At 46.9% G+C, this 138,483-nt stretch overlaps 7 protein-coding genes, 1 non-coding gene and 2 pseudogenes across 11 annotated transcripts in view; 8 read left to right on the plus strand and 2 right to left on the minus strand.

Annotated features, from left to right (window-relative positions):
- Positions 1-20,396: 20,396 nt before the first annotated feature.
- On the minus strand, positions 20,397-41,178 carry LOC121437071 (filamin-A-like). The gene is given in 48 exon segments (XM_041636924.1): positions 20,397-20,718; positions 21,444-21,647; positions 21,731-21,949; positions 22,110-22,286; positions 22,938-23,070; positions 23,602-23,717; positions 23,933-24,070; positions 24,228-24,494; positions 24,583-24,705; positions 24,811-24,963; positions 25,043-25,210; positions 25,213-25,245; positions 25,470-25,631; positions 25,718-25,891; positions 26,102-26,230; positions 26,749-26,889; positions 26,978-27,080; positions 27,243-27,338; positions 27,444-27,691; positions 29,900-29,923; positions 30,082-30,271; positions 30,856-31,012; positions 31,098-31,221; positions 31,574-31,744; positions 31,838-31,998; positions 32,079-32,241; positions 32,331-32,504; positions 32,588-33,185; positions 33,635-33,897; positions 34,022-34,139; positions 34,324-34,493; positions 34,579-34,669; positions 34,754-34,914; positions 35,001-35,124; positions 36,110-36,253; positions 36,345-36,458; positions 36,684-36,877; positions 36,978-37,114; positions 37,263-37,386; positions 37,469-37,606; positions 38,156-38,356; positions 38,440-38,602; positions 38,696-38,773; positions 38,864-38,982; positions 39,544-39,691; positions 39,780-39,877; positions 39,982-40,230; positions 41,133-41,178. Coding segments are annotated over 48 exon segments (7,614 nt in total). The 3' UTR covers positions 20,397-20,530.
- An 8,753-nt stretch (positions 41,179-49,931) lies between these two features.
- On the plus strand, positions 49,932-52,428 carry LOC121437220 (emerin-like). The gene is made up of 6 exons (XM_041637081.1): positions 49,932-50,140; positions 50,305-50,412; positions 50,549-50,626; positions 51,025-51,158; positions 51,969-52,015; positions 52,098-52,428. Exons 1-6 carry the CDS (start codon positions 50,059-50,061, stop codon positions 52,426-52,428), a joined length of 780 nt encoding a protein of 259 aa, XP_041493015.1. The 5' UTR covers positions 49,932-50,058.
- Positions 52,429-63,378: 10,950 nt separating this feature from the next.
- Positions 63,379-65,533, plus strand: LOC121437168 (60S ribosomal protein L10-like). Its single transcript, XM_041637012.1, has 7 exons — positions 63,379-63,389; positions 63,482-63,527; positions 64,197-64,255; positions 64,340-64,447; positions 64,591-64,729; positions 65,066-65,228; positions 65,316-65,533. The coding sequence occupies exons 2-7, from the start codon at positions 63,505-63,507 to the stop codon at positions 65,466-65,468; spliced, it is 645 nt and encodes a 214-aa protein (XP_041492946.1). The 5' UTR covers positions 63,379-63,389; positions 63,482-63,504; the 3' UTR covers positions 65,469-65,533.
- LOC121437284 lies at positions 64,885-65,019 on the plus strand. Its single transcript, XR_005972949.1, has one exon. It is a non-coding gene; the product is annotated as a small nucleolar RNA SNORA70 (small nucleolar RNA).
- A 933-nt stretch (positions 65,534-66,466) lies between the features above and the next one.
- LOC121437192 lies at positions 66,467-73,874 on the minus strand (annotated as a pseudogene).
- A 1,490-nt stretch (positions 73,875-75,364) lies between these two features.
- On the plus strand, positions 75,365-82,579 carry LOC121437142 (tafazzin). 4 transcript variants are annotated; one of them, XM_041636987.1, is made up of 10 exons: positions 75,365-75,686; positions 75,847-75,975; positions 76,213-76,258; positions 76,498-76,583; positions 80,676-80,756; positions 80,836-80,877; positions 81,110-81,172; positions 81,327-81,379; positions 81,755-81,832; positions 81,941-82,579. In XM_041636987.1, the coding sequence occupies exons 1-10, from the start codon at positions 75,578-75,580 to the stop codon at positions 82,040-82,042; spliced, it is 789 nt and encodes a 262-aa protein (XP_041492921.1). In that variant the 5' UTR covers positions 75,365-75,577; the 3' UTR covers positions 82,043-82,579. The 4 variants fall into 4 exon arrangements, with proteins under 4 accessions (XP_041492921.1, XP_041492922.1, XP_041492923.1 ...); XM_041636988.1 differs by having other exon boundaries at positions 80,679-80,756; XM_041636989.1 differs by lacking the exon at positions 81,110-81,172.
- An 8,794-nt stretch (positions 82,580-91,373) lies between these two features.
- Positions 91,374-99,221, plus strand: LOC121437143 (annotated as a pseudogene).
- Positions 99,222-100,063: 842 nt separating this feature from the next.
- On the plus strand, positions 100,064-106,998 carry LOC121437267 (rab GDP dissociation inhibitor alpha-like). The gene is made up of 11 exons (XM_041637128.1): positions 100,064-100,119; positions 101,460-101,567; positions 101,719-101,818; positions 101,978-102,112; positions 102,529-102,727; positions 102,979-103,110; positions 104,261-104,360; positions 105,181-105,352; positions 105,615-105,759; positions 105,862-105,916; positions 106,011-106,998. Exons 1-11 carry the CDS (start codon positions 100,075-100,077, stop codon positions 106,161-106,163), a joined length of 1,344 nt encoding a protein of 447 aa, XP_041493062.1. The 5' UTR covers positions 100,064-100,074; the 3' UTR covers positions 106,164-106,998.
- Positions 106,999-110,144: 3,146 nt separating this feature from the next.
- Positions 110,145-115,756, plus strand: LOC121437165 (protein FAM50A-like). The gene is made up of 12 exons (XM_041637010.1): positions 110,145-110,227; positions 110,328-110,427; positions 110,917-111,062; positions 113,252-113,328; positions 113,442-113,508; positions 113,848-113,909; positions 114,075-114,151; positions 114,497-114,551; positions 114,737-114,785; positions 114,868-114,938; positions 115,068-115,178; positions 115,558-115,756. Exons 1-12 carry the CDS (start codon positions 110,152-110,154, stop codon positions 115,564-115,566), a joined length of 900 nt encoding a protein of 299 aa, XP_041492944.1. The 5' UTR covers positions 110,145-110,151; the 3' UTR covers positions 115,567-115,756.
- Positions 115,757-133,185: 17,429 nt separating this feature from the next.
- LOC121437129 (plexin-A3-like) overlaps positions 133,186-138,483 on the plus strand; it is a 15,196-nt gene continuing 9,898 nt past the window's right edge. The window contains exons 1-8 of the mRNA XM_041636967.1: positions 133,186-133,282; positions 135,067-135,689; positions 136,087-136,626; positions 137,027-137,209; positions 137,566-137,694; positions 137,765-137,865; positions 138,267-138,390; positions 138,474-138,483. The exon at positions 138,474-138,483 is cut by the window's right edge and continues 147 nt beyond it. Of these exons, the coding sequence (XP_041492901.1) occupies positions 135,093-135,689; positions 136,087-136,626; positions 137,027-137,209; positions 137,566-137,694; positions 137,765-137,865; positions 138,267-138,390; positions 138,474-138,483 (1,684 nt within the window). The 5' untranslated portion in view covers positions 133,186-133,282; positions 135,067-135,092. The remainder of the gene's footprint in view (positions 133,283-135,066; positions 135,690-136,086; positions 136,627-137,026; positions 137,210-137,565; positions 137,695-137,764; positions 137,866-138,266; positions 138,391-138,473) is intronic.

The following is a 138,483-nucleotide window of genomic DNA, read 5'->3' on the forward strand; positions in this document are numbered from 1 at the left end:
GTGTGTGACCACACAAGCTGCTGCTGCCCAAGTCACTAAAAAGCAGACTGGCAGAGCACCAAATTTACAACAGCCTTCCCTCTCTCATGTCCATTCCTCCTGTGGATCCCATAGACCATGCTTCTAGGCTCCCCTCCTCATCACTGTGTCCCAGCCCCCAGCTCTGGTAGACACCCCCTGCTCAATCATAGGCCACACCTGCCAGAAGACCAAGTAGGCTACCATCAGACCTTCTCCACTCCCTGTCTCCCAGACCCTATCCTCAGGGTCTCCCTTAGTTCTGCAACAGACTATCCCCCTCCTTGACCTCCCTTCCCTTTCTCCACAGCCTTCAACACCAGCAAGCATTCCAGTGAATACACCAGCTGATCAGGCCAGTAAAACAGGCAACACAGAGCCAGCACCACTGAAAATCCAGAGAGGAAACAGAAACCAAGGAACAAAACATTCACTTAACAAACATGAACCCAGAAATCAGCACCTACATCTATAATTACCTCAAACCCAGGTGCCTAGATACCAGCATAAAAACACAGTAATAGCCATGGCAATATGGCTCCACCAGAACCCAGCTATCCTATTACAAGACCTGAATATTCCAACATAGCTGAAGCACTAGAAAAAAACCTTAAAACCAACTATATGAAGATGATAGAGGTCCTTAAATAAGAAATTAATAAATCCCTTAAAGAAATCCAGGAAAACACAAACACTTGGAAGAGATGATTAAATCCCTCAAAGAAAGCCAGAAAAATACAAACAATTGCAGGAAATTAATAAATCTTTTCAAGAAAAACAAGCAGTTGAAGGAAATGAGTAAAACTGTTCAAGAAACTGGGTGATGGTAGCACACTCCTTTAATCCCAGCACTTGGCAGCCAAAGGTAGGTGGATCTCTGTGAGTTCAAGACCAGCCTGGTCTACAGAGTGAGTTTCAGGACAGCAAAGGTTACACTGAGAAACCTGTCTCAAAAAACAAACCAAAAAAAAAACTGTCCAAGACCTGAAAATGGAAATAGAAACAATAAAACACACACAAAAAAATCTGAGGGTATTCTGGAAATGAAAAATGTAGGAATGCAAACAGGAACTACAGAAGCAAACTTCAACAGAATGTAAGAGATGGAAGACAGAATCTCAGGCATTGAAGCTACAATAGAAGAAAGTGGTCAAAGAAAATGTTAAATCTAAAAAAAAAAAAAATCCTAACATAAAACATCCAGGAAATCTGGGACACTGCGGGAAAAACAAAACAAAACAAAAAAAAAACCTAAGGGACTGGAGGAAAAAGAATCAAAGGCCCAGAAAGTATTTTCAAAAAAATTGTTGAAGAAAATCTTCCTAATCTAAAGGAGATGCTTATAAAGGTACAAAAAATTACTATACTGGCTGGTTTTGTGTATCAACTTAACACAAGCTAAAGCAATCAGAGAAGAAAGAGCCTCAGTTGAGAAAATGCTTCCATGAGGTCCAGCTATAAGACATTTTCCAATTAGGGGGAAAACCCAGCTCATGGTGGGTGGTACTATCCCTGGGCTTGTGGTCCTGGGTTCTATCAGAAGGCAGGCTGAGCAAGCCATTGGAGGAAAGTCAGTAAGCAGCACCCTCCATGGCCTCTGCATCAATCAGTTCCTGACTCCAGGATCCTGCCCTGCTTGAGTTCCTGTCCTGACTTCCTTTGGTGATGAGCAGCAATTTGGAAATGTAAGTTGAATAAACCCTTTCCTCCCCAACTTGCTCTTTGGTCATGGTGTTTTGTTGCAGAAATATTGAAACCATAACTAAGACACTTACAGAACACCAAATAGATTGGACCAGAAAAGTAAGTCCTCTTGCCACATAATATTAAAAACACTAAACATACAAAATGAAGAAAATTAAAAACTGCAAAATTAAAAAGTAAAAGGTCAGGGCTGGAGAGATGGCTCAGTGGTTAAGAGCACTGACTGCTCTTCCAGAGATCCTGAGTTCAATTCCCAGCAAACACATGGTGGCTCACAGCCATCTGTAATGAGATCTGGTGCCCTCTTCTGGCCAGCAAGCATACAGACAGACAGAACACTGTATACATAATAAATAAATAAATCTTTTTAAAAAATTAAAAGGCCAAGTAACATATAAAGGCAGACCTATTAGAATTACACCCAACTTCTCAATGGAGTCTCTAAAGCCAGTAGGCCTTGGACAGATGTCCTGAAGACCCTGAGAAACTACAGATGCCAGCCAAAATTACTATACCCAGGAAAATTTTCAGTCACCATAGATGGATAAAATAAGATACTCCATAATAAAGTCAAATTTAAACAATATCCATCTATAATCCAGCCCTACAGACGATACTAGAAAGAAAACACCAACACAAGGAGGTTAACTACACCCATAAAAACATAGGAATGAAATAATCTCACAGTAGTAAAGCCAAAAGAAGAGAAACACACACACACACCTGTAGCATGAATAATAAAATCCCAGAGGCAGATATTGGGGTTCGAGCTAAACCAAACACACAACTAACAACAACAAAATAATGGGAATTAACAATTATTGGTCATTGATACTGCTCAATATCAATAGCTTCAATTCACCAATAAAAAGACACAGGCTAACAGAATGGGTGCAAAAACAGGATCCACCCTTCTGCCACATCCAAGAAGCACACCTCAATATCAATGATAAAGGGTTGGGAAAAAGTATTCCAAGCAAATGAACCTAAGAAGGAAGTTGGTGTAGCCATTTTAATATCTAACAAGATAGACTTCAAGACAAAATTAATCAAAAGAGATGGACTCATGAAAGGAAAAATACACCAAGATGACATTTTAATTCTTAACATCTATGCCCCAAAACCAAGGTCACCAAATTGTGTAAAAGAAACAGTGCTACAGCTTAAATCACAAATGGACCCTCACACACTGATAGTGGGAGACTTCAATACCCCACTCTCACTAATGAACAGATCATCCAGACAAAACTAAACTGAAAAACACTGGAGCTAACAGACATTATAATCCAAATGGACCTAATAAATATCGACATAACATTTCACCTAAACACAAAAGAATTCACCTTCTTGTAGGTGGAGACTGCCCTTTAGTTCCTGGCCGCCCAGACCCGAATAATCACACAGAAACTTTATTAATTGCAACACTGTTTGGCCAATAGCTTAGACTTATTCTTGGCTAACTCTTTTTGTTGTTGTTGTTGTTGTTCTTTATTTTCATGGAAGGGCAAGATCTCCCGAAGATCTCCTCATGTTTGTTATATAAACAGCTTATATATCATCACATAAATTGAGCATAAAAACACATTAGACTCATATCCTAGGTAATCAGGTGAATGGGCTTTCTGTCACATCCGCATCTACCTGTATGCTAGCTGTCACGTAGGCTATGAATTAGCATCACTATAAGACTTCCTCCAAATTACCAAGAAATAAGCACCAAACATCCTGACCAGTTTCAGCCAACACCTCTCCTCAGGAGATCTACATTTCTAACAAAAGAAGAAAGGAGCAGTACATCCTTGCTATTGTTACACAGAGACAGCTTGTCTGCAGAGCTATGTGATCAGCTCAGACCGGGCCTATGGCTTTTATGCCTGGCTGCTACACCATACAGAAACATGGGCCTACAATCCACTCGCTCTTATTAATTTTTAACAACCCCTGTGTTTCTGCAACATGACAGATGGGTCATGCCTGGCTTGGGCAAAGTCCTCTTCATTTACCCTAATTTTCCCATCATTGGAAAATGGCTTTCGCAAGATTTCCTGTCTTGGGCATTTGGGGAGAAGAAGCTTCAGTTGGAGAGCTGGTATTGACCGGCTAAATATAAAATTATGAAGAATTGGAGAGCTGGTTTTGACCGGCTAAATATGAAATTATGAATAATTGGAGAGCTGGTATTGACAGGCTAAATATGAAATTACGATATGAAAAATTTAAAGATCGGTATTGACCAATGATGTGGAAAAATCATGATTGTGAATTGTTGTGATTGACAGTTGCTGAAAGAGAGGTTGTGACGATGAATGTTGAGAGTTGATACGTATGCTGAGAAAGTAAACTCTGAATGATGTTCTGTACCAACAGAAGAAACATTTTCAACTCAGGTGATTCTACTCTCTTTTAAGATAGGAGAATATAGCCTTTGGGAGCATAATTATTTATAAAGCATTACAATACATCCTGACCAAAGATATGGCTGATACACAGGGCCTGAAAAGTATATTTCTCTCCACTAATCTTTTCTCTTTACAGAGGTCGGCAGTCAATGACGGGTTTGGCTAACTCTTATATCTTAAATTAACCCATTCCTATTAGTCTTTGCATCGTCACAGGGCTGTGGCTTACCAGTAAAGGTTCTGGGTGTTTTTCTCCTTAGGCAGCTACGTGGCATCTCTCTGACTCTGCCTACTCTCTCTCTCTCTCTCTCTCTCTCTCTATATATATATATATATATATATATATGTTTGGATTTCCCGACTGGCTTTATTCTGCCCTGCCATAGGCCAAAAAAGCTTTATTCATTAACCAATAAAGCAACACATACAGAAGGACATTCCACATCATCTTTTTCTCTGCATCTCATGGAACTTAATCCAAAAATGACCACATACTCTATCACAAAGCAAGTCTCAACAGATACAAGAAAACTGAAATAACTCCCTGCATTCTATCAGATCACCGTGGGTTAAAGTTGGACAGAAACAGCAGAAAGCTTGCCAACATATGGAAACCGAACAACTCTCTACTGAATAAAAAGGTTGCTCAGTGGTTAAGAATGCTTGTTCCTTTTCTTTAGGACCTGAATTTGCTTCTGACACCTGGTGTAGGGGTCCTTTTGTTTGTGTGTTGCTTTCATTGGATTTGGATAATGAATAAAGAAACTGCCTTGGCCTAGTTGATAGGACAAAACTTAGGTAGGAGGAGTAGACAGAACTAAATGCTGGGAAGAAGGGCAGAGTGACAGACACTATGGATCTCCTGCCTGAGACGGACGCTGGTTAGAATCTTGCTGGTAAGCCACAGTCACATGGCAATGCACAGATTAATAGAAAAGGGTTAAATTAAGATGTAAGAGTCAGCCAATAAGAAACTAGAGCTAATGGGCCAAGCAGTAATTTAATGAATACAGTTTCTTTGTGGTTATTTTGGGTGTAAGCTAACCAGGCGGCTGGGACAAACAAAGGGTCATCCCATGCCCTCTTTGCCCTCTGAGAATACTGCATTCACATGTGCAAAATCACACACAAATACATAATTACAAATAAATCTTGGGCTCAACAATTAAGAGCACTTGCTGCTCTTCCAAAGGACTTAAATTCAGTTCTCAACACCCATATCAGACAGTTCACAACTTGTAACTTCAGCTCCTGGGAATTCAATGCACTCTTATGGCCTTGGCAGGCACCTAAACTCACACATTCACAGATCCACACATACGTACATAATTAAAAACATATTTTAAAAATAGCAAAAAAGGGCTGGAGAGATGGCTCAATGGTAAAGAGCATTGACTGCTCTTCCAGAGGTCCTGAGTTCAATTCCCAGCAACCACATGGTGGCTCATAACCACCAGTGATAAGATCTGGTGCCAACTTCTGTCTGCAGGGACACATGCAGGCAGACCATTGTATACATAATAAATAAATAAATTTAAAAAAATAACAAAAAAAATCCTGTTCCTTGATAAGCAAAAGGACCTAGCCTAAAGTACATCCTCCCTTATGAGTGGGCATTAGAATTTCAGGTCAATACCCAGAGGGAGGGAAAAGAATGTGAATATGAAAGCTCTAAACAGAATTTTTGATGGCTTTTTGCAAATTCTGTTTGGCTCAGGCTAGGCCCAGCCAGCTGATCCTAGAAGTCTTAGTCATATGAGACAACACTGATTACACAAGGATTGAGGGTAGACACCCAGCTTCTTTCCTCTGTGGGGCCTCCAATCCAATTCTAAGACTCTGAGGTGTATCATTTCCAAGCATACCTAGGTCACATGAAAGCATGTGTAGGGCTAGAATCTTGCAGGTTCAGCATTCTCTTTCTACTGCTGGAGATAAAAAAAGAATGCACTGTAAGCCAAGTCCCACTGTACACTCTACAAGGATACCTTCCTTGAGAATGTGAGAGCCCAAATCTTTTGTTTAAACTGTTTTTTTTTGGTCAGGTGGTGGTGGTGCATGCCTTTAATCCCAGCACTTGGGAGGCAGAGGCAGGCAGATCTCTGTGAGTTCAAGGCCAGCCTGGTCTACAAGAGCTAGTTCCAGGACAGGCTCCAAAACTACAGAGAAACCCTGTCTCGAAAATCAAAAAACAAACAAACAAACAAATAAATAAATAAATAAACTGTTTTTTATGTGTGTTGATGTTTTGCCTGCATATAGATCTAAACACCACAAATGTGCCTGATGTCACTGGAGGCCAGAAGAGAGGTTGGATCCCCTAGAACTGAACTGAAATGACAGACAGTGTGAGCCACTATATGATTTCTGGAAATTGGATATGGCTCCTTTACCAGAGCAGCCAGTGCTCTTAACCACTGAGCCATCTCTCTAACTCCACCCTGAATCATGCTTTACTTTGCCTCCACCTGGATTCTCTTGCTCAGAAGGCAAAATATGTCTTTAGCTAATTTGTATGTAGGCTTCCAGGGACTCATGGGGGCCCTTCAATCCTGCACATGCCCCAGGAATCTTGCAGTCCCAGACAGTGAAGAAAGAGGACTATCATTTTTGGGGAGGGGCTTCAAGACAGGGTTTCTCTGTGGAGCCCTGTCTGTCCTATAACTCACTGTAGATCAGGCTGGCCTCGAACTCAGATCCACCTGCCTCTGCTTCTATCCTACTCCCACATCCGATGCTGTTCTCCTAAGGAAGACTGTCCCCTCTCCTAGCTAAGAATCACTCTTGAATCTTTCCAATAAATGTCCCTTTCAACAAGAGTTTTGTCTTAGAGTTCCTATTGCTTTGAAGAGACACCATGACCACAGCAACTCTTTTTTATGTTATTTTATTACTTTAAAAAGTACCAATCAAAATTCCCATTCCATTCCCTCCTCCCACTCCCTCCACACACCCTCCCACCCACCCGCTCCAATCCGAAGAAAGGGCAAGGCACCCTGCCCTGTGAAAAGTCTAAGGCCCTCCCTACTACATCTAGGCTGAGCAAGGTATACATCCCAAAAATAGGAGAATAGGATTCCAAAAAGCCAGTACATACAGTAGAGACAAAATCCAGTGCCACTGCCAGTGGCCCTTCAGTCGGCCCCATCCCTGCAACTATGAACCACATTCAGATGGACTAGTTTGGCCCTATGCTTGTTCCTTCCCAGTCCATCTGGAGTTGGTGACCTCCCATTAGCTCAGGCAAACTGTTTCAGTGGGTGAACCCCTCATGGTCTTGACCTCTTTGCTCACACTCCCCCTCCTTCCACTCTTCAACAGACCTTGGGAGCTCAGTCCAGTGCTCCGATGTGAGTCTCTGCCTCTGTTTCCATCTGTTGTTAGATGAAGGTTCTATGGTGATATTTCAGATATTCATCAGTCTGATTACAGGGTAAGATCAGTTCAGACACCCTCTCCTCTATTGCTTAGGGTCTTAGCTGGGGTTATCCTTGTGGATTCCTGGGAATTTTTCTAAAGCCAGGTTTCTTGCTAGTCCCATAATGGCTCCCTCAATCAAGATATCTCTTTCCGGCCGGGCGGTGGTGGCGCACGCCTTTAATCCCAGCACTCGGGAGGCAGAGGCAGGCGGATCTCTGTGAGTTCAAGACCAGCCTGGTCTACAAGAGCTAGTTCCAGGACAGGCTCCAAAACCACAGAGAAACCCTGTCTCGAAAAACCAAAAAAAAAAAAAAGATATCTCTTTCCTTGCTCTCATATCTGTCTTTCCTCCATCTTGACTATCCCATTCCCTCAAGCTCTCCCCAACCCACCCATTCTTCCCTCCTCTTCCCCTTCTCCCCTTCCTTCTACCCTCTGACCCCATGCTCCCAATTTTTGTCAGGCAATCTTGTCTGTTTCCAATTTCAAGGTGTATTGAAGGAGCTGCGGGCTGCTTTCTGCCACCCAGCTCCTGGCCGCCTGGCTAGCTTATGCCCCCGAAATAACAACATACAAATTGTATTCATTTAAACACTGCCTGGCCCATTAGCTCTAGCTTCTTACTGGCTATTTCTTACATCTTGATTACCCATTTCCATTAATGTGTGTAGCACCGAGGTGTGCTTACTGGGAAGATTCTAGCCTACATCCATCCTGGGTCGGAGCTTCATCGCGTCTGCCTCAGAGAGCAGTGCTAAGGCATATGAGCTCACTTCCTCTTCCTCCCAGCATTCTGTTCTGTTTACTCCACCCACCTACAGGCTGGCCTATCAAATGGGCCAAGGCAGTTTCTTTATTAGCCAATGAGCTTCCTCCATCAAAGGTGGGCTTATATATGTTTTTCTTTGGGTTCACCTTATTATTTAGCTTCTCTAGGATCATGAACTATAGGCTCAATGTCCTTTATGTATGGCTAGAAACCAATTATGAGTGAGTATATCCCATGTTCATCTGTTTGGGTCTGGGTTACCTCACTCAGGATAGTGTTTTCTCTTTCCATCCATTTGTATGTAAAATTCAAGATGTAATTGTTTTGTTTTTACTGCTGAGTAGTACTCTAATGTGTAAATGTGCCACATTTTCTTTATCCATTCTTCCATTGAGGGGCATCTAGGTTGTTTCCAGGCTTTGGCTATTACAAATAATGCTGCTATGAACATAGTTGAACAAATGCTTTTGTAGTATGATTGGGCATCTTTTGGGTATGTGCCCAAGAGTGGTATTGCACAGCAACACTTATAAATGAAAACATTTAATTGGGACTGGCTTACAGTTCAGAGATTTAGTCTGTTAATGTCATGATGGGAAGCATGGCAGCACACAGGCAGACATAGTGCTGAAGAGGTAGCTGAGAGTTCTACAACTGGATTTGCAGGCAGCAGGAAGAAAGACACTGAGCCTGGCTTAAGCATTTGAAACATCAAAGTCCACCCTAGTGACACACTTCCTCCTACAAGACCACACCTACTCTAACAAGGCCACAATTCCTAATAGTGCCACTCCATATGACCCTATGGGGCCATTTTCATTAAAACCATAAATTAAAAGTGGGGTTTTTCACTGTCACTCTCTGCATCTGAAATCCATAATTATCAACCAGAACCTGGTTTAACACCCCCACCCACAGCCACTAGAATGAGGAGCTTGGTGATATCTCACCCTCATAAACAACCTCCTACAGGCAAGAAGCGTAATTACTGGTGCTCTGTGCTCCAAGGGACTGCAGGACTTTCTTATTGCCCTATGCATAATTCATGAGTAGGGGAAGTGAAAGAGACCACTCTTCCCACCTGAACAACATCCATGGTCTTCTGGAACAAAGCCATGCTGCAAGTACACCTATTCTCACACAGTCACAGTCAAGAAGCAAGAGATATGGGTGTCTCATGGCCTTAGTCGAGCTGATGGGGAAGATTACTTGGAGAAGAAAATCCCAAGGATGATTGAAACCATCTGAAATGTCATCTGGTAAGGGAGCATCATGTCTTCTGGGTGTGAGAAGATACCCCGTGCATCCCAGTGCGAGTGTTATTTGAAGGTGAGTGGGAAAGCTTGCCCATGAATAAGTAGGAATTTAGTGTGAATGTGGCTATTACAATAGTTGAAGGAAGGATGTTGTGCAATACTAGTTTATCTAGGCAAAGATGTATTACATTTGTTTATGCTACAGAATATTACTTTAACTGTATAAAGGTGTATTAATTTTGTTTATGCTACATTTGTTTAATGATGTAAGAATGTGTGTATAATTATGTAAAGATATGTTGCATCTGTTTCACCTTACCTGGCTAAGGCACCTGATTGGTCTAATAAAAAGCTAAATGACCAATAACTAGGCAGGAGAGGGATAAGGTGGGGCTGCCAGGCAGAGAGAATAAATAGGAGAAACCTATGCTCAAGAAGACAAAAGAGGAATGAGAGAAGAAGGAGGAAGAGACAATGAGAAGACACCTTGGGCCAGAAGTCAGGCAGCCGCGGCTAGCCAGACATAGAGAAGCAGTGGATAAGTAGGATATACAGAAAGAAAATAAGAAAGGTAAAAAAGTTCAGAGGCAGGGCTGGAGAGATGCCTCAGTGGTTAAGAGCACTGGCTGCTCTTCCAGAGGTCCTGAGTTCAATTCCCAGCAACCACATGGTGGCTCACAACCATCTGTAATGAGATCTGGTGCCCTCTTCTGGCACTCAGGCATACAGACAGACAGACCACTGTACATAATAAAAAATAAAATCTTAAAAAAAAAATTCAGAGGCAAAAGGTGATTAAGAGAAACAGGTTAATTTAACGTAAAAGAGCTAGTCAGAAATGAGCCTACGCTAGGCTGAGCATTCATAAGTAATAAGAAGTCTTCATATTATGATTTGGAAGCTGGTTAGTGGCCCAAAAGAAAAAGTCTGGTACAGAAGGACACAGCTTATAAAACAAAGAATCAGAAGTCAAAAGGAACTGATCACATAGGTCCATGACAGAGCTTTTACCTCCTACATGTGAGGCTCCGGATTTCATCTCCAACTCTTTAGCTCTTTAGTAGAAGTGAAGTATAAATGTAATGGAGGGAACTGGCTTGTGGAAAATAAGTGAGAGCCTATACTGGCCATTTTCATTAAGGTTAGCTGCTGAAATCCATGGACTATGTGAGCTCATTGATCTAGTCACATGGAGAATTCACCAGTGGTTTTACTCTAGGTCATTATTTCATGAGATGACTCAAGATTCTGACCATTTTGTGGCTCAGCTACCTAGAACCAAGGGCTTTCCTGAGGCTAGGAAAGAAAGTGATGGGTGATCTGCAATGTACCTTACACCTAATATCCACTTATGAATGAGTGCATACTGAGTCTTTCTGGGTCTGGGTTACCTCACTCTGTGATTTTTTTTCTAGTTCCTTCCATTTGCCTGCAATTTTCATGATGTTATTGTTTTTTACAGCTAAGTAATACTCCATTGTGTAAATGTACCACATTTTCTTTATCTATTCTTTGGTTGGGGGGCATCTAGGTTGTTTCCAGGTTCTAGCTGTTACAAATAATGCTTCTATGAACATAGTTGAGCAAGCATCCTTGTGGTATGATTGAGCATCCTTTGGGTATATGCCCAGGAGTAATAATGCTAGGTCTTGTGGTAGGCCAATGTTACACACCAGGGTAAAGAGCCTTATGGTGCAGTAGGTCCCAGATCCAGAAGCCCAAATGGTCAGATAAATTTAGGAGGAGGTCATGCTCAGTGTGGAGAAGAGGAATGCAAAACCAAATAAACTGTGGTAGTACCTTACATTCTCCAAAACAATAAAACTAGAAAATTGGGCAACAAGAGAAATTCTCCCTTGTTCATGCTGAGGCAACAATCATTGTTATGTTGTTTGTGTCAGGCCAGGAGCTGAAGCACTAAGAAGGCAAAACACAGAATAGGAATAATCATTGTGCCAGATCCATGTTACAAAAAACTCTGTAGCAACAGAAAATTCAAGTCATTATGCCATTAAGGCCAGAGTGAAAGAACTTGGAAACTCCATTGAATGAGAAAAACTTACAGCAGATTGTGAATATAGCATACTAACATTTGGGGACAGAGAAAAACTATGCACACAAGAAAAAAAATCAATCTCCAAATTCCAAAGAGAATACACATACGTAATTACAGAGGGAATCAGCACAGAACCTTTGGAAAGAAGGGTAGTGGGATCAGGAAGGCAGGAAGAAGGCAAATACATAAAGCTGTTCTCCAATAAATGCGATACAATTTGTAGTGGGATGGTGTCAAACAGTAGGGCTTTCTCACAGATGTAATTCACATTTTGTATAAAATTTCAAATGTAGTTTTTTGTTTTATTTATGTGTGTGTATGTGCACACACACACACACACACCTATAGGCTTTCTGAGTCAGGGTTTCTCTGTATAGCTTTTTGGAGCCTGTCTTGGAACTCACTCTGTAGCTCAGGGTGGATTCGAACTAACAGAGATCCACCTGTCTATGCCTTCTGAGTGCTGGAATTAAAGGCATGCACCACCACCACCCAGCTGATTTTATTTGTATATTTTTATTTGTTGTATAATTTTTAAATTTTTTTTTTACTTAAAAATTTCCACCTCCTCCCCTCCTCCTATTTCCCTCCCCCTGTTGTATAATTTTTTTGAGACACAGTGTCACTATGTAGCTCTGGCTGGCCTGGAACCCACTATGTAGAGCAAATTGTTCTGGAAATCACACGGATCTGCTTGTCATTGCCTTGTATCATGAGTGCTGAGATTAAAGGCATGTGCTACCACACCCAGATTAATGTTTTTGTGTTTGGAAGGTGTTGTTTTGGATTTATTTATCTAGGGATGGCTGGAGAAATAGCCCAGTGGTTAAGAGATGTACTATTCTTTCAGGCAATCAGGGTTTGGATCATTTCACCCACATGGTGCCTCACAACCAATTTTAACTCTAGTTACAGAGAATCTAACACTCTCTTTGGGACTTCTTGGACACACACATGCATGCAAGCTTGTATATTACATATAAAATAAATGAATCTAAATTTTTATTTATTTTTATGTGTATGAGTGTTTTGGCGGCATATATGTAATTATACCACCATGTGCATGCCTGGTGGTCCAAGAGACCAAAAGAGGGTGTCCATGTAAGCCCTTCAAAGCATGAATGGCTAGACCCTACTCCCAGACTTTTCAAACATCCTTATGCTGTCCCCAGCCCTTGAGGTGCCAGGCCTTTCCCTACAGAAACAAAGCCTAAGATCAGTCCATAAAATCCTAAGGATCAAGATCAGGCCTCAAAATCCCTCCAATCCCAGGCCACGCTGGAAAGCTCCACCCACACCATGATAGCTCATAAAAGCCAGTTCTTTTTTATTTTTTTTATTTATTTATAAAAGCCAGTTCTTTGCTGCTTCTTCCCTGAGCAGAGGCAGCCATCCTTCCTCCTGTGTCTTCCCCTGCTGTAGGAAATCCTTCAGCCAGTAGCCTTTAAGTTACCCACCCACTTGGGCGTGGCCTCTTTTACTATATATGCTGATGTAAAGCATGCAGTTGTACTCTCTTCTGGCTGCAGGATTTAGTTTCTGTTCCCTGTTCTAGCAGAGGACTGTGATCTGTGAGTCTACCCCTAAATAAATTACCTTTTATTATACTCAATTCTGAGCTAGTGTGGGATTTCTTTTTAGCGTCTGTCTTCTTTCCCCCAATAAATCTCTATGTGAGATTTGTTGTGTGGTGTGACTTTGTTGTATTCCTTCACTCCTGACTGCCAGTATACCTTTCCCTTCAGAACTGTAATACTTTACAGTCCTGGACTGTCCAGGCAATTCTGAGCTGCTATGTGGGTGCTGGAAACCAAACCCTGGTACCCTGAAAGATCAGTATATGCTCTTAACCACTAAGCCATCACTCCAGCCTATTATTTGGTTTTTGAGATAAGAGTTCAGAGCCCAGACTGACCTAAAACTCCCTGTGTATCCGAGGCTGGCCTTGAACTCCTTATCCTCCAACTTTACATTCTGAGGGCTGAGATTACTCGTACACAACACCACACACATTTTAAATGTCCTATTTTAAATGTGCGGTTCCCCCTGTTAATTCCACTTAGATCTAATTGTCCCAGAGAGATAGATACACCTTCAAGACTGTCAAGGCTGTTAGTTGAAATAAATAAGTTGCAATAATAAATAAAGAAAAGAGTATCAGCTGGAGATTGTACATTATAATGCAAGTACCCTACCAAACACCTCAAGACCAGAAGAAAATGAACTAGGTGATTTCTATAGACATGGAAGTTCCCAGTGATTAATTGTTGCGCGGGAAGATCACAACAAAAATAAACAGGTATCTGTCTTGTTCTAAAGCTGTGTGAATAGTTTGTTGGTGATCCCAAGCAAAAGCAGAGAATAGAGAAAACACAGTCTTGCTTAAAATATTTTTGTCTGCCAAAATTTTTCAATGATTTGATCTAAAAATATGCATGCTGCTATGTAGGCAACTTGACAATTTCTACTAGACTCACATATCCACTCCCACATGAACTAGCAACCACTGCCTTGGGCTTTAATTTAAGAAAGAAATAGAAATATGATTCTGCAAAAACCTATAGAGATGAATGTTTAACCCCAGACTTTTGTGTAATCGTTTAAAAGTGGAAGTGAAGGGTTACAGATGTAGCTTAGTAGAGTGCTTGTCTAGCATGCATGAAACTCTGTGTTCAATTCTCTGCCCTGCATAAATCAGGCATGGTGGCCAGGCATGTGCGTGAAATCCCAGCACTCCAGAGGTGGATGAAGAAGGATCAGATTAGTTCTATATTGAGTTCCAGGCCAGTCTTGGATACTTGATATTTTGTTTAAAAAAAATTGAAAAACAAAACTCTGGTATTGTTTTAGCTTCAGCACAGTGGCTGTGCCTTAATGTACTGCAATTTCAGCTAGTCATTGCAACTTTGCAGTTAGCAACCTGCTTCTCCACTGCTCAGGCTGCAAACTAACTGGAATTCTGTTCCCACAGGCATCAGCTCTGTCACTGCCACTAAAGGTAGCTCTAACTAAATCTCTATTGTTCTATTCATAAATAAGACTCAAGATTCAATAACTTGGCTGAAAAGCTGCTAGCTAAGTTTGCAACTAGGTAACCTCTCCTTGCCAGGTCTCCACAAGCTCTACTTCACCAAACCAGAAAAATCCTGCACCACTCAAAACCCTCCCTACTGCTCTTCCAGTGCTTTTTCTTTATCTCTTCCAGGTACCCTCTGATGTTCTAGGATTACTTTCCTGTCAACTAGTTGCTAACTCAGCCTCCTGACCCAAGGTTAATTTTATGTAATTAATGTAAATGTTAACTCGGGGTTCACAGTGTGATCAAATATTCCCCAGTGCTCTGGTCCTTGGAGCAGTCTAGTCACTGCTCCAACTGTGGTTGACCCAAATGTGAAGTATTTTACAGTCGTGAAGGGAAGAATTATTGACAAAAGCAACAACTCAATGGTCTCTTGAAAGCATCAGACTGAATAAAAACAAGACTACTGTCAAAGGTTGCCGGCTATGTGGGTACACTGCTGGCAACAGTCTTCCAGTGACTAAATTCAAGACCTGAACAGGAAGCAGCTTACACACTAGGTTCCTTGAATTTCCAGGAAGAGGGAAGCCTCTAAAAAGTCAACAGGATTCTTGCTGGATAGTAAAATGGACCCATGTGACAAGCCCAGCACAAGCACTTTAGATACTCAGTAGGCCCAACACAAGCACAACACTTAAAGTTGTTTTCTTTATTCCTTCCTTTGATTTTCGAGACAGGGTTTCTTTGTGTAGCTCTGGCTGTACTGAAACTCACTCTGTAGACCAGGTTGGCCTTGAACTCACAGAGATCTGCCTGCCTCTGCCTCCAAAGTGCTAGGACTAAAGACATGGGCTACCACCAACCAACTGGAGTTGTTTTTAAAAGGGCTTGTTTTCTAAATTGCTAGGGATGGAACCCAAGATATTGTTAATACTCCAACACTAACTACTTACATCTTCAGCCCTTCTTAGAGAGTCTGAAAGTCGGGCGGTGGTGGTGCACACCTTTAATCCAAGCACTCGGGAGGCACAGGCAGGCGGATCTTTGTGAGTTTGAGGCCAGCCTGGTCTACAAGATCTAGTTCCAGGACAGGCTCCAAAGCTACAGAGAAACCCTGTCTCAGAGAGAGAGAGAGAGAGAGAGAGAGAGAGAGAGAGAGAGAGAGAGAGAGAAGCTGCACTAAAGTCATCCAAGAAGCCCAGAACAAGGGCAAAGACAGGCGTCACAGGTCTCTTGAATGCTTCTGGGAAACATGCAGTTAGTCTGTGGTTTATACATGCATTCACAGCTACATTAGTGGCTAAGGAATGAGGAAAGCAAGCTTGGCACCTGCCTATATAAATGACGCATTCAAGACGAGTCATGGGCAGGACCCTGTCCCAAAAAGGAGCGGGGTGGAATTTGGAAGATTTTGTTTTGTTGATTTTAGCACGGGATATAAACAGCACTCTTGCAAACATCACGGGTTCAATCCCAAGCACTAAACAAAAAGGGGTGGGGAATACACTGAAACCTCAGATGTGCAGAAAGCCACATTTGACTATTCAAACCTCAAACCATCAAAGAAAATATTTGAGATGCAAGACAGCCACGGAACACACAAGCAACAAACACAGTTAAATATGCAGAAAAAGCATCCTCCACGAGATGGGTGGGACTTCCTTGGTGGTCGTGATTTCTCATTGGTAGATCTAGTCAGCCTCTGAGGAAAGCGGAAAAGAATTTCCGTTACAGAGCACAGCCACTGAGCTGAAGGCAAAGCGGGATCAGCGTCTCTTTTGGCAACGCCTTCTGTGTCCTAGGACGGAGACGTTGGTTTATCTCTTTTTGGTGTATTAGTTCTTTACTCGGCGAAAATACCGAGGAGAAACTTCTGTCGAGGACCAAGGCACAGGCAACCTTGTGGATTGTGGGTCTACCCATCCTTTCACCACAAAACTCATTCCGAGAGACAGGCCTTGAAGGTCACAGAAAGAACCCTGCTTGGCAGGAATATTGGCCATATTCCCAATCAGGTAACCATATAATTCCATCACAATGCCTCTGGCCATGACCCAGAACTACTCTCCGAACTCTCTTGCGCCACCTCCCGTGAATTTCATTCACTGAACCCTTTTCCTTCCCGCTGTGTCCTGTTTACCAAGTGTCCCTGAGCTTGAGTGGGAGAGTTAACCACTTTCCCAAGAAGTAGACAGAGTTGGCTAGCTAGTTGTTCTTGGTGGAGTACAGGTGCTGTGGCCCCCACTGCCGAGGGGAGCTCTACTGAAGGCATTGTCCCCTTGCCTTATGGGGGTGGGGGGGTTGAGCAGAGTGTCCAGGCTGTCAGGCTGACTAAGGGAGGAGGAATGGTCAGCTGAGCCTGCCCGCTGCGCTGCGTCGCCCTGCCCTGAGTCCAGCCTGAACTTGCAGTCTATGGGCCCTGCTTTCAGCTGGAGCCAATCAGCCCCTGGTCCCCTTCTTGGTGTCACTGGGTGGAAGGGAGGTCAGGCTGTGGAAGGCTATGGCCATGGGCCCTTGACCTCTTGGCTTCTCGTACCTGTTGGCCAACAGAGCCAGGGCATGGACTCTGTTGTGATTAGGTATCGCCACCCCACTGCAGACTCTAGGCCATGCAGCCTGGCTGACTTGCAGAACCAGCTGAGGTGGACACAACTGTGCACCCTCCTGCCTCTTCTGGTAGCCTGTGGGACCTCCTGTATTTATTTCCTGAGTGGCTGGGTCTGTCAAGAATGGTAGGCATTGGGGGCTGGAGAGATGCCTCAGCGGTTAAGAGCATTGCCTGCTCTTCCATAGGTCCTGAGTTCAATTCCCAGCAACCACATGGTGGCTCACAACCATCTGTAATGAGGTCTGGTGCCCTCTTCTGGCCTGCAGGCATACAATCAGACCGAATACTGTATAAATAATAAATAAATAAATATTAAAAAAAAAGAATGGTAGGCATAGGACTGGAGAGATGGTCCAGATGTGACTTGCTGTTCTTCCCCAAGACCCGGAATTGACTGGTTCCCAGCATCCATGTTATGGTGGCTCATAACTATCTCTAGTTCCAGACACAGGCAATCAAATGCCCTCTTCTCGCTTTTGTAGGCACCAAATCCATGCAGGCAGACACTTAATACACATAAAACAGTTAATTCTTTTTAAAAGGATCCATTAAGGATGATAGGCATACTTGCAGGTATCATATGCCTGGCTCCCGGCTGGGATGGAGCACCCATCTCTTTTCCTTTTGCCTCCCCGGCTAGGTATCTTCCAGTTCACTGCCTGGAGCCTCTCACCAGGTGTCCTCAGAAGCCAGTCCCATCCCCAGTCAGGCATCTTCTGCCCTGTCTACAGCCCCAGGCATCTCAGCCCCCTGTGTCTGATGTAGAGACATGGAGACGGGGACCCCTGCTTAACTCAACTCAGCCTTGGTGGTCAGTGGCTCCCCTGAGTAACTGCCAGGCCTTGGATGTAAAGGTGGGCCTGTGTAGGAAGAACTGGTGCCAGGACTGGTTAAGAGACTCTGTCTGGGTGATTAGGGAGCAGGGGTTGTCCCAGGATACAGAGTCTTAGCTATGTAGCATGGATAGTATTGGTCTTAATAATAAAACCCTTAGTCAGATATAGGATTAATGCTGAAAGCTCAGAGAAGCAGAGCAGCCAGCCACTAGGTCTTACCTCTACTGAATCCTCAGACCAAAGGGGCGATCCTGTTCCTACAAGTACTCAGACTGAACGCCATCTCTATGAAACCTCAGACTCAATCCTGAGCTTGTCTCCTCCTGTCTTCTATTCCTTTCTCTGCCCAGCCATATCACTTCCTCCTTAGTGCTGGGATTAAAGGTGTGAGCCACCACCACTTGGCTGTTTCTCTTTTAGACTAAGTCAATCTCTTGTTGCCCAGGGTGGCCTTGAACTCACACAGCTCCATCTGCCTCTTGTCTCCCTAGTACTGGGATCAATGGTGTGCACCACCACTGCCCAGCCTCTATGGCTAACTAGTGTGACTAGCTCCACATTCTGATCCTCAGGCAAGCTTCATCTGTTACAGCACAAAGTATCACCACATAGCTATGTAGAGGGGGAAGCTGTGTCAACTGCTATTAGTACTGTACCTCCTTGGATTTGTCTTTGATACCTCTCTTGCCCTGTCCAGGTGGGCAGCGTCTGGAGACTCCTAGAATGTTGGGCCCTCCTCTTTATCCTGGCTGTTTAACAGTAATACCAATGGACGAAGGGAAGGAGTGTATCTAGTTGCGTCTGCCTGCCGCTTGGGCAGTGCCTTCTGGGACTGAGCAGCCTCAAATGCACAAAGTGAGGATCCCAGGTATACCTGCTTCTGCCTAGTGTCAGTGTAGGAATAGGGTTCAGAACCTTATAGAGTCATGGGACTGTTTTGGCTCAGCAGTTAAATCCTTTATCCCCTTTATATTTTTTCTTAAATGAATAGCCTCTAGCCAAGTGCTCTGATGCCCTGCCTGATGGGGTTCAACAGAGGTCATGCCAATGAGTTAATCAAGTGCTAGGAGCTGAGAGAGGACATGACCTACATTACATGGTAGGCTTTGGCTCAGTTAGCCTGACTTCCTGGCCCTTGCCTACAAATGAGTGAAGTGATGACACTGGGCCTGAGAGCCTTGCAGAGGACTAGGTCAGTTTCAAAGAGATATCCCAGCCACCTGCAGTTTGCACTGGGAGCTTGGACTTAAGACATTGTTTAATTTTAGCTCTAGGAGACACTGGGCAGATTTTACATACAAAGGATACAGAAAGGGATTATTGAGAAAAAGGCCAAGAGATTTCCCCACTGCACTTGTGGCAAGGAGGCTCTATAAGCCCCATTTGAGGACAGAGAAGAGGACCATCAAGAATCTTAGGACCAGAGCACTATGCTTCTCTAGTAGTAGACATGTTTCCTTTTACTGATGGATAAGAAACATACCCTATTGTGGTAAGAATCTTTATAATGGTGCCTTATTTAAAGGGTTTATAGCAAGCTAAGCATGGTGGCTCACCCCTTGAATCCCATTTGGCAGGCAGATGCCAGAGGATCTAGGCCAGCCTAGTCTACATAGAGTTCCTGGTTAGCCAAGGTTACATAGTGAGACCTTGTCTCCAAAAAAATCAAAACAAGCCAGGCTGTGGTAGTGCATACCATTAATCCCAACATTGAGGAGGCAGAGGTAGATGGATCTCTGAGTTGGATGTCATCATGGTCTATAGAGGATTTCAGGATAGCCAAAGCTGTACAAAGAAACCTCTCTCAAAAAAACAAACAAAAATATTATTTTTGGTATTATGTTCATGGTGTCTAATAGATGGCTAGGCACCAATGCTATTTCAAAAATTATTTACCTGATCATCACTGTTAGGGATCACCAAATAGCTAGCAATAAATCTTAATACCCCACATTTTGCCTACTTGATCCTATATGCCATTCTAAGTGTACCATATGCCCACCTCTGTGAAGCAAAGAACAAGTATAGACTGTGCTACCTGGAGATACCACAGCCTATGCTTCTGCCTTACTGGTGCCGTTGCCAGTTTGGCCTTCATCACTCTTTCCATGAAAGCTACAGACACTCACAGGACAATGAAAGCAAAATTTTATTCCTCCTATCTGGGAAAGAGAACTAGCAGATGGTTGTACATAGGACTCCCACCATCCCAGAACCAAAGGAGACAGGATCTGCCACCAAATGGCTCCCTCTGCCCAAGTGAAAGCCTAGAGAGGCAGGTGAGCACAGCGCAGGGCAGGGGCAACTGCAGTGACAGAGTGGCCAGAGTAATCTAGGGGAGGGAGGGCCCAGGGCTCAGGAAAGAAATATGGAGCTTCTTGGGGTTGGGATAGGTGTGAGGATGCTCTTTGCCATGGGAGCTTCTGGCTGGAATAGATACCAGGCTCAGGGAACCATAACACGGTATGGGCTGCCTGGGATATGCTCATCACCCCACTTGACCACCAGTGTGTACTCCCCTTTGTCTTTGAGCAGGTAGGAGACACTGTAGATGCGGCTGCCCATGTGTTTCACCAGGATCTCTTCACAGGGTGTCCTTGGGCCGTGCACCCCCACCAGCAGCATGTTGTTACCTGAGGTAGGAATAGGCCTCAGTGACCAACCTTAACCCCTTCCTTCATCTGTAATTGCTCTGAGCCCTTCTTCCTATTCCACATCCTGTCCCTTCCCTGTTCAAAATAACCCTTTCCCAACAAGCTTCTCACAACCCACCTAGGCCACCAGAGGATGGATTCCAGGTCCTCCAGGACATTTTCTTCATATATTTACATATTTATACCAACATACACACACATTTGGTTTTTTGAGATGGGCTTTCATTGTATAACAGTCTTTCATTCTATAACAGTCTTGGCTGTTATAGAACTAGCTCTGTAGACCAGGCTGACCTCAGACTCAGAGATTCACCTGCCTCTGCCTCCCACGTGCTGGGATTAAAGGAGTGTGCCACCACCACCCGGCAATTTATTTTATGTACATTGGTGTTTTGCCTATATGTTTGTTTGTGTGAGGGTACTGAATCCCCTGGAACTGGAGTTATAGTTAGTTGTGATCTGCCATGTGAGTACTGAGACTTGAACTCGAGTCCTCTGGAAAAGCAGCCAGTGAGTGCTCTTAACTACTGAGCCACCTTTCTCCAGGAAGCCCAAATAGAAGGTAACCCCAAAAGCAACAACCATAGCCCTAAAGGCAGTTCCTGAACTTCCCACATGCTGATCGTCCTGTTACTTCTGGCTTTGCTGACTGTCCTGTTATTTCTAGCTTTGTACTTCCAGAATCTAGAAACAGGGCTATTTACCTGCTTTGCTGCAGTCTACTGTGAAGCTGCTCTTCTGGCCTGCATAAGCCTTGTTCAGCCCCAGGCCTTTAGCTACTACCTTGCTCACATCAGCAGGACTTGGGCCTGAGGCTGCAAGCTGAGGAACAGTGGCAACTTTTGTCAGGGAGTCTACAAACACAGATGATGTCTCATGGAGGCTGTGGTTGCTAACAAGGTGGGGACCTGCAGGACAGAATGGGTGAGACTGAGAAATGACTGGAGTATCAAGGAATTGGATGGCACCAACAGCTTAGGCTGAGACTCACCTGTGACCTTGGCTTTGAAGGGACTTCCCCCAATGTGATAGGGCCCACCATACTTGATGGAGATGAGGTAGCTGCCAGGTGCCATGGGGGTATAGGTGACACGGTAGCCCTCAGGGCACTCCTGGCAATCCATCTTCACCTTGGAGGGTCCATCAATGGTAACCGAAAGGGCACCAGCTCCAGCATTGCTTGTGTTCACGATAAACTCAGCTGGGCTCCCTGGGAGCATGGAAGATCAGGCAGAGTCTACCTCACTGGGTTCCCTGTCTTCAACCACCCAGTACAGACTTAATACTTCCACATGCCTCCTGTTGCTAAGAGTTTAGATGCAGGGCCTCAACAACTGCATCCACACTCAGAGCTGTACCCGTGAACCTACCTGTGACACCACCCTCCAGGCCTGCTCCATAGGCGGACACCAAGCCTGGGTCCCCTCCATGCCCAGGTTCCCCAACTCGGATCTTGAAGGGACTTCCAGGGATATGAGTACCATTGAACTTGACATCAATCAAATAGATGCCATTCTCTCGTGGGATGAAACACACAGCATACTTATCTGAGATATAGAAGGACATGTTAAGGGCCTGGAGTACTTTTCGGTATGTAAGGAGCAAATAGTGTCTGAAAGGAATAGCCTTAGTACTAACCATCCCTTTCATTTCTCTTGCTACCAGCAGGAACCCAACTGCTCCATGGAGACTCCTCTGCTTCCAGAATTGTGCTGGGTGCCCACCCCAACAACACATACATCCTGAGGACTAAAGGTAGACCTAAGAAGTCTACCGGTGAGTCTTTTGGACTGACAAGCAAAATGCCCACATTGCTGCCTCCTTAGACAGTGTACTGTTAATACCATGCTGTCTACAGATTAGCAGGCTTAGCGAGGAATCTGGTCAGATCATGAACCTGGGGGGAGGGAAAAACTAGTGTGCTTCAGTACAATTGCTATTCCTCTGGCCACAGGGATAGACTGTCTTTCTTGCTCTTTGTATCTCTGTCTTTGTCTGTCTCATGTATGGAACTGCTAAAGCTTTCTTCCTAGTGGCCATGCTGATAAGCCATATCTTCATGGGTGCTTATCAATCTAGGAAGCTGAGGAACCCAATTTTGGTTGCTTACAGAATCATTACTTTCCTTATATACACTCAGCCTGGTTCTAGTCTGCTAGGGCAGACAGCTGAATAGCTAGACCGGAATAGAGCCTCACCTTGGTCAATCTCTGTGACATAGCACTCCTCCAGAGCTCCTGAGGGGCTGTGCACCTTGGCATCAATTGCCCCCTTGGCTCCATTCAGGCTGACTGCAAAAGAGGCTGGCTGGTTGATCTTTAACCCTGACTCCTAGAAGCACAGCAGATATGGTTAGACAGGATGGCTAGAGCCAGGGTAAATGGAAGAGCAGGAGACCCACAAGGTCACTTACCCATCTTGTGTCCAACATGGTTTAAAGAGGGAGAGCCATTAATCTGTGAGGGCAGCAAGCCACAGGCACACCCCCAACCTCCCATCCCCTAGACATGTGCTCCACAATCACACACCCAGGAAGCAGAAAAGGAAGGTGGCCCCACCCAGTGGGTAGCACTCAGCTCTAGCAGGCTCTCCCTCTTTAAACCTTAGCCCTGGTGCTCAATGGGCACAGGCTTCTGTTCAAAGCCTTTAGACCTGAGACACGAGAAAAACGCCACGCGGTAGGCAGGGCACTTCCTGCCAACCCCAAGCATGGGCTGTACCCGGTCAGAGCAGAAACCTAGCACCCAGAGTTGTTTCTGGGTAGTAGGCCACTCAGCTCACAGCCAAGGCCTGCTTGCCATGGTGACTCTGGTCTGGCCGGGCCTAGGAGCCCCAGGTGGGCAGTTTCTCTCAGTGCCTCACCTGAAGACTAGAAACAGTAAGGCGGCGGGCATCACCAGACGGAGAAGCCACAGGTACCACGAAGGGACTATCAGGTATGTGCTCCTCATTGAACTTCACTGAGACTTCATAGTCACCTGGATAGAAAGAGAACATAGGCTGTGTTGGAGATGCCACATATCTCCAAGGACTAGCCTACGAAAAGTCTGTTGCCTTCCACAGCCACCTTGGGTGTCCCTGGAACCTCAAGATGGAGATTCAGCACCAAGTGAAGACTATGTAGCACCTGGGGTCAACACACCCATACTCAGGTTCTACCTCCCCCTGCCCTGGCCAATTCTTTTCCCAGTACCTGGCTCCTGAACTACATAGGCCACACCACAGGAGCCATCCTTGCGATCCTCGAAGGAGATCTCAGCCTTGCTGGGGCCCTCAACTGCAATGGCCAGACCTCCAGCACCAGCTTCCCTGGTCCAAATGCTGAACTCAGCTGTGTGAGAAAGCAGTGGGTGTGCATGAATTAGAAAACTGATCCCCAACCTCAGCCAACTCCAAGCAAAGCCAAGATCAACATGATGGCCAGATACTTCCTACAAACACCCATCTAGGCCCACCCAGGATAGCAAGAATTAGACAAGCACACCTACCTGGCACTCCAGCTTCAGCCCTCTCTAGGCCAGGACCTCCAGCACGGACCTTGTGGGCGCCCCCTTCCCCCAGAGGCCCCACAGTGAACTGGAAGGGGCTCCCAGGCACATGCTGGCCCTTGTACTTGACACTGACTGTATGCATTCCCATCTCAGCAGGCACAAATCAGATACAGTAAGTATGGTTCTCTCCTTCTACAATCTCTGCCTCGTGGGTCTTGCCTGATGGGCTGGTCACCTGGGCTGTCATATCCTGGATGCTAATTTCTACAAGTAGAAGACAGCTTGCTGAGCAGGATCCTGTCTCTACTTGTGCTTAGGGTTACCCTAGGAACCCTCCTGATCTTTTCCCTACCAGGAATCTTCAGGCTGAGGTCACAATGACTGCCAACATTGGCCACTGAAGGGGCACGTCGCCTGCGTGTAATACTTTCTTTCACCCGGCCCTCACCCGTCACCTTCACAGAAAAGGGACTGCCTGTAGGAAAAAAAAATGACAGTCCATACCCTGAACATATTACAGGTGGGCACTGGGGTGTGTCTAGGGGCTGCCAAACCACAGGGGTGTGGCTGCCACACTCACCAGGCACATGCTGGTCAGCAAACTTGATGTTTATGATATAGTTTCCAGGCTCTGTGGGACAGTAAGTGACCCTGCATGTGCCATCCTCCAGGTCTTCTGTATTGATGTCTACTTTGCTAGGGCCTTCAATGGAAAGACTGAGTCCACCATAGCCTAGGGGATAGATAGCAGTTATAAGCCAGAATACCAAGTGAAGCTGTATTGCCCTATCTGGTAGGCCACCACTGCCTACCTGCATCTCTGGTGTCAATAATAAACTCTGCATGTTCAAAAGTACGACCTTCATGGAGGCCTTGACCAGAGACCCGCACACGGCTGGCATCACCAATCTCCGACTGGCTGATCACTACTGGGATGGGACTGCTTGCCACATGCTGGCCATTCTTCTTCACATGCACAGGTGCTCCCCTGTCTCCTTGGGCACGAAGGAAATCCCTGGGCACAGAGTAGGGCCATCAACAGGGTGTGGGTTGGCCCACAGCCTCCCTCCTTCCTTCTTTTTTCCCTCCACAAGCCAGGATGGCTTTAACTCACTATGTAGCCAATGACTGATTCCCCCAATTCTCCTGCCTCCACCTCCGAATATTGGGATTATAGGCAATCATCACACCTGGCTCTCTCTCTTTCCCAGAAATGCTTGATCCCTCTCAACCTCTTACCCACGTGGCCATTGCGCAACCGCTTCAGCAGACAGGGCTCCTCTCGGCCTGAGGGCGGCACCACTGTGGCTGTGAGTAAACTGAGGTCTGTTTCTGAGATATTGATGGGAATATCAGCAGCAGAACCAACCTTTAAGTGGGACATGCGCATGGAATCATCACCTGGTAAGGGTACAAGTCATCAGTCACTATGGATCCAGCCCCAAAGAGACTGTGCCCACCCTGTCATTATTCCTGATGTTCCCCACCTGTGACTCTGGCAGTGAAGGGGCTGCCTGGGATGTGCTGATCATTGTACTTGACTAGGATGCTATAATCACCAGGTAGCACAGGTAGGTAAGAAACACTGCATGTTCCATCCTGGTTGTCAGTGCAGCTGATTTCTGCTTTAGATGGACCCTCGATGGCCAGAGACAAGCCCCCTGAAAAGCATTACAGGTAAGAGTAGGAATTGTGCCCAGAAATGCATTGCTAGGCTTTCGTGGATGAGCCGACTTGATGGCTCAGCACAGGCAGGAAGACACGGTAGAGAACTTTATTCAGGATCATCTCCCATACCTAGCCCTCAGCCAAGGGAAGCAAAGACAACTTTGGCAGGCCAAGCCAAAGCTTCTCCTAGAGCTTCTCCTTACCCTCTCCAGCATCTTTGGTGTTGACAGTGAAGGTGGCAGGTTTGTTGACCACTCCGTGGGTAAGACCAGGACCATAGGCAGTGACATGGCCACAATTAACATAATCCACATAAAACTGCAAAGGACTTCCTGAGGCAGGAATAGAAACCACAAGGAATAACAGCCTCATTCATGCACTAGTCTATTAATTTTTGGGGTTTTTTTTGTTTATTTATTTATTTATTATGTATACAATATTCTGTCTGTATGCCTAAAGGCCAGAAGAGGGCGCCAGACCTCTTTACAGATGGTTGTGAGCCACCATGTGGTTGCTGGGAATTGAACTCAGGACCTTTGGAAGAGCAGGCAATGCTCTTAACCACTGAGCCATCTCTCCAGCCCCTAATTTTTGTTTTTTGAAACAGGATCTCACATATCTCTGGATGGTTTTGAACTGGCAGCTATGAAGCAGAGGATAACCTTGAACTCCCTAATTCATCTGCCTCTACCCCCAGTGCTACGATTACAGGCATGTGAATATCTAGTTTATTCAGAGCCTCATACATGCTAGGCAAGCAGTCTGACCTATAATAGTACTCTAACCTGTTCTTTCTAAGATGGTAGCAATAGGGGTCTGGGATGGGGTGGGCAAGAGGCTGTGAGCCCACCTGGGATATGCATATTGTCATAGCGGATGTCCATTTCATGCAGGCCAGCTTCACTGGGTGAGTAGCGTACAGTAACAGTGCCATCCTTATTGTCCGTGATGGAAGGCTGGGCCACCTTGCCTGAGGGCATTCGAACTTCCCCTAGAGGGCAGTGGTTTTGAAGTCAGGACAGGCAAATGGCACACCTTGGTATCACTGGTTTCCAAGTTCCTTCCTAGCCCTCACTCACCAGTGATCTCTCCCTTCTTAATGGTAAAGGGGATAACAAGATCAAAGGGCCTCAGGCTAGTCATATCCAGCCCATTAACACCCACCATGGGTCTCTCTGGAACCTACAGTGGAGACAGAAGAATCAGGTGAGGAGCTACAATAAGATCTGAGGTTTCTCTGCACATATGGAAGAACAGGGCCACGTGCAACACCCAGATGGCCAGCTGCAAGTGTCCCTATGGGTCAGGCAAATTGAATAATAAATAGACCAGGTCATGCCTTACCCAGGTTTGCTGGCTACCCTGAGGATAGGTATACTGTGGAGCCAGTTGCTGAGGCCGTAGTGGGGTCTGCACTGTAGGTTGGTCCCCAGCCAAAGCCTGCAAGGCAAAGTGAGAAAGCTGGAGACTTGTCACAGGGACCTGGAAGGACAAACTAGGACCTTCCCAGATCTCCCTCCCCACCCGTCTTTGGCCCCTTCTCACTGTAACTTGGAAGGGGCTGTTGGGCACATGCTCGCCACCGAAGCGCACACAGATGACATATTTGCCCGGCTGGGGGACTGTGTAGAAGATGTCAAAGGTGCCATCCTCATTCTCCACCACGTCCACATCTACCTCTGAGCCATCGGGTGTGCATACAGTGCAAGTCACCTTGCCTTTGCCTGCTGCTTTCGCGTCCACAGTAATCACTGTCTCCTCCCCAATCTGGATGGTGGGGCCAATGCCAGCACCTGGGAGGGCAGAGTGGATCCCGAGAGGGAAGCCAGCAGGTGAGCCTGGTATTTTGGCTCCTACCATCAGCCTGCCACCCATCCAGGTCTCTTACTACTACAACCAAGCACAGCCAGCCCCAACCCCTAGCCCAACCCATACCCCAAGCTAGGATGGTGAGTGGTTTCTCAGAAGGCAGGAAGGATTCTCCTGACCACCTCAAGCCTCTTTATGAGAGAGGCCCAACAGGTGGTACCAAGGTACCTGGGAGGAAAAGTAAGGGACCATCCCATCCCAGCACAAGCATTTACTTCCTCTGCCAACTCAGCCTCAGCAGGTACCATGGTCTATGCTGACAAATACCAGCACTCTGACTAGGCCCGTGGCTACCTGCGCCCTTGTTTACTGGCCCCAGCCCCAGTGCTATGTGTGGATGCAGTGAGGCGGAGTCCTGCTGCAGTGTGGGGAGTGTGACATTTTCCTCCCTACCCATCCCCCAGGCCTGAAGGTGAAACTGGAGTTTCCTGACGACTGAGAACGCTTGCTCAACCAGAGGCTTGCAGTGAGAAGCAGCCCAGCACAGCCTGGCACAGACAAGAGCAAGCAGCAGGGAGACAGCAGGGTTAGCACCCATGCAATGCATTACAGCAGGCTTGGCAAAGCAGTGGCAGCACCCAATGAACAGGGAATAGAAGGCCCAAGCCACCACTGCAGGGTTGCAAGGGTAAAGCATCTAAGCAGCCTCTAGGGCCCCATAATGCCCAAGGAAAGGATAAGGACAGTAACATTATGATCTGGGGCTCAGCTGTGGAGGCTTGGGAGCTGTGGGTTGTAAGGCCTGGCAGCAAGAGCACCCCTGCAGTCCAGCCTCCCACAAGGAAAGCAGCTAGGAGCACCAAACCTACTTGAGGACCAAGTTTAAGGGCCCTCCTTACCAGCCTACCAGCCTGCCACCAAGCCCCCGTTGACCTTGGTCTCACACTGGCAACATGAGACTCAGCATCTTTAGCTATATCGTTGGCTGCCTGCTACCCATGCTGCCCTATAAGTTTTCTGAATACCTGCCCTGTATCATCTAGCTAATGATTTGAGCCCTCTCCTGACAGCTACTTGATTCCTCATTTTTGTATCCAGGATCCAGGTGATCAGTAGGTCTTAACCATAGCATCCTCAAAGTACACCTGTTAACTGGGCTACTGCTTAATGTCCCAACAGCCACTGACCTGGTCCAAGCAAACCTTTTGGCTTGTCCAAAGGTGATTTAAGTTCCCTTACTGGCTTCCTGCCTCCATTCCACTCATAATGGTCAGAAAAATTGAAGTCATTCCAAGTCCCTAGCCTGTTTTCCGATCTCCTATCCTATGAACGCGTGTGTCATATCCTATCCCATGGACTATTCTACAAAACAATCTAGCCTCTTGCCACAAAGACCTAGCTATCTTATAATCCTGTCCTTGGCCACCTACCCAAGTGCCAGGCCTACAGCCTTCAGAGGCCTATAAGTAATTATAGTTTTATATCAGTATCCCTGGGGAGTGTCTGTCTTTGGGCAGACAAACCTGTCTGATAGGGGCTGTCTAATTAGCGTCACTGCTGAGGGAATAGAAGGAGAGAAGGAAAAGAGATGGGTTGCAGAATGCACTTTGGGGCTCTGAGGCTGGGCCAGGCCCTGCCATGCTGGCCACCCAAGCAGATGACTCTGGCACTACTGCATCACCAGCCAGCCCCACCCACTCATGCACCTCCCTCAGCCCAGGACACAGATGCCCCTGGGAGGCAGGGATGGAAGTCTGTGGATCTGATGAGGCCTAGAGACTCCCACTGGGTGGAGGAAACCACCTTGTCCCCTGAGCCCACACAGGAACCCTTGCGAGAAGGAAGCACCTGCTGCCATCCTCAGGGGTACCAAGATCCCCAGACCCCAAAGTCCCCAGTGGGGTGCCTCCTAGGATACACTTTACCCCAAAGCTCTCAGCTGCAACCCGAGTTCTCAGATGGGGAAATGGAGGCCCAGAGAGGGGAGAACCAGAGCATTCATGCTTAGCTCCAGAAACCTCCCTGGGCCCTGACCCTCCAGCCCATGACCTTGTCTGCACAGCCTCCCCCGCTCTGTCCTTGCCTAGAGCTGCAGCTGGAACTGTCCTGGGAATGAATTAGCAATGAAGAGGAAAGGAAACTGCCTCTCTGGGCAGCAGGGGCATTGGGAGTGGCCCCAGCAAGCAGCTTACCTAGCCCGTGACCTCCGATTGACACTGAGGTGAGAGGGCAGAGAGCAAGGAGAAAGGTCAGGTGAGTCACTCAAGAGGGCGGCCCCCATTCCCACACGCCGCCCCAAGCAGCGAGCCCTTGCACACAGGCACACCCAAGCCCCGTGCTGAGCTCCACGGTGGCCGATGGTGGGCTAGCTCACCTGTGACTGTGCACTTGCTGGCATCTCCAGTGGGCACAGCCCGGACACGGTATGGGGAGAAGGGGATCTCATCACCACCATACTTGATGAGGATTGTGTACCGGCCTGTCACATCTGGCACATAAGCCACTGTGTACGTCCCATCATGGTTGTCTTGGATATGTGTTTTCTTGGGCTTGCCTTCAGGGTCCTATGTAGCAAAGCACAGGGGAGGAGGTTGGTCCAAACCTAGCAAGGCCTGGACTATCTCAGGCCTTCCATAAAACACCAAATACTGCTGTAATAGAAATAGTTTCTGTTCCCCACTACCCCCATGACCCCAGCGGCTGCCTGTGGCCGAGTCCAGAATGGAAGTCCCCAAACATTCAGCATTCCCTGACAAGAGAGCAGCTTGGTGCCCAGCCTCAGTACTGGGCCTGTCATAGGGGCACCAGGAGCTTACAAGACCTCAATGTTATAACATTATACCTGTCCTGTGAGACTATTACATGTGAGGAAGCTGAAGCATGTATAGGCTTTGGAACCACACTCAATAGCAACGAATGTATATTTGAGAACGCTTGTTCCTTTCAACTTGGAGAAAACTGCTACACATCCTAATGCAGACCAAAAGCAGAGGTCCTTCCCTTACAGTACAGCTCCAGGCAGGCTAGTTATCTAGACTGGGCTGCCTGTCCACCTGCAGCCTTACACTCCATCTGCCCAGGTCTTGTTCCTCGCCTCTCCTCCCTTTGCCTGAAGTTACAGCACAGCTCAGGGAGCCAGCAAGCTCACCGTAATCTGGACAGCCAACAGACCCTCCCCAGCATCCTTGGCATCAATGGTGAACTCCACAGGCAGGCTGGCAGGTACACCAGTGGTGTTGAGTCCAGGTCCACTGGCCTTCACCTTACTGGCATCATGTGTGGGCAGTACCTTGACCTTGAAGGGGCTGTGGGATCAGGGTGTTATGAACCATCAGAAAAGTTTCAGTGCCCAGCCTGCCCCCAGCATGCACAGTGAACCCTGCTTCTTACCTCCGTGGAACCTCTTCTTCCCCATATAGCACAGAAATGCTATAGGACCCTTCTCGGCTGGGCACATAGTTGACAGTCTGAGTACCATCGGCATTATCCACTACATCCACTGGCTCCACCAGGCCTACCCCCAGTCCCAATGACAAAACCTTAGGTTGGCTCCTTGTACCCATCCCCAACCCCATCTCCCTGAAGGACTAGGACTGGGCCCAAAGCCTAGACCTTATCACGTCCTTAACTATCCAATTCCAGGAATGACTCCAAGACCCTGTAGTATAAAACATATCTAAGTGCCTCCTTAGGCCCTCTCTCTTGCCACATCTATTCAGTGGCCAAGTCCTGTATTATACCTTCTCTAGAGTTCTGCCTGGTTTTGTGGTTACATAAAACCCTTCCACTATCTGCCCTAGCCTCCACATGCTGGCCCAAAAGATGATAGCTCCATAACTCCCTCTCCTAGGTATGTGAACTCTCACCTTTAGGCCCCTGCACTTTGACTTGCAGTGGGGCAACTCCAGCCTTGCTTGTGTCCACCTGAAAGGACTGAGGGAGGTTGGCACGGACCATGCCTGGGGTTAGGCCAGGCCCAGAACACTTGACTTTAGATGCATCTGTCACATCATGCACAGGGACCTTGAAGGGACTACCTAGGGGTTGATACAAAAGGATGGTAACTATGTAAGAAACTGTGGGTATTAACAGACAGTCCTAGGGTTCCATCCTCATGATCATCTCCTCACCTGGCACTTGGTGACCACCGTAAGTGACATTAAGGCTATAGGTGCCAGCTTCATAGGGTATATATTCTACTGAGCAGCTGCCATCTTTATTATCCATACAAGACATCTTGGCCTCGGAGGGGCCCTCAACAGCCAAGCCGAGACCACCTGTGCCAGCTCCCCTATTCCAAACAGATAGTCTGTCATTACCTGGGATTCCCAAGCCCATTGGCTGCCCTTGCCTCTTCAGTGACTCCCTCACCTAGTCTCCACTGTGAACTTGTTGGGTTTGTTGGTAGTACCACTTTGGATGCCTGGCCCATGGACACGCACCCGGGAGGGGTCACAGCCCTCTGTTACAGGCACCTTGAAAGGGCTACTGGGCACAGGACTGCCATCATAAGTCACATCCACAGAGTGTACTCCTAGAGGGTAGGACAAGTCAGGTCAGGAAGAACTGGGCTTCTCCACTTATTCTCTGCCCTGCCTAAGCTATACCCCAGCACATTCATACCTTCTTCATATGGGGTGTATTCCACTTTGTATGTGCCATCACCACAGTCCTGAACATAAGTTTCAGTCAGGTTGCCTGAGGGGTTGGCCACACGAGCCTTGACATGTGACCCTCCAGTCTGTGTAAGAGCCCGGGCATCCACACTAAACTCAGTGGTTGCTTCTCGGAAGACACCTGGAAAAGGCCACAGTGAAGAGGCTGTGGCTATAGGACTCTGCACCCCATAACTGCTACTCCCCTACAGCAGGTGTCCTTACCTTGACCCTCAATTCCAGGTCCATAGCACTGCACACCTGAGGTGTCCACAGCAGGCTCCACCTGCAGCTTGCTGGGGAAGTTGGGCACAGGCTGGCCGCCATACTTGATTGTAACAGTGTAAGCCCCAGGACAGAGAGGAATATAGGTAATGGTGTGTGTGCCATCACCATGGTCCTGAATGTATACTTCAGCTGGCAGTCCTGCCTCAGAGCAGATCTCAATAGTCAACTCAGCACTGCCAGCACTTGAGCAGTCCACTTGGAACTGGCCTACCTCACCAGCAGTAGCCCGCTCCAGCCCAGGACCTGAGCATTTCACCTTAGATGCATCAAAACAAGGAACCACATGGGCCTTGAATGGGGATCCAGGGATGTGGGTGTCAGCAAAAAGGATGTTGATGTTGTAGTCCCCAGGCTCAGTGGGCACATAAGACACAGAGCATGTGCCATCCCCATTGTCCAGGCACTCAAGCTGTGCTTCACAGGGGCCTTCCACTGTCAGGCCGAGGCCACCAGTGCCAGCTCCCTTTGTATCAATGGTGAAGCGGGCAGGGGAGCCTGCATTGCCCCCCTGTAGCCCTGGTCCAAACGCTTTCACCTAAGAGAAAGAGGATGTCAGAATCAGCTACCAGCCCAATCTTTCTTCTGCCTCTTTTTGCCCTAGCTCTCCTCCTTACCCAAACAGAAACATGAAAGGCATAGGCTAATAGGTAATCTACCGATCAATCATAAAGACAGAAATGACAAAGGGTCAGGACAAATCTGGAGAATATAGGGTACCCTCAGGAAGATGGGAGCTGGGTGTGGTGGTACACACCTTTAATCCCAGCACTTGGGAGGTAGTTACAGGCAGATCTCTATAAGTTTGAGGCCAGTCTGGTCTACAGAGTGAGGTCCAGGACAGCCAGGACTACACAGAGAAACCCTGTCTTAAAATCATCCCCACCACCCCCCCCCAAAAAGAGGGAAGGAAGGAAGGAAGGAAGGAAGGAAGGAAGGAAGGAAGGAAGATGGGCCCTCCCCTTATAGACTCCCAAACCCAATTACCTTGCTAGGTTTGGTGGGAGCCACAGCTTCCAGTGGAAAGGGACTGCCAGGCACAGGAACACCATCATAGGTCACCTCCACCTCATAGGGCCCCTCTTCTCGGGGCACAAAGCGTACCACACTATTGTCAGCTCCCAGGCCTGGCTCTACCTTGCAGGGCACTGCTGCACCTGAGGGACTCACAATCTTGGATGCTACTTTGCCTTGACCACCTGCACCCTTTGACTTCACTGTGAACTCCTGATCTTTGCCAACATCCACTTCTGTTGCAATTATGAAGGTAGAGAAAAAAGAAATTAACCATTTATTTATGCAGCTCCAGGCAAGACTCAGCTGGATGGAGCTAAGTGGTCCTCAATGGCAATAGAAAATATAGCAACTACTTACTGTCACCAAGGCCAGACACCTTGATCTTGCTGAGGTCCAGGGTTGGAGATACTCCCACTGAAAATGGGCTCTTGGTGATGTGATCTCCTCCATAAGTGACACTGACACCAATTGGACCCTGAAATAGGTACAGAAGGGCAGGGGTCACTACTCAGCACTCCAGTGTCTTTGGCCTACAGCTGCTGAGCTTTGCTCCTCAGGCCCGTTCCCAGGTGAGAAATTAGAAATTTCTTGCAGCAGCCTAACTAGCCTGCTATATAAGGAAAGGGAAGGGTATGGCTGCAGCAGATAGAGATAGCTACCTGCTGCACAGGAGTGTACTTGACTGTGTAGGTATTATCATGATGATCAATGATGTCCACATCTCGCACTGCATCTCCCTTAGCCAGTCCTGAGAACTGGACATCCAGCTTGCCTTTCCCAGCAGTTTTAGCATTGACCGTGAAATGGGTAGGTTTGCCAAGTTCAACACCTGAGGAGTCATAACAAAACTGAGGCACCCTACTCTGAGCTCCCTGCCCTTGGCTCCACTCAACATACAGAATATTCATCCTTACCAGTGCGACTTAGGCCAGGACCCTCAGCCTTCACCTTGCTGGCATCATGAGAAGGCTCCACTTTGACTCTGATGGGGCTGGTGGGTGTGGCCTACAAGTGAAGGAAAAAAAAACAGCTGAAGACAGCAGCACCCAAACACTTAGCAATCTAAGAACTGGGAGCAGTAACACCTACCTGGTCAGCAAAAAGAACCATGATGGTATAGCTGCCAGCCCCACGGGGTGTGTATTTCACAGTGAAGGTGTCATTGTCATTCCGGATGATATCAAAGTCAATATCAGCCTCAGTGGGACCCACCACTCCAGGGGCACACTTGATACCAATGCTGACATCTCCTGTGGTTAAGAAGTGGGATAAGAAGAGACTGGGACTTGGAGAGACAGCCTACCCATCTGTCCTCCCATTCAAGGCTAGGTCTTACCCTGGCCAGCCTCTGTACAATCCACAGTAAAGTAGGTGGGTTCATGTGCCTTGAGCCCAGTTTTGGCCACTCCTGGACCATACACCTTGACTTTGTTTGGGTGGCTGCCAGCTCCCACATTCACCTGTAGGGTACGGGGCAAGTTAAAAGACATGATGAGTCTGTAGTAGGAGAGGTGAAAGGCTCCCTCAGCTATTGCTGGTAGGCAGGACAAATATTGCTGCTGCCTTGGGACAACTGGAAGTTCCTCAAACAGGTAAAAGTGACTGCATGATACTTTGATTCTGCTTCTAGAGAAGTGAACACCTAGGTCCACACAAACACGTACCCAAATGTTCCTACCAGAGCTATTCGCATAGCCCAAAAGTAACACATATCTGCCAAATAATATTTTCCATCTATACAATGTGATGTAAAAAATATTCAGCCATAAAAAGGTCTGAAGCACTGACAAAGGTCTGACAAAAAGTCACAAAACAAACATGGTGGCACACTTCTTTAATCCCAGCACTTGGGAGGCAGAGGCAGATGAATCTCTGTGAGTTTAAGGCCAGTGTGGTCTGCAGAGCAAGGTTCTAGGCCTGCTTGGTCTTCATGGTGAGGTCTTGTCTCAAAAAGAAAACACAGGGCTGGAGAGATGGCTCAGCGGAGTTCAATTCCCAGCAACCACATGGTGGCTCACAACCATCTGTAATGAGATCTGGTGCCCTCTTCTGGCCCACAGGGATACAAGCAAGCAGAATATTGTATATTTAATAAATAAATAAATCTTTAAAAACTTAAACACACACAAAGATCACACTGTGTATAATATATATAGTTAAAATGCATATAGAATTGCATCTATATGAAAAGCCCAGAAAATGCAAATTCATAGATCAGTGATTACCAAGGCCTAAAGAAAGGGGAATGGAAAGCATAGAAGTTTCTTTGGGGATGATGAAAATGTCCTAGACTAGACTATGGTGATGGTTGCCAACTACCCTGTAAATAGGAAAACTGCATTGGTATGCAAGCTTGATCCTGTTAAAAACTGTTATAGGAAAAAAAATTGCTATAGAACAAAAGGGTTCTGGGGAGATGGGCTAATGGCCCATGGGCTGGCTTACCCGGAAGGGACTGTTAGGGATGCTGACACCTCCCCAAGAAACCATGGCTGTGTGCTTCACTGGCTTTCTGGGCACATAAGAGCAGCTGTAAGTGCCATTGCCATTGTCCTTGACTGTCGCCTCCACAGGGCAGCCCTCATTGTCCTGTAAGGCAGGCAAAAGCAAGCAGCCTTCTGGTCAGTACCCAGGTCTAGGGGCCTACCAGTCCTAACCCCAACATTGGTAGGCATCCCACCTGGACTTGAACTCGGAGAGGGGCCTTCCCAGCATGCTTGGCATCAACTATGAACTCTGCTGGCTTGTTGACAGCCACACCAGTCTTCTCCAATCCAGGCCCACGTGCCTTCACCTGGTAAGAAGTCAATCCAATCTCAGAAAATCAAGGCAAGGCCACCAAAGGCAGGTAGGGCAGTAAGTAACACACACACTGGTAGGACACGTTTCTGGGAATACCAGCCAGGGTCTGAGTTCTTAACCCCACCTCACTGAAAAGATGGGATAATGCCCACCCCCAGAAGCCTTCTCCAGAAGAGGTAGAAGGCCAAAGCTCAGGTCAGTGTTATGTGCCATTTACCCTGTCTGGGTAAAAATCCTGAGGTGCCTCACGGATGTCAGCCATGAAAGGACTAAGACGAATGTCCTCACTGTTACACAGCACATGAACAGCATACTCGCCAGCCTCCTGGGGCCAATAGCGCACATCACAGGAGCCATCACCCTTGTCATCACATTCGATCTTGGCCTGTGATGGACCTTCCACGGAGAAACCTGAAAACAGTCATCAGTCGTACTGGTATCCTGGAGCCTTGGGATAGGGTTCCTTTGTCACCCTCTGCTTTGGGTGCCTACTCTGAAGACTCCAACTTACCCAAGGTGCCTACATCATCACCAATAGCCTCTACCACGAAGTCTGCTGACTTGCCAACAACACCGCCTTCTAGCCCAGGGCCCCAGGCTCGCACCTTCTGATTGCCACACTCAGTGCCCACCTTCACCTCGAAGGGACTGCAAGCAAAAGCACCACATAGGTAAGCATCAAGTGGCACTGCTCTGTGCCCAACAGCTGTGGGCCAGGCAGAAAGATGTCACTGGTCCCTTGCCAGGTAGGGAGATGAGAGGGCTCAGAAATGGTTGAGTAGTAGAGGGAGCTCACCTGCGGCCAATGTTCTGGCCACCCCATGTGATAGTGACAATGTATGTGCCAGGTATTGTGGGGTAATATTCAAAGCCATACACGCCATCCCCTAGGTCCTTCTGCTTTACACGCTCCTCACCCTCTGCAAAGACAAGAAAGAACTCAGGCCTGTCTAACTATGACCTGAGGTCCATTACCCTAACCACCCCACCAGATAAACTTACTGGGGCCCTTTACAGTGACCTTTAGCTCCCCACTGCCAGCACCCTTGGTGTACACCTTGAAGTCGGCTGTCTCCTTCACTCGCACACCTTTAGGCTGGAGGCCTCGACCAACTGCCCGGCAGGCAGCTAGGTTACAAGCTGTGGGCAAATAAGCCAGCTGAGTTGCTGGAAACTGGGGCTTGTTGCCCCTTCCCTTGCCACACACAGGGCCAGGCCATTGGGATTGGAGGGTTACTCAGAGTTTGGCCCAACAGGCTGGTAAAGCACATGCAAGAAAACTGAAATGGGCCATGACCCCAGAACCTGCACCCCAAGCAGGGACATGGCAGGCTTTCTCCCAACTGTTTGACACCAGCCCCCAATACCTCCACCCAGCCCTCCACACCAAGAGGAAAATGGATCCAAGTACCGTTGACCCTGTGGGCAGAGCAGAGAGCAGCAGGTTTCTAGACAACTGGAGCGAGCTCTTCCGAAGGTAAAAGCATGGAGAAGAGAGATGAGAGGGGCAAGGAGAGGAAGAGGAGCAAGAAGGACCCAAGTATGGGAAAGGAAAGATAGTGCTTGCCCAGACAGTAGAAGCTCGGAGACTGGGACTTCAGTGGGACAGCGCTAATGGCCTACTCCGCGCCCCCCCAGGAGGCCCAGACCACAGCACCACAGTAGAGGAGCATCCATGGCCAGGCCTACCTTGGCCAACAGTGACAGTGTAGGGGCTGCGAGGGATGGGAACACCGGCGAAGGTGACATGCACTGTGTGGACACCCTCCATGGTGGGCTGGTAGCTACAGCGATAGGTGCTGTCATCCCTGGCCTCCAGTTGAGGCTCCACTGTGCCTTTCTGTCCAGTAGGGTCCTGGATGACGACTTCCACCTCGCCTGTGCCAGCTCCTGTCCCAAGGCACAGACTTAGCTCTGGGACTCCAGCACAGCTCTTCCCCATGGCTGGCTGGGCCTCGGCTGCCTCCCCTCACCTGCAGTGAAGATCTCAAAGTAGGTAGTCTTGTTGGCGATGTTGCCGCTGGGCTCCAGACCAGGGCCCTGGGCAGTCACTTTGCTGGCATCACCCTGTAACTTGTCCACATATACCTCAAATGGGCTCTTGGCAATATGTTGGCCAGCAAAGAGTACAGTCACCTATTCCCGGGAGGGGCAGGCTGTGAGGGTGAGGTAAGGGGTCCTCTGCCAACTACCCATGGCCACCAACCTCCTTCTCAGTCAAGTACTCACCTTATGAGTCCCCGTCACTTCAGGGACATACCAGACAGAGAAGGTATGGTTCTTGTCATTATTGGCAGTCACTTTTGCCTGTAGTGGGAAGGAGTCTATGAGTGTTAAGAGCAGCCCTTCTAAAAGAGGATAATAGCAGGATCCTGCCCTGCCAATGGATAACCCTACCTCTTCCTGGTGTCCAGCTGGGTCTTCCACATACACCAGCACCTCTCCCTGGCCAGCACTTCGGGTCTCCACAGTGAATTCTGCTCTCTTCTTCACCATATTGCCTGTAGGCTCGATGCCTGTCAGGAGAGGGTGAGGAAGCCATGGACCAGCTGGTAGGGCCACACCCTCACCTCTATACAGTAAAGGGACACAGCATTAGAGATCCCATCCTTCTACAGGTTCAGTACCCCTCCCCAAGCTAGGGACAATCCAATCAGTAAAGTTTGTTCAATGTAAGCCCAGTATATTGAGCCTGGCCTCAGAACCCAGCTGTGTGTGCTCTTGCCCATGCCCATTCTCTGAAACAGTCTGATTTACTGCAGTGGTTTCCCAAACCCTTGCACTTGCTTCATCCTGACTGCTTCATCTCCAATTATAGAATAGCAGCACACTGGGTCCTCTTTCAATCAAGCAACTTTCCACAAGCCAGTATGACTTAAGGAACTTATTACTATTCGCTTGTCAAGGCATCATTTCTGATCAACCCTGATCCATTCACCCCCCTCAAGAGTGATTATTCCATTGCCCAGCTGCCATGACCCCAAACCTCTTAGGACCCAAGTTGAGAGAAAATACTGTTCTATGGGCCAGATATAAGTGTTCCACCCCCTGGAATATCACTGACCAGGCCCCCTCACCTGGCCCATAGGCTCTGGCTTTCTTTGGGTTCAGTTTGGGCCGAAGAGGAGCCCCTGGCTTCAGCTTGGCCTTGGGGAACTGAGACAGGTAGGTCATGACAGAATGTTCATCTACATTGGGGTCCACAATTTCCTCTGGGGTGATCACCTGTCACAGAAAGAAGATAAGCGGCATTGGGCCTCTCCTCACCATGACCAACCACCTCTTAGCTGCTGGGGCCAGTTAGGGAACATACCTGAGGAATGCCTAGCCAATCATCAGCCTGCTGCATAGCTTCTCGTGCATTGTTCACAGGCTTACTAGCATCCCAGGAGTCCCAGTCAGGACATAGGCCTATAACACAGGAAAGGTTATGTTGTGAGTCTGGGACTATAGGTCTACCTTCTTGGTTGACCAGACAACCTTAGCCCAAGATCTCCCATCTCTGTGCTCCTCACCTGGGGCACAGCTATCAACAAGAGCACCCAGGGCCCGGCCACTCTGCCAGTCTCTACTGAAATTGGTAATGGGCAGCTGTGGTAGCTTGTTCTGAATCCAGCCTAGGAGCCTTTGTTTGGGTGTTTGCTTCTTGGCCTCTTCATCTTCCTCCTCATCCCACATGGGCATTGAGATTGAGTAGTGCAGGATCAGGGTCCAGATGAGGCCTAAGATCAGCTTCAGATTCCCATCCACAATGGCCTTGCTGTCTGTGGGAAGCAAGGAGGGGAGGCAACAGTGGGCAGTTAGGGACTTCCCTCACCAAGGCCAGCAGGGAGGAACCTGGGTGGACAGGCACAACAAGTCAATTAGGTGACAGAGGCTCCTCCCAGCTAAGGGCGAAAAGTGAATCAGGTACCCTCTGCTCAGAGCCTCTAAAGGGGTTCAAGAAATATTTAGTGCTAAAGGACACTTTTGGTGGGGAAGGAAGAGACCCATAGACACATGATAACAATATAATGCAATAAGGGGACTGTGCCAAAAACCCCAAGGCCCAGAAGGAGGGTGGGAGAGCAAGTGAGATAAATGCTTTGCAGCTGCTGAGATCAAAACATGCCCCCACCTCTTGGGATACATGGGAATGGAGAGAAGGAAACAAGGCCCCTGACCTCAAGCTGAGCTGAGACCAAAGAAGAGGAAGGCTAGGTTGGCAAAGAGTAGTTAGGAAATACAACTGCTGCTCCAGGGTGGGGGATGAAATAGGGGAAGTGAACGTGTTGGCAAGGATCCTTGTGTGAAGGGGTATGAGCCACACCCTTTGCCACTTCCTTGTCCCCTTACCAAACTAGGAATCAGGAGGTGGCACAAAAGAGGACTGGTTTGGGGGAGGGGCTATAAGTCAAAGGAACTATATTTGGTCCTGACTCATTGAGGCCTATCGGGAACTTCTGGGGTAACAGGCCCCATTGCCCAGTTGAAGGAGGAAGAAGAGAAAGAGTAGAGAGGGGCTAGTTTAGTGTGCCTCTGGTGCCAAGGCCCACTTGGGAGCCCCTGTTGTAGAGACTTAGGTGGGGTCCTCAAGTCCTGCTGCTTCAGCATAATCTGCCTAGCTGTTACCACCCAGCCTACTAGCCACCTAATGGGCTAGGTCTCAGACAGTCACCAGGCTTACCACAAGGGAAGTGGTTAAGGCGGGCACCCTGAACATCCATCACCATGGTGACGCCTCTGAGCCACACCCAAGGCCACCTCTGGATCTTAACCTCTTCAAGGGTGGATGGCTTATGGTAGGTATGGTTTTCTAACAGCTCATCTTTGGAAACCCTACAGTCCTTCCCTGCAATCAGGGAATGTTTATCTAGTGAGTCAATGGGAGTGGGTCATGAAAACTAGAACACCAATGGGAGGGCCATCTAGAACAGGTGGTATCCCAGTCCAGTGGGACAGCACCTGGGGGACAACTACTTGAGCCTCTCCAAGCAGAGTGATCTTTTCCTATTCCCAAACAGGTTGGTCCTGGTCTCTTGTGAATGTTTTTCATTGTCCCAAAATGGTGAGAAGATTCAGGAAGAAATTCAAAGAAGATCAAAGACACACTGATCTTACCCCAAGTCACAAGTCCAGCACAAGAGCTCCCAAGGAAACTATAAATTCTTAGTGGCCTCCAAGAGGCAAAGACAGACCCACCATCCCATGAAGGTACATATGGTCCCTCCCCTGGCTCGATTAGGCTGGCTAAGAGCTAGCTATGTCCCCCTCCCAAGAGGAGGAGAGGACCAGGGCCCAAGGTTGGGAGGCAGGCTGGTTAGATGGCCCCGCCCTATCCCACCCCCTATCTCCAGCCCCTGGGCCAGCCGCCCCCCTCCCTCTCCTAATCACTGCTGCTTTCCAACATTTTTTTGCCTTATATGGCAAAGCTCTGGGAACTAGGCCTGCTCCAGCCAGCTCACAAGAAGGAGGGAGAAGGGAGGTGGGAGGAGACCCCCCCCAAGAGCTGGGGTGTGGCCTGCCTCCCCACATCCGGCTGCCCCCCCAAAGACTCCGAAATGACTCAGCTGGCTAGACTGAGGCTGGGACTAGGGGTGGGCCCCCAAACATCCACAGGCATGCCTCTATAGGCATTCCAAAGAGCTCAGCACTTGAAACTTGCTCAGTGAGGAGCCGAAGAGACGAGGCACAGAACAGAGGTTGCGCTGCGGAAAGAGCGAGCCCTTTAAATGCGGGCGAAGGGTGGAGCCAGAGGCAAGATTTCCTTGGGGCGGGACCTCCGGGTGGGGCTTCTGGGCTATGCCCGCCCCACCTCGCCCTGCCCATTGGAATGCTCCCACAAAGCACCCCTCCCCTGCTCCGCCCAAGACGACCAAGTTCTGCTTCAGGGAGGGTCACTGAGTCCCAAAGAACACAAGAAGGTCCAGCAACATCTCCTTACGGTACTACAAGAAACGGATCCCAAAGCTAGGAAAGGATGAGCAATTCTGGCACGGGATCGCTCAGCTCCAGTTGGCACACCCTTACAAGGGACTCTCCCCAAGGTCCTGCAGGGGGTGGAGCAAATAGTGTGCCTGAGTCACTTGAACTCCACCCGCATCCAGCACCCTCCTCCGCTATCTTTATTTTCTTCTTTTTCTCGAGCTGAGGGTCCTCAGCCATAGTCTGGTCCACAGCAATGCGAAGAGTCCAGTCCTAAGAGCGAACCCTTCCAGAGCGCCTGGTGATGCTGCGAGCTCTTTGTGTTATGCGCACTGGTGCCGAGAAATGGCTGCCATTCAGTGCTCTCATCACCTAACGTAGCCACCCGCAGACCCCTGGTCCACCCCACCTGTCTCCGCTGGTCTTTCCAGTCTCCATGGTCCTGGCCTGCGCATCTGCACCAGCCCATTCCCACCTTCTTCTTTTATGGCCCCTAGTTCCATCCGGAAGGAAATGGGGGCAAACAGCTGAGCCAGGAGGCTGCCAGCACTGCAGGACCAAGCAGTCTTCCAAAGGCCCAGGGCATGCCAATGGGCAAAATCCGAGGGCACCCGCCTTGTGATGCCTCTAGCCCGGCACACCTCGTGCCTGCTTAACTCACAGTTCCATCCTCCTGGGGCCCTAAGGAATTCTGGAGGAGAGTTCTCGAGTGGCAGAGTAGAATAGCCCCCAAAGTTTGGTGTGATCCTAGAGGTGTGGAGGGACTCAGGGATAGGTTCCCAGATTACTGGAGGAGAATCACCAGGGGTCAAGGCTTGCAAAGGAGCCTAGGTTGTGTTCCCTGAGTAGTGTGAAGCTATTCACTAAAAGTTAATTTTATGATAGATAATTCTGGGGATAATGATGAGGATCTGTACTGAGGCAGAGTTGAGCAAAGGCACAAAGGTAAGAAACTGCAGAGGACACTTACTACCACCCTCCAGTTAAGGGAATCCAGCTTACCTTCCCCATGGTAGACTCTTTCCAATTACATTTTCTTTTTTTTTTCTTTTTCTTTTTTTTTTTTTTTTTTTTTTTTTTTTTTTTTTTGGTTTTTCGAGACAGGGTTTCTCTGTGGCTTTGGAGCCTGTCCTGGAACTAGCTCTCTAGACCAGGCTGGTCTCGAACTCACAGAGATCCGCCTACCTCTGCCTCCCGAGTGCTGGGATTAAAGGCGTGCGCCACCATCGCCCGGCTCCAATTACATTTTCTATATTGAAGTATAGCCTCTCCAGAATGTTCCCTTCTCTATGTTTTTCCAGAAAGGCAGGCTTTTATCCCTACTTCTCAAATTCTAGCAATGTATTTGCCCGTGGCTGAAGGAGGCCCTGGGTTGACCAACATGGCATGCCCAAATATGGTTGGCTCTCCTATGGCCTGGAGTGTCTGCATTGCCTATGGTGGGGCTATGGTAAGGCTATGATCACAATGGGCACCACCTTTGTCACAGCATGTTCATTTTGGGACTGTCTATAATCTCACCAGTGAAGTAACATTTTCAGTACATAACTCCCCTATCCCACCTCCAGTCACCTGCATACACTCTCCTATTCTATTTTCATATATACCTGCACCAAGTAAGCCAAAGGGAAAGTTGGGGAACAGGATGACAGAACTGTGAGGGGGTAACCCAAATGGAAACTTCCAGAAATGTAATTCAAGACATGATTAGAGTTATCTTTCTGGTCCCCTAACCTACTGGAGAACAAATCCCCATGTATGGAATTGCATCAATAATTGATTTTCCAATGTCATTTGTCTAGATCACCTGAGTTCATTAATTTGCAGGGAACAAGGAAAACGGAATCATAGTAATGGAACACATAGCATTTGGTTGTCCCTGTTTCTGGCCCCATGATTTGACTATTTAGGGGAAAAGAGGAATGGGGGAGTGGAGAGTTCTTGGCCTTAGAGTAGACACAGTGCCACCACCAGATGTCGCTCCATCCTAAAGACCCAGATGGGCAGCCCCAGGAAGCCAAAATCCAACTCTTTCATATTTTCCCTTATTTGGAGTAGATTCTTGGATGTTACACACACCCCGCCCATCTCCCCCACCCCTACCATCAGACCCCAGGCCAGGCCCTCCTACAGGGAACTATAGGCTCAAGCCCACCAGCTATACTCTCGACCCTTAAGAGCTGTTTCTAGACCTGTGTAGCCAGGGGGCGCCAGGAGGGAAGGAAGCAGAAAAATCCCCAAAGTAGAACCAGTGCCCATAAGGCAAATCCAGGTGTGACAGGAGAGAATGTTGATTTCCTGAACTCTCACCTTGGCCAGACTGCTTGGAGCTGTAAGGACTGCGGGCGGATTTTACCCACTATTTTGGCCCGGGTCTAGCATTGGGATCTGGGGACGTTAGTGCTTATGTTCTGGCTGACAGTGACCATCATACTCAGAACCAACCTGAGACAGGACCCAAGATCTAGGCTGAAAGTCAAGCTGGTTATACCCCTGCCGCAGACCCAGAATCTGCTCCCTGTGCCCAAAACCAACAGGGGACTCATCTCTCATATCCACCCTTGGCATTGGCTGAAAAGTGTCCTTCCAAGTTTCCACTCACCCTTATCCCAATCAAGGTACTAATCTCAAAAGACCTTTCTTTCCCAGATAGCCACGCAATGACCAGTTTATGGGTACCCACACCTGCACCCATCTCCTGCCACACACTCAGATACCAGTCCCCTATTCAGAGACTCCCATGACCCCAAGCTCCCAGATTCCTGAGCACAGACATAAGTTTGTGTGTGGTAAACTATGCAAGGCTACCTCTGGACACTAACGCGATGCCTGTGACCTGAGTCCACACCTAAGCTGCACCTGGCCTTGGCCTTTCTGCCTGCTTTCCAGACCTCTCCCCAGCTCGCGAGCAGCGCACCCACTATCCGACGACTATCCAGCATGGAGCTGGCCACGGAACCCTCACCTGCTGTCCCTGCAACCGCGGGGTGGCGCCCAGCTCTTCACCCTCGAGCCGGATGCCTCGGAGTTCTGCTGGTGTCCGCTGCGCGCCGCGCGCCTCCACGCGAATGAGCCGCTGCCGCCCGCCTTCTTGTTGGCTGCATCCCCGCCCCACGTCCGCCCCGCGCGGGGCCCGGCCGAGCCGGCCCGGCAAGAAAGCCTTAATTGGTAAAATCGCCCGGGAGCCGGGGGCGGGGAGGGGATGCGGGGGCGCGCCACGAGCTCAAGTGCCCCAGCTGACTGACGACACCGCCCTCCAGAATGAGCTCACCGCTCTATGAGGGCCGCCAGGCTTCCAGGGAAGGGGGCTCACCTCCAGAGCGAGGTCTGCAAAACCTATGTTTAGGCCCAACCTTTAATAGGCTAGATGAGTATAGGGGAGTCAAGTGCTTACTGGCTGGAAAGGAGGCTCTGCTCCAAGGCCACCTATTCTGGGGAGTTGTCCACAGTCACAGCCTTCTGTCTCTGCCCAAGCCTGGGTTGGCCGCACAGGTCAGGTCTTGTTCCGAGGAAAGAGAGATGCAACAGGTAATTGTAGTGAGCACCAGTCATTCCTGAGGCCCCAATGGGTCCTGAGCCCTGTAATGAACAACTCCGCCCCACCCCCAACTATCATTGATTTTGTCTGTTCTAGGTACAGATGTTGCATGGGAGCAAACAGTAGAAATACATTGAATTCTTAAAGCAATCAGGTGCAGTCTCAAAACCTGGGAGTGTGCAGTGTGGTACAAAGTGTCAAGTATATGTGAACTTGGTGGGCACAGCCATTACCTAATATTGTCAAGCTTTCTCTGCCTCTTCTATGTGCCCATTTCCTGGTAGCTTTAGATTCAACTCAAATGTCACTTTCTAGGGAAAGGATACATTAAAGCAATGATGTCATTTTTTAAACATTTTGTTTTACCATTTTGCCTGCAACCCCAATATGAGATACATTTGTATCATGCCAGTGTGTACACATACACACAAAATTGAAATAGATGTTGCAAATGAAAATTTCCTTACCACCTATAATATATTCTGGGGTGTGTGTGTCTGTGTGTGTCTGTGTGTGTGTGTGTGTGTGTGTGTGTGTAGACTAAGTCTCACTCTGTAGCTCAGGCTGATCTGGAAATCACTATGTAGCACCCAGACTGAGCTTTAAAGTGGCAATCCCCCTATTTCTGCCTTCCAAGTGCTGGAATAACAGGCCTAATTGATTTGTTTTCCTACTCTATATTATCAAAAAGAGAAGGTTGCATATACTACATAATAAGATAAAAGGGAGGAAGAAAAAGATAGAAGGGAGGAAAGAAGAGAAAGGGAGGAAAGAAGGAATAGGAAAGAACAGTGAGGGAGAGTTTGATCACATCTGCGAAATCAATTCAGTAATCTATAGTTTAACTTGAATAGCAAAGTGCTGGGGCGCCCTTCAAGTATGATGCATCCATTGCTACCTTTGCTGGCTCTACTGGCAATGAAATTTCACATTCTGGACTCTTAATAGGACCAAGGTCTCTCACTGTACTGTCCAGCAGGAGACCTCTGCTAGGGAAGTCAATGGATTATCATCATATGCTAAATTAGTGGCTTGATTTCAGGTTCATGAGGAAGCTTAGAGTTGATGTAAAAAATTTCTTTTCCAGAGAGAAACCCTTTTTCCAACATGCATGGTAATCAGATCACTGGATAGGTAGATGGAAAGTGCATGGGGGAGGTAGTGAGTGTGTAGCTGCATTTCACACACACACACACACACACACACACACACACACACACCACATTTGAACTCTGTTTACTGTCCCTGCCAGTGCACAAACACTCAATTTTCTTGCTGGTCAGTGGTGAATACACAGAGAAACCCTGTCTCAAAAAAACAAAACAAGCCTGGCGGTGGTGCACACAGCTTTAATTCCAGCACTCGCGAGGCAGAAGCAGGCAGATCTTTGTGAGTTTGAGGCCAGACTGGTCTACAGAGCTAGTTCCAGGACAGGCTCCAAAGCTACAGAGAAACCCTGTCTTGAAAAACAAACAAAAAAGGAAACAAATAAAAAACATTTTCTTCCTGTGTTAAATAAATGTTTTCATGTAAACTTTTCTTTACAATGGGGGTGGGGTCCAGATTGAACCCAGAATTTAATGCATGCTAGCCAAGTAATCTACTATCAAGATAACTACATCCCAAGTCCCAAGCTCCCATTCTTTCTTTCTTTTTTTTTTTTGAGACAGGGTTTCTCTGTGTAACAGTCCTAGCTGTCCTGGAACTAGCTCTTATAGACCAGGCTGGCCTCGAACTCACAGAGATCCACCTGCCCCTGCCTCCCGAGTGCTGGGATTAAAGGCGTGAGCCACCACCGCCCAGCTCCCCAGTTTTCTTTCTTTTTTTTTTTTTTTGAGACAGGGTTTCTCTGTGGCTTTGGAGCCTGTCCTGGAACTCGCTCTGTAGACCAGGCTGGTCTCGAACTCACAGAGATCCGCCTACCTCTGCCTCCCGAGTGCTGGGATTAAAGGCGTGCGCCACCATCGCCCGGCCCCAGTTTTCTTTTGGTTTTGAGACAGGGTGTTATTATGTTACCTAGGTGGCTTTGAATTCACCCTGTAGCTCAGGCAGGCCTTGAACTTTCAATTCTCAAGCATCAGAGTCCTAAGTGCTGAGTGGGATTTCAAGACCAATAATTTTCTTATTCTTAGAATAGGACACTTTCAAGATTTTCCCTCATTAGCCACACCTGCCAATGGCTACTCCTTCCCAGGAAGAACTTTCCAGATACTCACAGAATGCCTTGCACACATCCTTCTAGTCCCTCTGACAAATTCTGGCTGAGGTACTTCTTGGGGAAACTATTTACATGAATCACTCAACTCGGGACTATTGCAAAAACCTCTTTCGACTCTGGTGTCTTGACTCTTCTGCTGAATGACAGAGAAGGAAGCTACACTGCAAAGGGGCTAGACTTAAGCTCCAGGTGTGTGCAAGAAAACCACAGTTCAGTTTCCCGGTAACATCTGTGATTGGATTTTATAGTGGGGTAGTGGGGGGATTAAGAGGCAGAATGCTGAGGCAGGTGCAGAGGGTGCTCCTTAGGGAGAAGGCAAACCTAAAATTCCTTGACCTCATAAGGAAGCAGCTTGATTCTGTATGGGGGGGGCATAGGGGAGTACTGAGCAATCACTCTGTATGCAGAGGCCTCTGGGAGAGGGGCCAGCACGGGGTGGGGGGGGATGCTGGGAAATCTGATTTTGCCAAAACTAAAAAAAAAAATTCATGAAGCAGCCTCTGAATGGGCTCCAAGACTTTTTTAAAAGTGTGTTTATTTAAAAAAAGTGTGTTATAGTTCCAGGACAGGAACCAAAAGCTACGGAGAAACCCTGTTTTGAAAAATCCAAAAAAAACAAAACAAAAAAAGTGTGTTAGCCGGGCGGTGGTGGCGCACGCCTTTAATCCCAGCACTCGGGAGGCAGAGGCAGGCGGATCTCTGTGAGTTCGAGACCAGCCTGGTCTACAAGAGCTAGTTCCAGGACAGGAACCAAAAAAAGCTACGGAGAAACCCTGTCTCGAAAAATCAAAAAAAAAAAAATTCTTGGAGCCGGGCGGTGGTGGCACACGCCTTTAATCTCAGCCAATTCCCATGGTTTGTACCCGGATGGCCTCCAAGATCATAGCAAACTTTGGGGGCTATTCTACTCTGCCACTCGAGAACTCTCCTCCAGAATTCCTCAGGGCCCCAGGAGGATGGAACTGTGAGTTAGGCAGGCACGAGGTGTGCCGGGCTAGAGGCATCACAAGGCGGGTGCCCTCGGATTTTGCCCATTGGCATGCCCTGGGCCTTTGGAAGACTGCTTGGTCCTGCAGTGCTGGCAGCCTCCTGGCTCAGCTGTTTGCCCCCATTTCCTTCCGGATGGAACTAGGGGCCATAAAAGAAGAAGGTGGGAATGGGCTGGTGCAGATGCGCAGGCCAGGACCATGGAGACTGGAAAGACCAGCGGAGACAGGTGGGGTGGACCAGGGGTCTGCGGGTGGCTACGTTAGGTGATGAGAGCACTGAATGGCAGCCATTTCTCGGCACCAGTGCGCATAACACAAAGAGCTCGCAGCATCACCAGGCGCTCTGGAAGGGTTCGCTCTTAGGACTGGACTCTTCGCATTGCTGTGGACCAGACTGCAGCCGAGGACCTTGGGCGCTAGAGCACTGAGGAACAAGATCAGTGATAAAGGTATGTGAGATCCCACAGTCTCCCAACCACAGGCTGGTTTTGGCCAGCTGGGAACAAGCACTTCCCACTCCTCTAGTAGGTCTAGCTCTAACACATGCTCTAATGAAGCCATCTAACCCCGCCCCTCAGCAGCCGGGTTCCCACAGCTACTCTCCTTAGTTGCCCCTTGGGCTCTCCGGCAGGCCCCGCCCACTTCCTGTTCTAGCCAATCCCACACAAGTGTGATGTTTCCGCTCGCCAGCCCCGCCTGTTCCCTCTGCCAGACCGGTTTGTACCGGCCACTCTGGCGGGTTTGATCCTGCCTTGAGCAGCGCGCGCAATCCGCGTAGCCGCGACCGTGACACAAATGTGACGGAGGCATGACGCGACCACAGTCGCTTCTGAGGCACTGGCGCTTCCTCTACCGCGCAGGGAGCTGTCTTTTTGGGCTGTGTTCGTAGGCCTGGGCTGCCCCCTACGTTCGACACCGTCTCCCAGTTCCGGTCGTGTCTGCCATGGACGACTATGCGGTTTTGTCTGACACTGAGCTGGCCGCCGTCCTACGCCAGTACAACATCCCGCATGGGCCTATCGTGGGTATGCGGCAGCCGGTGGCGCGCAGAACCTCTCCTAGGCCCCGCTTTCCTGTGCTCCTCCCAGAGCGTTCTTCCTCACCTCCTCGTCCCCTCCCCGTGTATCCCGGCGCTCTCGGGGTGCTCGCCTCGCACCCCCTGACCGCCTCACACCTTGTGTCTGGCCAGGCTCCACTCGCAAGCTCTACGAAAAGAAAATCTTTGAGTATGAGACCCAGAGACGGAGGCTCTCGCCCCCCAACTCATCATCATCTTCATTCTCCTATCGATTCTCAGGTGAGGCCCCCGCCGTAGAGCCCCGTTGAGCTGCTTGGGGGGCACAAGGCTTGGGAAGGGAGGGTTTGGTTGAAGCAACGGAGGAAGTAGGGGGAAGCCTGAAGAGCTAATGGTCTGTACCTCCCCCTTAATGCAGACTTGGATTCAGCCTCAGTGGACTCAGACATGTACGATCTGCCCAGAAAAGAGGACGCCTTACTTTACCAGAGCAAGGGTAAGACAGGTGTGGGGTGGGCACTGATGTGTTTACCCCGTACTTCAGGGATTTGGGCACATTAAAAATCGTCAGATTTGGGCTGGAGAGATGGCTCAGTGGTTAAGAGCATTGCCTGCTCTTCCAAAGGTCCTGAGTTCAATTCCCAGTAACCACATGGTGGCTCACAACCATCTGTAATGAGGTCTGGTGCCCTCTTCTGGCCTGCAGACATACACGCAGACAGAATATGTATACATAATAAATAAATTTAAAAAAATCGTCAGATTTCACTCCCTCATACTAGTTCTCAGTGGCTCTAAAGTGGAGAAACTAGGACAGCACATACACAGAATTTGGGGCTATGAGGCCAGGTAAGGAACACCACTTTCTCCTCTACCACTGTTTTCCTTCCCAAGACTATAATGACGACTACTATGAGGAGAGTTATTTGACTACCAGGACATATGGGGAGCCCGAGTCTGTGGGCATGTCCAAGAGCTTCCGCCAGCCGGGGACCTCACTGGCAGATACTCACGCCTTTCATCACCAGGTGAGTTGGCTGGCAAGCATACCTGGGTGTAGTCTGAGGGGGGATCCTAGCTAGTTCTGGAAACTAGCTAGTTCTGGAAAAGTCCAAGGAGATATTAGGTGCAGAGAGTGGTCCTTAAGCCTTTAAACAGAGCTAGGGTCGGCATATAGCTGTTGGGTCAAAAGTTCTACTTTGGGGCCTCCAAAACTATTGATTTGGGGGTGGACATGAAGCTCAGTGGAGTATCACTTACCTATGGTTCCCTCTCCACCAGTACACAAACTGTTTTTACGTTTTGGGCTTTCTTTTAAGATTTAATTACTTTGCTGGGCAGTGGTGGCGCACACCTTTAATCCCAGCATTTGAGAGGCAGAGGCAGGTGGATCTCTGAGCTTGAGGCCAGCCTCTTCTACAGAGCCAGGACTACACAGAGAAACTCAGTCTCAAAACACCAAAAAATTAGTTTGTTACATTTATATGTCTGTGGTAGTATACATGAGTGCTGGTGCATGCAAAGGCCAAAGGTGTCAGGTTCCTCACCTGGAGGCACTCATCAGGCAGTTTACAAACTTTTTTGATCAGAGTACATGTAGCTAGCATTCCCTGCACTCTAGTCTGGGATCGAGGTTTAAGTCTTGTGAGAATATTGGGGAATAAAAGGACAGAGTTGACAGAGATAGTCATTGAGTGGCAAGGTCCCACAGATAAAAAGGTCACAGACCCACCAGAATGGTTTTGAAGAAAGGGGGCAATGGTCTGGCTTCTACGGTGGCCAGAGACATTTGTGGGAAAACACCCTTCTCCCAGATCCTAACCCCTACTGTCCTATAGGTGCGTGATGATATTTTCTCTTCTTCAGAAGAAGAGGGCAAGGATAGGTGAGTAGTGAATACACATTGGGACAGGGACAGATTTGGGACTCAGGCTCTCCTGCCCACCTGTTCCCTTCTTTTGCCACAGGGAACGCCCCATCTATGGCCGAGACAGTGCCTACCAAAGCATCGCACACTACCGTCCCATTTCCAATGTCTCCAGGAGCTCCCTGGGCTTATCCTATTATCCTACATCCTCCACCTCTTCTGTGTCCTCCTCTTCATCTTCTCCCACTTCATGGCTTGCCCGACGTGCCATCAGGCCAGAAAAGCAGGCCCCTGTTGCTGCTTTGGGCCAGGATCACCACGTTCCACTCTGGGGTCAGCTATTGCTCTTCCTGGTCTTTGCTGCTTTTTTGCTCTTTGTTTACTACTCCATACAAGCTGAAGAAGGCAACCCTTTCTGGATGGATCCCTGAGGGTATTGGTTTCAGAGAAGCTCTTAACAAGTTTTGGCTAATTGCCTTAGCAGTGTTTGCTGGGGGTGGGGTCGGTGGGGGCTTTTTGTGTGTTCTAGTTAAGGGGTTCAGGACCTAGCCTAGGGCAGTGCTTATCTCCCACCTCCTCCTGCCTAGGAGGCAGCAAATGCTGGCCTTCCACAGCCCAGTGGGCCCACAGGTACCTTCCTCTGGAGCTTCCTAGCCTGATTGCCTCTGACCCTTAGGGCTCTGGGAGATAAGACTTCACTTCTTTAGAGGAAAAGTTGGTGGTGGCAGTGGTAGTTGTTATGCATGCCTGTTTGTTGTCACCTTTTCAGGGTGTGTTAACTAAAGCCACCCTGGCTTTGTTTTCGTGGACACAATAAAAAAAAAAACACTTATTTTTACTTTGTTGGCTCTTCCTACTGGGATGGGAGTTGGGGAGCCGTGGTACAGGTGTTTCATCATAGATCTCGAAGAACACTATGGCTTTTCCCTTTGGTTGTGCATTTTACTTTGGTCTTGTGGAAGGGACCAAATGCTACCCAAAGATAAAAGTCTGGTTTGGTTGTGGGTTTTATTTCTGGGCTCACTCCCTGAAGCACTTATAACTACTTACAGAAATAACTCCCATGTAACCAAATGTGCCCATGGTAAATGTAGGCAAAACTGCATGTATGATGATACACACAGGCATTTTACCCAGGAGAGGTTCATGCCAATATCTGAGGCTACAAGGTTAGAAAAGAAATAAGGCATCTTGCCAGTGGATTGTTGCTCAGCCCCTGGGATTGATGGTCATTTAATGACATGGGGGTAGATTCAAGACTACAGTGTTCCTGTGAGTATCCTAATTCTTTGCCTGTTTATTCTTGCTCAAGTTTCCAGGTTTTCTGTGCTAGATATAACATAATATTAAAAAGTTTTTAGCCAGGGATAGTGATACACATTTGGGAGGCAGAGACAGGAGGATCTCTTTGAATTCAAGATCCACTTATCACAGTTTGAGAACAGAATCTCAAAATGAAAATTAAAAAAAAACATCAAATCCTGGGCTGCAGAGATAATGCTTAGTGGTTAAGAGCACTGGTTGCTCTTCCTAAGGACTCAGGTTCAATTCCCAGCACTCGCATGGTGGTTCACAAACTGTGACTCTAGTTCCCAGGGAGCTGATACCCTGTTCTGATTTCTGTGGGTAAAAGACATACATGTTATGTACAGACAGATGAGGGCAAAAGTCATGCATGTATTTTCTTTTTAGTATTTAAAAAATAAAGGGCTGGAGAGATGGCTCAGAGGTTAAGAGCACTGACTATTCTTCCAGAGGTCCTAAGTTCAATTCCTAGCAACCATATGGTGGCTCACAACCATCCGGAATGAGATCTGGTGCCCTCTTCTGGCCTGCAAGGATACATACGGGCAGACCACTGTATACATAATAAATCTAAGAACAAAATAAAATAATTATTTAAAAAAATGAAATAAAAATCAACCAGAAACCGGGCGGTGGTGGCGCACGCCTTTAATCCCAGCACTCGGGAGGCAGAGGCAGGCGGATCTCTGTGAGTTCGAGACCAGCCTGGTCTACAAGAGCTAGTTCCAGGACAGGCTCCAAAACCACAGAGAAACCCTGTCTCGAAAAACCAAAAAAAAAAAAAAAATCAACCAGAAACCCAAGATTCTGGCATTTTTAAAAGTTCATTTGTCCTGTCATCTCTTTTGTTAATACAAATTTTTTTTGTACTGTTTTTCAAGACAAGGTTTTTCTGCAGCTTTGGAGCCAGTCCTGGAACTAGCTCTTGTAGACCAGGCTTGGTCTCAAATTCACAGAGATTCTCCTGCCTCTGCCTCCCGAGTGCTGGGATTAAAGGGTGCACCACCACCGCCCTGCTCAAGACAGGGTTTCTGTGTAGCCCTGGCTGTCTTGGAACTTTTACTGTAGATCCGGCTGGCTTCAAACTTAAAGATCCATCTGCCTCTGCCTCCTGAGTGTTGGAATTAAAGGTATGTACCACCACTGCCTGGCTTAACATTTTTACTAATTGAGAAGTTTTTGGTTTTTCGAGACAGGGTTTCTCTGTGGCTGAGATTAAAGGCGTGTGCCACCACCGCCCGGCTCCAAGAATTTTTTTTTTTTTGATTTTTCTTTTTTTTTTTTTTTTTTTTTTTTTTTTTAAATATTTATTTATTATGTATACAATATTCTGTTTGCATGTATGTCTCCAGGCCAGAAGAGGGCACCAGACCTCATTACAGATGGTTGTGAGCCACCATGTGGTTGCTGGGAATTGAACTCAGGACCTTTGGAAGAGCAGGCGATGCTCTTAACCACTGAGCCATCTCTCCAGCCCCCTTTTTTTTGATTTTTCGAGACAGGGTTTCTCCGTAGCTTTTTTTGGTTCCTGTCCTGGAACTAGCTCTTGTAGACCAAGCTAGCCTCGAACTCACAGAGATCCGACTGCCTCTGCCTCCCGAGTGCTGGGATTAAAGGCGTGTGCCACCACCGCCCGGCTCCAAGACTTTTTTAAAAGTGTGTTTATTTAAAAAAAGTGTGTTATAGTTCCAGGACAGGAACCAAAAGCTACGGAGAAACCCTGTTTTGAAAAATCCAAAAAAAAAAAAAACAAAACAAAAAAAGTGTGTTAGCCGGGCGGTGGTGGCGCACACCTTTAATCCCAGCACTCGGGAGGCAGAGGCAGGCGGATCTCTGTGAGTTCGAGACCAGCCTGGTCTACAAGAGCTAGTTCCAGGACAGGCTCCAAAACCACAGAGAAACCCTGTCTCGAAAAACCAAAAAAAAAAAAAGTGTGTTTATTTAAAAAAAAAGTAGCATGATGGCACATACCTTTAATCTCAGCACTCAGGAGGCAGAGGCAGGCAGAACTCTGAGTTCCATATTAGCCTGATCTACATATTTATTGAGTTTCAGGACAGCTAGAGCTACATAGGGAAAACGTCTCAAAAAGGTGTGCTTATTTCTGTATCTTTTATATATGAGTGCTCTGTCTGCATGTCACAAGAGAGTATCAGATTCAATTATAGATGGTGGTGACTCACCATTTGTGTACTGGGAAAGAACTCAGGAACTCGAAGAAAAACCAGTGTTCTTAACCTCTGAGCCATCTCTCTTTAAGACAATAAGTAAGGGGTTGGGGATTTTGCTCAGTGGTAGAACACTTGCCAAGCAAGCACAAGGACCTAAATTTGGTCCTTAGCTATGGAAAAATAAACATAGGATGGGGATGTAGTTGGTAGAGTGCTTGCCTAGTATGCATGAAGCCCTGGTTTGGATCCCCAGCACTACATTAGCTTAGTGTAGTGGTTCACAGGGTGATCACAACATTCCAGAGATAAAGTCATAAGAATCAGAACTGCAAGGTCATTCTCAGGTATATTAGTGAATCCTAGTCCAGCCTAGGGTGTTCAGGAGACAGTCTCAGAAAAAGAATTGATGCAGAAAAACATGAGCCAGCTAGATATGGTGGTATGGTACATGCAATCCCAGCATTCTAGATGTGGAAATGGGGGTGGCAAGGTAGAGGCCAGACTGGGCAACTCAATGAGACCGTTGTGCAATGCTTCCCCCAAGAAGGATGAGTTATGAGCTGTGTATCAGGTTTTCTTTTAGGCCACCCACCAACCAGCTCCCAAACCATGACATGGAGACTTCTTATTAGTTATGAATGCTTGGCCTTATCTTATGCTTCTTATTAACTCTTTTTTACATCTTATATTAGCCCGTTATTCTTGTCTGGGTTTTTAATTTTCTCTATTTCTGTATATCTTTTTTTTTATTTCTGTATATCTTTTCTTTCCTTCTTACTCCGTGGCTTGCTGTGTAACTGAGTGACTGGCCCCTGGAGTCCTGTCCTTCTCTTCTTGTTCCTCCACTTCCTATAATGTTGTTCTCTTTCTATTTATTCTCTTTATTTTATGCGCATTGGTGTGAGGGTGTTGGATCCCCTAAAACTGGAGTTACAGACAGTTGTGAGCTGCCATGTGGGTGCTGAACCCCAGTCCTCTGGAAGAGCAGCCAGTGCTCTTAACTGCTGAGCCATTGCTTCAACCCCCTATCAGGTGTTTGAGACGGGCAAAGAATCACAGCTTCACAGAGTTAAACAAATGTAGCATAAAAGAATACAACACATCTTTGCATCATTAAAACAAATGTTCCACAGTATAAACAAATGTACACATCTTAAAATAATATTCCACAACAGGGTTCAGCTCACAGCACATACATGGCTGCTCATAACTATCTGTTACTTCCATTCCAGGGAATCTGATGGTGTCTTCTGACCTCCACAGGGACTAGGCATGTACATAGTGCATATATATGCAGGCAAACATTTGTGCGCATAAAAATTAAAATAATAAAAAGGGTTCCTGGGGACTTTGAGCCTTCTTTAAGACTTTCTAGCAACCTGCCTGGGCTTCTCTCAAATTCCTGAGGCCTCTCATTTTACTTTGGTCCTCAGCCTCCAAGGCTTCTACGAGCTATGAGGTTCCAACTCCATGCCTCATTGAATCTTAAGGGTTCTGGTGCCTCAGAAAAGCACATGAGTACCCAGACATGAACTAAGCATTGGGCCACCGACTTGTGATAACTTTATAGACCTCCAAGTGAAATAAAGGCTGCCAGCTCTGTAGAGCTCCAGAACCCACTCTCCAATACCTGAGTGGCAGCTGTGACTCTAACCCCTAAAAGTTTCCAAGGGTTCAGTTTACCAGTGGTCAAGACTTTTGAGGGATCTAAGACTTCTACACACACAAACACACCCCTCCCCACCCTCAGGACTCCAGTAGCTGATGGAGAGAGCAGGGTGTAGTTGCTCAAGTGTCAACAAGAGACTGTGCCAGACACTGATCAGCTTCCCAGTTCTCTCCCTGTATGACCATGAAAGTACAACCTATGCAAGTACGATGTGTATGCAATCACCATGACTGTGTGCTAGACCCTGATGACCAGGGAAGCGTCTAACAGCTAGTGGAGGACATAGCAGAATTGATAGTGGGGGAAGACGCCCAGGAAGGTCTGTACACTGTAGAGCAAGGCAAGCACAGTGTATATCTGATGGAGTGAACATATAAGAGACGGTTAGCCGGGCTGGAGAGATGGCTCAGCGGTTAAAAGCACTGACTGCTCTTCCAGAGGTCCTGAGTTCAATTCCCAGCAACCACATGTTGGCTCACAACCACCTATAATGAGATCTGGTGCCCTCTTCTGGCCTACACGCAGGATACTTGACTGACTGAATGAATGAATGAATGAATGATAAATAAATAAATCTTTTTTTTAAAAAAAAGAGAGAGAGGGTTAGCCAAAGGGTTGTTCTGCCTGACTTCTACATGACAAAACCAGAAGAATCTGCGCTAGGAGAGCACCTACAAGGCAGTGACAATTTGGCATCTGTTAATTTGTTTTAGATAGGGTCTCATGAACCTCAAGCTAGCCTCAAACACATTGTATAGCCAAGAATGATCTAGAAATTCCTGTTTTTCCTGATTCAATTTTTCAAGTACTGGGACTACAGATGGGTGTCATAATACTGAGAATATTAAGTGCTGGGGATGGCGTCCAGGGCTTTATGTCTGCTAGGCAAGAACTATAAAAATTGGGCCACATCCTGAGTTACCAGGATTTCTTCTGAAAAGAACCCAATGGTTGGCAGGCAATGGGACACTTAGAAAGGACAAAAATGGGACTAGATCATCACTTTTTACTTACTTTTTGTGCTGGATCCATACTTTTTTTGGGGGGGGGGTTCGAGACAGGGTTTCTCTGTGGCTTTGGAGCCAGTCCCGGAACTAGCTCTTGTGGACCAGGCTGGCCTCGAACTCACAGAGATCCGCCTGCCTCTGCCTCCCGAGTGCTGGGATTAAAGGCATGCGCCACCACTGCCCAGCGCTGGATCCAGACTTTCTAAACCTAGTACTAGCTTCATGGTCTGAGGATATCTGTTCACAGAAGGCACTGCCCAAGGGGCAGGCAGACACAACTAGATACACTCCTTCCCTTCGTCCATTGGTATTACTGTTAAACAGCCAGGATAGAGAGGAAGGCCCAACATTCTAGGAGTCTCCAGACGCTGCCCACCTGGACAGGGCAAGAGAGGTATCAAAGACAAGTCCAAGGAGGTACAGTACTAATAGGCAGTTGACACAGCTTCCCCCTCTACATAGCTATGTGGTGATACTTTGTGCTGTAACAGATGAAGCTTGCCTGAGGATCAGAGTGTGGAGCTAGTCACACTAGTTAGCCATAGAGGCTGGGCAGTGGTGGTGCACACCATTGATCCCAGTACTAGGGAGACAAGAGGCAGATGGAGCTGTGTGAGTTCAAGGCCACCCTGGGCAACAAGAGATTGACTTAGTCTAAAAGAGAAACAGCCAAGTGGTGGTGGCTCACACCTTTAATCCCAGCACTAAGGAGGAAGTGATATGGCTGGGCAGAGAAAGGAATAGAAGACAGGAGGAGACAAGCTCAGGATTGAGTCTGAGGTTTCATAGAGATGGCGTTCAGTCTGAGTACTTGTAGGAACAGGATCGCCCCTTTGGTCTGAGGATTCAGTAGAGGTAAGACCTAGTGGCTGGCTGCTCTGCTTCTCTGAGCTTTCAGCATTAATCCTATATCTGACTAAGGGTTTTATTATTAAGACCAATACTATCCATGCTACATAGCTAAGACTCTGTATCCTGAGACAACCCCTGCTCCCTAATCACCCAGACAGAGTCTCTTAACCAGTCCTGGCACCAGTTATTCCTACACAGGCCCACCTTTACATCCAAGGCCTGGCAGTTACTCAGGGGAGCCACTGACCACCAAGGCTGAGTTGAGTTAAGCAGGGGTCCCCGTCTCCATGTCTCTACATCAGACACAGGGGGCTGAGATGCCTGACTGGGGATGGGACTGGCTTCTGAGGACACCTGGTGAGAGGCTCCAGGCAGTGAACTGGAAGATACCTAGCCGGGGAGGCAAAAGGAAAAGAGATGGGTGCTCCATCCCAGCCGGGAGCCAGGCATATGATACCTGCAAGTATGCCTATCATCCTTAATGGATCCTTTTAAAAAGAATTAACTGTTTTATGTGTATTAAGTGTCTGCCTGCATGGATTTGGTGCCTACAAAAGCGAGAAGAGGGCATTTGATTGCCTGTGTCTGGAACTAGAGATAGTTATGAGCCACCATAACATGGATGCTGGGAACCAGTCAATTCCGGGTCTTGGGGAAGAACAGCAAGTCACATCTGGACCATCTCTCCAGTCCTATGCCTACCATTCTTTTTTTTTAATATTTATTTATTTATTATTTATACAGTATTCGGTCTGATTGTATGCCTGCAGGCCAGAAGAGGGCACCAGACCTCATTACAGATGGTTGTGAGCCACCATGTGGTTGCTGGGAATTGAACTCAGGACCTATGGAAGAGCAGGCAATGCTCTTAACCGCTGAGGCATCTCTCCAGCCCCCAATGCCTACCATTCTTGACAGACCCAGCCACTCAGGAAATAAATACAGGAGGTCCCACAGGCTACCAGAAGAGGCAGGAGGGTGCACAGTTGTGTCCACCTCAGCTGGTTCTGCAAGTCAGCCAGGCTGCATGGCCTAGAGTCTGCAGTGGGGTGGCGATACCTAACCACAACAGAGTCCATGCCCTGGCTCTGTTGGCCAACAGGTACGAGAAGCCAAGAGGTCAAGGGCCCATGGCCATAGCCTTCCACAGCCTGACCTCCCTTCCACCCAGTGACACCAAGAAGGGGACCAGGGGCTGATTGGCTCCAGCTGAAAGCAGGGCCCATAGACTGCAAGTTCAGGCTGGACTCAGGGCAGGGCGACGCAGCGCAGCGGGCAGGCTCAGCTGACCATTCCTCCTCCCTTAGTCAGCCTAACAGCCTGGACAGTCTGCTCAACCCCCCCACCCCCATATGGCAAGGGGACAATGCCTTCAGTAGAGCTCCCCTCGGCAGTGGGGGCCACAGCACCTGTACTCCACCAAGAACTGGCCAGTAGTCTCTTGGGCTGGCCCAGGCCAAGGGGGCAGGGTGGGAAAAGAGCAGAGGGTACAAGCAGCAGGTGACTGTGGGAATAACCCACAGAGGCCACAGACAAGACAGCTGCCGGGCAGGGATGAGGGCTGCAGACATCAGTGGAGGAGCAGCTTCAGACATGCATGTGGTGTGCTTACATGTATACTGTAAAACACTCATACACATAAAAATAACTGGCTGAGTGTGGTGGCACACGCCTTCAATCCCAACACCCTGGAAACTTAGGCAGGTGGATGCTGTGAGATGGAGGCTAGTCTGACATACATAGCTTCAAGCCAGCCAGGGTAACACAGATCTTTTCTCAAAAAATGTTTAATTGAAAAAGCGACCAAGGACTGGAGAGATGGCTCAGAGGTTAAGGGCACTCCCTGCTCTTCCAGAGGACCCAAATTCAATTCCCAATAACAACATGGTGGCTCACAGCCATCTGGAATGAGACCTGGTGCCCTCTTCTGGCCTGCATGCATACATGGAGATATAATACTGTATACATAATAAATAAACAAATAAATCAATCTTAAAAAAGAGGGCCGGGGCGGTGGTGGCGCATGCCTTTAATCCCAGCACTCAGGAGGCAGAGGCAGGCAGATCTCTGTGAGTTCGAGACCAGCCTGGTCTACGAGAGCTAGTTCCAGGGGCTGGAGAGATGGCTCAGAGGTTAAGAGCATTGCCTCCTCTTCCAAAGGTCCTGAGTTCAATTCCCAGCAACCACATGGTGGCTCACAACCATCTGTAATGAGGTCTGATGCCCTCTTCTGGCCTGCAGACATACATGCAGACAGAATATTGTATACATAATAAATAAATAAATATTTTTTAAAAAAAAGAGCTAGTTCCAGGACAAGCTCCAAAACCACAGAGAAATCCTGTCTCGAAAAACAAAACAAAACAACAAAAAAAAAGATGCCAAAATAAATACATAAATGTTTAAAATAAACAAATAAATCAAAAAAATAAACAAAGTGTTGGAGAAGTGTCATTCATGTAGAAGTCACTAATCTTGAGGGCTGGAGAGATGGCTCAGAGGTTAAGAGCACTGACTGCTCTTCTGGGGTCCTGAGTTCAATTCCCAGAAACTACACGATGGCTCACACCCATCTATAATGAGATCTGGTGCCCAGAACACTGTATACATAATAAATAAATCTTTAAATAGATACTAACCTTGAGGTTACCTGCTGCACAGCAGTTGGGAATCAGCAAAGGACAGTCCATCCCGAGTAAGCCTAAAGCACTGAAAGCCCAGAGGGAGTTGGAGAAGAATGACAAGTGAAAAGGGAAAGGGTCGACTACCTGTAGGTGACTCTGGGAGATATCTCTTCCCACAGTGGTAAGATGCCAGGTTCAGTCAGGGTGTGGTGGCATATGCCTTTAATTCCAGTACTGTGGAAGCAGAAGCTAGTAGATGTGTGAGTTTAATGACAGCTTGGTCAGGCCAGCCAAGGCCACAAATAGTGAGAACTATCTCAAGAAGAAAGAAAGAAAGAAAGAAAGAAAGAAAGAGGGAGGGAGGGAGGAAGGAAGGAAGGAAAAAATAAAAATTTTCATTTATCCAGCTAAAGAACCAGCCACCTCCACAACTGCACAAATATCAATCAGGGAAAGGACTGACTGGACACAGCTGTCTTCAGGGGATAGATGGCAATGTTTGAGAATGGACTACTGTGCAGAAGCCTACAGGAACTCAGAGAAGCAATTTGGGAGAGGCAGAGGAAACCTACTAGTTCTGGGCTGGAGCTGGGACTCCTAAGCATGTTGGGACAAGCTGGGCCTGTGTACTCAAAAGCTGCACTGTGAACTGTAGGGACGGAAGGCTCCTAGTTCCTACCTTTACTTCTAGAAAAGGCAATGGCTTTCTTACAGTTACTGTCCCTATCATGTGTCCCCCCCCCCCCAGGTGACACTAGAGCCAGGAACTCAGAGTCTCAATGATTGATAGCCAGTCATGTGCTCCTGGGTCAGAACAGTATTCTCCTAGTGTCTCTCTGGATAGTAACCTTGTATGGGAAAGCAGTCAGTGGTTAGCTGCCAATCCTCCTAGACACACCCAAATGTACGTCTTGAACTCGTCATAGTGAAAGAAATGGTGTGCTACACTTTCGTTTTCTTTTGGAACCTTGAGCAAAGGAGTTCTGATGCCTCTACTGGGGCATGGCCCCAAGGCCCTCTAAATGGAAGTAGTGGTCAAAGACAGTTTACAATCTCCTTGGGAACATAAGTTATCTTCCCCGAGAGTTTAGAGTGAGTGGGGGGAGAGCCCAATTAGCGATGACGACCGCAGTCACCTACGGAGGCTTTTAGTTGGCCCCTTGAGAGCAACCAAGCACCTATCATGGTGCTCTTTGTGGGCTCTTCGGTGTAGGTAGAAGCGTTGTGGGTGGGTCTCCGGCTCCAACCTCCCTGCTGACAAAGGAACACAGAGTCCCAAGCATGGCGCTTTGCGCCGTTTCCTGTAGCTTTGAGGAAAACCAGAACCAGTGATGATCTGCAGCCCCATAAACTAGAGAAAGAACATCTGCATGACAGCCCAGTTTCACTGAAAAAAAAAAAACCTCCTTTTTTCAAGTCTTAGTATGTTGTTAGAATGTTACAGCAAAGTCTGCGAACGACTCCCCGCCCAAAATGGCCAAACGGAAGCTGGTTTCTCTTGCCTATGTGTCGAAACCCCATTCGCTAACGCGCAGCTCCCAATTCCGGTGTCCAGTCACCAACGCGTTCTGCGTAAGTTTAGGGCTGGCCTCGTACACATGCGCAAAGCGTCATTGCATCTATGATCCTGGCGTCTGATAGAGTGTCGACACCACCCAATGGCTGGGACTCTATGGTTACTCGCTGGAAGATAGGCCGCCTATATAAGGCATGTGCAGGCGTGGGAGCCTCTCTTTTCCTCCGGCACGGTGAGTGAGTTGTCTGGTTAGTGCGTTCTCGGTTCTTTCCGCGTTCGTTTTTGGGACTCTTAGATTTATTTTTGGGTCTCTCTTCTTATTTTGGCCATTTCATTACAGCTACCGACGGTCCTATTGTCATCATGGGTCACCGCCCCGCCCGGTGGTGAGTGCTAAATCTATATATTATTTTTCTACTGTAAATACGGGGAAATGGTTACATTTCTTCCCAAAGACATTTCTTTGGGGTGGACCCTCCGCCACTCAGCGACCCTGAACTAAAAACTGACCCCAGGGGTTCTTTTAATAGTTTACTGGGAGCTTTGTCTTTTCAAGCTTGTGCGAGGGTTGACTCAAGACTAGTTTAAAAACGCTTGTGTAGAACTATAAGCATGTGCGTATGCATCCAATCTTCTGTCTCTCGAGTAAACCTTATACAGATTCCCATGCCCTTTTGGTGACTTCTGTATCCATCTTTGTTATTTCTCGGCCTTGTGCATTGTGGTTTTAACCGGACACCAAGGCCCGGCCAAGAGGTTGTAGGCGCCACCTAGCCGCGTGCCTGCAGAGGGCGCCATATTCTCTTCACGTGGTTGAGGCGGGTTTTATGTCACATGCTCAGAAGACTTAAGAAATTGTGCTTTCTCACCCCATTCTGATTAGGGGGGGATACTGGTGCTTAGTTTCTGTCTTATGTGGCAGGTTCTTTAATATTACCTTAGAGTCGGTTTCTGGTAATGGAGACTGAATTCACAGTTGGTCTTGTCCCATTCTCCCTATTAAGCCTTGCCGTATTTAGTTGCTACATCTAATCACACTTGACTTAATCCTGCAGTTACCGGTATTGTAAGAACAAGCCGTACCCAAAGTCTCGCTTCTGCCGAGGTGTCCCTGGTAAGTACTTACAAACTTGGAAGTTGGATCTGTGGTGCTGTCTTATTTCTTACTCCGTGGGCACTTAATACCACGTGTTTTCAGATGCTAAAATCCGCATCTTTGACTTGGGACGGAAGAAGGCAAAAGTTGACGAATTCCCACTTTGTGGCCACATGGTGTCAGATGAATATGAACAACTCTCTTCCGAAGGTGAGATCCCTTTTCTTGATCGACTTTTCCTGTGTAGACATTAATCTGAGATTTTCTGCGTGGTTTATTCTACTAACGACTTCCATCCCCAGTCCTGCCTCTACACTATCCTATTTTTAAGTGCTGTATTTGTCCCCACTCAGCTCTGGAGGCTGCCCGTATTTGTGCCAACAAATACATGGTAAAGAGTTGTGGCAAGGATGGCTTTCATATTCGAGTGAGGCTTCACCCCTTTCATGTCATCCGAATCAACAAGATGTTGTCCTGTGCTGGGGCTGACAGGTAAGGTTTGCACCCTTTCTCATGATCCGGCCTTAATGTTGGCTTTGTTTCAGCAGTCAAGGTAGATGGGCTGGAAAGATGGCTTGGTTCTGGCTAGGGGCACTTGATTCATGTAGAAGACTCGTGTTCCAAATGACTATTTGGGGAATTTTTTTTTGCAACTAATTAAGCCGACCAGGTCCCTTTCCCCTTGGGGCCCTGGTGTGCAATGGTTGCAAACAGCAGCCTCCTTGGTAGTGTACGCAGCCTGTTACCTGTATGGGTTGCCCTAAGGGACCTTGGAGACAATTTTCTGGCACTTATTCAAGTTTGATCTCAATGCTGTCTCCAATGTAGGCTCCAGACAGGCATGCGTGGTGCCTTTGGGAAGCCCCAGGGCACAGTGGCCAGGGTTCACATTGGCCAGGTCATCATGTCCATCCGCACTAAGCTGCAGAATAAGGAACATGTGATTGAGGCTCTTCGTAGAGCCAAGTTTAAATTCCCTGGCCGCCAGAAGGTGGGTGATATTCACTTCTGCTTTTTATTTTATCAGTTCAGAGACTGATCCTTGTCACTGAGTAATTTTTTGTTTTCTATCTCCTAGATCCACATCTCAAAGAAATGGGGCTTTACTAAGTTTAATGCAGATGAATTTGAAGGCATGGTTGCTGAGAAGCGACTCATTCCTGATGGCTGTGGGGTCAAATATATTCCTAATCGTGGTCCCCTGGACAAGTGGCGAGCCCTACATTCCTGAGGGCTTTCATGGTGCTCTCCTGTATCCTACCAAATCACGTTCAGTAATAAATCTCACATCCAGTCTGCTTATGTATTTGTATTGATTCTTAAGTCCATGGGGTTTGGTTAAACAGGGCAAGGTAGTGGACTGAACATACAGAGTTAAGATTGGTGACTTTATTTGTATATTTTGCTTGATATCCCTGACAGCCATGTAATAAGTATATGAATACAGAGTAAGTGAACCATACAATGGATATGTGGCCCAGAGACAAGGCTGGCCCATGCAGTTTAGCCATTTGAGAAACAGGATTAGTTATGTCTAAAAATTTTTGAAACAAGCCTAGAGTTAATAGTGCTATGAACAGTTCTTTATCTACCAGAGATTTTTTTTATAATGTATACAATATTCAGTTTGTGTATATGCCTGCAGGCCAGAAGAGGGCACCAGACCTCATTACAGATGGTTGTGAGCCACCATGTGGTTGCTGAGAATTGAACTCAGGACCTTTGGAAGAGCAGTCAGTGCTCTTAACCGCTGAGCCATCTCTCCAGCCCCCTCTACCAGAGATTTTTGTATGAGTTCACGTCTGAGTTTTCTTTTTAGTGTGAGCTCTTTTTCGGTTTTTCGAGACGGTTTCTCTGTGGCTTTGGAGCCTGTCCTAGAACTAGCTCTTGTAGACCAGGCTGGCCTCAAACTCAGAGATCCACCTGCCTCCTGAGTGCTGGGATTAAAGGCAGCACCACGGCCTGGCTCATGAGCTCATTTTCTATAAGGTTTCTAGGATACTTAGTCTTCCTATCTGGCTCTTGATGTCAGTTGCATAAATCTTTTAGGCATAGTCTTAGTTCTTAGCCCATTCCTAGTCCTGGAACCTCCTTTGTGCACCTGACTACCTGAGTTAGAGTTGCATATAGTGACGAGTCCTATTTCAAAAAGGAATCAACCCCAGGGCATAGGATATACTAGGTAAAAACACTGCCAGCCCTTTCTTCCTCTTGAAATAGCAAGCAGCAGAAAGCCTACATAAAAACAGAAGGAAAAGCTGTATTTGAGGCCGTGCTTTAGCTCAGTCAGTGTCCTAGTCAAGTCAGTGGTCATCTGAAAGGAAGTGTCAAGCCACCTAGCCCAGCTGAGATGGCAAAAGTGACAGCAGCAGCAGAATAGCCCAACATGAAGGGTTGGATGCCCTGTGCTGCCTGGCTCAGCTCCACCTCCACAGGATAATGGTCACTGATTCTGAGAGCCTGGGGAGGGATAGCAAAATGGAGGTGTCAGTGCTTGACATTGAGGGGCTTTCCTGTCAACTTCCCTCCACAATTGTGCCCTTAGCCATTGTGCAACTTTTCTACCTCATCCTCAGTCAGCTGAAAGCTCCTGGGGAAGTTGAAGGGGGCTGCAGCCCTCAGCAGTGTCTGACATCCCTTCCCATGCATCACAATTCGGTCATAGGTACAGTTGGTGCTGGCTCTCACTGTAGTGTCCTCCCCATCAGAAATCACCCAGTGGAAGCCTGCTTTAGTCCGCAGTAGCAGGCTGTTGAGACGCTTTTTAGTCAGTGATGCACAGTCAGCATTGAAGTCTCCAAGCAGGATCACATCCTAAAGATAAAAACAAGCAGTTGGGTTTTGCCACAAGAAAGTCCCACCATCCCCTCTTCTGTGCAAGCTATCACCCCTACCTCATTTTGCCAGCGTTGGGAGACATCCAGAAACACATCATATAGGGCATTCAGCTCCTTCTCAACATCCTTGGGAGTAGTGTGGAGTGGAACCAGAACCACATTTGGAAGGACTGCAAAGCCCAGGAAACTAAGGCTGCCACAGCTGCCAGCCTTTCTCACACACATCCACTTCTGTTTCCCCTTAGGAACAAACCCACAGGAGAGCCAGCCATACCCACTCCTGTTTCCATGTACCAGGTCCACCTTTCTTTCCCTCTTACTTTTGCTAGGAAGAGTAAACTGGGCCACAAATGGTTCTCTGGCGAAAACATCATCTGTGTCATTGTACTGGTAAGAACTCAGGACCTGTGTCTTGTCAGACCTGGGAAAACCAAGGGGCAGGAAGTAGTGGCCCCACATCTTACGCAAAACAGCAAAGCTTGTCAAAGAGGAACACTCCTGGTTCCTTGTTCTGCCAGTTTCATGTGGGCATAACCTTTTTTTCTAGAACTTCTGGTTTTCGTTTTTCTTTTTTAAAAATATTTTTTTAAGGCAGGATCTATTATGTAGTCCCAGCTGTCCTGGAACTCTAGATTAGGCTAACCTTGAACTCACAGAGATCCCTCCGTCTCTGCCTCTGAGTGCTGGAATTAAAGGTGTGTGCCACCACTTCTAGCTTAGAGTTTTTCTTTTTATCACCGGGGATAAATGTGTACCCTGCCACCGAGTTATGCCTCCGGCTCCCTGGAACTGTTTTTTTTTTTTTTTTTTTTTTTTTTGGTTTTTCGAGACAGGGTTTCTCTGTGGCTTTGGAGCCTGTCCTGGAACTAGCTCTGTAGACCAGGCTGGTCTCGAACTCACAGAGATCCACCTGCCTCTGCCTCCCGAGTGCTGGGATTAAAGGCGTGCGCCACCATCGCCCGGCTCCCTGGAACTGTTTTTAAGATTTATTTAATGTGTATGAGTGTTTTGCTTGCATGTATGTTTGTGCACCATTGGGTCTGCAGAGGCCAGAAGAAGGTGTCCCATCCCCTGGAACTGAAGTTAATGATGGTTGTGTGCTGTTGTGTGAGTGTTGGGAATAAAACAATAGTCTTCTGAAGAGCAGCAAGTGCTCTTAAACCACTGAACCATCTCTCCAGCTCTACCTAGAACTTTCATGAGATTTTTTTTTGAGATCCATTTTCATTATTGCCCATTTAGTCTTGAAATCATGGACTCAAGCAAATAGGCTAGCTGGGTCTTCAGAACATCAGGACCAGATAGAATTGTCTTTATGAAGATAGAATTAAAACCCTGTACTCACCGGTAGAATACACATACTTCTCCTTGTATGTGCTACGCCCCAGTAGGGAGCTGTTTAGGAAGCTGTAACTCCTGGAACCCACAAATCTGCCAGAATAAGAACTCAGAGTTAGGGGCCCTTGAGGCTCTGGGTGGAACCCCGATTAGATTGGCAGGACCCTTCTTTTTTAATTTATTTTATTAGGTACAGGGTTCTGCCTGCATACATGTATACCTGCATGACAGACTAGGGCACCAGATTTCATTGTAGATGGTTGTGAGACACCATGTGGTTGCTGGGAACTGAACTCAGGACCTCTGGAAGAGCAGCCAGTGCTCTTAACCTCTGAGCTATGTCTCCAGTCAGACAAGACCCTTCTTTACCTATTAAGTTCTTGAAGCAGAAGGGAGACAGTTTTCTGGGAAGAATCCACCACCTCCTGAAGAACTGTGATATCACATCGGGCCAGGATCTGCAGGGAATGAGGGATACCAACCCAATTAAGAGGGGTTGACATATATAAAGACCAGAGTAGCAGAAGACAGAAGGACTAGGAGGAACCCAGAAAAACAAAGAGCATCATTCCATTATACCTTCCTCTTTAGAGGAAGAGATTGGTAATTAAATGATAGTTGAAAGGTACTTTTCACATGTGTACTCACATTTCCTGATGCCCCTTCCTTTTTAGTGCATGTCCCTGGTCAGGCAGAGCTAAGGGCCTTAGGGACACAGATTTCTGCAACAATGAACTTAACTTACCTGAACTAAGGTATCCATCACTGACTTCTTGGCCACCTTGGGCTGTGCCAGTCTCTGGGCATTGAAGGCACAGATACGAAAGGATTCAGCCCCACCAGCCAGAAGGATGAGCAGGAGAGACAAAACAAGGCCATGCATGGCCATATGTGGCATCAGGAGTCTTCCAAAGGAATCCAGGTTGTCCAGAGTGCATTGGCACTGTAGCTGATCTCAGCTAATTGGTACTCTTCCTGCTACTGGCCCTGAATGTTTCTTGCATCTCTTCCTGGGAAATGTTTCAACTTCTGTACACTAGGCTTGAACACCTGATAAGATATATGTGGTATTGCATAAAATTTTCTAGGCATGGTAGAGAAGCACTCTGTCATTTAGCATTTCTCCAGTCCTGAGACCCCGTCTTTCAAAAAACAAAAACAAGGCTAGGTGTGGTGGCATACTCCTATAATTCCAGCATCTGGGAAATGAAGGTAAGAAGATCACAAGTTTGAGGCCAGCTTGAGTTATATAATGATACCCTGCTTTAAAACACAAGCACAAGCCATGGGTAGTGGTGAAATGCCTTTAATTCCAGCACTCAGGAAGCAGAGGTAGGCATATCTCTGTGAGTTTGAGGCTAGCCTGGTCTATAGAGTGAGTTCCAGGATAGTCAGAGCTACACAGAGAAACCCTGTCTGAAAAAAAAAAAGCAAACCATAAGCACAGCCATCATAAGCAAGGCCCACCTTCTGGATCTGAAGAAATTTATGGACAAGAAATCATTGGCCGGGGGAAGGGGAGTGGCATACCACATTTAATCCCAGCACTTGGAAGACAGACAGGCAGATCTCTGTGAGTTCGAAGCCATCCTGGTCTACAGAGCTAGTTCCAGGACAGCTAGGACTGTTACACAGAGAAACCCTGTCTCGAAAAACCAAATAAATAAAATGCAAAAGGGGGGGGGCTGGAGAGATGGCTCAGCAGTTAAGAACACTGGCTGGCCAGGCACTGGTGGTACACACCTTTATTCCCAGCACTCGGGAGGCAGAGGCAGGTAGATCTCTGTGAGTTCGAGGCCAGCCTGGTTGACAAGAGCTAGTTCCAAGATAGGCTCCAAAGCTACAGAGAAACCCTGTCTCAAAACACCACACACAAAAAAGTACACTGGCTTCTCTTCTAGAGGTTCCAGGTTCGATTCTCAGCACCCACATGGCAGCTCACAACTGTCTGTAACTCCAGTTCCAGGGGATCTGACACCCTCACACCAATGCACATAAAATAAAGTTAAATAAATTAAAAAAACAAAAAAGAATTATTGAAGCTAAATAGTGGCAGATATGTACAAGGAGTCAAGCCTTTTAAAGACTCAGTCCAACAGCCTAAGACACAAGCACAGTGTACTGTTACCAGCCTAGATATGCAGAGTTTCTTCATCTTCTCTAGTTGAAATTGTGTACTTAGTAAGTATAACTTCTTTGCCAAAACTAAGGCCAGGAATTCAGAGGGTCAGCCACAACAACAAAGTTTATCTGTCTCTATGTTTGTCTTTAATCCTTTTTTTTTGTTTGTTTGTTTTCAGACAGGGTTTCTATGTGTAACAGCCCTAGCGGTCCTGGAACTTGCTCAGTAGACCAGGCTGGCCTTGAACTCACAGAGATCCACCTGCCTCTCCCTCCTAAAAGCCTGCGCCACTACTACCTGGCCCCATCTTCCTTATTAAGGGTAGTTAACATTTCAGTCTATGCTCAGACACACTTTGTCCATCAGCATTGGGGTACATCCACTACTTGAATTATTTTATTTGTTTGTTTACTTTGTTTTTTTTTGAGACAGGGTCTCTTTGTGTAGCCTTGCCTGTCCTGGAACTCACTTTGTAGACCAGACCTGCCTCTATCTACCTCCCAAGTGCTGGGATTAAAGTTGTGCACCATCTCTGACTGGCTCTTATTTAATTTTTTTTTAAATATTTATTTATTTAGTATACAATGTTCTGTCTGTATGCCTACAGACCAGAAGAGGGCGCCAGATCTCATTACAGATGGTTGTGAGCCACCATGTGGTTGCCGGGAATTGAACTCAGGACCTTTGGGAGAACAGGCAATGCTCTTAACCACTGAGCCATCTCTCCAGCCCATCTTATTTAATATTTTTATATGTGGTACCGGGGATTGAAGATGGAGCCTTACCCAGGCTAAGGAAGTGCTCTACCATTGAGCTATATCTCTAACCTTGTAGTGTTTTGTTTCTTTTGTTTCTTTGCTTGTTTTGTTTTGTTTTTTTCGGGACAGGGTTTCTCTGTAGCTTTTTTTTTTTTGGAGCCTGTCCTGGAGCTAGCTCTTGTAGACCAGGCTGGCCTCGAACTTACAGAGATCCACCTGCCTCTGCTTCCAGAGTGCTGGGATTAAAGATTAAAGGCATGCACCACCACCACCTGGGAGGTTTTTTTTTTGTGGCAAGCTGACTTCAAACTTCTGATTCTCCTGCCTCTACCTCCCCCACACTGGAATTACAGGTGTATACCACCAAGCTTGGCTTGGGCAGTGCTGGGGATAGAATCCAGGGCCTCATATGTTGGCTATGTAGGGAAAGCTATACTATGTTAAGTCTCATAACTAGCCAAACACTGTATTATATGATTATTATATGATCCTCCAGCTCAGCCCCCCCCCTTTTTGTTTTTCAAGACAAGGTTTCTCGGCCGGGCCGTGGTGGCGCACGCCTTTAATCCCAGCACTCGGGAGGCAGAGGCAGGCGGATCTCTGAGTTCGAGACCAGCCTGGTCTACAAGAGCTAGTTCCAGGACAGGCTCCAAAACCACAGAGAAACCCTGTCTCGAAAAACAAACAAACAAACAAAAAAAAAGACAAGGTTTCTCTGTGTATCCCTAGGTATCCTGGAACTCACTCTGTAGACCAGGCTGGCTTTGAACTCACAGAGATCCACCTGCAGCTGCCTCCCAAGTGCTGGGATTAAAGGTATGCACCACCACCACCCAGGTCCAGCTCAGCCATTTTGAGTAAAGCAAGTACCTCAATTTCCTAACATAGAACTGCTGATTCATATGATAGTTTTATTTTTAATTTTGAAGGAACACCAAACTGCTCTCTATTGCTGTTGTGACATTTTATATACCCACTAACAGTGCATAAGGGTTTGATCTCATTCTTTTAACCTACTTCCTCAAAATGTCGAGAAGCAGCTGGGCAGTGGTGGTGCATGCCTTTAACACTAGCACTCAGGAGATAGAGGCAGGCAGATTTCTGAGTTCTAGGCCAACCCGGTCTACAGAATGAGTTCTAGGCAGCCAGGGGTACACAGAGAAACCCTGTCTCAAAATATAAACAAGCAAACAAACTGCTGCTGTGTACCATTTTTCACATAGGCCCACTTCCTAGCTAGGGCAGAGATAGTCTCAGATTCAAGAATGTCCAGTTTATCCTAGCCATATTAGAAAATCAAACATGAACCTCTTCAGGCATTTTTGCTTCTTCTTAACCTTTTTTCTTTTTAAAAAATACTTATTTGTATGTGTTTGTGTATGTATGCATGTATACATGTGTCTATGTGGAGTCTGGTTTTTTACTTATACCACGTGAGTTCCAGGGATCAAACTCAGGCTATCAACTTTAACAGCAAATGTTCTTTTTTTTTTGAGACAGGGTCTCTCTGTAGCTTTGGAGCCTGTCCTGGAACTAGCTCTCTAGACCATGCTGGCATCAAACTCAGAGAGATCCACCTGTCTCTGCCTCCTGAGTGCTGGGATTAAAGGCGTGCGCCACCACTGCTCAGCAACAGTAAATGTTCTTATCTGCTGAGCCATTATACTAGTCATCTCCCTTTTTCTATTTGTGACATGGTATGTGCTTTCCCTTTCCTCTTTTTTTTTTCATTCTCTTGGTTCATATACAGGTCTCAATTTATAACCAAGGCTGACCTGTAATTCACTATGTTACAGTCCCAGGCTGGCTTCAACCTTACTGGGTGCTACTGATGCCCCTTTTTGAGCATGTATCTGGTTTATCTTTGTCTCAGGTTCACCTCTGCCTTACCATATCTTTTGGGCTCAATCCTTTACTGTACTGTCCATATCACATTCTGAAGCATGAGGCCCTCTGCTTCTGTCTGCTTGCTTTAATCAGTCACCCTGTCACTTTCTCCTCTCTGTTAGTTTCATTCTGTCTGTCTTGTTCTCTCTTCCCGGTTCTGCCCATCTCAGTGTTTCTGTTAGTGTTTTCCTGCCTGGCCTTGATATTTGTTTCTCTCTGGCCATCTGCTCTGTCACTCATGCTTATTTTTGTCTCTTTGCACTGGTGCCTATTCTGGAATACATGTGAGTATTGGTGCAGCTTTGTACTGACCAAGCTACATCTGAAGACTGAGACCGCTAGGACTCTGGGAAAGAATCTCAAAGAATGACTGTACCTGGCCCCAGCCCAATGCCCATCCTAGTCTTCCAAGACCATCCTTAGTTCTGGATCAAAGTTCCCTTCCCCTCTTAAGCCCCTCCCCACGTCGTAGAGCAACCTCCTCCCTTTCCCTAGCCCTCAGGATTTTCATACCTCGGCAGACCAGCTTGGTCCCACGCCTGCCTCAGCCTTGAACCGATTTAACCGACAGAATCGCGGCGCCAGCCAGGTTACGGACTTGGGGTGGGGAGAAGAGGAAGCCTGCTTTCAGACCCACCCAAGAGCCGGCCCCCACACCCAACTCTCTAGTCCCAACAAGCAGGGCTGGTCTCCGCCTCTCCATCCAGGAGGCGGTGCCTGGGAGCTGGTCCTGACTGTCCTCCCCGCCCAAGATGGGTGGTGCCTGTTCTGAGCAGACAGCAGCCACTCGCGCCGTCCATTGTTGAGTAGTTACCTGAACCTAGGGACCAAGGTGAAGAGGTTTGCTCGCTCATTCTCTGGCCCCTTCCCCGCAGCGGGGAGTGAAGCAGTCTTCTTTCTCTCTAGGTACTTAGGCCTTCCTAAATTATATTTGTCAGAAAACCCAAAGCAATGGACCTTCTGCACAGGACAGACAGCGCGACTGGCTACTGAGTCCTTTCAGGTCCCCGTTGGATGACTATGGAGTCATAAAAAACGTCCCAAGGGAGGTCGGGCTGTGGTGGTGCATGCTTTTAATCTCAGAATTCTGGAGGAAGATGGATCTCTGTGAGTTCGAGGCTAGCCTGGTGTGAGTTCCAGGACAGGCTCCAAAGAAAGAGAAAACTGTCTCGAAAAACCAAAAACAAAAACACTGCTCATGGGCATGTTACTTTTGCTACCACATGAACGCTAGGCAAGTACTCTATCATGGAGATAACCACTCCCAACCTTCCACCCGCCAGCTCACTATCAATAAAACTGAATTTTAAAACAATACCAGGATGTGGTAGGTAGCATTTGCTTTTAGAATTTGGGGTTAGCCTGGTCTATATATTAAGTTCCAGACTAGCTAGGGATCACAGTAAATCCCTCTCTCTCTCTCTAAAAAAAAAAAATCCTCTTGTGATGCCCACAGAATTTGAGAGACAGAGGCAGGAGGATTGCTGTGACTTGAAAGCGAGCTCGAAATTAGTGTGGGCTGGGGCTGGAGAGATAGCTCAGAGGTTAAGAGCATTGCCTGCTCTTCCAAAGGTCCTGAGTTCAATTCCCAGCAACCACATGGTGGCTCACAACCATCTGTAATGGGGTCTGATTCCCTCTTCTGGCCTTCAGGCATACACATAGACAGAATATTGTATACATAATAAATAAATAAATAAATATTTAAAAAAAAAGAAATTAGTGTGGGCTGCATGAGACTATACTGCTTTAAATGGAGGGGGCAGATAAAAGGGCATCTCTGAGGCTTCCTGGACGCCAACCTGGTGGAAAACGTGACCCCAGGCTCAATAACAGACCTGGTTTCGAAAGTAGTAAGGCACAGAATGATGGTCACAGACCATCATGGCCCTTTTCTCGCCTCTGCAGATAATCCGATTCACACGGGGTGGGGGAGGGGGAGATAATAAGTAAAAGAGTTCCACCAGTTTAGGCCTTGAGTGGCTTCAGATAATGGTGCTGCGCAGCTCTTGTCAGTCACCTACAGACACTAGAATTAAGGCACCAAAGAGATGCTTAGCTTCTGGCGGTATCAAAATCCAGACTCTGACGGGGAAGAGGGCGGGGCGAGGATAGCATAGACCTGCCCCCGGCAGCCGTCAAGCGACCTAGGCCTGTTTTGCGACCACAAGTGTTCCCGGCTCGTTTTCCGGCAGGTCCGTGGAGTCTGAGGCCGCCAAGGCAAGCTCTGGTAGTATGTGTGGCTCCCCACAGCAATTCTGTCTCCTGGCCTGAGCAGCAGCACCTTTCTGTCCGGAGAGCGGTACTAGGGAGGCTCTGAGCTGCCTCACGAAGTTTAGTTTAGCCCTCTGCTAGTTTGTCGGAGGAGCTCCAGGCTGTGAAGTCAGGACCGGAGGAGATGCCCCTCCACGTGAAGTGGCCGTTCCCCGCGGTGCCCCGGCTCACCTGGACCATAGCCAGTAGCGTCGTCATGGGCCTGGTGGGCACCTACAGCTGCTTCTGGACCAGTGAGTGGGCAAAGGCCAAGGGAGAGTCACAGGCTCCTAACCTGGTCAGAGTTGGAATTTGGTTTGGGTACTGGGGATGTGGTAGGTTCTCTTTTAGCACAGTAAGAATTCTCGGGCAGGTAGAGATGAGCAAGAGCTTGAGACTGACTTCTCTTCCCAGAGTACATGAACCAACTCACCGTGCACAACAAAGAAGTGCTGTATGAGCTCATTGAGAACCGAGACCCTGCCACCCCCCTCATCACGGTCTCCAACCACCAATCCTGCATGGATGACCCTCATCTCTGGGGTACTGTACCAGTGTGCTTGGGTTCAAGTAGGCAAAACAGGAACAGGCAGAATAGATTCGCTTCTCACCAGGCTCTTTGGGAAACCATGGAATTGTTTGTGGGATATACTGCCAGTTGCTGGAAGTTTTGTGTTCCCCTTAGGATTGCTCCAGGGAATGTTATTTGGACAGGATATCAGAAATTTAAAAGGAATATGGAAGTAGTCATGTCACATAAAGGGCTTTCCTTTTTCTTAGGGATCCTGAAACTCCGCCACATCTGGAACCTGAAGTTGATGCGTTGGTGAGGAGCAATAGACCCCTTGAAGTGGCCCATCCATTTCTGCCCAGATTTGCCTGCCTTCTCTGCTCAGGAGGTGGCATCCAGCAGTCCAGAAAGGGCATGGGTGGGGCCCCACAGGCCCTTCTCTTGAGCTTTATTCTGCATGACAGTGATGGCAGGCATTGTACTGGGTGGGGAGAGTTGGGGACAAAGACTAGAAGTTTTGAAGGTAGGGATGACTGGGTCTATTGCTGCTCTAGGACCCCAGCAGCTGCAGACATCTGTTTCACCAAGGAGCTGCACTCCCATTTCTTCAGCTTGGGCAAATGTGTGCCTGTATGTCGAGGTGAGCTGCTCCTCTGGTAGGCATGTCCAGGCCTCCTTTGGGGGTAAGGAAGCTGGTGGTCAGTGTCTCTGTCTTAGAAGGACTCAGGGGAGCCATGGCATGACAGTATAGGTGACAGAGGGTAGGGAGAAGAATGACCTTTTAGATTCTCTGCGGCTGCCTGAGGATTGTCCAGAATTCTAGCATGAGAATTCAAGGAGCCAGGGGTGGGGGTGGGGTGGCACACACCTTTAATCCCAGCACTCAGGAGACAAAGGTAGGCAGATCTCTGTGAGCTCAAGGTCAGCCTGGTCTACAAGAGCTAGTTCCAGGACCAGCTCCATAGCTACAAAGAAACCCTGTCTCGAAAAACCAAGAAAGAGAATTTAAGGAAGCTTTATTTGCTGTCCCTTGTGTATCTATTACTCCTCTCAGGGAGAATAGTGTGGTGCTATCACTTTATGATGGTAGTGGGGTAATGTATAAAAGCCAGAGGGTTTGTTTCTGGGAAAACAAACAAATTGGTGGGGTGAGGAGCCTTGGATTGAATGATCACTCAGTACCTTTCACAACCCCCTAGAAGTTGGGGCCATCTTTTATGTTATTTTATTACTTAAAAAAATACCAATCCAAATTCCCACTCCCTCCCCTCCTCCTACTCCCTCCATACACACTCCCACCCCACCTTCTCCAACCCTAAGAGAGGGAAATGCACCCCGCCCTGTGGAAAGTCCAAGGTCCTCCCTACTACATCTAGGCTGAGCAAAGTTTACATCCAAAGAGAATAGGATCCCAAGAAGCCAGTACATGCAGTAGAGACAAATCCCAATGTCATTATCAGTGCCCTCTCAGTCTGCCAGTTGGGGCCATCTTGATCCCAATTTTTCAGATAGAGCTCAGAAGTCATGACCTTGGACAAATTTAGGATTCAAATCCACATTTCCTTTTTCTCTGGGGAAGCAGATTTGTTTTCAATGAAAGAATGAAAGAAAAAGTCTAAAAATGGGCAAATAAGCCTGTGGTAGAGGCACACACCTTAATCCCAGCACTTGGGAGGCAGAGGCAATTGGATCTCTGAGTTTGAGGCCAACCTGGTCTACAAAGCAAGTTCCAGTACAACAAAGGCTACAGAGAGAGTTTGTCTCGAAAAACAAAAAAATACCAAAATGTCTAAAGAGATTTTCTATTTCCTTCTTTTTTTAAAAGATTTATTTATTATGTATACAACATTCTGCCTGCATGTATGCCTGCACACCAGAAGACAGCACCAGATTTCGTCATAGATGGTTGTGAGCCACCATGTGGTTGCTGGGAATTGAACTCAGGACCTCTGGAAGAACAGCCAGTGCTCTTAACCTTTGAGCCATCTCTCCAGCCCTATTTCCTTCTTTCTAAGTGTTCCAACAGACACTACATTATCTTGCTGAATGACAGTGGCATTTTCTCCCAGGTCCTGCTCTGATAATGTCAGTATTCTGATAATTTACACCTGTCCCTGACTCTAAGCTCCTCTTCTGCAATCTCAGAAGTCTTGTATGTATGTGTCTTGTTTTCATTATTTTTCTTTTGTTTTCAGTTTGGGGGACAGAACACAGAGACTTGTGCATTCTAGGCATATACTGTACCTCTGAGTTATATTCCCAGTTCTCTTCATTCTTTTTGATCTTTACCTAGATTTCATTTCAGTTAAAAACAGGATCTGAGATGGGCATGATGGCATGTGTCTGTAATCCCACCCCATCACTCTGTAAGCAGGATCAGGGACATGAAGATTGCTGTGACTTTGAGGTCAGCCTGGTCTACACAGCAAGTTCCAGACTAACCAGGACTACAGGACTACGTGGTGACTTCTTATCTAAAAAAAAAGCTAGGCGTGGTGGTGCACACCTTTAATCCCAGCACTCAGAGGTCAGAGGCAGGTGAATCTCTTGAGTTTGAGGCCATCCTGGTCTACAGAGCTAGTTCCAAAACAGCCAGGGCTAAGAAGAGAAACCCTGTCTTAAACAAAAAAAACTAGGTATGGTGGCCTATACCTGTATTCCCTGTGTTTGGGAGGTGGAAGTAGGTGATTTACCATGAATTTGAGGCCATCTTGGACTGAAGACAGAGACCCTGTCTCAAAAAAAGCCCATGTGCACACACAAGTGTGTGTGTGTGTGTGTGTGTGTGTGTATACAACTGTGTGCCCACACATACAGAAAAATTGAGGGCTAGAGATGTGGCTCATTGGTACAATTTGTGCCTTTCTGGCTCAGAGCCCTTTGTTCTATTCCTAGAATTGTAAAATATATAAAAACAAAAGCTAGAAAATGAAACATTAATTTCAAGGACAGCAAAGATCTAATTACATGTGACTGAAACAGTTTGCGATACAGTTTCTGTGTTAAACCATTTTTCTCTAAGACTTTGTAGGTTGACCTTTAAGCACTGAAGATGTGATTTTACATAAGTAGAAATAGCATTTGCAAAAGCTCGAAAGTGTAAGCCTGTTCCAAAGGCATATTACCCTTTTTACTTGCCCGTTGCAAGCTCAGAGGGTATATACCAGTGGGTTTTGCTAGAGGAACAAACACCTTTAGTTACTACCCTTGCTCTGTGTACCGCCATCCCAAATAGGAAACCTGTGTTTCTTTCTGTTCCCTGAAATCATTCCCACTTCTGGCCCCTGAGTGAGCTGCCAGATCAGGTCCCTATTGAGGTTGGACTGAGGCTCCTGAATCCCTAAGCACATTTTCCAAACAGCAGGCTTACAGAGAACAGTACTGACCTGAGATAGCTCCAGTGTTTCTCTGTCTCCTGCGAGACACCCTCCTCCATCCCATTTTATAAGATTAGGATATTTACCTATTTTGTCAGCCTCCTCCCTTCCGTTTCCTGGTTCTGTTCACCCTATGGTTATTCTTCCACTATGTGGAGAGTCTTACTATATCTAGGTGATTCAAGGTTGCTAGCCAGCAAAAGGCATTAGGTCTCTACATCTATAGTGTGACTGATAGCTGGGCTTCCTGGATGATCCAGGTTTGTGTCATTACCATTCCTCAATCTAGTGTGATCATCTCAGAATGTATCCAAGGTTTTACTAGCCTCGGCAGCTTGACTCCCATTTTCAGTTCCAATCTTTTTTTTTTTATGAGCAGTGGTCTCACAGAAACCCAGCTGGCCTTGAAATACCAATAGGTCCTCCCTCACAAACTTCCCAGTCTCTTCTGTGTTTTCTGTTTACTGAAGTGTTACACCTTGGTCCAGAAACCACAAGGAATATCAAAGTGGTGGCTCCCAAAGAGCTGATTAGCTGCCAGCAAATGGGTGTGTGTTGGGGTATGGCAGATTCCAGCAGGGCAGGCTGTGGAGGAAGGAGGTGGAGTTGTCACGGTTATCATTTCAGTAAGAGATACTGTTTAGCCAGGTGTCTTGATGCACACCCATAATTCCAGCACCTGGAAAACTGAGGTAAAAGGATTGCCACAAATTTGAGCCAGCCTAGGTCGGGCAGTGGTGGCGCATGCCTTTAATCCCAGCACTTGGGAAGCAGAGGCAGGCGGATCTCTGTGAGTTCGAGACCAGCCTGGTCTACAAGAGCTAGTTCCAGGACAGGCTCCAAAACAGAGAAACTCTGTCTCGAAAAATCAAAAAAGAAAAAAAAGAAACAAAAAAAATTGATTCAACCTGGGTTACATAGTAATATCTGTCTCAGAAAAGAAAAGGAAGGTGCTGTTTGCACATGACAGGCACTAAGAAGTTGAGAAGACATTGTTTTGTTTTGATATAGGATGTTATACTCTGTGGCCCATCCTGACCTCAAACTCACAGCAGCTCTCCTGATTCAGCCTACCAAGTGCTGGGATTGTAGGCATGAGCCTCCATGCCCATCTTGAGAGGAGGATATAACCAAACCAAATATGTGAAGGGTCAGGGTAGTAGGGAGGAACAGACTCTGAAAATAGTTGTTGGCGGTGTCTATGGATGGTGCTGTAGGGGATGAACTTTTGCCTCCATCCTAATTAGGGTGGATCAGGAGTGGGCCCCTGATGTGTGAATCTAGTTCACTGAGGTTTAGAGAGCTTGATATCTTCCCCAGAGAATGGATCAAAGAGAACAGATCTTTCTCTGCAGGAGATGGTGTCTACCAGAAAGGGATGGACTTCATTTTGGAGAAGCTTAACCATGGGGACTGGGTACACATCTTTCCAGAAGGTCAGTTGGGTGCTTGGTCAGGGTCCTTCAGCATGCATGGTTTCAGATTCCAAGCCTTGTCTCTGTCTTCTCTCACTAGGGAAAGTAAACATGAGTTCTGAGTTTCTGCGCTTCAAGTGGGGTAAGTGTTGCTGTTCAAGTTGACACAGCCAAGTACCCCATCCAAAGATGTCCCTGTGAGTTCCTGCTTCATTCCCCTCTCTGGTGGATGTGTCAGGGACAGTGGGAATGGGACAGGTGGTGAGTCAAGGACTAGTCTTTTAATTGAGAAACAGTAGAAATGACACTGGCCAGAGATTGGCAGGGCAGCTTGGCCCAACTTGTGCCAATGCTTCTGCCTCTCTCCTAAGTAGGAATTGGACGGCTGATTGCTGAGTGTCATCTAAACCCCATCATCCTGCCACTATGGCATGTTGGTGAGCCAGGGACTGGGGGTAGGGAGGGGACTTCCTTAGATGTTTTAAAGGGGATTGTGGGTTGGATGGCTGAGAGAAGTACCTGGGGCTCTCTTCCTGGTACCCTGGTGCACTACTTCCCCCAATGGCTGGCTTTCTATCCATTGTGCTACAGGAATGAATGACGTCCTCCCTAATAGCCCACCCTACTTCCCCCGATTTGGACAGGTGGGTAGGCACTTCTGGCTCTTGTCTATTTGCCTGTTATCTACCCTGTGTCTCCTAGCCCATACTATAAAGGATTGGTTGAGAATTTGCTGAATATGAGCATGTAGTTGGGGAGGGAGGGACTTTTCTGGAAGTAAGGCCTTTAGAATAAGAATTGAAAATCAGGATGGGGTAGGATACAAGGTAGAGCAGGATAGGTCATCTCAGGATTAGGCTGTCCCTTGGATACCACCAAGCCCAGCTGCGTATTTTAAAGAGGGAGAGTGGCTTTCAAGAGCACCAAACCCATTAGGCAAGGCTTGGCTCTGACTTACCACATTGTTTGGGCTGGAATTATAGGCTCCTTGTCATCCTTGATGACCTACCTCCTTACAGAAAATCACCGTGCTGATTGGAAAGCCCTTCAGTGCACTCCCTGTGCTTGAGCGGCTCCGGGCAGAAAACAAGTCAGCTGTGAGTTATCACCCAAGGGTCCCCTTGACTTTCCCAGCCCCTCCGACTCCCGGGGTACCTTAGTCATGGTCCCTGAGGAGTGCAGGCCAGCACCATCCTTGCTCTCAGGTGGAGATGCGGAAAGCCCTCACTGACTTCATTCAAGAGGAATTCCAGCGGCTGAAGATGCAGGCGGAACAGCTCCACAACCACTTCCAGCCTGGAAGATAGGCTTTTCCTGCCCAGTCTGTGCCCTGAAGTCCTTAGTCGAGGGAGTACTGGAACCTCCAGGGTTTGGGAAGTAGTGGTGCAGGACCCTGTCCAAGCCTGCTTGACTCTGTACTGCCTTTGAGATTCTTCCCTGCACAAAACTGAGGCTGGAAGATGAACTGATGCTTTTAACTCAGATAGATTGGCATATAATCCCTGCTGGGTACTCTTTTTTGTTTGTTTTGAGACAGCGTGTCTCTGACTGTCCTGAAATTCTGTTTGTATACCAGGTTGGCCTCAGACCACAGAGATCCACCTGCCTCTGCCTCCCAAGTGTTGGGATTAAAGGTGTGCACCACCATTGCTTAGCCTGGATACTCTTTCTTATCCTTGAGCATCTGACTCCTCTTGGTCTCTTGGACTAAAAGAAGAGCCTTGGCTGTTCCTCACACTTGGCAGAGAAGGGAGGAAGACTCTTAGGCAGGGGCTAATATTGGAAGGGAGCAAAGCAGGCAGTTGAGCAACTAATAGGAGAATAGGTGTCCTGGCCATAAATGCAGAAAGAGAACCCAAATGGCCCCTTGGATGGGCTATCACCACTTGCCTACCTTTTGCCCAGGGGCTGCTTACAACATCCTCAGGGAAGGCTGTCATTCTTCCACCTGAGCTTCTCCCACAGCAAAGTTTATCCTTGGGTGGCCTCCAAACAAGAGCAAGTCTTGGCCCAGGATTCAATCCCAGCTAAACTTAACTAGATGTTTCTGTTAGAGGGCAGAAAAAGGGCCCCCAAGACCTGAACATGAACTCCTCGCATCAGGGCCTATATACTTCTCTAACCTTTTTGCCTTGACATCCCCTATGTCCTGAGATCTGGGTTTTCATGTTTTTAGAGTAATAAAATATTTGTGTTATGCCACTATACTTCTGTCTTCTGTGTAGGAATGCAGATGGGAAGTACCTTGCTGGACAAGAAAACAGGACCCTTGAGCCTGGATACAATGAGATCATTTAAGTAGATGGACATTGGGATCTCACTATGCACTGGCCACTCAAGACTTCCATTATCACCTGAAAATCCCATAAAAATATGGCAGTAGAGATTCATAATAGTGGCAAAATAAGACTAATAACTAGATCAAAACCTCAAGTAAAGTCAGACATGGTAGTATGCACCTGTGATCCCAGCACTCGAGAGGCTGAAACAGGAATTTTGCTAAGTGTTCAAGGTTGACCTGGGATACTGAGTGAGACACTAAAAAGAAAAAAAATTAAAGTCAAGTGTGGAAGGCAGGGGCAGGCAGATGTCTCTGAGCTATATAGTGAGACCCTGTCTCAAGAGGAAAATTAGATGTGAATGGTGGTGCACTCCTTTAATCTCAGCACTTGGAGTGTGTCTTAGGGTTCCTTTTTTAAAATTTTTCTTTTTTAAAAATTTATTTATTATGTATACAGTATTCTGTCTGCATGTATGCCTACGGGTGAGAAGAGGGTACCAGATCTCATTACAAATGGTTGTGAGCCACCATGTGGTTGCTGGAAATTGAACTCAGGACCTCTAAAAGAGCAGGGAGTTCTCTGAACCTCTGAGCCATCTCACCAGCCGTTAATTTTTTTTTTTAATTTTATATACACTGGTGTTTTGTTATGGGTATTGGGTCCCCTGGAATTGGAATTACAGACAGTTGTGAACTGCCATGTGGGAATTGAACCCAGGTCTTCTGGAAGAGCAGTTTAGTGCTCTTAATCCCTGAGCCATTTCTCTAGTCCTGTCTTAGGGTTTCTGTTGCTTTGAAGAGACACCATGACCACAGCAACTTTGTTTCTCGAGCCAGGATTTCTATGTGTAGCTCTGGCTGTCCTGGAACTTACTTTGTAGACCAGGCTGGCCTCAAACTCAGAGATCCACCTGCCTCTGCCTTCTGAGTGCTGGGATTAAAGGCGTGCACCACACCTGGCCACAGTAGCTATTTTAAAGGAAAACATTTAATTGGGGTGGCTTACAGTTTCAGATGTCTATTCCATTATCACCATGGTGAGACATGGTGCTGGAGGAGAAGCTGAGAGTTCTACATCTTGATACACAGGCAACAGAAGGAATCTGTGCCCACACTGGGCATATCTTGAACATAGAAGACCTCAAAGCCTGCCCCCACTATGACATACCAAACTACTGCAGGGTAGATCTCTGAATTTGAAGCCAACCTGGACTACATAGTTCCAGGCCAACCAGGGCTACACAGTGAGACCTTGTCTTGGGAAAGAGGAAGGGGGGGCAATTAAAATTTTAAAACATTTTTCAGAAGGGGGGAGCATCACTTTGTGGGGATACATAGAATACATGTAAAAGCCTACCATACTACTTAGGTCCAAGGGTAATATCCCCTTTTCATGTATTTTGTATCCCTTTGAGAAATGCTAGGTACATTGTTTTAAACTTAAATCCTATGTTACAGTTCCATTTGTTCAAACACATACCCCTCACTGGTGGTATGGTGGTGCAGGCCTATAATCCCAGCAATTAATTGTGAGGTGAAGTTCAAGGTCTTCAGCCATATAGTAAGTTCAGGGCCAGCCTAAACCCTTCTATCAAAAAAAAAAAGGCCCAGCAAGATGCCTGAGCAAGTAAAGGTATTCATTACTAAGCCTGTCAACCTGAGATAGATCTCCAGAATCCCCATAATTCAAGGAGAGAAGGAACTACTGAAAGTTGTTTCATCCAGTCTCTACATACATGCCATGACACTCATGCCCATGTGTACACACAGGTTGGGGGTGCAGAAGAAATTATTCAGCAGTTAAGAGTGCTTGTTGCTTTTGCTGAGGACCCAGGTTCTATTTATCCCTAGCATCCATATCAGGAGACTCAGCCACCTATAACTCCAGCTCCAGAGAACTCAGTGCCCTCTCTGGCCTCCATGGGCACCTACACACAAACATTCACATAAATGATAAAAATAAATATTTTTTTTTCGAGACAGGGTTTCTCTGTGGTTTTGGAGAAAAATAAATCTTAAAACCTTAAAATACTGCCTCCTGTATGCTAGACAAGCAGTCTACCACTGAGCTACCTTACATGCTCCAAATAGAGACTTTTTCACTATGATCTTACATTCACAACAAAATTAGTATTTTGAACTTCTACATACCATATATACCCTGCACATATAGTCTCTCCTACCACCAGAATTCTGTACTAGAGTATCTGACACATGGATGAACTCACATGACATATCTCTCTGATTCCATAGTTTACTTAAGTACAGTCTATAGGTTTTGACAAAAGTCTTAATAACATGCCCACTATTATTGTAGCTTTACTAACATGAATACTATATTCCTCTTACTCATATCCCCTCCCAACAAACCCCTGGCTACTGTTGGCCTTTTACTGGTCCACAATTTTGCTTTGGGTAGAATGCAGCAAATTTGGAATTATAGTTGGCAGTTCTATGAGATTGCTGTTTTTCACTTAGTGATAAGCATTTAAGTTTTCATAGTATTATAACTGCTTTCCTTTTACCACTGAATAATATTCCATTGTATGAATGTGCCAGTTTAGTCATTCACCTACTGAAGGACATTTTGAATACTTCAAAACTTTAGTAATTATGATTAAATATGCTCTAGATGTCTTTTTGTGCAGACTTTTTCATGAATATACACTTTTAACTCATTTAGGTAAGTATCAAGGAACATGCCTGCTGGATTATAAGGCAAGAATATGTTTAATTTTGTTAGATGACAACATCTAATCTTCCAGAGTAGCTATATTGTTTGTATTCCTAAGAGCAATGAATGGGTTTCTGAGCTTTCTGTTGCTGTGACAAAATACTTGAGAGAAATCAGCTTAAAGGAGGAAATATATTGGCTTCTGATTTCAGAGCTTTAATCATGGTCATTTGATCCTATCATTGTAGGCTTGTGAGAACATCATGATGGGGTGTGGGCAAAATGGGACAGAGCTGTGCACCCTTTGGGAAGCAAATAGATGGAGAGAGATGGGACAGAGGCAAAATAAAACAAAGTTTGTCATGATGGTACATACCTATTTTAGCACTTATGAGGAAGAACTCAAGTTCAAGGCCAGACTAGGCCACAAAACAAAAAACTTTTGTAAATGGAGACCACTTGTTCATTTCCTGGCTGCACAGACCCATATAAGCACACAGAAACTATTAATTACAACATTGCTTGGCCAATAGCTTAGGCTTCTTATCAACTAACTCTTACATCTTAAATTAACCCATTTCTATTTTGTGTATCACCACAAGGCTGTAGCTTACTTGGTAAAGTTCCAGCAGCAGCATCTTTCTCCTTCGGCATTTCTTTGACTCTGCCTACTCTCTCTATATATCTCTTCTAGCCTGGCTATATTCTGCTCTGCCATAGGCCAAAGCAGCTTTATTCATTAACCAATAATAGCAACACATATACAGAAGGACTTCCCACATCATCTCCCCTTGTCTAAGTAAAAAGGAAAGTTTTAACTTTATCATAGCAAAATTACATATCCAAAACAGTTATCAAGCAAGAATTACAGTTACAGTATTTAGTCTATTTATATTTGGCAAATTAAGGAAAATACTCTATCATTTATCCTATCTTTGTGAGTCAAAAGTTTTATATCTAATTTATCCTTTATCATAGCTAAGGAAAACTATAACTGTCTTCAAAGACCCCAGAAGGATATAATATTACCTAACTAAACAGGAAGTACATTGTAAGCGACTTCCAAAACTTTAGAATTGACAAAGACATCTGGCTGTCTGGACAGTTGTTGCAACTTATAATAGTCCCACACTAGCCCAGAATGGAGTATATTTATATGATGGATTACATTGATAGATTTGCGTATGTTGAACCAGCCCTACATCTCTGGGATGAAGCCTACTTGATCATAATGGATAATATTTCTAATGTGTTCTTGGATTCGGTTTGCCAGTATTTTATTGAGAATTTTTGCATTGATGTTCATGAGTGAGATTGGCCTGTAATTCTCTTTCTTGGTTGAGTCTTTGTGTGGTTTTGGTATCAGAGTGACTGTAGCTTCATAAAAGGAATTTGGCAATGACTCTTCTGTTTCTATATTGTGAAATACATTAAGGAGTATAGGTATAAGCTCTTCTTGGAAGTTCTGGTAGAATTCCACATTGAAACCATCTGGTCCTGGGCTTTTTTTGGTAGGGAGGTTTTTGATGACAGCTTCTAATTCTTCGCGACTAACAGGTCTATTTAGATTGTTCACCTGCTCCTGGTTTAACTTTGGTATATGGTATTTATCTAAAAAAGTGTCCATTTCTTTTCCATTTTCCAGTTTTGTGGCATACAGGCTTTTGTAGTAGGATCTAATGATTCTTTGAATTTCCTCTGTGTCTGTGGTTATGTCCCCCTTTTCATTTCTGATCTTATTAATTTGCATAGTCTCTCTCTGCCATTTGATTAGTTTGGATAGGGATTTATCAATTTTGTTGATTTTCTCTAGGAACCAGCTTTTTGTTTCATTGATTCTTTGGATTGTTTTCTGTGTTTCTATTTTGTTGATTTCAGCCCTCAGTTTAATTTTTTTCAGTCTTCTACTCCTAGGTGAGTCTGCTTCTTTTTTTTCTAGAGCTTTCAGGTGGGCTGTTAAGTCTCCAATGTGTGCTTTCTCTGTTTTCTTTTCTTTTTCTTTTTTTTTTTTTTTTGGTTTTTTGAGACAGGGTTTCTCTGTGGTTTTTTGGAGCCTGTCCTGGAACTAGCTCTGTAGACCAGGCTGGAGCTGAAGGTGCCCTGGCTCCCTTACAGGGGACCCTGAGGCCTGCCCGGTAGGCAGGCACTCATTGCTCTGGGTGGGTAGCCTTAGTGTAGGAGCTTAAAACTGTTCTTGAGCACTGGTCTGAGCATACAGCAGGGCAGGGTTGGGGAGGGGTGCTGGGGTCTGGGTCGTGCAAAAGAAAGACAGCCCTGCAGAAGGAGCTGGGGGAGGGGAGTTTGTGCTCTCTTCCGGGACAATCCGCCCCTGGATAGCACACACTCACCCGTCCAGATGGGATTCCTCAGCAACTAAACAGGGCCTCCAGGTAGCCCAATGATCCGGGGACAAAAGGATGAACGGAGCAGGGGGTGGGGGCAGTATCCAGAAGAGCACAGGAGAGCCTGGCGCTGCACGAGCTGAAGGTCAACTCTTTATTTTTTTTTTTTTTTTTTTTTTGGTTTTTCGAGACAGGGTTTCTCTGTGGTTTTGGAGCCTGTCCTGGAACTAGCTCTTGTAGACCAGGCTGGTCTCGAACTCACAGAGATCCGCCTGCCTCTGCCTCCCGAGTGCTGGGATTAAAGGCGTGCGCCACCACCGCCCGGCTCAACTCTTTATTTTTATATTTATTTATATTTATGTTTTTTGAGACAAGGTTTCTCTGTGTGGTCCTGGCTATCCTGGAACTCACTCTGTAGACTAAGCTAGTCTCAGACTCAGAGATCTGCCTGCCTCTGCCTCCAAGGTAATGGGATTACAAGCATACTCCACCACCTCCTGGCTACGCAGGCTGGCCTTGAACTCCGTATTTACCCAAAGCTGGGTTTGAACTTCCTATCCTCTTGTCTAAGTACTGGGGTCATAGGCAGGTACAACCATGTTCAGATAAGTTTATTACTTTTTGATTTATCGAGACAGGGTTTCTTTATGTAGCTCTGGCTGTCCTGGAACTAGGTCTGTTAGACCAGGTGATCTCAGATTCACAGAGATCTGCCTCCTGAGTGCTGGGATTCAAGGCACAACTGCAGACTAAGTAGCCTAATCATCTCTCTCTTCCCATTTTATATTCCCTCTAGTGTTGGGATGAAAGCTGTGAGGCACCACCACTTGGGTATATTTCTGCATTGATCTTGTGTACTTGAACTCAGAGATCCATCCTCTTCTGTTTCCCAAATCCTGGGATTAAAGGTGTGTGCCACCACTGCCTGACTTCTAGTGGCTTAGCTTTATTAAAACATAAATAAAATATCACTATATTTCCCCTTTTGTCTAAAATAAAAAAGAAGGCTATAACTAATGTAAGAAAAAACTATAGTTTTTACAGTAAGTACAATAACTATAAAATATATATAGGCAATAAGTACATTAACAATATCTAGTCCATTTGCATTTGACTTTTTTTTAGAGACAGAGTTTTTCTGTATAACAGCCCTAGCTGTCTTGGAACTCACTCTGTAGACCAGGCTGGCCTTGAACTCATAGAGAGCCACCTTACCTCTGACTCCTGAGTGCTGGGATTAAAGGCAAGAGCTACCACTGCCCAGCCCAACAAACATTCTTCTTATATTTTTTACTATGATATATGCCAAATAAATAGTGTATTAGTTCCCTAGAGTGCTGTAGCAAATTGTCACAAACTAGCTAACTTAAAAAAGAGTTCTAACCAGGCAGTGGTGGCACACACCTTTAATCCCAAAACTCAGGAGGCAGAGGCAGGCAGATCTCTATGAGTTCGAGGCCAACCTGGTCTATAAGAGCTAGTGCCAGGACAGGCTCCAAAGCTACACAGAGAAACGCTGCCTCGAAAAACCAAAAAACAACCAAACAAACAACAGAGTTCTGATAATTTTGTACACAAATAAGGGTGTTTGTGCAGCTGAGTTTTCTCTGAAGGCTCTAGGAGAGAATTGGTTCCTGTTTCTCCCGTTGTTCTGACAACTGCCAGAAATCCTTGGTTGTAGCTGCATCACTGCAGTCTGTTTGTTCACTTTTCCTTCTTCCTTGTCTGCATCTATGTTTTCCTCTTTTTTTTTTTAGAGGTGGTGGGAAGCAGGAGGACCAGAAATTTTAAGTCATCATTACCCACATAGTGAGTTTGAGGCCACCTTGGACTATATGAGTCCATCACAAACAAAAAGTAAATAAATTTTCCTTTTTCTTTCTCTATCTCTCTTGACAGGGTTTTTCTGGTCTCTATGTAGCACTGGTTGTCCTGAACTCACTTTGTAGACCAAACTGGCCTTGAAATCTCAGATATCTGTCTGCCTCTGCTTCCTAAATGCTGGTACTAAAGGCATCTACCACCACCACCCAGCAAATTTCCCTCTTTTTATAATGACACCAATCATCAGACTGTGGCCCATCCTTCCATATTTTGACTTTAGCAGTCAGTATGAGTTTATTATAAACTGATTATATGTGCAAAGACCCTGTCTGTTTCCACCCGGGCGGTGGTGGCACATGCCTTTAATCCCAGCACTCAGGAGCAGAGAGAGGCAGGGTATCTCTGTGAGCTCATGGCCATCCTGGTCTATGGAGTGAGTTCTAGGATAGCCAGGGACATAGAGAAACCTTGTCTTGAAAAGCAAATGAACAAAAATGTCCCTGTTTCCAAATTAAGACGCATTTACAGTGTCTTTGGGGGTTGGAGAACCATCTAGATTAATCACATATGTTTGGAGAGTTCAAGATTTGGTTATACTCTTCCTTTTTTATTTTTCTTTCTTTTTCTTTTTGTAGTACTGTGGGAATGAATTTAGTGTTTGTAAAGGTAATCAATAGACCAAGAAATAAAAATGGTTCAGAAATAAAGCATGTTTGGTGGCTCACAGTTGTAATCCTAGCACTTAAAAGGTTGAGGTTTGTATAGTGAATTTTGTTCATACTCCAACCCTGTGTCAAAAAACAGAACATAAAAGTCAGTTTGTTTGTGCCGGTGACTTCCATTTTGTGACTCTAGCTGTCAGTCCTTCTCAGTCATATCACAAAGAAGGATACTCCTCCCACAAGGAGTCTCCCCTGATTTATAGTGGGATCGCCCTTGCTCAAGTTGGCAAGTGTTGCTAAGTAAAAAGAAACAGTGTTCTCTGCTCTCACCGTATTGCCCGATTTTTAGTGGCAAATGATACTGACATTGTTACTTAATGTTGTCCTTCAGACCGGGTTACCGCCTGGGTTTTCCCTTCCTTTCTGAAGCTGCAACTGTTCTAATTCCTAGATCCTCCTCCAACCTGCCCATTTTAAGTGCTGGCTGTTGTTCTCTGATGGTACGGTGGACCCTCTTCTTATTCTAAGTGATTTCAGCTTTTCATCTGTACCAGACAAAGGGTCTATCTTTAGAAAAAAAAATCCAGTTTTGCTATTTTTAAGACGAAAACAGAAAAAAATATTAGAGAATGGGGCGCTATAGAACCACCCCGCCCAGCAGAGCCAGGTAGCAGGCAGTAGCGCTTGGTTCTGCCTCCTTTCTCACTTAGAGCGTGCGTGACTGGAGACACGTACAACCAACCAGTGAGAAGGAGTGGTCATGAGTGCCACGATCTTGGACCAATCACAGCAGAGTATGGGAGAAGGCCCCGCCCAGATAGATGGGGGTGGGGCTCGGGTGGAGGTGATGGTCATCTGATCTGCAGCGGCCTCGGAGGCCCAAGCACTGAAGGCTGAGGGTATGATGGCGGCAACAGTGGTGTCTCGGATGCGAATGGGAACACAGCGGCTCCCAGTCCTGTGGCTGCCTCTGTCGTTGGTGGCAGTAGCGGTGGTGGCGGCGGCGGCAGTAGCCACTGAGCAGCAGGTGCCACTGGTACTGTGGTCGAGTGACCGGTGAGCGGGTTGGGACAGGTCGGGTCGGGCTGGGCCCGGCCGAGTTGAGCCGGGCCAGGTGGGGTTCGTGAGGATGGTATTGTGTGCCGCAGGGGATGAGCCGCCCTCGCTGAACTCCAGAGCTGTCCTTGGCCGGGGCTTCGAGGCCCAGATGGAGTCTGTCTCTTATTCATGGGCTTGCTTCATGACGACCAGTGTTGAGCTCTCAGCCTCCCCCACCCACGTGAAGCCGGGCGCCCATGGGCTTAGGATCTCAAGCCACGCAATCACATCTGACAGTTTATCTTCTGTCCGTTTCTAGGGACCTGTGGACTCCTGTGGCCGACACACATGAGGGCCATATCACCAGCGATATGCAGCTTTCTACCTACTTAGACCCTGCCCTGGAACTGGGCCCCCGCAATGTACTGCTGTTCCTGCAGGACAAGGTGAGCCTGCCCCAGTCTATGTCTTTGTCACCGGGAGGCAGACCCCGCCCCACCCCCACTGCTGGTTCCCCAAGTGTGGTGACCTTGTCCCACAGGTAAGCAGGTGTGGCTAGATTTTCGTGAAGATTTGTAGAATATGCTTCAGTGGGAATAGGAGACCCATGAAAATGGCAAGGACTTGATTTAGGAAGCAAGGAGTCAAACATCAGATACCTATCTAGTACTCAGCATTATTTTCTGGTGTCTCAGCATGTGGGGGAATTATCACAGATAAGAAGATTCACTTTGGGGAAAGATCAGTGACTTGCCCAATAACTAATTGTTGGTAGAATTGTAATTTTTTTTTTTATTTTTCGAGACAGGGTTTCTCTGTAGCTTTGGAGCCTGTCCTGGAACTAGCTCTGTAGACCAGGCTGGTCTCGAACTCACAGAGATCCGCCTGCCTCTGCCTCCCGAGTGCTGGGATTAAAGGCATGCGCCACCACCGCCCGGTTTAGAATTGTAATTTTTAACTGTTACAATTGTAATAGGAATAACTGGAGAATGACTCTTTATTTAGCTACATATACTGTGCTCAACTGATATCATTTTCTTGGTTTAACCACTAATGAAAGTAATGTTGAAGAGGTAAAATGAGTTGCTGAAGGTCCAGATTTGGAGATAGCATAATACAATGCTTCCAGCTTGGGGGTATCAGACCTATCCCCCAGTTTTGTGCTGAGCCAGCATTCTATTTTGCTTTCACTCCAGGTGTGTACACCCAGAGCAGGAGTATGGACTATGAGAATGTTCTAGTGCAGTATAAAGTTATTGTTCAGGAGGGTGTCAAGTCTCTGCTTGTCCCTTCCTCTTTAGTGGCCTGGCTGGCTCATTTTGTTTGTGGCCTCCCTCTGTTGCTGTGTCTGCTGATAGTGGTGATTATGTTAGTCAATGGTCCTTTCAAAAGGTATTAAATAACAGGGAAGACTGGAACTCAGTCCTATCACTTGTTTTGGCCTTGGGGCATATGGAATAATCTTTGTAAACCACAGTTTCTAAGTGTAAAATGAAGATAACCATCTGCCACAGTCTCCCAATCTTAGGGTATTTCCTTCTTTTGCCAATGATAGAGTGCTTAGTATGTGTTAGGAAGTAGACACTCTTGTGAAGGCAAGTGGTTAAGAGCTAAATTGGAGCCTGGTGGCAGTGGTGCACGCACGCCTTTAATTCCATCACTTGGTAGGCAAAGGCTGGTAGCTCTCACTGAGTTCAAGGCCAGCCTGGTCTAAAGCTTAAAAAAATGAGCTAAATCGGACAATGTCAGTCCTTTAGTCTATAGAAGGAAGAAGGCTAAGGCAACACAATAAGGAAGGACACTGTTTTAGATAACAGTGTGGCCAGGCAGGGTCTCAGTAGGTAACATCTTGTTAGCAGGAGGGAGTCATGTGACTTGAGGAGGGACATTACTGTCAGGAAAGTAGCAGGTGTAAAGGCCCTAGGCAAGGGAGTGCTTGTGTGACCAGAGCCTAGTGAATGAAAGGGTCCCGGGTACGAGATGGTCTGCTAGGTTGCCTAGAGATGGAGCCACTAGAGGAAAGATTAGTGGCAGTTCTGAGTACAACAAAACCTTGCATGTGTAATACAGAGTATAGGAAAGTATAGAAGAAGACGAGGCTAGGAAAGGAGGCTAGGCTTATGTATACTAAACACAATGAGTTTAGGGAACCTGGTTAAGATTCCTTCTGGTCCTAACTGGAAAAAGTCAGAGGAAGCTAGCTGGTGGTTGAAGGGAGGAGGACTAAGATACTTACAAACTGTAGAGGGAGGGCATGAGATTGGAGTTACTGGGGTCCTGGGAGCTCAGAAGTCCCAGTTTCCTCCATTGTGTTTCATTATTTTCCTCTCTCCTAAATCCCACCAAAAATGGTGGGGCAAGCAAGGACTTCTTCCCCTTAAAAGGATCCTATCCAGACTAAACATGGAAGTTTTCCTTTACTCTGACTTCTACTTCCCTCTTAGGAGGCATGCAATAAATGTTCTTTGCTGTCTTCTTCCTCTTCCCCAGCTTCCCTTCCCAGTTCTTGCTGGCTGACTCTTGTTTTGTACTTTATCAACTGTCTGTAGATCTCCCAACCCTATGACTTACCTTCAATGTCTTGTCACCCTGCCCTCAGAGTACTGGGGAGGAAAGAGTGAGCTTTCCACTCACGCCTACCACAAGTGCTGGTGGTTAACTGTCCTCCCTACACGCCAAATCTAACTTGTAATGTTTTTTTAGCCCTGAGAATTCTCGCCCCTGCATTCCTTGCCCAGCCTCCTAGGATATCTCTCTCTTCTGCTTCCCTTTTAGCTAAGCATTGAGGATTTCACAGCATACGGTGGTGTGTTTGGAAATAAGCAGGACAGTGCCTTTTCTAACCTGGAGGTAAGGGTCTGCTCACAGCCCCAGCTAAGAGGACAGATGATAATACATTCTGTACTCTCTCTCCCAGAGAGAGGACCAGAGGCTTTGAGGGTAGAGGGCCTGGGATCTGAGTGTCAGATGTGAGACATTTACTTTATAACCCGTTGCAAGATCTCTGTGGGGTGTGGCTTTCCAGGCAAGGTTTTTAGAGGTTATTAGGCCCATTGTTCTCTGGCTTACTTTGCCTTTCACCTCTCCCCTAACTTCAGAATGCCCTGGATTTGGCCCCCTCCTCACTGGTGCTTCCCGCTGTGGACTGGTATGCAATCAGCACTCTGACCACCTACCTTCAGGAGAAGCTTGGGGCTAGTCCCCTGCATGTGGATCTAGCTACCCTAAAGGAACTGAAGCTCAATGCCAGCCTCCCTGCCCTGCTGCTTATCCGTCTGCCCTACACAGCCAGGTACAGCCTGGGTGGCACAGCTTCCAGCCTTGCACTTCAAGAGATGGGTAAAATCCTAGGCTGTGAGCTTTGGGGAGAGTTGAGACAAATATTCCCTCACCATATGTTCACCTTCAGACTGTTCCAGAAAGTTCCTTGTATGCCCAGAAGAGACAGGAATAACTTCCTGTCAGGCTGTGACTTACAAGTATCCACCACTGAATTATGCCTATTGGACCTCCAGAAATGAGGCAGACATGGCCCTTACTTGTAGAAAAACCTTTTCACCCACTAAGGCCCTCTTTATAGAACTGTGGACAGGGGCTGTACCTGCAAAATGGGGAAAGAGAAATGGGATTCCAGGCAGGGGCACTGAAGCAAATAGAAGTATAGGGGCTAGCTGCTACTGCTGAGCTGGGCCTCTTCATGGCTGTCAGGGCAGCAGCTGAAGTGCACAGGCTTGGGGAGTGGGGCTAGTAGGGAAGGAGATGCTGGAAGGGCTGAGAGAAAGGTAGTGAGCCACATTGAACTGCTCCAGGCAAGCTTAAGTGAAGAGCAACCTGCAGGCCTCTTGCTTTCTTCTTATCCATAGCTCCGGTCTGATGGCGCCCAGGGAGGTCCTCACAGGCAATGGTGAGTGTGGTCCCAGAGGACTTATTTCCTCATCTTGCCTTTGGGCCAGGAAGATAGAATTGGTTTCTCTTTACTACAAGGGTGGCCCCATTTCTCAGAGCAGCTAACAGCTGAGTAGGGACATAGTGGCTGGCTTCTGTAGTCAGCTTCACCTGACAGAGGTGGCTTATGACCCTCTGTGTAAGAACCCTGGAACCTAGTTTCTGCACAGGTCTAATGATTCGATGGATTTAATAGACCATTAACGTTATACAAAGCAATTAGGAGGACTTGTCTTTGTTGTAAAGGACAGTCTATCTGCATGGAAAGGGAGTTGGGTAGATACGGAGTTGTCTATATCACTATATATTTTGTTTCACTTAAGGTTGGGCTTGGCATTATAGAGTCAATGATTAAGGCCACAGATGTCCCCAGAGAGACTGGCACAGTGGGTAGGAGGAGAAATACCTTGTTTTAGGGGTCTTCAGTAGAGACTAACAGCACTGATTTTCTCAAGGTCTAGAAGGTCTCTATAAAGCAGAGAGTGGGGAGTATTTAAGCATACTACCTGGTGACTTGGCTCTGTGTTCTCCTGTCACTCTTCAGATGAGGTCATTGGACAGGTACTGAGCACACTCAAGTCTGAAGAAGTCCCTTACACCGCGGCTCTTACTGCAGTCTGCCCTTCTAGAGTATGTACTATTCTAGCAGGGGCCCTGGGGCATGGGGTTGTGAGGTTATTGGTGAGTGTGCCTGGAGATGGAAGGGTATGTCGCAGGCGGGGCCTCCCAGGAGTCCTCAACTTAGGAGATTAGTGGACAAAGGATTGCTTCCTCTATCCACAGGGCCGTTTTTCCATCTCGTTTGTGAACCACTTGGGCAGTGTTCATGCACACTTGCTGCAAATGATCATAAGTTTAAGGAGATGGAATATCAGGGCTAGGGACTTTTAGATGGTGTACAGGGTACCCAATGGGGAGGAAGATCATTACAGTAGATTAGGCTTTGTTTTTAGGACTGTTAAAAGAAAGGTTGTTGAATGTTTCTGCAGGTGGCCCGTGATGTACCCATGGTGACTGGGGGTCTAGGTCGCCAGCTGCTTCAGACTCAGGTGGCAGCACCTATGATCCATCCTCCTGTGAGTTACAATGACACTGTTCCAAGGATCCTGTTCTGGGCACAAAACTTCTCTGTGGCATACAAAGACGAGTGGAAAGACTTGACTTCCCTCACATTTGGTGTGGAGAATCTTAACTTGACTGGCTCCTTCTGGAACGACTCCTTTGCTGTGTAAGGGTACTAGGCAGGGAAGAAAGGACTGTTATCATACATGGCCTTCTTGCCACTGTGAGCACAGTACAGGGCAAGAATGTAGGATCAGGTGTACATGTGTTGAGGGTGAAGAAGGTCTTTCTGTGGTATGTTCACCAAGGAGTTGGTGAAAGTATCACAGGGTGATGTTGCTGGGAGGTTACTGGAGAGGGAGCCTCTCACAAGTTTTGCCTTCCCATGCTTTTTAGGCCTTGGTTGATGGGTTCTGGGTTATTATCATCACACAGTCCCTTGGGACCCTGGCCCTTCTTTGAGCTCAACCCCTGGGATTACATGTGGGCAAAAAGCAGACCAACTGCCAAAAACCAGTTCTAGGCCTCCTACCCCTGAAACTTCAGCAGGCAGCTAAATGCCCTTTGAGAAGGGGCTAAAAGGGGGGCTGGAGAGATGGCTCAGCGGTTAAGAGCACTGACTCTTCTTCCAGAGGTTCTGAGTTCAATTCCCAGCAACCACATGGTGGTTCACAGCCATCTGTAATGAGATCTGGTACCCTCTTCTGGGGTGCAGGGACACATGCAGGCAGAATACTGTATATGTAATAAATAAATAATCTTAAAAAAAAGAGGGGGCTGGAGAGATGGCTCAGTGGTTAAGAGCATTGCCTGCTCTTCCAAAGGTCCTGAGTTCAATTCCCGGCAACCACATGGTGGCTCACAACCATCTGTAATGAGGTCTGGTGACTTCTTCTGGCCTGCAGACATACATGCAGACAGAATATTGTATACATAATAAATAAACATTTTTTAAAAAAAAGAGAAGGGGCTGAAAGAGGTCCAGGGGACTCAGGACAGCCAGATGAAGGAATTGTAAGCTGGAGATGTTGGACCTAGGTCCTGACCCTCCAACTGCTCCTGATTTGGTTTTGACTAGAGCCTTAGTTTTCCCATCTGCTAAATGGGGACACTGTATTGGCAGGTAATTGTAAGGATGAACCTAGGGCAGCTTAGGTTGGAACCAATTTGAGGAGGACCTTGCTTAAGGTCCTTCTAGGGTCTGACCGCATCTCTCTACCTTGTCCTGCAGGCTTTCACTGACCTATGAACCACTCTTTGGTGCAACAGTGACATTTAAGTAAGTTCTGGTGACTGAAGTGTGTTTGGGCTGGTATGTCCATTCTTTTCTGTTCATCTGACATCTCTGCTACTCTTACCTCCAGATTCATTCTGGCTAGTCGCTTTTACCCAGTGTCTGCCCGATACTGGTTTACCATGGAACGACTTGAAATCCACAGCAATGGTTCTGTTGCCCATTTCAATGTTTCCCAAGTCACAGGACCCAGCATCTATTCTTTCCACTGTGAGTATGTCAGCAGTCTGAGCAAGAAAGGCAATCTCCTTGTGACCAACGTGCCCTCACTCTGGCAGATGACTCTTCACGACTTCCAGGTATTGGAAGGGGGATGGGCTCCAAGCTGGTGGCAGTAGGGGGAGGGAGGAAGAGCTCAGAAAATCTCAGTATGGGGGGCTGGAGAGATGGCTCAGAGGTTAAGAGCACTGGCTGCTCCTCCAGAGGTCCTGGGTTCAATTCCCAGCAACCACATGGTGGCTCACAACCATCTGTACTGAGATCTTGCGCCCTCCTCTGGCCTGCAGGCATACATAAGAGGCAGAATATTGTATACATAATAAATAAATGAATCTTTAAAAAAAAAAGAAAATCTCAGTATGGCTTGAGGATATAGCTGAGAGCTCCATCCTTGTGCTATCTCTGAAGGTATAGACTGTTCACTGATTCTAGAACCCCAGCTCTTGCTGTCTGTAGGAACTTGTAATCCCTTCTGATCCATGTCTATTTGTCTCTTAGATCCAGGCCTTCAATGTGACGGGTGTGAGCAGTTCTCCTATGCTAGCGACTGTGCTGGCTTCTTCTCCCCAGGCATCTGGATGGGGCTGCTCACCACCCTCTTCATGCTTTTCATCTTCACCTATGGCCTGCACATGATACTCAGCCTCAAGACCATGGATCGCTTTGATGACCACAAGGGCCCCACCATCACTTTGACACAGATTGTGTGACTTGTGTCAGAAAGGAATTGAGGGGAGTGTTGGTGTCTAGGTTGTCATCTTGGCACAGTGGATGGAAGGGTTTGTCCTCTTCCTATTATAGCATGAACCCTATACTACCCTCAGCCTGTTTTCCTTCCTCTTCAACCTGCTTAGGGACTTTCCTGGGGCTATCCCCCTTCTCTTCCAAAGAAGTGTATATATATTCTTCATAGATATTAGGCAAATCTTCCAGGTTCCACCATCATGAGGGGAAGGGACATTAATTCTAGGGTTCCTTTTCCTCCTTTCCCCCTTATTTATTCTTGCCCCTTGTCTGCTATCCCTTGCTGTTTATAGTGCTTTTGTGTAATTAATGCTCACTCCCAAAGCTTTTTGAAGCTTCCAGCAACAGCAATGAACTTGAAGTTTCTTGAGTTTGAGAGGTGTGAAGACTACTTAACTGTCTGTCCAGCTTGGGTGTTGTTTTTGGGTGATGTGTTAAGAATGAGCGGTACACTGGGGTTTATTTCTCTGGCCAGAGAAGGAAGAGACCTCTACGAAGACTGGTGAGCAGAGTGTGCTAACTGGGTTTCTGACTTGTTCCTATTAGGATTGCCTGTCAAGACGCGGGGATGGGGCTGCTCTGTTGTTTCCTTCCTAATAAAATAAAGACGTGTTGCCATGTGTTGGGCTTTGGCTTCGTGTCATTTCTGACAGTAGATTTGTTCTTGACCGAGGGGAAGAAGTTCCCAGGTGTGTGGTCCTGTCAGGAGGGAGGTGAGACTGGAAAGGTGGGATAATCTTCAGCAAGCTGATACTCTAACGAGTTAGGGTAGAGGCTTGTTATTTCTCCTGAATCCTGACGACGGTAGCTCTCTCAATGAGATACTGGCAGCAGCAAAAACACACCAGAGGGCCTTGCTGTTACTCCCAGGGGAGCGGGACGGGAGCGCGCTGGGCGGGACGGGGCGGGGCGGCGCGCGGCTCCCGCGCACGGATCCTTTACGGGCGCAGCACCTGCAGCGGGTCCGCCCCGCCCCGTATTTCTCTGGGCTCGTGAAGATCGTCTTCGTACCCGGAGTCGTGCTGGTGCTGGGTCTCAGGCCCCGGAAGCCCTTCCAGAAAACAAGCGGGGGAAACAGTGATTTCGGTAGGGCGTGGCAGGGCCCAAAGAGGGAGAGGGACTCTTTGACGTGGCGGAAGGATAGGGAAACGACTGATAGCCGCCATCTTTGGTTCAGTGCGGCGGCGAAGGCAGCGGCTGCTGTGGTGAAGGAGGAGGAGGAGCCGAGCGGGCGCTGGGTACCAAGGCCTGATCATGGATGAGGAATACGATGTGATTGTGCTGGGGACAGGTCTTACCGTAAGTGCCAATTCCGGCGCTCATAGCCATGCATCCTGCCTTTCCCATCCCCCGTGGTGATGCAGAGCTCTGGCCACCCGACTCATTCTGCCTTCATTGCGGTCCTGCCTCCTGTCCTGCCAAAGTCAGCCCCGCGCCCACCCCTCTACCTCACCCTATGATGTCGGCTCTATTGCGCTGTCATGTTCTCAAGTCCCCGTAGAGGGCCCCCTTTCAGCCTGTACCCCCGCACCCTAGGCCTTAAACCCGGACCCCTCTCCTTTTCCTTATTTGTGTCACTGAGATGGAAAACTCCCCCCTCCCCCTACTGGACCGGTTGCACCCAGCTCCCACCCATCGCCCGCACTCATCACTTGCTTAGCATCCTTGATTAGCATCCCTCACCATTTTGTGGTGATCACACTAGGGCATGGAGTATGAAGGTTTGGGTATGGGGGGCTTTCCAAGGGTGGGCTCTCATCCGGCCTTTCTGCCTTTTGGGAGGGGATGGGGAAACCCAAGGAATGTTCTAGAAGCAACAGCAATGGGGGATAGTTAGCACATTCCCTCTACCCCAACCCGGTTTTCCATGGAGATCTCAGGCTGAATATATCCTCGGCCTTTGACCTTGGGCTAGTGACAGTGACAGTGACGGTGAGGTGTTTGTCTTCCCTGCTTCCTCTAAATCTTGTTGGTTTGCATCTTGAATCTGGACCGGTAGATAGGGCCAGAAGGGTCAGGGGCTACCGTCCTTTGACGGGGGAGCAGCTCAGGGTGGGGTCTGGGATTTCAAGGTCTGGCCTTCCCTTTCTTAGACCCTTTGAACTGGTTCTTCTCCAGATTCCTTGTCTTTTTGTGGGCTCAGAGCAGGTGGATACTTTCTTGGCTTGTTGGTGCTAGAAGACTGTCCTTGGGTCTGGTGGAAGCTCTGCCTCCCTAAGTCTACTTTTTTTTTTTAAACATTTATTTATTTATTATGTATACAATATTCTGTCTGTGTATATGCCTGCAGGCCAGAAGAGGGCACCAGACCTCATTACAGATGGTTGTGAGCCACCATGTGGTTGCTGGGAATTGAACTCAGGACCTTTGGAAGAGCAGGCAATGCTCTTAACCACTGAGCCATCTCTCCAGCCCCCTCCCTAAGTCTACTTTAATGCTCTAGTAGTTCACCGTTTTGCCCAGCAGGGTTATAAAGGAGACATCACATGAAACCATCTTCCGTCTCCCCAGTGTTAGGCGTTACAAGAGCCAGGGCTTTACATTGTGAGATTTGTGGCAGGTTTGTGGCAGGCACAAATCAGGGATGCAGGTCAGAAGGCAAATGGGCGTATAGCTGTAAATGCCACCCCCTTCCCTAGGAATGCATACTGTCTGGCATCATGTCTGTGAATGGTAAGAAGGTGCTACACATGGACCGGAACCCCTACTATGGGGGTGAGAGCTCTTCCATCACACCCCTGGAGGAGGTAAGGCTTCTTGTACCTAGGCTTAGACCCAGATCCCTTGTTAGTTTCTCACATAGGTGCATGGGGTGAAGTAATTTCCAGGTGCTGGGCAGGAGAGTGGGAGAGGGATGGGTGGTCCTTGACATTTTTTTTCTTCCTATCCTACTTTCAGCTATATAAGCGCTTTCAGTTGCTGGAAGGGCCCCCTGAGTCAATGGGCCGTGGCCGAGACTGGAATGTTGACTTGATCCCAAAATTCCTCATGGCCAATGGTGAGGGAGATTAAGAAGATGATGTATATGGTTGATTGAGGGGGTAGTGGTGATTGGGAAGACCAGAGGGGAGGGTTAAGCTCCAGAATAAGGTTAGTCAGACAACTGAGAGCTTTTGAAGGAAGCCCCACTGATGTCCCTTCTTCTCTCTGGACACAGGTCAGCTAGTAAAGATGCTACTGTATACAGAAGTGACTCGTTATCTGGACTTCAAGGTGGTAGAGGGAAGCTTTGTATACAAGGGAGGCAAGATCTACAAAGTACCATCCACTGAGACTGAGGCCTTGGCTTCTAGTGAGTATGAGTCTCCTTAACCAGAGGATAAGGGGATAGGAGGAGGCAGACTATTCTCAAGATCGGCAAAATATTTGCCTAAGCCTAATCTTAGCTCCACATAGTACCGGAGGCCCCTTGCTTTATAGTACCTTTATTGGACAGTACTATCTGTCCTGGCAAATTGCCAGAAACGAAGCTCATAGAGGAGGATTTCTTTTTGGCAGAGGGCCTACCTGATCCCCATAACATCCCCAAGTGGAGCTGGGAGGGCCTTTTCCTACAAACAGAAAAACTGAGGCTGAGAAGGGTGGGGCAGGGTTACATGACTGAGCTCTGATGGGAGCCAGGATACCAACTTTCTTGGCCTGTTCTGGTGGAAAGAGGAGTTTTATGTCCCAGTAATACAAAGGGTCTTCTCAATACCCTTCCTTCAGATCTGATGGGCATGTTTGAAAAACGACGCTTCCGAAAATTCTTCGTGTTTGTGGCAAACTTTGATGAGAATGACCCCAAAACCTTTGAGGGTGTCGACCCCCAGACTACCAGCATGCGCGATGTCTACCGGAAGTTTGATCTGGGCCAAGATGTCATTGATTTCACTGGCCACGCCTTGGCGCTCTACCGCACTGATGAGTGAGGGGAAAGCTGGCTGGTGGCAGGAGCCCCCTTGTCTGGCTTGCACCTTACCTTCCCCATACCTGCCTATTGTATCCACTGCCCACCCTGCATATCCTTTTACAAGCTCACCTGTTACATTTCCATCCCTCTCTTCCATTTGACCCATACCTTTGCCAGATCACAAAGGGTGGTGGGAAGGCTGGGTGTTGTTGTCTTTGAAGGTGATCAGGGATGCTGCTGTCACAGCATCTTCTCTTGTTCCCCAGCTACCTAGATCAGCCCTGTCTTGAGACTATTAACCGCATCAAGTTGTACAGTGAGTCCTTGGCCCGGTATGGCAAGAGCCCATATTTGTACCCACTCTATGGCTTGGGTGAGCTGCCCCAGGGCTTTGCAAGGTGAGGATGTGTTTTTTTTCCTCCCAGCTGGCATTAATGGGTAATAATAAGGCCAATAAGCCAGGTGGTAGTGCAAGCCTCCCAATATTTGGGAGGCAGAGGCAGGTGAATCTCTGTGAGTTCTAGGATAGCCAGGGCTGCTACACAGAGAAACCCTGTCTTGAAACACCAAAATAAAATGAAATAAATAAGAGACTAAGGTCAAGAATGGAAATTATCTCCTTGAGCATTTTTGTGACATCTCCTACCTTCCCATCTAATCTTCATGTACATTGTTCCATCCCTGGGTAATGAGGGCACAGCCCTAGTACATTAAAGTGCAGAGTAAAGTCTGGAGAGTTGGCTCACCAGATAAGAGCACTTGTTTTGTTTTGTTTTTTTTTTTTTTTTTGGTTTTTCGAGACAGGGTTTCTCTGTAGCTTTAGAACTTGTACTGGAACTCACTCTGTAGAACAGGCTAACCTCAAACTTCACAGAGATCTGCCTGTCTCTCCTCCCAAGTGCTGGGATTAAAGGCATGTGCCACCACCACTCAGCAAAAGCACTTATTTTCACAGAGGGCCCAGGTTCAATTCCAACACCCACATGGTAGCTCACAACTGTTCATAACTCCAGTTTTAGGGAATTCAACACCCTCATCTGACTTCCTCAGGCACCAAGAATTCATGTGGTATACAGACACGAGCAAATAAAATACATACACATAAAATAGTGACTATAAAAAATATTTAAATAGTAAATGAAATACAAAGTAAATGAGATGATCACTATTAACATAGTTTCCCCAGCTCCTGGTAGCACGAGTACTAATTCTAGGACCCCAGAACCTTGAGGTTCAGCTTTCTTGCAAGCTGGCTCTTTTCCAGAGAGTCCTTTATTCTGAATTTCTGGGCTCTTTCTTTGGGGAGCTACTCCTTTATGCTATGCTCACTGGCCCTTTGCAAAATAGAATATTCTGGATGGAAGCTCCAGAGAGGAAGGAGTATGCCAAGATGGGCCCCAAGTTCATAGGAAGGATACCTGAAATAGTTGGAGTTAACTATTGCCTACCTGGGCAGTTTTCTCTATCTCACTGGTAGGGCGGGAATAGTACAGTAGATTTGGTCCCCATTCTTCTGAGAAGACTTCCCCATCATTTTCCTTACTACAGATTGAGTGCCATCTATGGGGGAACATATATGCTGAACAAACCTGTGGATGACATCATCATGGAGAATGGCAAGGTGGTGGGTGTGAAATCTGAGGGAGAGGTAATTTTGCCTTGTGCATTTGTTACTGTGGCTCAGTTAAGGTTTAGTCTTTTTTTAGGGCTATGTTCATAGGGAGCCTTATTGCTGATAAGTTTGCTGTTGCTTAACCCTGAGAGCCTTATAGCTAGGAACTGGGAGATCAATAAAAGTCTACATAGCTATTCCTGTTGACAGAAAGTATCCTTCAAATTGCTAGGTAAGGTGGTACGTGCCTGTAATTCCAGTTCTAGGGAGGCAGAGGCAGATGGATTTAAATCAAGACGTAATCTTCAGAAGTCACATTCTGTGTCTGTTGTCCTGAAAGCATTCTTTTGGAAAGGGTATCATGTATCCCAGGCTGGCTTCAAATAGTCGATATAGCTGAAGATGAACTCTTAATCCTTGCACTTCCACCTTCTTCATGCTGGGATTACAGGTGTGTTTCAACATACCTGGTTTATGCAGTGCTCAAAATCTAACCTAAGGCTTTATGTGTGATAGGCAAGCATTCTACCAACTGAGACATATGCCCCTGCCCAAGAAAGCATCCTTTAGCCTGGTATGGTGGCTCAGGGAGGAAGATCCTGAGTTTCAGACCAGTTTGGGCCAAATAGACTCAAACAAAAACCCTATCAACAGCAAAAAAAGTGTTTGTGATCATTGTGTTTCAGCAATAGGGTCACTACCTAGCCCTGCATGTGAGGGCTCACCTCTCTGAGCTTCAAGAAAGGGGCTATGTGCATAGGAGGGGTGGTGATAACAACTCAGCTGCCTGGCTTGACTTTTGACTTGGCTTACTACTACACAGAGCAAGGGGTAAAGTCATCTGGTGCCTTTACAGGTGGCCCGCTGCAAGCAGCTGATCTGTGACCCTAGCTACATCCTAGACCGTGTACGGAAGGCTGGCCAGGTTATTCGCATCATCTGTATCCTCAGCCACCCCATCAAGAACACCAATGATGCTAATTCCTGTCAAATTATCATCCCTCAGAACCAGGTCAACAGGAAGTCAGGTAGGCCAAGCCATGAGGGACTGCCTTCTGTTGCTATGCCTCTATTCTCACAGGGAAGTCTTGTGGATTTGTGTGACATTTTGTTATGGAATATACCTGGGATTGGATGGCCTTCTCTTTATGAGAGTGACAGTTTAAATGCTGTCTGCATGTTGGGCTGGGGAGGGGCAGGTGGGCCAGATTCCTGTCCATTTCCTAAGAACTACCTTTTTGTGTGGTCATTTCCCCTGGCATATGTTAACTGAGTGTTTCTTGTGGTCAGACATCTATGTGTGCATGATCTCCTATGCGCACAACGTGGCAGCACAGGGCAAATACATAGCCATTGCCAGCACCACCGTGGAGACTGCAGAACCGGAAAAGGAAGTTGAGCCTGCATTGGAGCTGTTGGAACCCATTGACCAGAAGTGAGGGGCTGAGCCAAACTGGGCAGGCTGGGTTGAAGACCAGGAATGGACAAGGCCTATTGTGAAACTTTAATCTCCCTCTGTCTTCCATTTCCCCTTCAGGTTTGTGGCTATAAGTGATTTGTATGAACCCATTGACGATGGTTCTGAGAGTCAGGTAAGAAACCTGTCTCAGTCAGCCCTGCCTCTTGATGCACACCCAAGATCCTCTGTCTGACTTCTCTGAGCCCTGGGTCTTTGCTTATTTACAGGTGTTTTGTTCCTGCTCCTATGATGCCACCACACACTTTGAGACCACCTGCAATGACATCAAAGATATCTACAAACGCATGGCTGGGTCTGCCTTTGATTTTGAGAACATGAAGCGCAAACAGAATGATGTCTTTGGAGAGGCTGATCAGTGATTGCTGACTCCCCTCATCCAGCCCCTACTACCCTCTCCCTAACCTGTATGTCCTTCTCTGGGGCAGGGAAGATGGTATGGCTGGGCACATCCCTGTTTCCAGCATCTTCTGCTTCCCCCAACACATTCCGATTACCCACCTCATTGATTTGATTCACCAACCAAATCCTTAAGCTTAGCGATAGTTTGGGAGATGGGGGTTGGATAGTATCCTCTTTCTTGGCCTATCCTTGTTCTAGGAAAAGAGGATTCCTCTGTGTGTGTATGTATGTATGTATGTGTGTGTGTACATGTACACCCTAATTCTGCTGTTTAGGAAGGAGTAGAGGAAAAACTGACTCTGCCCCCACTGTTCTTACTCCCTATGTAGTGGCCTTTGTCTTCTCCCCCAACTCTTATGTGTTGGAGAGAAGGGACCCCTCCCAGCACAAAATTGCATTCCTTCTCCCCCTTATAATTTATTCTAATTTATTAACTATAGCCTACCTGTCTGTCCCTCAGCCATTCTGTGCAGCCTGGGGCTGTAGAGTGAGCTGCACTGGCCTCTCCCAGCCCTGGCAAAGTCTGGGTTGGGTGAAGGTTTAGGTGTGGCCTCCTCTGGGGGTTGATCTATTTTTAATTTCTTGTCTTTGTGTTGTGTTCTCTGATAAAAAGCAAATGTGAGCAAAGCAGAAGGAGGTGGGAAAGTGGATCCAAACCCCAGTATGCCCTGCCCCATGTCTTTTCCCTTAGTGGTGGGAAACCCTTATCTTGCAAAGTGAATGTGTCCCCTTCTTCAATCTCTAGTGTATTTCACAGAAAACAGAAACCTCCCAATAAAACTGTTGAAACCTGAATCTGGATCTTTAGGTTCTTTGCTCAAAGTTTGTTGGGTTGTTTTGCAGGAATACAGCAGTTTAGCTTCTGGAATTAGAACTGTATCCTCAAGGGTGAAGTAGGTCAATCAGCAACTGGTGTTGTGTCATCTTTGCACTTGTGGCTTTGTTTTTATCTTTTTGATATTTTGAGACATGGTTTCTCTGTGTAAGAGCTCTGGCTGTCCAGGAACTCACTATGTAAACCAGGTTGGCCTTGAACTCTGCCTACCTCTGCCTTCTAAGTGCTGGGATTAAAGGTGTGCGCCACCACTGCCCAGCTGCAGTAGTGGTTTCTAAGTCATAGAGAAGGCATCTAGGTGTGGAGACTTTGGGTTCAAGGCTATTCTAGGCTGAGGCAGGGAAGCACTCAATGGATAAAGGCACTTTCCAGGCAACCTCTTTGGAGCCCAGCTCCATAATATGACCTCTGCACATGTTCCATGATTTATGCATACACACACACACATATATATATATGAATATATATATATATATGTGTGTGTGTATATATATTTGTATATATATATATATATATATATATATATATATATACAAATTTAACATTTTATGTGTATGGGTGTTTTCCTTAGACAAATGTGCACCACTTGCATGTCTGCTGTCTGCAAAGGCCGGTAGAGGGAGTTGGATCTCCAAGAACTGGAGTTACAATCTCTTGTGAGCTGCTATGTGGTTGCTGGGAATTGAACCTGGGTCCTCTGGAAGTACCTCTCTAGTACCCATCACTGCCTGAGCCATCTCTTCAGTCTCACACTCAAATTTTCAAGCAGGGATTAGGAGCCAGCTTCAGTCCTAGGGAAGCAAAGGGACCTATACTTAGCCTTGGATGATAACAACAACAACAAAAAAAATCCAAGCCACTGGCCGGCGCGGTGGTGGCGTATGCCTTTAATCCCAGCACTTGGGAGGCAGAGGCAGGCGGATCTCTGTGAGTTCGAGACCAGCCTGGTCTACAAGTACTAGTTCCAGGACAGGCTCCAAAACCACAGAGAAAAACCCTGTCTCGAAAAAAAACCAAAAAAAAAAAAAAAACCCAAGCCACCAAGAGGTAGTTGTTCATGCCTTTAATGCCAGCATTTCGGAGGCAGGGCAGGCAGAGGTCTGTGAATTTGAGGCCAGTCTGGTCTATAAAGTAAGTTCCAGGACCGCTAAGGTTACACAGAGAAATTTTGTCTCAGTAAAAAAAAAATCCAAGCCGCCAAATAAGTGTCAGTCTGTGACAAAGTAGGGGAAATAGCTTCAAAGTTATGAGGACACCTGACCATGAGACATAGCTCAAGAGCTCTAAGAACCAACTCAGGGGAGCATTGTGCTCAGTCTTGGGGCCAACAGGAGACTTTAAGGGGACTGTAGGTATAGCTTAAGACAGCAGTTAACTTTTTTTTTTTTTTAGAAAAAGATCTTCAAATTTATTTATTGTGTGTGCAGCTGAATCTGATTGGGTTCGACAGCAGTTAACTTTGAGGGCGTGCAAGAAACTAGGGGACACAGCTCTGTCACAATAGAGCGAGGAGAACTTGTAGTTTATCAAAACAAGGTGAGGGAAGGAGCCCAGCCTCCTGTGGGGCGGGGCGGTGTGATCACGTGCCAGAGTCACGGGGGTGGGGGGGGTGGGGGGGTTGGGGGGGGCGTAAGGCAGGGTCAGCGTCCGTACATTCCCTGGTTGGTGACGTCATAGTCAGCTGACTAAACCGCCATCGCCAGGACTCCTTCAGGCAGAACTCTCCACCGCCGCTCGTCGCTGCCGCCGCCGCAGCAGCAGCAGCCGCCACTGCCGCCACAGCCATAGCCATAGCCATAGCCATAGTCACTATGGCTCAGTATAAGGGCGCCGCAAGCGAGGCGGGCCGCGCCATGCACCTGATGAAGAAAAGGGAGAAACAGCGCGAGCAAATGGAGCAGATGAAGCAGAGGATCACAGAGGTGTGGGCCAGGCCGGGGCGCCTCAGAGCATGCGCTTCGTGCGGGCCCCCTGGCGGTCTCACGCTGCTTGACTCTGGGAGACCCCTAGGCGGGCTAGGAGAGCCTAGAGGGCGGGCCCCGCACCGGGGGGCGGGACTTGGTTCTGCATCTCTGACTGGTATTGGAAGCCAGCTGAGACAGTGTATTCTGTAAAGTGGGCTCAGTGTTGGGCCTTGTCAGAGATTGAGACCACTAGCTTGTGAAAACTTTAGCAGGAGGGATCCACAGTGGTGGCACTGATGTTGGGTGAGACTTGAGCACAGTTTCCTAGTTCATGTTCCCAGGCTTCCGATACATACATTTCCTGTGGAGAGGCACAGGAGTATGCCCCTGAAGCTCATTCCAGAGCCTTTAGCATCCCAGAGTACTAGTGCGTCCCTCAGGGCTTCTTCAGTCAGTGGCCACTGGATTCAGGGGCGTGGTACCAAGGAGACCTTGGCTTAATCCTTTGGGCAAGACTCCTGACAGAAGCAGAGCCTTAGCTCTCCAGGTGAGAACAGGCCCTATCTAGGGAAGTGAGAAGCCAAACCCAAGAACCAGCCATCAGATGGAGGTATCATCAACCCTCAGTCATGCTTGGATTGACACGTAGTTCTCTAGTTCTGACCTCATTGCCTCAATGGCAGCTGGAAGTATACTTCTGCTGGCCATTCATTTGGAAATCCTGGTCAGAGAGGGACCTAAATGGTACCTATTAAGATAGGACTGGACTGAAGAACAGTGACCTGGATGACTGCTGACAGCATCCTAGGCCAAAAAGAAGGAAAATTCTCACAGGGATCCCTCATTTTCTTGTTTATTCTTTCCTGAAATCCCATGGTTTGGGTCTCAGGATCTTCAACTTAAAGACTGGGTAAGAAAAAAGGCCAAAGGTGAGTATGGTGGTGGCTGTAGGGTACTGAGGGAGTGCTGATGCCCAGCTGGAGACCTGAAGAGGCCAGAGCAGCTTAGAGATGACAAGGAAAGGATGACCTTTGGCTACTTTAGCATTCCTAGCTTCATGGACCCTTCCACCTAGAAAAGGAAGGGTGTATGTCTGTGTTTTCTAAGATTATATCATAGTGTGTCTGGGACCCATAGCCACTCTTTCACTTCCACAGTGGAGTGGTGGATGGCCTTCACTGATGTGTCCCTCCCCTACAGGAGAATATAATGAAATCCAACATTGATAAGAAGTTTTCTGCCCACTATGACGCTGTGGAAGCAGAGCTCAAGTCCAGTACCGTGGGTAAGCAAGACACTTGTACCACCTTCTTCCAGAGCCAGGAGCTACTCCTTCACTGGCCCTGGATGACCAGCCTTTCCTCCCCTATCTCCTTGCCTCACAGGTCTCGTGACCCTGAATGACATGAAGGCCAAACAGGAGGCACTGGTGAAGGAGAGAGAGAAACAGCTGGCAAAAAAGGAACAGTCAAAGGAGTTACAGCTGTGGGTCCCCCATCCTCTCTAAGCAGTCCTCCCTTTATAGTACAGCTAGTGCTTGGGAATTCCTGGGGTGGGTCAGGCTGTTCCCATCCCCATTCCACAGGGAGACCCCATTTTCTGCTTTGGGAGCAGTTGTGGTATCTATTGAGCTCCACACTGGTTCTCACTTTCCAGGTTTATCTTTCTTTCTGTTCCTCTGTAAAGGTGGTGAGTCCTTTCTGAGCCCTTTCTTTTTACTGGGTGCCTGAACAGCCTGCATTGTCCCCATTCCTCTCTGTCCCATGACCCCTGTGTCCTTTATGCTTGGTGTGTCATAATCAGATCCATGTCCTTGAACTTGAAGTAAACTAGGGCAAATAGAATCCCTCTGGGGTGCTGGGGAGATCCAGCCTGTGCTAAGTGGACCCCTTGCTAGGCACACAGTGGCTCTGGGTCAGAGAAGGGGCCTCAGGGCAGGAACATGAGGCATGATGGCCATCCATGCCTTGGTAGGAAGCTAGAGAAGCTGCGAGAGAAGGAGCGCAAGAAGGAGGCCAAGCGGAAGATCTCTAGCCTGTCCTTCACCTTGGAGGAAGAAGAGGAGGGAGGTGAAGAGGAGGAAGAGGTGGCCATGTATGAGGAGGAACTGGAGAGGGAAGGTGAGGGCACTGCCAGCCAGAGCTCTGTCCTGGCATTTGGGCTAACATTTGGGCCGGCAAAGGAAGAAGCACACTCATTTTTTAGCCCTGGTCACCTACTGGGCTTGTGGTCCCCAGTTTCACACAGGGTAAGAGAAATCAGAACTGAGGCAGCACCATGGTTTTAAAGCTAAAATACAGAGGTACTGGCAGCAGGAGACTGAGTCAGAGCTAGGCCAGTAGTCCCTGTACGGGAGCCACCAGTGTGGGAAGTTACCAGAGGACTAGTGCCTGGTCTAAAAGGATCCAGAAGCTGTCCTTTGGGGCACACAGGATAAACTGAGGGGAGAAGATAGCCTGCTAAAACTTTCTGAAAGAATGGGAATGTTTGTGACTACACTGCCAGGTATTGTGAGGGTTTTTTTTGTTTGATTTGGTATGGTTTTGTTTTTCCAAAATAGAGTTTATCTGTGTAATAGTCCTGGCTGTCTGGACCTCACTTTGTAGACAAGACTGGCCTTGAACTCACACCAATCCACCTGCCTATGCCTCCCTGAGTACTGGCATTAAAGTGTGTGCCATGCCTGGCCACTGTCAGGTATTGTAACTGCTCACCACAGGTGGCCAGTGGGCACTGGTAGTGATTGATGAATTTGATCTTATACCTTCTGAAATCCAGTGCCTCTAATGTACAGCCCTATGTATGTATATCTGTTCTGTGCCTCGCCAGGCTACACGGTCAGTAGGGACTCCGGACACTCAGGAATGCTGCTTTCCTTAGAACCCAGGGGAAATCACTAGATCCATGTGAGAGAAAGAGTCACATGGGGAATAGTTGTGTTGGGTATGAAGGATGAGTATTTTATTAGTTGCAGAGATGGGAGGAGGCAGGACGAGTAGATAATGAAGTGAAACAGTTGGACCGAAATAACAGGGCAAAGGACGCATTTGAGGACTTGGAATAAGTTAGGTAATAGCTGTTATCTTAGTCATGTAGGTCCCCCTTCCTGAGGTTGTTTCCTGCCGCTGTAATTTTTTTAAATTTCTTTTATTGAGATTTTCCTCAATGCTAAGATTCTAAGTGTGTACCACCACACTGGGCCCTTCCACTTTCGTAGTAAATTTAACCCAACTGTATCTGAAATAATACCATTAGATAGCTTGTTGAGTTAGATATACATTCAGTAGTGCTCAGGGCTTTAGGTGGCAAGTAGTGCTTGATTTATTTTGAGACAGGGTCTTATGTAGCTCAGTCTGACCTTGATAGTCATCTTGTGTCTACCTTAGGAGCAATTCTAGATTGCACAGGCTAGTGGAAAGGTTCTCAAACTCACTGTGTATTAGTGGGATCTTTTTCTTTCAGATAGTCTTACTGTATATCCTAGGCTGGCCTCTAAATTTCAGTGCTGTTGCCTCAGGCTTCCAAGTGCTAGGATTACAGGTGTGTGCCACTACCCTGAGTTCACTGGGACTTTTGAAAAGCACTGGTGGTGAGTTTTCCCTTGCTTGCCATCATTTTGAGGTCTTAGCAATAGGAACTAGACACCCAGCTCCCTGACATCTATGATTATTTCTTTTAGTTTATGCTTGTTATTTATTTAGGTTAGTAGTTTTTCTCTTTATTTTTATTTTATTTATTTATTTTAGTGTTTTTGGAAACAAGGCTTTTCTGTGTAATAGCCATAGCAGTTATAGAACTTGCTTTGTAGACCAGGCTGGCTTCAAACTCCCAAAGATCTGCCTTCTTTTGCCTCTCGAATGCTGAGATTAAAGGTGTGTGCCACCATCATATGAATGATTATTTTTAAGACAAGGTATAACTGTAGTTGTGGTATGTCTGGCACTCACTGTGTACACCAAGCTGGGCTTAAACCCTGATCCACATGCCTCTCCTCTTGAGAGTACTGGGATTAAAGGTGTGTTCCATCAAGGCTGGCTAAGTCAGTAGTTCTTAAAACATGTTCCAGTTGCCTGAGAGACCTTACAGACAGACAGGTCCACGGAGATCAAAACCATTTTTAGTACAGGCATGGCGCCACATGCCTTTAATCCCAGCACTCAGGAGACAGAGGTAGGTAGATCTCTGAGTTTGAGCCCATTCTGGTCTACATAAGAGAGTTTCAGGTCACTCAGGGTTACATAAATGTCTAAAAACAAGACCACAGAATCGTTTTCTGAAAAATGGTAAGATGTTTGTCTCATTGCTCTAGAGATTACCACAAAGAAAAGGAAACTGGGGAAGAACCCAGATGTAGACACGAGCTTCTTGCCTGACCGGGACAGGGAGGTAAAAACTGCCTGGCTCTGGTTGACTTTGGTATTGATCATGAAGTTGACCTTGGTGGAGACTATTGCTCAGGGAGCAGCCCTTAACCTCATCCTTTGTCCATTTCCTCTCAGGAGGAGGAAAATCGGCTTCGAGAAGAGCTGCGTCAGGAATGGGAAGCCAAGCAGGAGAAAATCAAGAGTAAGTACTATATAGCTAGATACAGTTGCTTAGGCCTGTTATCTCAGCATTCAAGAGCTTAAGGCAAGAGGATCTGAAGTTTAAGGTCATCCTTAGCTACATGGCTAGTTTGAAGCCAGTCTTGGCTACATGAGACCCAATCTCGAAAAGTCAAAACCAAAACAGACACAAAAACAATAAGTTCTAGTAGAGTTGAACATGTGTGATCCAGAGTTGGGGCAGTGAAAAAACAGGACTAAAACTCAAGAAGTTCTCTTGCAAATATTCACCTTGGCTATGTAGCCCCAGGGAACTCTGGGCACTTGGGTCTCTAGACCAAGAGGCAACTCTTCTTTGTAGGTGAAGAGATTGAAATCACCTTTAGTTACTGGGATGGCTCTGGACACCGGCGCACAGTTAAGGTAGGCAATGGAAGGGCTCCTTTGTCTTGAGTTCAATAGAAAGCAACTGACAGTCTTGGCTTGGGAAACCTCTGTGGATAGCAGGGTGGATCTTTGTCTTCTTGGAGGTATTTCTTTGGGTCGTTGTCTTTCCTTCCCAACTCACTGGTATACCTGCTTCTGCAGATGAAAAAGGGCAACACCATGCAGCAGTTCCTGCAGAAAGCACTCGAGATCTTACGCAAAGACTTCAGTGAGCTCAGGTGAGCAAGCTACTATGTACTGTGTGTGCCTGTGTTATGCACCTGAAGAGCCTGCCTCCCCAGCCAGAGTATCAGACAACCATGCTGACTGCTCCACTGCTGGGAAGATGTTGTGCTGAGCACTGTGCTCCTCAAAGAGGAGAGTTGTGCCCTTTTTTCTTAACTTCCTGCTGTAGAGAGCTCAGGTGAGAGAGCCCTACCTTGGTGATATGGTCCAGAAGTGGAAGACACTGGGACTGCTATCCCAGGCTCACTAAACTACACAGCTTCCCTTAAGCATTAAGGCTTAAAGTATTGTGCCAACTCATTGACTTTCAGGTATTCATCCCCTCCAATCTCTCTCAGGTCAGCAGGGGTGGAGCAGCTCATGTATATCAAGGAGGACCTAATCATCCCCCACGTGAGTCTCTTCAACCCTGAGTCATGCACACTGTTTCATAGGAGAGTCACTATACTGTTGTGCACTCTTCCAGGGCTAGGAGGCACAGTGGTGCCTGCTCCCACCCTGCAGGTAGGAGTGTGGGGAGTGGGTGATAGAGACCTAGATGGATCATCAAGCTTGCCTTTCCCACCCTCTGCTCCTAGCATCACAGCTTCTACGATTTCATCGTCACCAAAGCACGAGGAAAGAGTGGTGAGTGATTCTAGCTTAACTTGTTCTAATATGTTGGGAAAGGCAGTAGTATGGCCTTGGGATTACTGCTTCTCCCCTCCAGGGCCACTCTTCAACTTCGATGTTCATGATGATGTACGACTGCTCAGTGATGCCACTGTGGAGAAGGATGAGGTATGATAGTGCCAGGGTACTGGGCAGGCAAAGACACCCTGAGCCTGACATTGGGGTTATCCTTGGGGAGAAGTCACAGGAAGGCAAGGTCAGGTAGGATGGCCCTGAATCACAACCTTCATTCCCCAGTCACATGCAGGCAAAGTGGTGCTGAGGAGCTGGTATGAGAAGAACAAGCACATCTTTCCTGCCAGTCGCTGGGAGCCCTATGACCCAGAGAAGAAATGGGACAAGTACACGGTGAGGAGGCAGGGAAGGCAGGGAGGAAGGTTAGGTCCTGGGAAGCCACTTCTTGGTGTCCCACTGCTGGTTCTGGGCAGTTCAAAGTCAGGGGATGGGAGTCATCTCAGCTTTTAGTGATCTGCAACCATCCTGCCAGGAAACCAGAGATAACTAATCTGACATGGTAGAACATACCTGTAATCTCTACACAGGGGAGATTGAGGCAAGAGGAGCACCAAGTTACCAGATACTCTAGGCTACATAGTAAGACCATTATAACACACAAAGAGAGAGAAAGAAAGAGGAGGAGGAGAATCAAAAGTGATATGCTAGCCTGCCCCTATTTATTTCCTGGCTTCCATTCCTCGTTTCATGTGTCCCCATTTTTTCACACCAGATCCGGTGAGCATCCAGAAGTGGGCATGACCTTCACTTTCCCCAGAGTGTCCCTCATGTCTTCAGGGCTCCAGGTGCCTAGATTCCCTGGGATCATGCCAGAGCACTCTGGGAGGATGTTAGTTGCTATTCTCTGGCCCTAATATTGTCATTACTGTTTTTCTCTTTTACAATAAAAAAGTTCACATTGGAGCTGGAGTGCCTACATTATAAGAACCTGTGCTTTATTTTTAGACAGAGAGAGAGAAAGTGAGTGAGTGTGTGTGTGTGTGTGTGTGTGTGTGCGCGCGCGCGTGCATGTGTGCGTGCATGCATGCATGCATGTATGCATGTGTTCATGCATGTGTATGCATGCCAGAAGGCAACCCTGGGTGTCATTCTGTTCCCATCTTTCTTTCTTATTTTTATTTATTTATTTATTTTTGAAGATAGCATCTCTCACTGGCTTGGAACTTGCCAAGTACACTAGGCTAGAAGGTTGGTGAGCCCCAGGGAGCTACCTGTCTATCTCTCCAGGGTTGAAATTGCACATGTATACCATCAGTGTTGGGCTTTTAAAAAATATAGATTCTGTGGATTAAACTCATAATCTTATGTTTACAAGGCAAACACTTTACCAGCTGAGCTATCTCTCCAGCCCTAAAATATTTTTGTTGAGATAACATGTAATATTTTTGTCATTTTACCATGTGTGTGGTTCACACCTATAATCCTAGCACTGGGGAAGTAGAAGCAGAGGAATAATGAGTTTTGAGATTAGCCTGGGTTGTACAGCAAGTTCCAGGCCAGCCTGAGCTACAGAGTAAGATCCTGTGTCAGTCTCTTTTACAGATCATACCAAACGATCCTTCTTTTTACCCATTCATTTTATTTCTTTAGACAGATTCTCTCTACATAGCCATAGCTATCCTAAGAACTCACTATGCAGACCAGGCTGGCGTCAAAGTCAGAGATCCGTCTGTCTCTTCCTCTCAAGTGCTGAGATTAAAAGCATGTGCAACCATATCACCCGTTTTAAACCATATAATTGAGTGAATAAATTAGTTTATTCACAATGCATGAAACCATTCCCTCCATATACTTCAAAATCATTTATTTGTATCACTCCAAAGACTTCCTGGGTTTTTAGCAGTCATTCCTCATATCTCCAGGCCTAGACCTTGACAACCTTTAAGCTTTCTGTAGACAGGCCTCTTTGGACCTTTCCTTTCCTGGAAACAGAAAGGGATATCATGGGAACAAATCTGAAAGGAAAAGGGGGGCTTTCTAAGGGAAGGCCCAGCTGTTGTCTTTGAATGTAGGGACATATCCTCAGGCTTGGCAAGGACTCTGGAGTAAAAAGGGAGTACTTCCTTAAACCTTCCCAGGTCCTTGTGTCCTCTTAGCTGCTATGGGTGCTTCGAAGTCACTGTTCACTTGCCACATCTGTGCCTACTCTGCTCAGTCTGCATGGGAACTGGTCACTATTACAGCAGTGGGGCAGGATCCATCTGGGGATGGGCAGTGCTACAACTTGCAGTACCAGTGGCTCTGCCATCTCAATGGCCAGCTCTCTCAGTTTCTCTGGGGTAAGCTGAGACATAGTAAGTGGTCTGATGCGGAGGCTGAGATTCCCTTTGATTGGGGCCAGATGTTTGTCTGCACCATGGAGAGCACCTTGCCTCTCTGGCAAGCATGATGGCAGTTTGTAGTGAACTTTGCTATGATTGACTCTGTTACTATAGTAGAGAATTTGAGATCACATTGAGGAGGGAAGAGAGTAGAGCAGGTCAGGATATCTTGGGAGCACATTGTAGTGGGTAGTTAGACCAGACCTCATCTACTCTTGATGTATGCTGCTGGGAGCCACTCTGAATTTGAATTGTCTAGTCCTCTGTGACAACCCCAGTCTGCCTTTTGGAAAGTCATCAGAAAAGGTACTGTGGAGAAAAAGAGTTTGCTCTCAGTTATCTCATCCACATATTAGTGCTTCAAATCCCCTTCTTAGCTTTCAAGCTCCCTGAACTCTACATTCATATGGATAAAGCCTAAGGGACTCTGAGCCTGATACCTAGATAGGAGCTATCTCTAGTTTTGCATCTTCTGGAAAGGGAAATCCTTGAAGTTCAATCCTGAGTCTTCATGGGGGAAAGATCTATATTGTTGGTTGTTTTTATTCTTGACCCTTTTGGGGACCTGCCACCCAGCTCCCAAATAAATACACATGGAGTCTTATTACTTATAAATACCCAGCCTTAGCTTGGCTTATTTCTAGCCAGCTTTCCTCAAATTAAATTATTCCAGCTACCTTTTGCCTCTGGGCTTTTTCCTTTTCTTACTTCTGTAGTATGACTTACTTTCACTCTTCCTAAGCCGGCAGGCTGTGTGACTGGGTGGCTGGCCCCTAGAGTTCTACTCTCCTGGTTCTCTTATACCTTGATATCTCTTGCTTCCCTCTCTGCCTACCAGCCCCGCCTATCCCTCTCCTGCCTAGCTATTGGCTGTTCAGCTCTTTATTAGACCAATCAGGTGTTTTAGATAAGCACAGTAACACAGCTTTACAAAAGCAACAGATCTGTTTTCTGGAAACAACCCCAAGTGCCTGGGGAGTCCTTAGGGTCAATACTGAGAGGACAAGGTCTGGTGTGGAAAGAGAGGCCAGTTTTTTGTTTGTTTTTTATTTTTTTGGGACAGTCTTTTTGTGTAGCCCTGGCTCTCCTGGAACTCCCTATGTAGACCAGACTGGCCTCAAACTCATAGAGATCCACCTGTCTTTGCCTACTGGGTGCTGAGTTTAAAGACATATCAACATGCCTGGCTAGAGAGGCCACATTCTTTTTCTTTTGTATAAAACTGTATTTTATACTTTGGCACAGTGTTGTGGGAAACAAACACTAGAATTTATTTATTTTGGCAGACTTCCAATTTTATTATTACATAATTTTACATGTCTATTTTAGTCCTGAACATGGAGTTTTGAATTCTTTTTTTCATTTTTTCTTGGTATTTATTGAGCTCTACATTTTTCTCTGCTTCCCTCCTTGCCTCTCCCCCGCCCTTCAACCCTCCCCAAAGGTCCCCATGCTCCCAATTTACTCAGGAGATCTTGTCTTTTTCTACTTTCTACTATCTGTGTAGATTAGATCTATGTAAGTCTCTCTTAGTGTCTGCATTGTTGTTTAAGTTCTCTGGGATTGTGGTTTGTAGGCTGGTTTTCTTTGCCTTATGTTTAAAAACCACCTATGAGTGAGTACATGTGATAATTGTCTTTCTGTGTCTGGATTACCTCACTCAAAATAATGTTTTCTAGCTCTATCTATTTTCCTGCAAAATTCAAGCTGTTGTCATTTTTTTCTGCTGTGTAGTACTCCATTGTGTAAATGTACCACATTTTCCTCATCCATTCTTTGGTCGAGTGACATTTAGGCTGTTTCCATTAGGTTCTGGCTATGACAAACAAAGCTGCTATGAACATAATTGAACACATGTCCTTGTGGCACGATTGAGCATCCTTTGGATATATACTCAAAAGTGGTATTACTGGGTCTTGAGGAAGGTGGTTTGCTAATTTTCTGAGAAATCACCACACTGACATCCAAAGGGGTCGTACCAGCTTGCATTCCCACCAGCAATGCAGAAGTGTTCCCTTTTCCCCACAACCTCTCCAGTATAAGTTGTCATCAATGTTTTTGATCTCGGCCATTCTTACAGGTGTAAGATGGAATCTCAGAGTTGTTTTCATTTGCATTTCTCTGATGACTAAGAATGTTGAGCATTTCCTTAAAGTGTCTTTCAGCCATTTTAGATTCCTCTGTTGAGAGTTCTCTGTTTAGGTCTGTACTCCATTTTTTTATTGGATTATGTGATCTTTTGGTGTCCACTTTCTTGAGTTTTTTGTGTATCTTGGAGATCAGACCTCTGTCTGATAAGGGGTTAGTGAAGATCTTTCCTCATTCTGTAAGCTGTTGTTTTGACTTGTTGACCATGTCCTTTGCTTTACAGAAGCTTTTTAGTTTCAGGAGGTCCCATTTATTAATTGTTTCTCTCAGTGTCTGTGCTGCTGGGGTTCTATTTAGGAAGTGGTTCTCTGTGCCAATGTATTCAAGTGTACTTCCCACTTTCTTTTCTATGAGGTTCAGTGTGGCTGGCTTTATGTTGAGGTCTTTGATCCATTTGGACCTGAGTTTTGTGCATGGTGATAGATATGGGTCTATTTTCATTTTTCTACATGTTGATATCCAGTTATGCCAGCACCACTTGTTAAATATGCTTTCTTTTTTTCATTTTATTTTTGCTTCCTTGTCAAAAATCAGGTGTTCAAAGATGTGTGGATTGATATCTGGGTCTTCTATTTGGTTCCATTGGTCCTCCTGTCTGTTCTTATGCCAATACCAGGCTGTTTTCAGTACTGTAGCTCTGCAGTAGAGTTTGAAGTCAGGGATTGTGATGCTTCCAGAAGTTCTTTTATTGTACAGGATTGTTTTGGCTAGCCTGGGTTTTTTGCTTTTCCATATAAAGTTGAGTACTGTTCTTTCGAGGTCTTTGAAGAATTTTGCTGGGATTTTGATGGGCATTGCGTTGAATCGTTTTAGAAATAGTTAGAGCCGGGCCGTGGTGGCGCATGCCTTTAATCCCAGCACTGGGGAGGCAGAGGCAGGCGGATCTCTGTGAGTTCGAGACCAGCCTGGTCTACAAGAGCTAGTTCCAGGACAGGCTCCAAAACCACAGAGAAACCCTGTCTTGAAAAACCAAAAAAAAAAAAAAAGAAATAGTTAGAAATGTGTCTTTCTATTCTAAAACAGTGGGGCTGTGGAGATGGCTCAGTGGTTAAGAGCTCTGCCTGCTCTTCCAAAGGTCCTGAGTTCAATTCCCAGCAACCACATGGTGGCTCACAACCATCTGTAATGAGATTTGGTGCCCTCTTCTGGCCTACAGAAATATATGTGGGCAGAGCACTGTATACATAATAAATAAATAAAATTTATTTAAAAAAAAGATAAAACAGTGTAGTAGAGTTCTTTCTTTTTTAATATTTCAGACTTTTATTATTATTATTATTATTATTTTTTGTTTTTCGAGACAGGGTTTCTCTGTGGCTTTGGAGCCTGTCCTGGAACTAGCTCTTGTAGACCAGGCTGGTCTCGAACTCACAGAGATCCGCCTGCCTCTGCCTCCCGAGTGCTGGGATTAAAGGCGTGCGCCACCACCGCCCGGCTTATTATTATTATTTTATTACTTTAAAAAATACCAATCCAAATTCCCACTTCCTCCTCTTCTCCCACTCACTCCATACACCCTCCCACCCCTCCCCCCTCCAATCCGAAGAGAGGGTAAGACACTTTGCTTTGTGGAAGGTCCAAGGTCCACCCTACTATGTCTAGGCTGAGCAAGGTATACATCCAAAAAGAATAGGATCCCAAAAAGCTTGTTCATGCAGCAGAGACAAAGCCCAGTGCCACTGGCAGGAGAGGTCACATTCTTGTTGTGGCTAATGGAGAGACAGAAGGCTGTGCCATGAAGGAACACAGGATCTCTTTGACTGAAGTGTTGAGCTGCCTTGGAATATCTTGCTGTATTGCTGTGAATATGCATTGCTCTCATTGGTTGATAAATAAAGCTGCTTTGGCCTATAGCAAGGCAGGATGGACAGGTGGAAAATTCAAGCAGAGATACAGGAGTAGAAAGGTGGAGTCTGGGAGAAGCCAGCCAGCTGCTGAGGAAGGAAGACATGTAGAAAATGAGGTAACACTATGGCCACGAGGCAATATATAGATTAAGAGAAATGGGTTACGTTATAAGATCTAGTTAGTAAAAGCCCAAGCTATTGGTCAAACATTTATAAGTAATACTAAGCCTCTGAATGGTTATTCAGGAACTGGCAGGTGGGAAAGAAGCATCTGGTTACATTGTGCTGTATTCATTATGTTCCTTGTTGCAATAAAATGTCTGATAGAAGCACTTAAGGAAGAAAGCAGAACAGGGCTGGAGAGGTGGTTCATCATTTAGAAGCACTGACTGCTCTTCCAGAGACCGGGGTTCAATTTCCATCACCCACATGGCAGCTCACAACTGTCTGTAGCTCTAGTTCCAGGGGATCTCACACCCTTACACAGACATAACAGGTAAAGCACCAATTGACATAAAATAAAATTTTACAAAAAGGAAGGGTTTATTTTGGCTCAGAGTTTGATGGCATAGTCACTCATGGCAGAGATAGCACAGTGGCAGGAGCTTGAGGCAACTGGTCACATTGTGTCTACAGTCAGAAAGCAGAGAGAGGTGAAAGCTTGTGCTCAGCTCAGTTCCTTCTTTTATTATTTCTTGGACCCTGGCCCGTAGGATGGTGTTACCTATACCCACAGAGAGGATCTTCCTATCTCAGTTAACTCAATATAGAAACTCCCGCACAGACACAACCAGAGCTGGTCTCTTAGTGAATATAGAATCTAGACTGTAGATCCTGTCAAGCTGACAACAAGCTGGAAGAACAGAACTAGAGGGTCCAGTTCCTAAGATTCCTTTGTGGCCACTGGGATTCAACTGTCTCCACATGGACCTCATTATTGGAAGCTGGTGCTGGACTGAGGAGGATTCACTAGGTGTCACCCAGGTTCAGTAGGCCCTTGGGAGGTTCTCTGAGATGAATGTAGAGTTCAGAAGAAAAAATGGGATTGCAGAAAGTAGTAAAGGAGCTGCTAGTAGATGCCATTCACTGTTCTTGAAATTCGTGACTTCATAAAAAAAAGGTGTGGGCCATGAACAGAAGTAGTACAATGAGAAAGAAGGCTATTGGTCTGTTTGCCCAGGGTTCATTCCTGTTTCTTTTTGTTGTTGTTGTTTGCTCTTTTGTTTTTGAGGCAGCGTTTCTCTGTGTAACAGTTCTGGCTGTCCTGGAACTTGTTTTGTAGACCAGCCTGGCTGTGAACCCTGTGCTTCTTTTTTCTCCTTTCCTTTTCTATTTTCTTTTGCAGTACTGGAGGTACTTGGAGAGTACTCTGCCACTAAGCTACACCCTCATCCCTCATTTTCCTGTCATTTTGTGATGTGTGTGTGCAACAAAGAAAGAAACAAACACTGAAGTAAAATGATGGGGCTTTTCTGGCATAAGGACATCACTGACATCTAGCAAGATTTTAGGAAGGTGTGGACAGGAAAATTATGCATTCGAGGCTAGCATGGACTACAAAGCATAACCTTGTCTTACGAGGAAGGGAGAAAGAAGGAAGAAAGGTTGGGAAAGTGGGATGATATTCAAATGACAAGCCACCAGGCAGATTTAGTGGTGCACACAAAATTCAGAACTAGGGAGATAGAGGCAGGAGGATCAGAAGTTTAGGGTCACCCTCTGTTACAAGGTGAGTTTGAGACTAGTTTGAGCTACAAGAAACCCTGTCTTAAAACCAAACCAAAACAACAAAATGAAACCCAGGATCATGTAGGAGACACTTCTAGGTGTGTTGATGAGGTTGTTTTTAGGTGGGGGAAGGCCCTGAATATGGACTGAAGTTCCAGACTGCATAAAATAAGAAGAAAATTGAAAGTGAGTTGAGCACCAGCATACATCCCTCTCTGCTTTATTGTGATCAGATACCTTATCACTGGGTCTTTGTCTCATGCTCTGCCTCTGCCTCCCAAGTGCTGGGATTAAAGGCGTGCACCAGAGGCTGGAGAGATGGCTCAGTGGTTAAGAGCACTGACTGCTCTTCCAGAGGACCCGAGTTCAATTCCCAGCACCCACATAGCAGCTCACAGTTGTCTGTAACTCCAGTTCCAGAGAATCTGACATTGTTATACCAATGCACATGAAATAAAGTTTAAAAGTTTAAAGTTTTAAAAAAAAAACAAAAACAAAAAAAAACAAAAAAAAATAAAGGCGTGCACCACCACTGCCTGGATCTAGCCCTCTACCTTAAAAAAATCCAGAATGTAGGTACCTTCCATATATGAGGAAAAATAGCCTTTGTGCCATCTAATAGAAGCACACAAACACTTTTCTGGTTTTTCAAGTATCTTACAATGTTGATATCCACCTTATTTATTGAGGCAGTGTCTGTCAATTGAACTTGGGACTCACTGTTAGACTAGTCTACCTAGCTAACTTGTTCTCAGGATTCCCTGTCTCTCTGCCTTCTGAGTGCTGGAATTACAGGAGAACCACACCCATTCAGCATTTACATGGGTTCTGGGGAACTGAGCTCTGTTCCTCTTGCTTATATAGCAAAGCCTTTATTCACTGAGCCAGTTCCTCAAGCCAGAAAACTCCAAAGACAATGTTTTGCTGGTTGTTCTTTTGATTTTATGGTTTCTGCATTAGAAAGTACTTCTGCAATTCAATATTGTAAATGAAGTGATTGATATGCTGGCGGATTGTGCAGCCTTGGAGAGGATAGTTTCTGAGGGAAGAGAAGAGAAGATTTGATAATGGGTAAGAAGTGGCATTAAGAGAAAAAAGATGAAGGACAACTAAGGTGTTAAAAAGATTGTTTTTATTTTTAATGTGTGTGTGTGTCTATGTATGGGTATGTACTCATGCATATAGGTGCCTACAGAGGTGAGAAAATCACCAGGTCCCCTGGATCTGGAGTTATAGGCATCTGTGAACTGCTTGACGTGGGTGCTGGGAACCTGATTTAGTTCCCTACCACAGTAGTATGCATGCATAACTCCTGAGCCATCTTGTAAGCCCTAACCCTTATACTAAGTTCTTGCATCTGCTCTGAGATGGGTTCTTGGTGAGAAGCAAGCTTTGGTTGGACAGTTTACTATTTGTGGACATGTTTTATAGAGATTCCTGCTAGGTATTCCAGTGGGACTGCCAAGCTGACATGTGTATCTGTGAACTAGCAGTTCTGAGGAGACATTACAAGGCTCGGGAGAGATATCATAGTTATTTCAAGAAAGACCTTATTCAATGCTGTTGAACTAGGGATCGCCATGGGGACCAAAGGGTGGCACCTAGGCTTCCTGTGTGAGCAAATAAGATGGGAAAGAAGGGACTGAGAAACAGATGTGACTTGGTGAACAACTGTGTTTGGAGCTTGTGATATTTACATGAGAATGCGGAGTAACCACAGGAATTGGCCTTGAATCCATCTCCTCTGTAATTATACAAGAATAACCTCTGCATGCTGGGGCAGTGGTGGCTCTCGCCTTTAATCCCAGCACTCGAGAGGCAGAGGCAGGCGGATCTCTGGGAGTTCGAGGCCAGTCTGTTCTACAAGAGCTAGTTCCAGGACGGGCACCAAAGCTACGGAGAAACCCTGTCTCAAAAAACCAAAAAAAAAAAAAAAGAATAACCTCTGCAGATTCATCCCCCACTCCCACCCTTCCCCTCTTACTCTGTGAACCTAGGTATAAGGCAGTGGGGTAAGCACTCTATAGCTCAGCCTAGCCCACCCTGCATATTTGTTATATACATCTCTGCCCCTTTAGGTTTTAAAAATTTGTTTCTGGTGTCTTGTTTTTTTTTTTTTTGAGACAGGGTCTTGCTATATAACCTAAGCTGGCCTAGATTCCAGGCTTGAGCCACCATGCCTGGCATTATTTTAGGTTGACTATTCAACTGCATGTTCATAAAGTGAAAATCTAGGAAGTAGATCACTGAAAACCCAGAAGGGTCACACCTTAGGAACAGGGCTACACTGACTGTTGGTAAAGGCTTCCTAGACTTGCCCTACCAAAGCTTAATAACAGACCTTAACAGAGGATCATGTGCATCTCTAACCACCTGCCAAAGTCCAATATTCTTCAGGAAGGCAACAAATCCAGACATTCAAACCACAAAAGAGTCATAAATGTCCAGCATGCAATAAAGAACTACCACATACTCAAAGATCTTTAGTTAGAAGAAACAGGCTAAGTGAAACAAAGAATTTTTTGAAGTATAAAATTAAAAGAATATGGAGAGTCAGAATAGAGCCACACATCTTCAATCCTAGCACTCAGGAGATAGCAAGGCAGGAGAATCAGGAGTTCAGGGCAGCCTTGGCCAGATAGTGGGTTCAAGCTGGGCATTAGTGGTGCCTTCCTTTAATCCCAGCACTCTAGAGGCAGAGGCAGGCAGATCTCTGAATTCAAGGTCAGCCTGATCTACAGAGTGAATTCCAGAACAAAATAAACAAACAAAAAACAAATGAATAAATAGATGTAGTAATAAAAGGAAGTGTGGGCACGGTGGCATAAACATGTAATCCCAGCACTCAGAAGCCTGAGACTAGAGGATCATTATGAATCTGAGGATAGTCTGGGCTACATATTGATATCCTGTGTGAGAAAACAAACTAGGGTAAAGATGTTCACCACCAAGCCTAATAGCCTGAGTTCAATTCACAGGACCCACATACTAGAAGGAAAGAACTGACTCATGCAAATTAAGTTATTCTCTGGCACATATGCAAACACATACACACGTTAAAAAAGGCCAAAATAGGGGCTGGAGAGATGCCTCAGAGGTTAAGAGCATTGCCTGCTCTTCCAAAGGTCCTGAGTTCAATTCCCAGCAACCACATGGTGGCTCACAACCATCTGTAATGAGGTCTGGTGCCCTCTTCTGGCTGGCAGGTATACACACAGACAGAATATTGTATACATGATAAATAAATAAATATTTTTAAAAAAAAAAGGCCAAAATAGCCAGGCATTGGTGGCATACGCCTTTAATCCCAGCACTCGGGATGTAGAGGCAGGCGGATCTCTGTGAGTTCATGGCCAGCGTGGTCTACAAGAGCTAGTTCCAGGACAGGCTCCAAAGCTATAGAGAAACCCTGTCTCAAAAAACAACAACAACAAAAGGCCTAAATAAATAAATAAGTAAAATAAAACAAAAGGGAGCTGAGTGTGATAGTGCATACTGGCAATCAGAAAATGGTAATACAGTATAAAAGGCATTCTTTTAAAAAGATTTCTTAGAAGGGGCATTGGTGGCACATGCCTTTAATTCCAGCATTCAGGATGCAGAGGCAGGCAGATCTCTATGAGTTCAAGGCTAGCCTGGTACAGAAAGAGTTCTGGAACAGCTAGGGCTGTAAACAGGTTCCCCTGTCCCACCCTGTCTTGTAGTCACCTGTAAATAATCATTCAGAGGCTTATATTATTAATGGTCGACCAATAGCTCAGGCTTATTACTAGCTCTTACATTTAAATTAACCCGTATTTCTATCTATGTTTTACCACATGACTCAAGGCTTGTTACCTCATTTTTTCCATGTCCTGCTTGTTTGGCAACTGGATGGCATCTCTTTTCTTGGGCAGCTAGCTTGCATCTCTCCTGACTCTGCCATTCTTTCTCCCTGTATCCAGTTTGGCTTTCCTGCTTAGCTATATTCTGCCTTGCTATAGACTAAAGCAGCTTTTATTATCAACCAATGAGAGGAACATATATTCTTAGCATACAGAAGGGTTATCCCACAGCAAAAGAGCTGAGTATAATGATGCACACCTTTAATCCCAGCATTCAGGATGTAGAGGCAGGAGGATCTCTGTGAGTTTGAGGTCAGCCTGGTCTACAGAGTGAGTGCCAGGACAGCCAGGGTACATGGTGAGACCCTGTCTGTAGTGTTTTATTTCACTCTTTGGGGGCCTACCACCCAGCTCTCAAATAAATACACGGAGATTTATTCTTTTTTTTAAAACAGTTGTAAATGGTTTATTTTTCTTTTGAACTAATTCCTTGGGATAGGATTTCTAGGTCAAGGTGTATATGTGAATTATGGCTGTTGATGTAGATTAGCCTTCAGAAGTTCTGTGTCAAGTTTCATTGAAGATGCCTGCTCCTTCCTGCTGTCCTTGCTGTATATGTATGAAATGAAATTAGCACTGGTTAAATCCAGCCCTCTCAACTAAACCACAGACTGGGTGACTAGCCCTGGTCATCTGATGGAGACTTATTCTTACTTATGAATGCCCAGCCTTAACTTTCCTTGTTCCTAGCCAGCTTTTCTAACTTAAATCATCCCATTTTTCTTTAACTACATTTTGCATCTAGGCATCTTACCTTTCTTTATTCTATGCATCTTTCTTTACTGCTTACTGCGTGGCTGGCTCTGTGGCTGTGTGACTGGCCCCTGGCGTCCTCCTCTTCTTTTCTCATTCCTCCCTCTATCTATCCTAGATTTCTCTTCCTGTTTATTCTCTCTGCTTGAAAGCCTCGCCTATCCCTCTCCTGCCTAGCTATTGGCCATTCAGCTCTTTATCAGACCAATCAGGTGTTTCAGGCAGTCAAAGTAGCACAGCCTCACAGAGTTAAACAAACGCAGCATAAACAAAAGCAACACATCTTTACATCATTAAACAAATGTTCCACAGCATAAACAAATGTAACACATCTTAAACTAGTACTCCACAATAAGACCATATCTCAATTTTTTTTTAATTACATGTGCTTGTGCTTGCCTTTGAGTAAGTGCATGTGAATGTAGATATCCGTTGAGGACAGAGGCATCACATGCCATGGACCTGGAGTTACAGGCATTTGTGAGCTACCAGATGTGGGTACTGGGAACCGAACTTGGGTCCTCCGCAAGAGCAGTATGCTCTATTAACTGCTGAGTCATCTCCTTAACACCCAGTATAAAATTCATCCTTAGAGTTGAAGAGTTGGTTCAGTGGTTAAGAGCACTGGCTGCTCATCCAGGGGACCTGGGTTTGATTCTGGTAACTAATTACTGTCTATAACTCCTTGTTCTAGGGGATCTTGTGCCCTCCTCTGGCGTCTAAGGGCACTGCATGCCTACAGTGCGTCAATTGATATATAGGCAAAGTACCCATACATATAAAACTTTTAAAAGTTTAAAAAATAAAATTTATTTTTTTTCTGGGTGGTAAAGCATGCCTATGATTCCTGCAGTTGGTAAGCTGAGGCAGGGGAATAAAGAGTTTGAGACCAGGTCTGGAGACTTTTTTCAGAGGTAAAGAGCATTTGTTGCTTTTTCATAGGACCAGGGTTCAACCCCCCAGCACCCACATGACAGCTCACAACTATCTGCAACTCCAGTCCCATGGGTTGTGATGCTCTCTTCTGACCTCCAACAGGTAGTACACATATATAAATGCAGAGAAACAATTATGTACATAAAATAATAAAATAAGGGCGGTGGTCACACACACCTTTAACCCTAGCACTTGGGAGGCAGAGGCAGGTGGATCTCTGTGAGTTTGAGGACAGTCTGGTCTATAGAGTGAGATCCAGAAGAGCCAGAGAAACACAGAGAAACCCTGTCTCGAAAAACAAAAATAAATAAATCAATCTTTTTGTGGTGGGGAGGTGGTTTAAGACAGGGTTTCTCTGTGTATCAGCCCTGGCTGTCCTAGAACTAGCTCTTGTAGACCAGGCTGATCTACAAACTCACAGAGATCTGCCTGTTTCTGCCTCCCGAGTACTGGGATTAAAGGCGTGTATGTGTGCCACCATTGCCCAGCAATAAATACTTAAAAAACTACTTTGAGGCTATCCATCCCTGGTGGAGGAGGTTTGTAATCCCAAATAATCAAGAGGCTGAGTCAGAAAAACCAAGAGTTCAAAGCCTGTGTAGGCTACAGAGTGAATGGAAGGCTATTCTGGACAAGTTATCAAGACATTGTCTTTAAAAAAATGAAAACTGAGCTGGGTAAAAAAATGAAAAATGAGCTGGGTGGTGGTGGCACACGCCTTTAATCACAGCACTCAGGAGGCAGAGGCAGGTGATTTCTGTGAGTTTGCGGCCAGCCTGGTCTTCAGAGCAAGATCCAGGACAGTCAGAACTGTTGCATAGAGAAATCCTGTCTTATAAAAACCAAAATAAAACAAAAATTAAAAAGAGCCTGTTATAATGATGCACACCATTAATCCGAGCACTCAGGAGGCAGAGGCAAGCAGATCTATGTGAATCCTAGCACTCAGGAGGCAGAGGCAGGCAGAGATCTATGTGAATCCTAGCACTCAGGAGGCAGAGGCAGGTAGATCTATGTGAATTCCAGCACTCAGGAGGCAGAGGTAGGCAGATCTTAGTGAGTTCCAGGACAGCCAGGGCTACATAGTGAGACCCTGTATCAAAACAAAACAAAACTTATAGATAGATAGATAGATAGATAGATAGATAAGAAGGGCTAGATGGCATGGAAAGATTTCTCAGTGTATAAAGCACTTTCTGTCCAAGTGTTAGGACTGGAGTTTGGATCCCCCGAATCCACAGGAATGCCTTTCAGCCATGGCAGCTCACCTGGAATTCTAGTGCAAAGATGGGATCCCTGTGGCAAATTGGTTTGCTAGACTAGCTGAATTGGCAAGTTCTGAGTTCAAACAAGAAACTCTGTCTCAATATATATGATGGAACATACTTGAGGAAGACACCTGGCTTCAATCTCTGACCCCACATATGCATTGTACACACATGTGCTACCACCCATGAAAAAAAAGTATGTGTATGAATGAAGGCCACATACATATGCTCCCACCCCAAGGGCTGAAAATGCAACTCAGTGGTAGAGTACTTGCCTAGTATGTCCAAGGCACTAGGTTCAATACACAATATTGTAATTTAAAAAAATTCAAGACAAGCCTGGGCTAGACACTATCTCAAAACAAGAAATCTGGGACTTGTTAGACCTGTAATCCTAACTACTCGAGGTAGAAAAATCATTTGTCATTCTGAGCTATAGAGTGAGTTTAAGGCCAACTAGGGCAATTTATTGAGACCCTATCTTAAAATAAAAAGTAAAAAGAGTCATGACCTGGCAGCGATGGCACACACCTTTAATCCCAGCACTCAGGAGGCAAGTTTAAGGCCAGTTTGGTCTGAAGCATTAGACTAATCTTAATAAAAACCAGAAGTCAGATACTGGGGTAAAAACCTGGAAGTTCAAAGAACTGGGAGGAGCTGCCAGTTGCTTCCTTTCTCTCTTCTTCTTCAGTCCAAAAAGCTGAGATCCTGTTTACACCCCCACTTTATCAGTTCCTGTCCTGTCTCCACTTCCCAAGTGCTGGGATTAAAGGCATGAGCCAGGAGTGCTGGGATTAATGGCACTACCTAGCTTCTATGGTCAACTAGGCTAGTTCCACTTTCAGATCTCCAGGCAAGCTTTATTTGTCAGGATACAAACAAAATATCACACAACACTGGTTTACAGAAAGAGTTCCAGGATAGACAGGGCCACACAGAGAAATCCTGTCTCAAAAAACAAAACAAAGCCAAACAAAAAAAGAGGAGCTGCCAGGCAGCAGCAGTGGCGCACGCCTTTAATCCCAGCACTTGGGAGGCAGAGGCAGGTGGATCTCTGTGAGTTCGAGACCAGCCTGGTCTACAAGAGCTAGTTCCAGGACAGGCTCCATAGCTACAGAAAAACCCTGTCTCGAAAAACAAAAACAAAACAAAACAAAAAATAGGAGCCAGAGTAATATCAAATGCCTCTAATTCTAGAATTTGGAAGATCATTGAGAGTTTAAAGACAACCTAGTTTACTGTTGTACATGTGAGTTGCAGAGCTTTATAGAAAGAGTGTCTCAAAGATCCAAAAAGAAGGCTGGGGGGATGGCTTGGCAGGCAAGATCTTTTGCTCTGTATGCATGAGGAAATGAGCTTGAATTTTCAGCGCCCATGTAAATAGTCAATAATGGCTTTACATGTGTCCACAACCACAGCTTTGGAGGAGTGGAGACAGGTGACAGACAATAAGCCAGAGAGCAATAGAAGAAGACATCAATTGTTCTGCTCTGGCCTCGATGCATGTGCACAAGGGTAGAGATGGTTGCCATACTCGTGTACTCATATACATGTGAATCCAAAAGAAAGTCGTGCTCATCTGTAATCCCAACATTTCGAAGGTGGTGAAGGCAGGAGGATTAGGAATTCAAGGTCAGCATCTCAGTGGTGGTGGTGGTGGTGGTGGTGGTGGTAGGCTAGGACTGTTACACAGAGAAACCCTGAGATTTTATGTAGAAACAATGTATAGAAGTGTTCCTACTTAGATTATGCACAATAGCCCAATTTGGGCTTATCCATGCAGCAGGATATTAGTTGGCCCAAAAAGAAAGTCTTCATCCATGGTTAACTCTGTCAAAACTTGAAAATATTAAGTGAAGGATATAAAAACACATATATTTATATTGCATGATTATGACTGTATTTGAGATGTCCTGAAGAGCAACTCCATAGTCAGTAAGTACATGAGTGATTTCCAGAGCTTGGGTATGTATATGAGGGGAATGGAGAATGATAGCTAACTGCTTGCTACAGAGTTTCTATTGGAAGTAATGAAAATGTTTGGGAATTAGATAGCAGTGATGGTTGCACATCTTTGTGATTATATTAAGATGCCACTGAACTGTATGCATTAAATACATGACTTATATGAAAGGTGAAGTATATCTCAGTAAAGCTGTTTATAAAGAAAAAAAGAGGCTAGAAAGATGGCTCAGTGGGCCAGGGTGGTGGTGGTGCACCTAACTCTAACGAGACAGAGGCAGGTGGATGTCTGTGATTTCAAGGCCAGTCCGGTTTACAAAGCAAGTTCCAGGGCAGCCAGACCAGAGCTAAACAGTGAAACCCTGTCTTGAAAAAAAAAGAAAAGAAAGAAAAGAAAAAGAAAGACGGCTCAGTTATTAAGAGCACTTGCTCTTATTGTTGCATAGACTGGAGTTCCTAGCTCTCATATTCAGTGGCTCACAACTGCCTTTAACTCCAGCTCCATAGACTCTAATGCCCTCTGTTAGCCTTCTTGGGCACCTGCACACATGAGGCACACACACACACACACACACACACACACACACACACTGCGTGCAAATAAAAGAACATTGGACTTGTTGACAATTACACCTGTAATTCCAAAAGATGGGAAGGTGAAGCTGGAGAGAGGATCACTGGAAATTCAAGGCCAGCCTGAGCTACAGTGTGAGGCACTGTTTCAAAGCAAGGTGGGAAAAAAATGCCAGCTGTGGTGGTATGAGCCCATAATAATTCCAGTATTGGGAGGGTGAGGCAGAAGGGTGGTCAGTTCGAGGCCACACTGTACTAAAGGAAAAAGAAATGAAAGGAAAGAAAAGAGGAAAAGAAAAACAAGGGATTTAGAATCCCAGATTCCCTGTCAGAGTGGCTTGTTGAGGAAGGCGCTAGATGAAAATGGCTATAAATTGTAGTACTCCAAGCTTTGTGCTGGGTACTTGTACATTATGAGCCCTCCAGTTTATGGACCACTGGGGAAAGAGCCCTGGGACTTAGCAAGCAATCTTTGCTAGTATGCTTTTGATAGGTCCAAACAAAATCTTGCGACCATAGCAGGTGGCCCAGGGCTCCCGGAGGAGGAGCTGGCTCGTGCCTCAGGCCCTAGGGGGTGTGGTGTGGGCGCGCACGGATTCCAGGGTTGCTGGAGGGAGCAAGCTAGGAGCTGGGGGTGTGGGGAAGCGCGCGCCTAGGACTCAGCCATTGAGCGTAGGGGGTCGTTTCTCAGGAAGGGTTCCCCAGCGGCCCATGGGCGTTTTGCGCTGTGCACTAGAGTCTTGGGCCCAAGGAGCAGCGGCCTCATTCCCATGCGCTCTGCCTCTCAGGCCCGGGTCCATCCTCCTTGAGAGACCCCTCCTGGAGTGGTGGTACGGTCCAGGTTTAAAAGGCCCAGGCGGCCTCGGGCCAGCCCAGTGTGTGGGCGACGGCGGTTGCAGTTTTCACTGCATTCGGGGTGAGGCTGAGTGGCCACGCGAGTGGGGCTGCTGTAGGGCACGGGGACACGTCCACGTGGCCAGGAGTGGCCACGCCGAGTCAGCCACGTTGGAGGGACAGGTAGGTGGCTGCCATCCTTACAACTTGTGTGCCAGTAGTCTGATGGATGTCCGGGATTCAGACAGCCTAGGGGGTCCAGATGGTTTCAGGGGTCAGGCTCTGTCCCTGCATCTCGAGGCTCACTAGGCACTATATACCCTGAGTAGGAAGAGATGGTCAACTCTGTTGTAGCACCATTGCCTGATATGATCCTTTTGTAGAGGAGGAGCAGTATCTCTGAGCATTGCTGTGGCCTCTGCATCGACTAAGGTCTCCACGGTTCTGCCTAGGGGTGCTCCCAATGGGGGCAGGACTGGCTGGGTTGGTAGCACCATGGGGGAGCATTGTGGGAGAGCAGGGGCTGTGGACCCACATATCTGTATGGAGCTTTCCTCATTATCATGCTCTTTGCTGCCAGGGCTGTAGCAGAGGGACTGGGTGCGTCTGTGATGCCTGAGGTTGCCACTTAGAGGTGGGGGCTGGGGTGGGGTTTTGGGCTGCAAATCACGACTTTCCAGGTCTCATTCCCAGTCTGTCCCTGGCCAGTTTCTAAAACTGGCTTTCTTCAGAGTGTAGAAGAGGTGAGGGCAGGATGCAGCTGCTTTTCTCTTTCTCCTTCCATTCTTCTGGCTGTTGCATGAGGGGTCCTGGATGCAGACCTGACAAAAGAACCCCAGAGAGCTGATCAATCTGAGCTGAAACTTGGCAGTTTCAAACTGAAATTGCTCCCTGTTCCTGCGTTTCTTTTTTCTTTTTTCTGCCTCCTTGCCCCCCTCCCATGCTGAGTCCCTCCTGTGTCCCTTGGAAATTGGGCAGTGAAAGGTAGCACTGTGCTCTGCTCCATTGACTGCAGAGACTGCTCTGCTTTGCAGCCTGGGGCTGGCTGGGTGTGGCCTGGGGGTGAAGTGCACTTTCCCTATCTGTGTGTGCCTTGCCCCACATCCCTAAGGCTGCAATTGTATTTGAGGATGCTGCTTCCTACATATAAGACTTCTTGGACTCCCAAAAGTGGGTAAGACCCCTCTGCCCCTACCTCTCTCTGACTGACTTCTGGATCTTCAGGGAGAGCCACACAGGCCTGGCAGAGCATCTGTCTGCCTGTATCTGAGCAAAGCTTGACTTACATCTGTCTCGGTGAGAGTCTTGGCTTTGTGTTGCAGCACTAAGGCCAGACAGCAGACTCCTGAATAGGCAGCCGAGACCCTCAGGGAGAGAAAGCACCTGAGAGACCATGAGCTAGAGAAGTGGTGGCACTGAAACCAATCTCAGGCCTTAATTCTCCAGAGCTTCGCTCTAGGACTCCTGTTGGCAGCATCACTCACAGCCCCAGCATGTGATTGTTCTCTCTTTGCCTTTCTCCTTCCCCAGCTCAGGCAAGGGGTATTTGAGTCGAGGCTCCCCTGTGATGTTCTGCCATCAACTGCTCTCAGCCTTGGGGTGTAATGTTTGGGTCCCATTTCTGGTATGGCCTCCCACCCCATCCTTTTAAGCATCTGGCTCTGCTGCCCCCTTGGGTGTGGTCCAGTTAAGACAAGGCTTCTTGGCTTCTTTCCAGTACAGGGGTGGAGGATGATTGATGGCTTCCAAGCTTGCCTGTACTTGTTACTCATTCATTTGCCCTATTAGAGGCCCTTCCCCTCTCCCAGCCTCAGTCACCATCTGGGGCTCTGTCATGTTGGATGAGTTTCCCTGCCCCTCTGTGGCATGGAGCCTGGCCTGCCAGGGTCCCTGGGCCGGGCAGGTCAGGGGGATGGAGAAGAGCTTGGGCCTGGGGTCTCTGACTCCCACTTGTTGTCTCTCCTCAGGCCTGTCCCTGGTACAGCTGCCGGTCATGCCCACTGTCTGCCTTCTCCCATTGCTATTCTTCACTATAGGAGGGTGCCTGGGTAGCAGCAGGCCCTTTCATACCTTTGTGGTGACAGATACCACACTGACTCACCTGACTGTCCACCGAGTGACTGGTGAGGTATTTGTAGGTGCAGTGAACAGAGTTTTCAAGCTGGCTCCAAACCTGACTGAGCTACGGGCCCATGTTACAGGGCCCGTTGAGGACAATTCTCGTTGCTACCCACCCCCTAGCATGCGTGTGTGCTCCCATCGCCTGGTGCCCGTGGACAATGTGAACAAGCTGCTCCTCATAGACTATGCAGCCCGTCGTCTGGTAGCTTGTGGCAGTATCTGGCAGGGCATCTGCCAATTCCTGCGTCTGGATGATCTCTTCAAGTTGGGTGAGCCCCACCATCGCAAGGAGCATTACCTGTCAGGGGCCCAAGAGCCTGACTCCATGGCTGGTGTCATTGTTGAACAGGGCCAGGGGCCTAGCAAGCTGTTTGTGGGCACTGCAGTTGATGGCAAGTCTGAATACTTTCCCACCTTGAGTTCCCGTAAGCTCATCGAGGATGAAGACAGTGCAGATATGTTCAGTCTGGTGGGTGAGATATTATGTCTGTTCCTTCTCTCCTCTTTCTTCTGCTTCTTATGAGTCCAGGCCTTATTCACTCCTTTCTCTCGGTCTTGACCCTACTTCTTGGGAAGGAAAGTATTGGTTTGAGAGGGAATTTGTGACCCTTCACTGACACAGAGATGTAGATCAGCTGCCGAGGACAGGAAATTGGGCAGAATTCACCTGTGGAAAGCCTGTCTCTGGAGAGGCTGAGGTCACCTTGCACTCTGTGCTGTGGATTCCAGTAATTGCCCAGGCCTGGCAGGTGGGAGATCGCAGGGGAAGCCTTTGGAAGGCCACATTGTTAGAGCAGGGTTGGGGAGTGAAGGTGGCGAAGAGAGCAGGTCTTTGTCCTGTACTCATACTTTGCTCTACTCTCCAGGTGTACCAGGATGAGTTTGTCTCCTCTCAGATCAAGATTCCTTCAGACACACTTTCCCTGTACCCTGCCTTTGACATCTACTACATATATGGCTTTGTCAGTGCCTCGTTCGTGTACTTCTTAACACTGCAGCTGGACACCCAGCAGACGCTGCTGGATACAGCAGGCGAGAAATTCTTCACATCCAAGATTGTGCGCATGTGTTCAGGAGACTCAGAGTTCTACTCTTATGTAGAGTTTCCCATTGGCTGCTCCTGGCATGGTGTGGAGTACCGCTTAGTGCAGAGTGCCCACTTGGCCAAGCCTGGCCAGCTCCTGGCCCAGGCTTTGGGTGTGCCAGCCGATGAGGATGTCCTCTTCACCATCTTCTCTCAGGGCCAGAAGAACCGAGCCAGCCCACCTCGGCAGACCATCCTTTGCCTCTTCACTCTCAGCAACATCAATGCCCACATGCGGCAGCGAATCCAATCATGCTACCGTGGGGAGGGCACACTGGCCCTGCCCTGGCTGCTGAATAAGGAGCTGCCATGCATCAACACCGTGAGCCCTTTGCTTGCCCTGATGTCCCTGTGCTACACATGACAACTCTGTTTTTCTGCTTATCTGCTGGGTGGCTGTCTGTCCAATCCCAGGCTTGGCATGGTCCTGGGAGTGACTGATACCTTTGTTCTGACACCTGCTTTACCTTTCTTGAGAGCCTAACTCTGTACACCTTCATTTTTCTGACTATTAATTCCCAGCTTGCTCTCTGTTCTATATCAAGTCTTGTAAACCCAGGTTTCTCCTCCCTCTCCCTCATTTCTGTCACCAGTCCCATTTTCCCATGGGGTCCTAGGGCAAACTGTCAGGCATGTCTAGAGGGCAGTAGCTTCCAGGTTCTGCTTCTTTACAGAACATGGGGTCTAATAGCATCTCTCACTCACCCCTCTTGTGTCACCAGCCCATGCAGATCAATGGAAACTTCTGTGGGTTAGTGTTGAATCAACCATTGGGTGGCCTACACGTGATTGAGGGGCTACCCCTGTTGGCCGACAGCACTGACGGCATGGCCAGTGTAGCTGCTTATACCTACCACCAGCACTCTGTGGTTTTCATCGGTACACGCAGTGGTAATCTGAAGAAGGTTAGTCCTGGAACCCTTGTATTATGGGATTGGAAACATATTTTCACACTATGGGAAGAAGGGCTGGGAACAGAATGTGCACATGAGCCTAGGTTACTCTGAACAGGGTATGATGACTTCGCAGGTTAGGCCCCAAGAGCTGAGTCCTCCTCCTTGGGTAACTTCTCTGCCATCTACCTTCACTAGCCATTTTTTAGCTGAATCCAAGAGTTGGAGCTGCCGGCCTTCTGACTGAGTGCAGGCTCAAGGAGGTCCTGTCTGACCAGCTCAGATGCAATCTAGACAGTCCCTGGGTACTGGGAACTATGGTAGGGTGAAGCTGGTCTGTCATTTCTCTGTCCTGGTTTGTGGCTCAGGTGCGGGTTGATGGCTCTCAGGATGCCCAGCTGTATGAGACGGTCTCTGTTGTAGAGGGCAGCCCCATACTCCGAGACCTGCTCTTTAGCCCTGACCACCAGCACATCTATCTCCTGAGTGAGAAGCAGGTGGGCCCATGGTGGGTGGTGGTGGATGGTGGGGTAGGGGTGGGCTGTGTGCTGATGTGGCTGTTCCCAGGTGAGCCAACTCCCGGTGGAGACCTGTGAGCAGTATCTGAGCTGCGCTGCATGCCTGGGCTCAGGGGACCCACACTGTGGTTGGTGTGTGCTACAGCACAGGTGAGGGCAGTGGGTGAGGGACATGGGGCAGCAATGGGCTCCCTGGGGCCATTATCTTGGGAGACAGAAGGACTTAAGAGGGCCTTGCCAACTGGACAGAAGCCAGCCACACTTGCTATACTTTCCTTCACCCACCTGCTCCATTTTCCCCAGCCTTGAGCCTTGAGCCTTCCCCTCCCTCCCTTCTCCTCCACTTTCTCCAGCTAATGAGCAGAACTTCTAACCTGAGTGACGTCCCTTGGATCTCAGGGGATGAGGCCAAGGCACACTGTTGCCTGGCAGTAGGAGCTGGGTATGCTGTCCTCTGCCCCTCTCAGCCTCTTACTGCAACCCCATCTGGTCACATGAGCACAACCCCTCCTGGGACAGTGCTCAGGCTGCTCTGGCCTGTTCCCATGCAGGTGCTGCCGTGAAGAGGCCTGCTCAGGTGCCTCTGCTCCACATGGCTTTGCCGAGGAGCTGAACAAATGTGTACAGGTGCGGGTCCGGCCCAATAATGTGTCGGTGACATCCCCTGGAGTGCAGGTAAGTGATATGGTGGGTACTTGGGCCCGTTATGCTTCATGAGGGAGGGGCACATTCTGCTCTGAGCTCTCTGCCTTCCCCAGCTGACAATAG

This window comes from Microtus oregoni, unplaced genomic scaffold (genome assembly GCF_018167655.1).
Source record: "Microtus oregoni isolate MIOR12 unplaced genomic scaffold, Mior012 000050F_ref0000143, whole genome shotgun sequence".
In the NCBI taxonomy this organism is placed as follows: domain Eukaryota; kingdom Metazoa; phylum Chordata; class Mammalia; order Rodentia; family Cricetidae; genus Microtus; species Microtus oregoni.

What these genes read in the sequence shown, in the direction of transcription:
- LOC121437168 (XM_041637012.1), top strand. Translation starts at nt 63,505, where the DNA reads ATGGGTCACCGCCCCGCCCGGTG. An exon ending in CTTCTGCCGAGGTGTCCCTG is followed by an intron (nt 64,256 to 64,339) that starts GTAAGTACTTAC and finishes ACGTGTTTTCAG; the next exon opens with ATGCTAAAATCCGCATCTTT. An exon ending in TGAACAACTCTCTTCCGAAG is followed by an intron (nt 64,448 to 64,590) that starts GTGAGATCCCTT and finishes GTCCCCACTCAG; the next exon opens with CTCTGGAGGCTGCCCGTATT.
- LOC121437142 (XM_041636987.1), top strand. Translation starts at nt 75,578, where the DNA reads ATGCCCCTCCACGTGAAGTGGCCGTTCCCCGCGGTGCCCCGGCTCACC. An exon ending in AACCTGAAGTTGATGCGTTG is followed by an intron (nt 76,259 to 76,497) that starts GTGAGGAGCAAT and finishes TTGCTGCTCTAG; the next exon opens with GACCCCAGCAGCTGCAGACA. An exon ending in GGGCAGAAAACAAGTCAGCT is followed by an intron (nt 81,833 to 81,940) that starts GTGAGTTATCAC and finishes CCTTGCTCTCAG; the next exon opens with GTGGAGATGCGGAAAGCCCT.
- LOC121437267 (XM_041637128.1), top strand. Translation starts at nt 100,075, where the DNA reads ATGGATGAGGAATACGATGTGATTGTGCTGGGGACAGGTCTTACC. An exon ending in GTGTGAAATCTGAGGGAGAG is followed by an intron (nt 104,361 to 105,180) that starts GTAATTTTGCCT and finishes GTGCCTTTACAG; the next exon opens with GTGGCCCGCTGCAAGCAGCT. An exon ending in TTGGAACCCATTGACCAGAA is followed by an intron (nt 105,760 to 105,861) that starts GTGAGGGGCTGA and finishes TTTCCCCTTCAG; the next exon opens with GTTTGTGGCTATAAGTGATT.
- LOC121437165 (XM_041637010.1), top strand. Translation starts at nt 110,152, where the DNA reads ATGAAATCCAACATTGATAAGAAGTTTTCTGCCCACTATGACGCTGTG. An exon ending in GACACCGGCGCACAGTTAAG is followed by an intron (nt 113,910 to 114,074) that starts GTAGGCAATGGA and finishes CTGCTTCTGCAG; the next exon opens with ATGAAAAAGGGCAACACCAT. An exon ending in CCACTGTGGAGAAGGATGAG is followed by an intron (nt 114,939 to 115,067) that starts GTATGATAGTGC and finishes TTCATTCCCCAG; the next exon opens with TCACATGCAGGCAAAGTGGT.
- LOC121437220 (XM_041637081.1), top strand. Translation starts at nt 50,059, where the DNA reads ATGGACGACTATGCGGTTTTGTCTGACACTGAGCTGGCCGCCGTCCTA. An exon ending in ATTCTCCTATCGATTCTCAG is followed by an intron (nt 50,413 to 50,548) that starts GTGAGGCCCCCG and finishes CCCTTAATGCAG; the next exon opens with ACTTGGATTCAGCCTCAGTG. An exon ending in CTTACTTTACCAGAGCAAGG is followed by an intron (nt 50,627 to 51,024) that starts GTAAGACAGGTG and finishes TTCCTTCCCAAG; the next exon opens with ACTATAATGACGACTACTAT.